This window comes from Phaenicophaeus curvirostris, chromosome W (genome assembly GCF_032191515.1).
Source record: "Phaenicophaeus curvirostris isolate KB17595 chromosome W, BPBGC_Pcur_1.0, whole genome shotgun sequence".
Classification (NCBI taxonomy): Eukaryota; Metazoa; Chordata; class Aves; order Cuculiformes; family Cuculidae; genus Phaenicophaeus; species Phaenicophaeus curvirostris.
In genome coordinates, this window is record NC_091430.1 from 2,657,771 (window position 1) to 2,801,949 (window position 144,179).

Genomic DNA, 144,179 nt, shown 5'->3' on the forward strand with positions numbered 1-144,179 from the left:
ACTATGATTCATAAGAAAAAAAGAACTAAAAGATATATCGATCAATTTGAGGCTAACCATGAGGATACAGTCACCTTTTGGGGACCTGGAGAAATTATAGCAGCCTCAGCATTGGCACCTGGGGTTGCTGCTGCAGCAGCCTTGAAAAAGCTGACGAACTTGGGATGTTGGTTGAGGAAGCAAACCAATGCTACATCTCTTGCGCTGAGTGGGTTGCTATCTTTGATAAAATCGGGAATATTGGGTTTGTTCATCATTGTAGTTGTTATTGATGTTGCCATGTTTAGTGTCTCTGTTGCAAAGGGCCCTGCAGCAAACAGCACAGGCAATTTTTGTAGCACAAATACAAATAGGGGGAATTGTGGTAAACCTCAGCTGCTCTGAGGGATCGGATTGCGAGCTTAATATTGGCCTTGAACAGATACCCATGTATCCTTGATGAAGCTGGAAAGTGCCAATAAGAGCCGAGTAAACAAGATTAAGAAGCTGCCAGGCCGCAGGTGGAATCATCCAGTTATGAAGTTACAACAGAGACAATACAGGATGTGTGTTGTTCCAGTCTCGGCCCTTGCTCTGATGTAGGTGCATCATCCTCCACGTTTTCGTCTGGTCCATCTTCCCCATCTAGAGCCTCGTATCTGCTGTGGAGAGGCACCTGGTGAGGCGTGGGCAAGGAGGGAGTTCGTTTTCTGCCCTGTCGATGGACTTGCTTCCACTCACTACATCCCTTTAAGCCTCTGCCTACATCCTGGTAGGGGGAGCATACCAGAACCCTTTGATCATGGGCTTTTTCTGGTGGCTGTTTCTGCTCCTGTATCCTGGAGCTCAGGGTGTGGTTTCATCAGTCTATCTCTAGCTCAGACTCCCTGATGCTCGTTAGCCTCTACTTCCTCTCACAGCTCTGCTACCAGGCTGAGGAGCTCTTCCACCTGCTCTCAGGCACTCTCTGCAGCCTGAGACCTGGACGGCTGCGTGTTTTCCTGGGAGCTCAGTCTGGGCTGACGCATCCCTTCTGTCAGGTGCGGAGGATGCAGCCACCCACCAGGTGGGCACCACGGCTGAGCTCTGTCTCACCGACTGAACTCACTTCCTGAGCACGGAGACTGCACCCTCCCTGTGCACCCTGCCTTTGGGAACTGCTCTCGCAAACTGCTCGAGCCTGCCCTTCTGATGAGGCCAGCCCGTTTACTCGCTCCTGTTCACAGCGCTCTGATCTCCAGTGCTCCCTGAGGGCCGTTTAAATCTCCTGAAGTTGCTTCTGGGACCACCCCTCGCCCCCCCTACGTCAGCCACGACATAGGAGCCTCTGCTTCAGGGAGTCTAGACCCACCTATACGGCTCCCTCCGGGGTTCCTGGGTTTCCCTCACTCTGGCAACTGCCCCTTTGCCTTGACACTTACCATGTCTGCTGCTGAACCACGTCAATTGAGTATAATAAACTCCCAGTTGATTCTGAGCTTGTTCAAGACTTGCTGCTCCAGCTGGATGCACATAAGTCTACAAAGCCTGATGTGATTCATCCCAGGATACTGAAAGAGCTGGTTGATGTTATCGTGGGATCTCTCTGTTATTTTTAACAGTCTTGGTGATCTGGAGAAGTCCCATTCAACTGAAAGCTGGCAAATGTTCCAGTTTTCAAGAAGGGTAAGAAGGAAGGCCCTGGTAATTACAGGCTTGTCAGTCTCACTTCAGTGCCTAGTAAAATTATGGAGAAAATTATTGAAAAACAGTTGAGAGACAATGCAGTCATTGTTAACATGTGTTTACGAGGGGAAAGTCCTGTTTAACTAACTTGCTTTTATGACAAGGTCACCTATCTAGTTGAACAAGGGAAGTCAGTAGATGTGGGGTTTGGGGGGATTTTAGCAAAGCTTTTGATACTGTCTCTCACAGTATCCTTTGGGACAAAATGTCCAGCGCAAAGTTAGACAAGATCATAATATGATGGGTGGACAATTGGCTGACAGGTTGAGTTATAGTAAATAGGGTTACATCAGGCTGGAGATCAGTCACCAGTGCGGTTCCCCAAGGCTCAATTTTAGGGCAAGTGCTCTTTGATGCTTTTATACAAGATCTAGGTGCTGGAATCAAATGTACATTAAGTTTGCTGAAGATACTAAACTAGGAGGAGCTGCAGACTCCCTTGAGGGTAGAGATGCCTTACAGAGAGATCTGGATAGACTAAAGAGCTGAGTAATCACCAACTGTATGAAATTTAACAAGAGCAAGTGCCCGATTCTGCACCTGGGATGGGGTAATCCTGGTTATACGTACAAATTGAGGGATTAGAGGCTAGAGAGTAGCCCTATGGAAAGAGATCGGAGGAGGGGGAAGGCTGAGAGGAGACCTCATTGCAGTTTATAACTTCCTGGAGAGGACAAAAGGAAATGGAATGAAGCTGCGTCAGAGGTAGTTCAGATTGGACATTAGGAAAAGGTTCTTGACTGAGAGAGTGGTCAGTCACTGGAAAAGGCTCCCCAAGGAAGTGATCATGACACCAAGCCTGTCAGAGTTCAAAGAGTGTCCAAGCAATGTACTTGTCATATGGTTTAGTTTTAGGTAGTCCTATGAGGATCAGGGAGTTGGACTAGATGATCCTTATGTCAAGCAGCAGGGAATGGTCCTCCATATGGCTGCTGACTCTGAATGAGCTGCATGTATTGTCTCACATAGCGGCCATTCTCAAAATCAGACTGCAGTGGTTTCACTGGCATTTGTTCACCATCCACAGAGAGGGCCACAAAAATTTATTATATAATGTTTAAAGTTGAAAGGGTTCTCAGCATAATTGCTGCTAAAAGCACTGTTACCTATAAACCCAATAACAACAAGCTTGAGCTGTTGTCCATAAACTAATTGGTAGCTGACACAACTGCCAGCTGGTATGAACAACACTTTCATGCTCACCCAGTCCACTGTATATTTAGTGTTGACCTTAATTAATGCCTCAGTGTGCCACCCATACTTTGTTCACAAACAGTGAGGCATAGGTAATAACCAGCTTGCAGTCTCCTGCTGCCAGGGAGCTCATCAAAAACAAAAGCTCTTTGCTGTGTGTGAGCCTAATTTTTACATCTGCACCATTCAACAAAAGATTGCTGTAGAGGGTACCCAATAGTCTGATCCTTCTTCTCTGGGCCGTCAGAGCCGAAAATTGCCTGAAGCCCTCATTAGCGGCACCATCTAGCATGCCTGGGTTTTGCTGCCCAGCTGTCTTTGTAAAACAGCCTTGTGAAGAAGCATGTGGACAGGATGTCATGGCTGTAATTGAGAAGCAACTCAATGAATTTACAGTAGGGGTAGCAGTTGTTGCTCTATCTTATCAGTCAGTCCCCCCACATAATGTTCAATTGGCTGAAAATAGAGAGCAGTAGATAATTCAAGAGATCAAGGCCTCAAGGTTGGACCCAACAGCTTTTACGGTCTTGCTGTAGAGGTGGAGCAGAGCATTGTTCGGATCTTTGTAATCTTCCCCATGACCAGAGATGCAAATGCTGTAATAGAGGAAAGTGGAGCACCTCAATTAACAGGCATTTCTCTGTGCTGATCTGCATTGGGAACACTTCAAACTTCCAGGTTGGTTCTGGTACATTCTTTTGAACAGCCACAAATGAAAGCCATCCCTTTTAAAATATATTTCTTTTTCTGCTGGTAGAATGGGACCCTTTTCTCTGGGTTTTCTGTTTCTTCTGCGCCGTTTGGCCTGCCTTGTTCTTTTTTTTCTTCTTGCCCTGGTCAGACAGTTGTCTGGTGCCCTTCCTTTTTTCTTTTACAAGGCTGTGGCAGTCCTTCTCTCTGGGAATGTGACTTGACACTCATTGAGGCTTTTTCTTTGAAGCAAATCCTGAGCCCTCCTGATTTTCCAGTGTTTGCAACTTGTCCATGACAGCCTTGGAAACATGTCCAAACATTTTGTTGCAATATCTTGAGTGGCACTTTTAATGTGAGGCTTAACAATTTCCAAACCCCTTTTCAAAAGTGGGATGGCCTTTCTAAAGAGGCTATGGAATATATCTTCTGTGCCCACATCATACATCACAGGACTGCCTTGAAAACCAGGATGATCATTGAAATCCTGGCCTCTGTAATAATTCACATACTAGGATGGATCTCCATAACATTTTAACACTACCATTTTGGTGTGGTTACTTAAAATACCAGAGGCTTCCAGGGGCAAAGATGCAGATTCCCAATCACCTTCCCATTCTGGCCAACTGTTAAATTTCTGGAGCCAGCCAAGCCACTTCACAAGCACCCATTTTCTCCTTACCTTTTTGCAGCAATGATCTTTTCAATTCTATAGATTCTGTCCTTGTCAGGATTCACTTTTTGAAGCTCTTCAGGGTAAATTTTTCCCTCATTGCTTTGTGACCATAGGCTATTAAGCAATACACGGGTATCTGCCTCCTTCTCACAATTTCAGCTACTGTGAAAATTTCATCTGTGAATGTCTGTTCATAACCTTTCTCAAATCTCTCTTGTTCTTGACACCCTGATATGCTCTCCCTTTTTGAGCAAAAGTTCAAATTCTTTAATTTTAATCACACTCCCATATACAGTTTTCTAAACTATTATAGACTTGAAATGGTTCATGTCTACAAGCCTGGCTCTAATAGTTCTCTGGAAGATATGCTTATAGTGCTTTATAAGCTCCAACAGCACATCAGTGTTGCATTATCCACCAAGTCTGCCTGCCATTGTGCATCCACCTTTGTCACAATCACCTTGTTTCTTTTCATGTGCTTTCTTAAAGCCTAGCATAAGCTGTAAGCAGCCTGGTTTTCAAGCCAGGTGGCCATTTGGCTTCTGTTCAGATCAGCAATTAACCTTTTAGTAGCTTCATAAAGGGAATTTACATCCCCACTTCTCATCTTCCCAGGGGCATAGTAAATGTCTTCTAACAGAAGTGGTGGCATAGACATGTCTACTGATGTTGCTACATCACACATGTACAAAATGAAACAATGGACAATCAGTTTAACAGAGAAACTTTATTAACAGGGTATGAGCAGAGTTGATTACCAGTCAGACTTCTCCAGGCTTTTTCCTTTTTTTCTCGAATGCCACTGTTGCTTCTTTGCCCTTTCTCTTTTCTTTGACCACTACAGACCCGGATAGCAATGCAGAAAAGTCAAGGTGCGGTTCTGACTTTTCTGTCATCAGTCAGTCAGCTGCAGTTTTTTGAAACATTCTGTAAGGTCATCAACCTAAGGATAAAAAAACATAGAGCACCAGCCCGCACTCCATAGCGGTCTTAGAAGTAGCTGTAAGATCCCCCACAATCATTGGCAAAGGGAGCTTCTCACCACCACCACCTGCACCTGCCCACTCTGTGTAACATCTTGAAATCCAGCTTGGGATTCATAGACCTATTGGCCAGTTCTTCGTATATGCATGATCTTTTGGGGGGAATCCCTTAGAGTCTTTTACTTATTGCCTCCATGCACTTGTTCTTTTGAAGTTAGCATTTTGTTCTGTTTTTCCATTTTTACAGGCAGCGTTGCCTGTGTCTTGCAGCATCATGCAAAACCCAAAATCTGCCCTGGTAATACCACATGGTCATACTGTTGGGCTGGGCCTGGATGCAGAGGACTCTTAGTCCAGCTCACAGGATTCACCTCTTCTTTCCATGTAACATGATTTGCCCTGGAGGCTGTCACGTCCGGCTTAAAAAAAAAACAAATGGCACGGCGCCAGAGTGACACAAATCACTCAGGAGGAGGGCATAAACAATATTTTCACTAAACAAGGTACACACCCTGAAAACACTGGATTGAAACAATCAGAAAACCCATACAGGACAGAACACTGACAAGAAACCACAACAGCCGAAGTTACCGGACAACTACATAACTTAGCAACACTGGCAACACTGTAACAATCTGCTTAAGGGAACCAAGAAAAACAACATAAAGAGCCCTAATGGTGCTGGAGTCAAACCCAAAACCCAAATCAAACCCTCCAGCTACAGTCCACTGCAGCCGCACGTGTTTCAAGGAGAAAAGGGAGAGAAAGAGAGAAATAGTTACAAGAGAAAAAGAAAAGATGAAAGACAGTCACCACCTCCGGGGCTCTGGGTGTAGCAGCATGCATTCCTTTGTTGAGCCAAGTTCAGGAGATGGTGGGCATACACGCAGTTGCAGTCTTTCATGGGGATTTTTAAGTTCTCTGTGTCCATCATCCACACACACACACCCCCCTGTATCGGGTAGTAGGGCAGGTAGTAAGCTTGGACATGCCCCCCTCCTAGGCAAGTCCAGATATGCTCTCCAGCACAGTCTGGCTCTTGCCACTGGGGGTGGGGTGTCACTCCTGAGAATCATTTTCGAGACATTGTTTAACCCACGATATGCCGGGTCCATGCAGAGGCACCTTGGTGGACCTCCTAGGAGGGGTTCATAGCCCTTGGGGATGTTCCAACTTGTCTATGGCCCCCACATTTTTGGCACCCCTCTACTGTTTTGAACTTCCCCCTCACCCCAGACATGCTAGGGCTTGTTTTTCAGCCTTGTAAAGTGGAGCATGCCAAACATGTCTTTTATCTTTTACCTACCTACCATAAAATGGCCACTGAAAAAACATGGTGGACTGCATATTTAGTGGGAAAGGGACTTCCTGCTCTGACATCATTCTGGGGTATACAGGAAGGTGTGAGTGGCTGTCTGACAGCACATGGGTATGGCAGTGTCAAGAAATGGCAGTATGAAAACACATGGGTTATGCAGTTTATGTCCTTTATATGAGGGAGTAACTGGAATCTATTGAGGTCTGCCTAGGGGTGTGTGAAGAATGAGTTGAGAGCTTATGGACAAGAATTAAGGGGCAGGCTAATGTGGGGGATACTGTTGTGGGTGTTTAGTACAGGCCACCTGATCAGGAAGAGGAAGCTGACAAGGCCTTCTATGGGCAGCTGGAAGTAGCCTCACAAGTGCAGGCCCTGGCTCTCGTGGGGGACTTCTAACACCTGGATATTTTCTGGAACGAGAACACAACCAGGCACACACAGCCCAAGAGATTCCTGCAGAGCATAGATGACTGATAACTTCTTGACACAAGTGGTGGAGGAGCCGATGAGGAGTGCTACTGGACGTTGTACTAACAAACAAAGAAATGTTGTTTGATGATGTGAAAGTTGGGGGCAGCTTTGGCTGCAGTGACCACAAGATGGTGGAGTTCAGGATCCAGCATGGAATAAGCAGGTATCTTTGGCCTCTTCACAGACCTACTTGGAGGAATCCTGTGGGGTAGGACTCTAGAAGGTAGGGGGGTCCAAGAGAGCTGGGCAATGTTCAAACACTTCAGGCTCAAGATCACTGCATCCCTAGGAGTAAGAAATTGAGCAAAGGAGGCAGGAGGCGTGCATGGATGAGTAAGGAGATTATGGAAAAAAACATAACTGGAAGAAGGAAGTTTATGGAGGGTGGAAAAAGAGACTGGCCATTTGGGAGGCATATAGGAATGCTGTCAGAATATGCAGGGATACAACAAGAAAGGCTAAGGCCCGCTTGGAATTAAATCTGGCAAAGGGCATCAAGAACAAGAAGGGCTTCTTCATGTACATCAGCAGCAAAAGGAAGACAGGGAAAGTGTGAGTCCGCTGCTGAATGAGGAGGGTGCTCTGGTGACGGAGGATACAGAGAAGGCAGAGTTACTGAATGCTGCCTTTGCTTCAGTCTTTACTGCTAAAGGATGTCCCTCAGGAATCCCAGACCCAGGAGGAAAGAGAGAAAGCCTGGAGAAAGGAAGACTGTCCCTTGGTCAAGGAGGATCAGGTTAGAGGTCATCTAGGCAAACTGGACATTCACAAATCCATGGGCCCTGACAGGATGCGCCCACAAGTGCTGAGGGAGCTGGCAGATGTTATTGCTAAGCAACTCTCTGTTATCATTGAAAGATCATGGTGAACAGGAGAGGTGCCTGAGGACTGGAGAAAAGCCAATGTCACTCCAGTCTTCAAAAAGGGCAAGAAAGAGGACTGAGGTAACTACAGACTAGTCATCCTCACCTCTGTCCCTGGAAAGGTGATGGAACAACTTATCCTGGATGAGCTGTTCCATCCTCAAAGCATCTGGAAGAAAAGAAGGTTATTGGGAGTGGTCAACATGGGTTCACTGACGAGGGGATTGAGGCACAGACTTCAATCAGATGGGACGAAGACCCTTTATTGTGTTAGCTGTCTCTTTATATACCATTTCAGGTTACACATCAGGCTAAGCATAAGCTGTCCATGCACCTATCTACAATTTATTATTGATTAAAGGTGCTTGGCCACAAGGCTATTACTAACATGTTATTGGCTAAACAACTGCGCATGCTAATAAACAAGTTACACTAAAATTAACCACATTGATATTTTTCTTCTTTGTTTTTCTCTCATTTGCTTCTTCTTCCCACCGAGCTAGCTCTCTGTTTCAAGGTCTTGTCAGAGTTACTCGATGTCAACAAGGCGCACAGCATCAAGTCCTTCTTCCCTATGAAATGTCTCTACAGTTCACCAAGGGGAAAGCATACTTGAGCAATCTGATAGCCTTCTATGATGGCATGACTGGCTGGGTAGATGGGGGGAGAGCAGTGGATGTTGTCTACCTCGACTTCAGAAAGGCTTTTGACACTGTCTCCCACAACATCCTCATAGGTAAGCTTAGGAAGCGTGGGTTAGATGAGTGGACAGTGAGGTGGACTGAGAACTGGCCGGACAGTTGTGATTGGCAGTGTAGAGTCTAGTTGGAAGCCTGTAGCCAGCCGTGTTCCCCAGGGTCAGTACTGAGCCCAGTCTTGTTCAACATATTCATCAACAACCTGGATGAGGGGACAGAATGTATCCTCAGCAAGGTGGCTGATGACACAAAATTGGGAGGAGCGCATCCTTAGCAAGTTTGCAGACAACACTAAGCTGGGTAGAAGCATGGATCTGCTGGAGGGTAGGGAGGCTCCAAAGGGATCTGAACAGGCTAGACTGCTGGGCTGAGACCAGAGGCATGAGGTTTAACAAGGCCAAATGCCGGGTCCTGCACTTGGGGCACAACAACCCTATGCAGTGCTACAGACTAGGAGAAGTCTGGCTAGAAAGCTGCATGGTTTAGTGATTGATAGGAATGGTTGGACTGGATGATCCAGTGGGTCTTTTCCAACCTAGTGATTCTATGATACACCAGAAGGCTGTGCGGCTCTGCTGCCATTCAGTGAGACTTGGACAGGCTGGAGAGTTGGGTGGAGAAGACCTTAATGAAATTCAACAAGTGCAAGTGCAGAGTCCTGCACCTCGGGAGGAGTAACCCCCTGCACTAATACAGGTTAGGGGTTGACTGGCTGGAAAGCAGCTCTGCGGAGAAGGACCTGGCAGTCCTGTTAGACAATGAGCTAACCATGAGCCAGCAATGTGCCCTCATGGCCAAGAAGGCCAATGGTAACCTGGGGTGCATCAAGAAGAGTGTAGCAAGCAGATCAAGGGAGGTTATCCTCCCCCTCTGCCCTATTGAGACCGCATCTGGAGTTCTGTGTCCAGTTCTGGGCTCCCCATCTCAAGAAAGAGAAGGAACTACTAGAGAGAGTCCAGCAGAGGGCCACAAAGATGATTAGGGGACTGAAGCATCTCTCTTATGAGGAAAGGCTGAGAGAACTGGGTCTGTTCAGCCTGGAGAAGACTGAGAGGGGATCTTATCCACGCTTATAAATATCTAAGGGGCAGGTGTCAAGAGGATGGGGCCAGGCTCTTTTCAGTGGTGCCCAGCAATAGGACAAAGAGCAACAGGCACAAACTGGAGCACAGGAAGATCCACCTGAACATGAGGAAAAACTTCGTTAATGTGAGGGTGATGGAGCACTGGAACAGGCTGCCCAGAGAAGCTGTGGAATCTCCTTCTCTGGAGATACTCAACAATCCACCTGGATGCATTCCTGAGCAACCTGCTCTAGGTGAATCTGCTTTAGCAGGGGGGTTGTCATCTTGCAGTGACACCCTTGTCACCTCTTCTGTGGCTTTCATCAGAAGAGCTCTGCCAGCATTCCACTGTCTTGCATTCCCAAGGGAGGGAAATCTCTTGCAACTCCAAAGGGAAAAAATAAAATGGAAACCTCAGGAGCAGTTGCTGCTAAAGTCCAGCTTCAAACTAAAACTAATGTACCTCCTGGACATAAGGGCTTGGAGAATCAGGTCTAATTTTCAAGGCGAAGAGTGAGCCTTCTGTTCACTTCTCCACTTTGATGGAGAACCATGCCGTGTTTAGAAAAAGAAGAGCTCAAATAGCCCCTCGTGGAGATATATAGGACATTCAAGACATGTCTTTGTTGCATTCTGCTCTGTCTTGCTCTCTTTTACCTTTTCCCCTATTATTGAATCCTTGATAATGGTAAATGTCTTTGAATATGAATGTTCCACATACCACATAAGTAAAGCCAGATCACCTGTCCACCTTGCCCAGTCTCCAGAACTGGCAGATTGGTAGAGTAGAGTAAGAGAAAGGCAAACATGCATGCTACTTTGCCCTAATATTCTATCAACCTTTACCTATTTTCAGCAGCCTCCCCAGTGCTGAGTACAGGGAGACAATCACTTCCCTACTCCTGCTGGCCACGTCATTTCTGATACAAGCCAGGATGCTGTTAGCCTTTTTGGCCACCTGGGCATACTGCTGGCTCATGTTCAGCTGGCTGTCAATCAACACCCCCAGGTCCCTTTCTGCTAGGCCTTGTGGATAGCAAACAGCAAACTCTGTGAGTCTGCAAAAGAGCAGTTTGCCAAAGGGGAGCGGCTCTACTGGAACAAGGAAAAACCTTAACTTGCAAGACAGATTGGATCAGGTGTGATCTCTCAAATCAGCTGAGTGACACCTCGGGTGAGGCAGAGGCCTCACAACCTTCTGTTGCTTTAATTAAGGACAGAAACAGCTCTGAAAACACCCTTGGAACTTCCTTCCCTGAAACAAGAACAGAAACAGCTTTGCCAAGGGCCAATCAACATGTACTAACTGATTTAGTCCCATCTCACCAAGAGATGCCAAAAAGTTTTCAAAAAGTATAAAATGGGCACCAAAAGCCCTTTCTTGGGGGGAGAGAAAATGACCACCTTACTTGATGGGTGGGTCGATGGGCCTGGGCCTCTCTTCCCCCCACCAAGAAGGAATATCTTTTTGGTAAGAATTGCGCCTCTCTGAATCTGTCAGATGTTTTTCCCAGGAAAATAACTACTAACTTGAGTTTTAATCATTAGTTGTTTTTATATATATACACACACACACACTAATTGTTAAGCAGTTATAATTGTAATTAAGTGCTAATGCAGCAAGTGAATTTATCAACAATCCCAAATTTGAATTAACCCTGTGTGTACCAGTCTTTGAGGAGGGTCTCGCAAGTAACCAAATTCTGACTTGTGCCAAAACACTTATAAGCATGCGCGCGCGTGCACACACACACACTCCTTTAGTCATAAACTGTCTACCTGGTTTGGGACTGGAGATTGGATCCAGCTGCACCTAAGCTCCTCTCTGAGGTGAAGCTTAGAAAGCAAGGGGGTCCATCTTAAACCTCATCACCTGACGGGAGGGTCTCCCTTAGCCATTTGTCAGAATCTTACCTGTTTAATGTGACAACCACAACTCTCTGGGCTTGGCTATCCAGACAATTTTTTAAACAACGAAGAATACACCTGTCTAAGCCATGGGCTGCTAGCTTCTCTAGGAGAATGCTGTGGGAAATGGTGTCAATGGCTTTACTAAAGTCTAGGTAGACAACATCCACAGCCTTTCCCTCATCCACTAAGTGGGTCACCTTGTCATAGAAGGAGATCAGGTTAGTCATGCAGGACCTGCCTTTCCTAAACCCATGCTAATTGGGTCTGATCACCTGGTTGTCCTGCACATGCCACATGATGGCACTCAATATGATCTGTTCCATAACCTTTCCTGGCACCGAGGTCAGGCTGACAAGCCTGTAGTTCCCCAGATTCTCCTTCCAGCCCTTCTTGTAGATGGGCATCACACTGGCAAGCCTCCAGTCATCTGGGGTCTCCCCTGTTAACTAGGACTGCTGATAAACTCTCCTTTTTTTCCTGAATCCCATCAAAAGCTCCCTGTTCAGCCAGGCTGGTCGTCTTCCCCACCATTTAATCTTTCAGCACATGGGGACAGCCTGTTCTTGCGCCTTTAAGACTTCCTTCTTGAACAATGTCCAACCTTCCTGGACCCTTTTGCCCTTCAGGACTGCCTCCCAAGGGATTCTCTTAACCAGTGTCCTGAACAGGCCAAAGTCTGCCCTCTGGAAGTCCATGGCGGTAGTTCTGCTGGGCCCCCTTCTTACTTCACCAAGAATAGAGAACTCTTTCGTTTCATGGCCACTAAGCCCAAGAGGGCCTCCAACTACCACATCACCTACAAGTCCTTCTCTTTTTGTAAACAGCAGGTCAAGAGAGCCACCTCCCCTGGTAAGCTCACTTACTATCTGTGTCAGGAAATTATCTTCTACACACTCCAGGAACCTCCTAGACTGTTTCCTCACTGCTGTGTTGTATTTCCAGCAGCTGTCCAGGAAGGTGAAGTCCCCCACAAGAACAAGGGGTAGCGATTGTGAGACTTCTGCCAGCCACTTGTAGAATGCTTCATCTGCCACCTCATTCTGGTTGGGTGGTCTACAACAGACTCCCAGCAGGATATCTGCCTTGTTGGCCTTCCCCCTCATCCTCACCCATTAGCACTCGACTTGAACATCACAGTCATTGAGCTCTATATGATCAACCCCCTCCCTGAAATACAGAGCCATTCCACCACCTCTCCTTCCTTTCCTATCCCTTCTGAAGAGCTTATAACCATCCATTGCAGCACTCCAGTCATGAGAGTCATCCCATCATGCTTCTGTGATGGCAATATTCACACTGCGGTACTTGGAGGATGCCATGACAGAGCAGGTGGATATGCCCTAAAGGAAGCTGCAGCCTGTGGAGAGCCTATGCTGGATCAGGCTCCAGGCAAGAACTGTGGCCCATAGGGGACCCATGCCAGGAGCAGCCTGTTCCTGAAGGACTATACCTTGTGCAAAGTACCAATATTGGAGCAGTTTGTGAAGGACTGTATCCCATGGGAGGGTCCCCACACTGGAGCAGGGGAACAGTATGAGGAGGAAGGAGTGGCAGAAACAAAGTATTATGAATTGACAGCAAACACTGTTCCCCATCCACTGTGCTGCTTGGGGCAGGGGAGGAGGCAGAAGAGATGGGAGTGAAGTTGAGCCTGGAAAGAAGGGAGGGGTGGAGGGAAGATATTTTTAGTTTTCATAGAATCATAGAATAATCAGGTTCAAAGAGACCCACCGGATCATCGAGTCCAACCATTCCTATCAAACACTAAACCATGCCCCTCAGGGCCTTGTCTACCTGTGCCTTAAACACCTCCAGGGAAGGTGACTCAACCACCTCCCTGGGCAGCCTGTTCCAGTGCCCAATGACCCTTTCTGTGAAAAATTTTTTCCTAATGTTCAGCCTAACCCTCCCATGGCTATCCTACTCTATTTTTTAATTCTCAATAAAATAAAATAATTTCCCCAAGCCAAGTCTGTTTTGCCTATGACGGTAACTCGTGAGTGATGGTCCTGTCCTTATCTCAATCCACAAGCTCATTTCCTCCCAGTCTTGCTGAGGAGGAAGTGATGAAGTGGTTCAGTGGGCACTTGGCAGCCAGCCAAGGTTAACTCATAACATCCAGATATCTGTTCATCCCAGTTCTTCCATATGCATTCTGAAAAGAGAGGACCAGAACTACTGAAGAGGGATGTCTATGAGCTTTGGAAGAAGGGACAGGCCTCTTGGGTGGACTACAGGGAGGAAGTGAGATTGTGCAGAGAAAAAATCAGGAGGGCTAAGGCCCAAATAGAAATCAGATTGGCCAAGTCTGTGAAAGATAATAAAAAGTCTTTCAATAAATACATTAAAAATAAAAGGAGGACTAGGGAGAATATTCAGTCCCTATTGGATGCAGATGGAACAACTGTGACAGGGGATGAGGACAAGGCTGAGGTACTTAATGACTTTTTGCCTCAGTCTTTAATTGTAAGGAAAGTTGTTACCTGTGTGTAGAAACCCAGGAGTTAGAGGAGCAGAACAGAGCTCCCATGATCCAGGAGGAGGTGGTTAGAGCCTTGCTTGCCCAGCTAGACACCCACAAGTCTATGGGGCTGGATGGGATTCATCCAAGGGTACTGAAGGAGCTGGCAGATATGCTGGCCAAACCCCTTTCCATCATCTTCCAACAGTCCTGGAAGACTGGGGAAGTCCCACTGGACTGGAGGCTGGCTGATGTTGTGCCCATCTATAAGAAGGGTCGCAGGGAGGACCCAGGAAACTACAGGCCTGTCAGTCTGACCTCAGTGCCAGGGAAAGTCATGGAGCAGGTGATCTTGAGTGCCATCATGAAGCACATGCAAGAGAACCGGGTGATCAGGCCCAGTCAACATGTGTTCACGAAAGGAGGTCTTACCAAACTAACTTGATCACCTTCTATGACAAAGTGGCCTGCCTACTGGATGAGGGAAAGGCTGTGGATGTGGTCTTCCTGGACTTCAGTAAAGCCTTTGACACAGTTTCTCACAGCATTCTGCTTAGGAAACTGTCAGCCTCTGGCCTGGACAGGCGCACACTCTCCTGGGTGGAAAACTGGTTGGATGGCTGGGCCCAGAGAGTGGTGGTAAATGGTGTGAAATCCAGCTGGAGGCCAGTGACAAGTGGGGTTCCCCAGGGCTCAGTGCTGGGTCCAGCCCTGTTCAGTGTCTTTATCAATGACCTGGATGAAGGCATCGAGTGCACCCTTAGCATGTTTGCGGATGACACTAAGCTGGGTGGAAGTGTCGATCTGCTGGAGGGTAGGGAGGCTCTGCAGAGGGATCTGAACAGGCTGGACCGCTGGGCTGAGTCCAATGGCATGAGGTTTAACAAGGCCAAATGCCGGGTCCTGCACTTGGGTACAACAACCCTATGCAGTGCTACAGACTAGGAGAAGTCTGTCTAGAAAGCTGCCTGGAGGAGAGGGACCTGGGGGTGTTGATTGACAGCCGACTGAACATGAGCCAGCAGTGTGCCCAGGTGGCCAAGAAGGCCAATGGCATCTTGGCTTGTATCAGAAACGGCGTGACCAGCAGGTCCAGGGAGGTTATTCTCCCTCTGTGCTCAGCACTGGTGAGACTGCACCTCGAATCCTGTGTTGAGTTCTGGGCCCCTCACCACAAGAAGGATGTTGAGGCTCTGGAGCGAGTCCAGAGAAGAGCAACGAAGCTGGTGAAGGGGCTGGAGAACAGGCCTTATGAGGAACAGCTGAGAGAGCTGGGGTTGTTTAGCCTGGAGAAGAGGAGGCTGAGGGGAGACTTCATTGCTCTCTACAACTACCTGAAAGGAGGTTGTGGAGAGGAGGGTGCTGGCCTCTTCTCCCAAGAGACAGGGGACAGGACAAGGGGAAGTTCAGTGTTGATATTAGGAAAAAATTTTTCACAGAAAGGGTCATTGGGCACTGGCACAGGCTGCCCAGGGAGGTGGTTGAGTCACCTTCCCTGGAGGTGTTTAAAGGACAGGTGGATGAGGTGCTGAGTGGCATGGTTTGGTGGTTGATAGGAATGGTTGGACTCGATGATCCAGTGGGTCTTTTCCAACCTAGTGATTCATCTAGTCATCTAGTCCACCCCCCACTGCAGTGAGCAGGGACATCTTCAACTAGATCAGGTTGCTCAAAGCCCCATCCACCCTGACACTGAATGTTTCCAGGGATGGGATATCTGCCACCTTTCTGCATCAAAAATTTATTCCTAATATCTAGTCTAAACCTCTCTTTTAGCTTAAAACCATTACCCCTTTTCCTATTGCTACAGGCCCATCTTTCTTATAAGCCCCCTTTAAGTACTGAAAGGCTGCAATAAGGTCTCCTTGGAGTCTTCTCTTCTCCAAGCTGAACAACTCCAACTCTCTCAGCCTCTCTTCATAGGGGAGGTGTTCCAGGCCTTTGATCATTTTGGTGGCCCTACTCTGGACCTGCTCCAACAGGTCCATGTCCCTCCTGTGCTGAGGGCTCCAGAGCTGGATGCAGTATTACAGATCTGGTCTCACCAGAGTAGAATAGAGGGGCAGAATCACCTCCCTCGACCTGCTGGCCATGCTTCTTTTGATGCAGCCCAGGATATGGTTGGCCTTCTGGGCTGAAAGCACACATTGCTGACTCATATCCAGCTTCTTATCCACCAGGACCCCCAGGTCCTTTTCTGCAGGGCTGCTCTCAATCTCTTCACCCCCCAGCCCGTATCAATACTGAGGGCTGCCCCAACCCAGGTGCAGGACCTTGCATTTGGCTTTGTTGAACCTCATGAGGTTTTCACAAGCCCACTTCTCAAGGTTGTCAAGGTCCCTCTGGATGGCATCTCATCCCTCAGGGGCGTCCACCTCACCACTCAGATTTGTGTCATCTGCAAGCTTGCTGAGGATGCACTCGATCCCATCTTCCATGTCATTGATGAAGATATTAAACAACACTGGTTCCAGAACAGACCCCTGAGGGACACCACTTGCCACTGATCTCCATGTGGACATTGAGCCATTGACCACTACCCTCTAGGTGCGACCTTCCAACCAATTCCTTATCCACCGAACAGTCCACCCATCTCAGGTTTAGAGAGAAAGATGTTGTGGGGGACTGTGTCAAAGGCCTTACAGAAGTCCAGATAGATGATATCCACGGGTCTTCCCTTGTCCATTGATGTAGTCACTTCCTCATAGGCCACTAGGTTGGTCAGGCAGGACTTGCCCTTGATGAAGCCATGCTGGCTTTGAATCACCTCCCTATCCTCCATGTGCTTTAGCATAGCTTCAAGAGGATCTGTTCCATGATCTTCCCAGGCACAGAGGTGAGGCTGGCAGGTCGGTAGTTCCCAGGGTCGTCTTTTCTACCCTTTTTAAAAATGGCCACAATGTTGCCCTTCTTCCAGTCACCAGGGACTTCACCTGTTCACCATGACTTTTCAAATAGCATGGAGTAGCTTAGTAGCTACATCAACCAATTCCCTCAGGACTCTGGGATGCATCTCATCTGGTCCCATGGACTTATATACATCCAGGTTCCTCAGGTGGTCATGAACTTGATCTTCTCTTACAGCAGGAGGGACTTTGCTCTCTCAGTCTGCGTCTTGCAGCCCATCCCCTTGAGAGGTGAGGTAGGAGAAGTTGCTAGTGAAGACTGAGGCAAAGAAATTGTTGAGTACCTCAGCCTTCTCCTTGTCTGTTGTTGCCAGCTTGGCAGTCTCCCTCATCAGGGCAGGTACACTCTCTTTGACTTCTGGTTGACATACCTGTAGAAGCCCTTCTTGTTATTCTCTGCTTCCCTCTCTAAGTTTAGCTCCAGTCAAATCCTTGGCCTTCCTGGCCCCACCCCTACACAACCAGGCAGCATTCTTATACTCTTCCTAGGATACCTGAACCTGCTTCCACTGCCTGTGCTCTATGAAAAGCATCTTTAAAGATCCTCCAGCTCTGTTTTGCTCCCTTGTCACTGAGGGCAGTTTCCATGGGGGTCCTACTGACTAACTCCTTGAAGAGCTGGAATTTTGTTTCCCTGAATTTCAGAGTCCTGACTTTACTCATCGCTTGACCCATATCCCTCAGGACTGCGAACTCCACCAGTGTGCAATCACTACGTCCCAGGGAGCCTCCAACCTTGATGTCCCAGAAAGCTCACTCACATTGGTGATCACCAGGTCAAGTATTGCATCTTTCCTAGTAGGTATGTCTATTACCTGACTTAAAAAGTTGCCTTCAATGCACTCCAGGGGTCTCCTGGATTGCCTACAGCTCACCATGCTACTCTTCCAACAGATGTCGAGGTGGTTGAAGCCTGTGAGCACGATGCCTCCTGAAGCTGGAGTAAGAAAGCTTCATCAATAGGCTCCCCTTGATCAGCCAGCATGTAGTAGACTCCAATCACTAGGTTCCCTTTGTTGCCTTGGTCTCAGGCTTTTAACCATAGGCTTTCAACATGCTCATGGCTATTCTTCAGAGACATCTCTTCACACTCTATCCATTTCTTCATGTAGAGGACAATTCCTCTGCCCCTCCCTTTGTCATCTGTCTCTTCTGAACAGCCTGTAGCCATCAATAGCTGCACTCCAGTCATGGGATTCATCTCACCAAGTTTCAGTAATGGCAACCAGGTCATAGCTTTCCAGCAGCACGGTGGCTTACAGCTCCTCTTGTTTGTTGCCCAGGCTGCATGCATTGGTGTAGAGACACTTCAGCTGAGCTGTTGGCTGTGTAGCCTTCTTAGAGGACCACTTCTTTGTTCCTCTGAGGTATTTTCCCATTGTTTCCCTGTTGGCTTGTGCTATTGCAGCATTCCTTCTCTTCGAGCGTTCTTCAGCGTGCTCAGGACATTTCTGAGCAATAGGCTGAAGGCCTCAATAGCACCCCTTTTGAGACAGGTGAATCCCATCTGAAGCTAGCAAGCCTGGCACTGTGAAGGCCTTCCCATTGTCAAAAACCCCAAAATCGTAGCAGTGACACCAGCCATGTATTAATAGACTGCACACATTTGTTTCTATCAATGTCAGTGCCCACAACTGGAAGAATAGAAAATAATCTGTGCTCACGATTCCTTCACCAACCATCCCAAGGCCCTGAAGTCTCTTTTAATTGCCCTCAGACTATGTGTTGCAGCTTCATCACTATCCACATGGAACAGCAGTAGCGGGTAGTAGTCCGAGGGCCTCACCAAGCTAGGAAGTTTTGATATGGGGCTAGGTGAATTAACCATTGATGAACAGGATAACCATTGTTTAGCAGCTCGAGATAAACACAAAGAAAGGACTAACGCTTAAGGGTAAACAGAATAGTAATAATTTAGCCAAAGCAACTGACACTTAAAGAATAGCAGAATAGAAGCTGCTCACACTTAAAGAATACACAGGATGACAGTTGTTTAGCTAAAGCAACATATTTCTATAAGCCACTATGTAGGAAGGGGGTCTGTTGCTAGAAGATTTCTGATAAGCAGGACAAGTCATCTGGAGCTGTGATAAGAGTGGAAAGCAACACTGATAAGGATGGCAAGGATTCGGAGAACACGCGCACAGCTTGAAGTTTAAGGAAGTTAGGACAATCGACTTCATCCCCGAGAAGACACTGCACAGGCACAAACAGGAAGAAGACTCTTCTCAAACTCATTATAATAAGAAGCAGGGAAAGGTTATGAATATGTATAGGTGTTTTTGGAATATGTAACAGTTTACTGTATAAAGTCAAGACAAGTTGCCACGACGGGCAGGCATGTTTTTATTGAGAAATAATTCTCCCGTGCATCTCAGTGCTGAATAAATATACCTACTTTATAACTTTATAAGTTATAGAGTCTTGATTCTGCGTGTCAGTTTCCTAGTGATGTCAGTTACCGGGGCCCCAGGGAAGCAGCAGACTTCTCTATGAGGAGGATCTGTCCGACAGATCGGTCATCTGTCTTTTCTTCCACGCAGAGGTGGTTGTGATGCGGGGAGTAGGCGTTTCTGACCTTGATGACACCTCTGGAGTAGATGAACCATCTTCCACATCATGAACTGACTGACCTAGCACATCCAGAGCTTCATACCTATTACACAGTGATCTGAGGGGGCAGGGTGGGCAAGGAGGGCATTTGTCTGCCACCCCGAGTACGGATTTGCCTCCATTCACTCTTCTCCTTTGGGCTACTTCCTGAGGGCTGGCAGGAGGAAGACACAGACATGGCATTTCATTGTTCCTGTCTTTTTTTCAGTGTTTGAAGAGAGGTGGGACTGTTTACACTAGAGAAGAGAAGGCTGGGGGGGGTGGGGTGGGGGGTGGCAGTGATGTCTCATCAACGTGTATAAATACCTGAAGGAAGACTGAAAACAAGGTGGAGCCAGGCTCTTTTCAGTGGTGCTCAGGTGTCTTGTCCTGACAAGAGGCAATGGGCACAAGCTGAAACTCAGGAGGTTCTGTCTTAACGTCAGGAAATGCAAAAAGTTTTCCTCACAGTCACTGTGAGGGTGACTGAGCGCTGGAACAGGTTGCCTGATGGGGTTGTGGAGTCTCCCCTCCTTGGAAATATTCTAAAGCCACCTGGACATGATTCTGTGTAACCAGCTCTAGGTGGAGCTGCTTGAGCAGGGAGGTTGAATCAGATGACCTCCTGAGCTCCCTTCCAACCTCAACCTCATGATTCTATGAAAAGCCAGAAGCCCCAAGAAGAAATGCATGCAAATGTAGACACTTGGCTTTTGAAGCAAGCTACAGTATCCTTAAGTAATCTGTAAGAGTCCACACCCTTAAATAACACACACAAGATAGGTTAAAAAAAGGCTCTAATTTCTTTCAAAGACAGAGGGAGATTTACAAGTTAAAGCTACTGCCAAAGCTCACAATTCGACTTCCAGCCTCACTGCATGTTAGATGAGCAATTATGCTGGTCCCTTTTGTGCAGAATCACTATGAAAACATTACCTTTGTGCGCTGAGCCCAGACTGCTGAGCACATCCCATGCTCAGTTTGCAACCCATCACTTTTCCATCCAAGAACCAAATCTCATCCAGAACAAGCATCACGTTTCTTCCCCCACTCATTTCACAAAGTATTTGCTAAGGGATAGACTGTCCTTTCCCTGCTTCAGCAGTAATAATTTTGTTTCTCTTAATAAACAGGAACAATGACCCAATCAGAGCCAATACTCTCAACTCCAACAAAACAGAAACGCTTCCAGTAGGTGAAGCTGGCAAAGGCTAACAACATTATAGAAGTGAGAGAATCAAGACTCTCCTATGGGAAGAACAAAGGCTCATTTCCAAAAGAAACTTTCCAGTGGAAGTAGTGAAAGTTATAAAGGCTTTCTACAGAGAGGTTTAGTACATCTCAGTCTCCAGAACCAATTAGAATACTAGTAAAATGTAGTTAAACACTTCACCTCCTGGCCATCTCATTATACTAATTACCTCCAAGTCCCCAGAGATGTTTAAGTTAAAATGCAATGTCATTCTGTTTGATGTTCTACCCAACTCATGCAAATGTCTGGTTCTGGCACAGTACCAAACAGATTAAAAACCTGGTTAAATCTATTTAGTCTGAATTGCACCATACATACTAAACATTAAATACCCACAGGCACCTCAAGCAGGACTTGTTCTCCAACAGCTTCAAAAAAGTTCACACCTCTTTCCATTTCTATATATGAATATGCCCTTATGTCCCCAAAAGGGATCATTTTTGCAGCACTTGTAAGCTCAATATCAGCATTACACTAAGGACAGCTACAGTGCTTTCAGTCAGCACAGAATGCAGGTAAAAAGACCAAGCTGATCTAACAGTTTCACTGGTCTCCAGAGCTAACATACACACACAAACGTCAACATCCTCACACAGGTAGAATCTTATTTGCCATCTTGCAAGACTCAGTCTAAGGGCGCGTGGGCACCCTACCCTCCTCTGCAAAATTAAACACAACTTCCATACTCCATAAGGCAACATACAGATTCTTGGCTGATTAAACAGAGGAAGAAGCAGCAAGTCACATCTGAGTTCCAAGGTGCAGATTCATAGGAGAATGCACCAAATTCCAGATGTGCTCTCCATTCATAGATGTAGACTCTCTGCAAAGACTGTAACAGGCTGTGCCACATTTTGGGTAAAACAAACTTCTCTCACACAAATGCACAGTATTCAACAGACTTCTTGTGAATGAAAGGTATGTCAAATGCTAGAGCCCTCTTCTCTGAAGCAGTAATCGTAAGGTAGGTAATTATCATAGAATCATAGAATAACCAGGTTGGAAGAGACCCACCGGATCATCAAGTCCAACCATTCCTATCAAACACTAAACCATGCCCCTCAGCACCTCGTCCACCCGTCCCTTAAACACCTCCAGGGAAGGTGACTCAACCACCTCCCTGGGCAGCCTGTTCCAGTGCCCAATCACCCTTTCTGTGAAAATTTTTTTCCTAATGTCCAGCCTAAATCTCCCCTGGCGGAGCTTGAGGCCATTCCCTCTTGCCCTGTCCCCTGTCACTTGGGAGAAGAGGCCAGCACCCTCCTCTCTACAACCTCCTTTCAGGTAGTTGTAGAGAGCAATGAGGTCTCCCCTCAGCCTCCTCTTCTCCAGGCTAAACAACCCCAGCTCTCTCAGCCGTTCCTCATAAGGCCTGTGATATTCCCTCCAGGCTTCCCTTGAACAATTCTCAAAGGCTATTTTCACTATAGCCTACAGCACTATGAAAATAAGCATCAGTATTTTGAAAGCAACAAAAATATAATTCTGGGGAACATTCTTTCAATGAAGAACACTTCACTGCAAATACTCATTAGTGCAGTGCTACAACACTCTCCTAGTTGCTGTTTGGCATTATTTCTAAGCTAACAAAATCTAACACACTTGTGATTCTTAGAGGAGTTAACACAATAACTAAATTTAATTTTAAATGTAAGTCAGCAGATACTCAGATTCTAATGATAAACATGGACAGTAAGTTTGCAGGCTTTCCAAATGCTTTATGCAAAAGCAGAATGGAGTTTGCAAACCCTACAATGTAAAAATCCTCAACAGACCAGCTATGTATAGATTTAAAGAAAATATTCATTAAGATACTGTTTTTAAACAAGTCTTTTCTGGAAATTCAATTCATGTACCTATGAAGTTATAAGATTACATGCTTAATCACTGCTACATGCACTGCACAGAATATGCACTTGTAAAAAGTGTTCATGTAAATTACTCAGGGTTTTGCCATGAAATGCCTTTGAATACAGTTGTGAAGGACAGTTTAATTCCAGAATTTCTTCTATAGCTATCTGGATAATATATCATCACCAAAGAATCAACTGAAGAACAGTCCTTAAAATGCTTTGTTGAACTTAGTCTCTTTGTAATGTGCAGATGTGTCCGAAAAGACTGCAGTTTATTTTTTTGTTAACATCCTCAACAATCAATTAAAAAAAGAATCTTTATTGAGGACATATCACAGTTCTTTTAGGAGCATCATCAGGTTTTTAAGCCTAATTTTCAGAAGTTGTGTGCATTTTTATCTTTATAAGCTACCTTTACATTCCAAGTAACTAAAGCCTTGCTGTCCCTTGCTTTGGGGCTATTACAATAATCCATAGAAAAAACCCTATAGGATTAACAGTATTGGCAAATAGGTAGCATGATTCAATTAAAAAGGCTTTATTTTTTATGTCAGAAATATAAGGCAAAACCCCAATAAATAAATTGTAACATATGGAGATATCTGGGAAGTCAAATCCTCAAGCTCTCCTGATACTAAGGAGTCTCTGCAAACTATGAAGTAAATACATAAATAAATCAAAATTATAAGGAATGTGAAGGCTTAGAACTAAGACAACATAATCCAGGTTAAATCCTCCTCCCCAACAGCGAATATATGAATCATTTACACCTAAATAGAGTATATTTAATACAAAAAGGAAAACTTTAAAGAAAGGTGATCAAAATTTGGGTTTAGGGCACACAGCAGCCCTTTGTGGTAGATTCCAGTAGTGGCCCTTGTTTTTTGTCTCCTACAGATGAATAAAGTTTAATTCCACATGGTTATGATGTCTAACGGGGCAACATAGTGGTCATGATACAGCAAAACATCACGCTCTGGAAGCAAAAATATAGTCTGCTGCAGAGTTTGCATTAATATGCAGGGAGAACACATAAAAAGGTCATTGGTCATGTGTAACTACTTCGTGGCCACAAACCTTTTTATGTGTTCTCCCTGCATATTAATGCAAACTCTGCAGCAGACTATATTAGCTAGTGAGCATTTTTTTTTGTTGTTGTTGTCACATTACCTTTGAATAATGGGAAAGCTTTGGGGTTTTATATTTTTACTTCTTGTACTTACATTTTTTAAATGACAAGGTCACTAAAACTCATGCACACTGCAAAAAAAGTCATGCAGTAGTTAAGGTAAACCATCCAAGCAATTTTTATTCATTAATATTCATAAATACACACAGCAGCTTCATTAGAGATTTTTCATGTTTTCCTCTTGTTTGAATGTGGATTATTAGGAGAGCTTTTTGCATGTCAAGCTATAGGATGCAGAGCTTCTTTCTCCACCCTGCAACCTATATTTACCTGCTAAAAGTAAAAATTGGTTAAGTGGAAATGATTATCGTATATATCTTTGCTCTCTTCCATTGAATGTATACAATGTAACAAGAGTGACAGACCTGAAATTACAATCACCAAAACAAACCCAAGATAGTTGTCCACTTTCATTGGCAAATACAGCACAGACGACATTGTCTGCAAAGTGGGATGCCATCAAAGAGGAGTCTCACTTCCTTTATTATTCTCTTTTAAATTTAGGTTTTCTAAAGCAACATCTAGAGGCATAATATCTACACAGCCCATAGCACCAAAATCAGCAATCTCTCCCCGTTCATCCTCATCTGAGGAGGAACTTTCTTCCCGCATCAAAGTGGACAGTAGAAGCTCTTGAACAAACAAGCTGTGGTCTGCCCATTCGCTTTCTTTTGACTGACGCTCTGCTTCTGACATCTTAGGATCATTCAACCTGGATCGCATCATAGAAAGAGAGAAGACAGGCTCAGTAGTATCATCAACAAAACAGGCTTTCACTAATGGCCTAAAGAGCTGGACTGACACATGTTGAATAACATCTGAAAGCCATTTCTTTGAGAAACAACCTAGGTACTGCTGCACTACTTTTGACATGTACAGATCTGACAACACCTGGCTCTCCTGATGCAAGGATACAGACATTTAACAAACTTGTTCCTTGATGCTTCAAAAAAACTTCATAGAAGTGGATTCTAAGGCTGAAGGAAATAAGTAGCTATTTCTGAAGTTTCTTTCCCTTCAGAGGGGTTTTTTTTTTAAGGGGTGTTAAAATTCTCTAGTCATCCTTTAAGTGTTCATTTTGTCCCCAGGACATTTTCTGAATGCAAGCATGACACAAAATACATTGCTACACACATAATGCCCAGAGATTCCCAAAGCACAGTACATCATTCACTCCACTTATCAGTGCATGCACCATCACCTAATAGAAGCAAGGAAATTGCTTGCTCCAGTTCTGTCCTAGCTCACAAGATCAGTGACTGACATTTGCAGATACTTTCATTAAAGTTATTATTTTAAAAAAGTTTTGGATTGAGATAAAAAGTTTTGATAAAAATCAGCATGACAGCAATAACTTGTCCCAACCCAGCTTTCTAGATACAAAAATTGTGCTTTCTCAACATCTAATTCAAACATGCACACACCCTTGAAACCAGAAAAATCAATATTCTAAACCTCTTAAAAGAACTAGAATGAGAGTGGGCAACTCTTCTATAGCAGAATGGACTAGATGATCTTTATAGGCCCCTTCCAACTGAACTGCTTTATTCTATAGAACTCTAGGATTTAACTATACTTTCTGAAACAGATATGTATTTTGCTTATTAATAGCATATTCATTATTTGTTTTTTTCATCCAAAATATATTATATATATACTTCTATTCAAGCTTCAGCCTTCATTAAAGATTCATTTCCTATTAAGTAAAACTACCTTTTAAGTTCTCTCACATTATCAGCATAAAAGTTTGAAATATATTGTAAAGGCTCTTGTTTTATCAGAAGTAGTAAGGGTAAACAAGCACAGTTTACCAAAGTAATATCCCTTATGTTTCTCTTCAAACTGAGAAACAGCAAGTAATATTTGTTCATTGTCTAGGAACAAACACACAGCAGGGTTGAAAAGGAGATGTTACAAATGCAACAAAAGCATAGTATTTTAACTACAAACTTCATTAGGGACCTTGCAGTAGTTTCACTGAACTCTATGTCCCTAATAGGACCAAGGAAAACACAAAATGGCAGAAGAATTAAACTCACAGAACAATTTACCTTGTAAGAAGAAACTGGGAATTCTGTATAGCCTGCTGATTGTTTTCTGTGTTAGATGTATTGGTTGCTGCTATAGATTGTGTAAGAGTGGTGGGGACACTACTTGTGTTAGCGCGTCTAGTTGCATTGCGTGCAGTCTCCAGTTGTTGTCTTGCTGCCTGTGCATGCTGTCGCTCCAACTGCAGTTGCATCTGCAGCTGCTGTAACTGAGAAGCAGAAGGGCCAGAAGAATTGAGCTGCCCTGCAGAACGTCTCACGCCTGATAACTGAGATAAAAGCTCTGCCAGAAAAGAGAAAAGTTTCTAGTGAAATCTGCTTAAATACATATCACGCAACAGCATAAATATGTCCTGAATACCAGTATATCAATTCCTTTGCTTTCTAAAACCTTTCATCAATGAAATTAATGAACAAGTTGTATTGATTTGAAAAGCTTCATGGGTTATCCATTACAAGCATCCCACGTCTCAAAGCCCACAGAGTAAGGAAGCTTAAGAATCATCTAGATTAAAGAACTGTGCATAGATAGGAAAGTCAAAGCTTAAAGCTTTTTAAACCAATAAGAGTCAACCTATGGTGAATACCATATAAGCAATACCCTGCTCAAACATTTCTCTAAAATTTTATCTTGAAGTCAAAATAGTTATTGACTAAGCAACCGCTTCAATTCTGACTTGTTAGTGGCTTTATATCCTCCCATGCACCTTCTACGTATATTCCAGAAGGAAGCTGTGCTGCAGAAAAGACAAATATTAGAGTATTGTTTCACACATTTTTTGAAAATATTCATTTCATAAAGGCTTTTCAAATGTTGCACTATATGAAAAATATTTGACCATAGCAGGAGTTTTTTGCAAGACTTTTGACCTCTGCTTAAAAAAGAGAAATTCTAATGATAAAAAATTGAATAAATAAGTCTAGCCTGGATTCCTTTCCTCAAAAGTTCAAGACTGACAAATTCTGTCCATGCTAAGCATTTCTCAAAATAAATGTCAATAATAAGTTACTGCACAGTGATTTACTACAGATTATATTCCACACAAAGTTGCGAGTATTTACTTTGTTGTGTTTGATGCAAGGAGGGCAGTAGTAGTAGATTAATGAGGGTTGGATGGATAGAGGAACAAAATAAAGCTGCTAGTTGTTATTACAGATCATTAAAAAATTCCTTCCATCTTACTTTCAAGATATAATCCTTTGAAACTAGGCTTTTCTTAGGGAAATAAAGCACAACGCAGTAGCTCTTTGGATCAGGAACACTTGGAATGCCAACAGTAAATGCTCATGTCACTTTTAATGGCACAGCTAATCACATCAAGATTGACTATCAATAAAATTTCATTTTACTAATGACTGATAACCACCACAAAGAGAAAAATAAATAAACAATGTTTACAGGTCTGTTACAAGCACAAGTTCTAACTTCTGGTAGTATGTACTAATTATACAAAGGAAGACTTATAACACTGTCAGGTGAGACAGATGTATTTATCCTCACTGTTTGTAAGATCACTGTGAATACAGCTTAACAGAACCCTGGTAGCAGATGTGAATTTGAGATGTGGGCTTGACACGACACTGACACACATCCAGGCTGCACTACATTCTCTGAATGCAAAAACCTTATTACTTCCACAAAAAGAAAAAGAAAGAAAAAAAAAAGAAAAAAAAAGAAAAAAAAAAGAAAAAAAAAAGAAGAGGGACAAGCCTCAAAGGAATATCATTTTATTACACATGTTCCTAAACGGGACGGCCTTGTGAGGCTGAAACAAACCAAGGCAGCCACTTCACATTACCTCGGTTGAACTAACACCCACTGTAATGGTAAGAGGAAGTCTTGCACTCCAGGACACACAACCAACCTCCCATCTTGCACCAACATTAGTGCTTTACAGACCCATGACCTAACTTAACTCACTAAGATGACAGAAAATTTTTTATCCTCTTTTGCTGGAATATTTTTAGTACTAGGAGTACAGCCAGCAGGTCCTGGGAGGGGATTCTTCCCTTCTATTTGGCACTGGTGAGGCCACATCCAGAGTGCCGTGTCCGGTTTTAGGCTCCCCAGGACAAGAGACACATGGACATAATGGAGCAAGTCCATTGGAGGGCCACCAAGATGATCAGGAGGCTGGAACACAGTACATGAGGAAAGAGTGGGAGAACTGGATTTGTTCAGCCTGGGAAATAATAATTTGGAAGATATCTTATTGCTGTCTGAACCTACCCAAATGGAAGATACAGAGAAGACTATGCAAGATTCTTCTCAGAGGCATTCAGCAATAGGACAAAAGTCAGACAAGGGAACATGGGAAATTCCTACTACATCCAAAGGGGTTCATTTTTTATCCCCTCCCCGCTACTCCCTTTTAAAACATGAAGGTTTTTAAATACTACAACAGGTTGCCCAGAGAGGTTGAATGAGGCCTTGAGCAACCTGACTTAAATAGACCTCCTTTGAGAAAGGAATTAGAAATAGACAATCTGAAGAGGCCATTCCAAACTAATTTTTTCTATTATTTTTCTGCCATATCAATGAGTTAAATCAGCTCACAGAAGGCCTGAAGAGCAGTCAGCACAACAGAGGCAAAAGAACTCTGCCTACAGAAAAGGGGTTGGAGCTGCAGCTTCCTCTTTCAAAAGCAATGCACTCTTAAGTTGGTTCACTGCCTCTCAAGGAATCATAGCCTAACGATAAGAAGCTCTAGTTTAAACATTCATGTCCTTTCAGGATCTGAAGCAAAGGCAGATAATAGCCGGAACTTAGATAAGTGCAGGAAGTTCCTGAAGTTTCCCTGACATTTATCATTTTTTACTATACGAGTGTAAAAGTACTTACAGATTATCTTTAAGGTCCCTTCCAACCAAACCATTCCATGGCTCTATGGTTATATCTGTAAATCCTAAAAACATGCCCACATGTATCAGAAACGGCGTGACCAACATGTCCAGGGAGGTTATTCTCCCTCTGTACTCGGCACTGCTGAGACCGCACCTCGAATACTGTGTTCAGTTCTGGGCCCCTCACCACAAGAAGGATGTTGAGGCTCTGGAGTGTGTCCAGAGAAGAGCAACAAAGCTGGTGAAGGGGCTGGAGAACAAGTCTTACAAAGAGCGGCTGAGAGAGCTGGGGTTGTTTAGCCTGGAGAAGAGGAGGCTGAGGGGAAACATTATTGCTCTCTATAACTACTTGAAAGGGGGTTGTGGAGAGCAGGGAGCTGGTCTCTTCTCCCAAGTGACAGGACAAGAGGGAATGGCCTCAAACACTGCCAGGGAAGGTTTAGGCTGAACATCAGGAAAAAATTTTTCACAGAAAGGGTCATTGGGCACTGGAACAGACTGCCCAGGGAGGTGGTTGAGTCACCTTCCCTGGAGGTGTTTAAGGGACGGGTGGACGAGGTGCTGAGGGGCATGGTTTAGTGATTGATAGGAATGGTTGGACTTGATGATCCAGTGGGTCCTTTCCAACCTGGTGATTCTATGATTCTATGAAAATTCTTTGAAACCTGACCAAAATGTGACACAGAAATCAAAGGATGTCTTGGGTTGGAAGGGACCTTTAAAGGTCATCCAGTTCCAACCCCCCTGCCATGAGCAGGGACACCTTTCACTAGAACAGGTTGCTCAAAGTTCCATCCAACCTGACTCTGAACACTTCCAATGATGGGGCATTCACAACTTCTCTGGGCAACCTGTCCCACTGTCCCACCACACTCATTGTAAAAAAATTTTCTTCCTTATGTCCGATCTAAATCTACCCTCTTTTGAGTATGAAACCATTGTGCCCTGCTTTAACAGGTCCGTGTCTTTCTTGCACTGGTGACCCCAGTTGGATACACACTGGACACGACCTTGCACTTGGTCTTGTTGAATTTCATGAGGTTCCTATGGGCCCACTCTTCACTTCAAGCCTGTCAAGGTCCCTCTGGATGGCATCCCTTCCCTCTAGTGAATCAACTGCACCATTCAGCTTGGCATCATCCGCAAACCTGCTGAGGGTGCACTCAATCCCAATGTCTACGTCACTGATTAAGATATTAAACAGTATTGGTCCCAGTACAGACTCTTGAGGGACACCACTCGCTACTGGTTTCCACTTGGACATTGAGCCACTGACTGAAATTCTTTGGATGCAGCCATTCAGCCAATCCCTTATCCTTCTGACACTACTTGTCAAACCCATCAATTACAGCGCTCCAGTTGTGCGATTCATCCCACCACATTTCAGCAAGAGCAATTAGATCATAGCTTTCTAGCTGCACAGTGGCTTCCAGCTCCTCCTGCTTGTTACCCATGCCGTATGCATTGGTATAGAGGAGCTTCAACTGGGCTATCTACCTTACCACCTTTTTAGAAGAGCATACCCTAAATCCTTTGAGGCATTTCACAGGTGTTTCCCTGTTGGTTTCCAATACCTCAGCAACCTCTGGTTCCTGTCTGGTGCTCAGAACTCCATCTCCCTCCTCTACTAAATCTAGTTTATAGCTCTCCTTATAAGTCTGGCCAGCTTATTGGTGAAGACCCTCTCTTGCCCCACTTGTTCAGGTGAATCCCAACAGATCCAGCTTCTCAAAGGTATATCCATGATCACAGAAGCCAAAACTTCGAGTATGGCACTAGATGCAACCATGCATTCACCTGTTCAATTCATTTCCTCTTTTCTGTACCACTTCCTCTGACTAGGAGGATAGAGAACACACTTGTGCTCCAGATACTTTCAACATTGCTCTGAGGGACATCTAGTCTCTTTTGATGGTTCTAGGTTGCCTCATCACAGTGTCATTGGACCCTATGTGGAATAGTAGGGGTGGATGATAACCTGTAGGGTTCACCAGGCTCAGCAGCCTCTCAGTGACATTACAAATGCAAGCTCCTGGTAGGCAGTAAATGCCTCTAGAGAAATTGTCTCAATGGCAAATGGGCGCTTCCATGCTTCTCCATAAGGAATCTCCATTTATTAATACTTTACGTGCTTCTCTGGTAGCACTGGTTCTAAGGCGGATTGATGGTTTGATCAACTTTTCATGGTCAGCTTTTCCTGGATCCTGTCCAATACTCATGTGCTCTTCGTTCTCTAACCTCAGAGCATTGTCTTTGTTATGCAGGGGCACTTTAGGGAAAGTTCTCCCTTCTGCCCTGAGCAGAGACTATGGTCCAGTCTCCTTCATCTCATGATTTACTTGTGTCGCTCAGCTTGAGGTTGAACTCAGGCTTACCTTCCCCTTGCAAAGCCTTAAGGCAGGGCTGTCACTCAGCTCTATATAAAATGCTTATTTAAATACAGTTATTTACAAATATTAAACTGTAAAAAGATCTCCTAAAAATCAGCAAGTCTGTCATCCGAACTGTAATCTGAAAATAAACTGAGCACATTTTAAATGTCTATCAACAGCATTCAAACTGAACCAATTTCATCTTGATGAACTCAAGTACAGCACTTCGTTTGCACTAAAAAAAAATAAAACTCATCTCTAACCTCTATGCATACAGCAAATTAAAGCTAGATGCATTGAAGTAGGTAATGGTAGTTAGAAACAATTACATTCAAAAATGCATACATACATATCATATGAGAAGAGGCTAAGAGACCTAGGACTCTTCAGCCTGGAAAAGAGAAGGCTCAAGCGGGAGGAATCTTATCAGTGTATATAAATACCTGATGGGAGGGAATGAAGGAAAGGGAGCCAGACTCTTCCCCTGACAGGACAAAAGGCAATGGGCACAAATTAAAACAAATTAAATCCATCTGAATACAAGAAAACACTTTTTACTGTGAGGGTGGTAAAATACTGTAAGAGGTTGCCCAGAGAGGTTGTGGAATCCATCCATGGAGATACTGAAAACTTGACTGGACGTGGTCCTGGGCAACTTGCTCTAGGTTGCTCTGCTAGGAGGGAGTTGGACTAGATGATCTTGAAAAGTCCCTTCCAATCTCAACCATTCTTTGATACCATCTGTTGACAGGTCAGTCATGGGAATGAGCCTAGAAGTCTCTAAATTTAAAAGCACAAGCTAAAGGGCCAGTGTTTTTCATTTCAAAAGTTCCAGGTTCAATCCTTGTAGACAATCCAATTAAGGATACTTTTCATCAGTAAACACCCATTAATTATGTCCTTGGGAAGCATATATATATTTTTTTTTCAGAACACGGAAAATAAGGCAACTGTTATCATCTCAGATTTTTTATTCAAAGTCTATTTAAAGACTCTCAGCTAAAATCAGTGGTTACAGCTCTTACCAGCTATAGGATCCATGGTTTCTCTATTGCTTGGAGAATAAGAACTCTGAGAAGATGAAAGCCCACCAGTGGAACTGCTAGTAAAGTGCATGTTTGATCTACGTGCACGGGGGCCTCCCAAACCGCGGCCTGGGTGAAACATTCTACGTACGTGCCGAACACCACTAGATTCATCATAATCAAGTAGTTAAGAAAAGTCTTTTGCTATCAAGTATTAAACAGCAAGAACATTTACTAGGTGGAATAATCAGGCAACACGCTATTCCTCATTCATAAAACAATGATTCAACTTTACAAGTATAATGCAATCATAGCTATGGTGCCAGTTCGACGACCTATAGATCTGAACCCAAGGCATCCAGGGCTGCTTGCACCAAATTAATCTTTCCCAGGATTTTTATCACATCTAAAAAAATGTCAGGTTGGACTTCCTGCCTTCTGGGTCAAATTTTTCTACTGGGTATTTTAAACTGATGATGCATATTCAGCAAAACACGTTACACAGACATAAGGATTTTAACATCAAAAACAAGAAAGAAGGGTATTTAAATATTGAAAAGAGCACACAGTAATTATTGCATTTTATAATTTTATGCAAGGAATTTCACCCACTCTGGTCTTCAAGGAACCACAGGTCAACAGAGGATTCAGCACTTCTGTCATACCCCTTTGCTTCATCTTCCCTCTCTTCCTCCACACAAATTCCATTTGCTCCAATTATGAAAACAAGCCTGTTCACTTTCTTTTTTTTCACACATTTCTTAGATGTCTGTAAAAGCTATGAATTTAAATATAAGGTTTTTCATATGTACTAAGAGACTACCAGCAAGTCATTTAAAGATGATCTTTCCCAGAACAGTGTTAACATGAGTCCTCCCAAGACAATCTAGCTAAAGTTTCGTTTTATCTTAAGAAGCACTAATGCAATTAACTACTGAGCTAAGAAATAATGTACTTGGACATATTTTATATTTCCAGTTTCTAAATTAGTAGCTTTAGTTCATCTTATCTTCAATTTTCTTATTTTCAAAAATAGCATGTTTATCACTTGTATAAAATCTATTATTTGTATCAGGCTGGTGCCCAATGTACTTATCACACAACGTACAATTATGGTATAGAATTAATTTCCTCATGATATCACCGAGTTGAGAAATTTAAGACTGAAAAATAATTAGACTTCTTTTGGCAAGTAAGAACATCTGGTTACTCTTTCAAATGTATTATGCTATAGAGCATAAAAAAATTCACTTGCAGGGTTTGGGCAGGGGAGGAAGTCTCCCTTGTGACAAAATATAGTCATCTAGCACAGACTGTTTTTTTCCTCCTTTGAATCTGTTGATACTGGATACTAGTAGTAACAAAACATTATCACCAATATTTTGCTGACTGACTACTGCTCTCATGCAGTTTGGGAAGCTTTCCATAGCTACATCTGACAGATAAATGTCCCCATTCTGGGATTTTTTTAAAGGAAACGTGGGAAATAAGATAACTAGAACATTCTTAATATAAAACCTCTGAAAAAAATCCAGCCTTGGTCTCATTCAGAAAAGGATCTTAGTATCTTGCTAACTGCACCATTCAGTGTTTTAGAGATAAACAACATTAAATACTAGTTAAAAGTATACTGATGTCTCACCCAACTATTCTGGGGTTGGAAAAACATTTGTAACTCTTAATTCATTGCAAACATATACTGAAAACAACCAAGGTAGAACCATTTACATGGTCAAGACTAAAGTAATGTTTTAAACAGTAAAACAGTTGAAAATTGTTTAAGAAAGGAACTGGAAATTAAATAACTGTCCAGAGTCTCCGAGGATAAAGGTGATATCTTGCAGAGGCTGCACAGGATCCTTCACAAGGAATGCGTGCAACAGCTTAAAAAACCCTTCTAACTGCTATATAGAAGACAATATCCTTTCCTAAACTGCTAGCGACTGGGCAGGGGGAAATCTCTTGCCCTTTTTCTTCTGTTTAGTCTTAGCTGTAAGAAAACATGAAATAGCACCCAACATGGAAAAGCTAGTTCAGAAAAAAAAATTCCCTATCAAGTTTTGTAGACTGGGCAACACTGTTAAAGCAACACTGTACAAAAACTTCCACATGCATTTTCTATAATTATTTATAACACAGTCCAATTTATAAAGCTCCCTCACATCAGTTTTGTGATGACTGACACTGTGGCCTTACTCAGGAACTGAAAAGATGATTTTGATTTTTCTAGCTCTTATGTAGCTTGCAATAAACACACATTTCTCAAATAAAAGCTATCTGATGTCACTGATGTGGGAGGGGGAGGAAAAACTCCAGAAGCTGAATTCTAATTCAACATCTCATCCACTTCAATAGGAAATTTATTTGATTGTGCAATTGGGACTGACAATTTAAATACTAACAAATGTAAATGTAAAGATAAATACAGATCACAACCAAAATAAAACCATTTCCTCTAATGTTGCTAGTAGTGGATATAATGAACTTGAGTTGTTAGGTCTTTTTATTTAAGAAGCCCTGAACAAAAAAGGCATTATCATATTACACTAGGAGTGTATTTTTTCAGATGAGATATAGAAAGATAAATAATTTATAGAGATCACTTAAAAAGAGTTTTTCATGATAGCTTATACTTCCATGAAGTAAGAGTAACTTCTGAAATTATGTTTTAGGTATTTGCACAGAATAAAACCAAGCCACATTACTATTCCTAAGACCAAGTAATGTAAAAGAAAATTGTACTTAAAGTGCAAAGAAACTGACAGTTTGAGATCTTTGGTCACTGAGAGTAGTTACATCACTACAATCTGCAGATAACTGAAAGACAGCCCTAATCCCTAGGAAGTCTCCTGATAGCTTTTCTAGTTATATCTTAAAAAGAAGTCAATAAATAACATGCTGAAACTACCCTATTGAAATATGGTGCTAAAACTAATTAAACACTTAAAATCACTCAATTCCAGAGTTCAAAGCATTCTCTAATTTACTGCTTTTCAGTCTTGTAATTATCTATAATACACTACTGTATCTGGATTGCTGCTGTCTCATATACAAAATGGAATCAAAACTAATGACCATGATGGGCAAAAACTGCTGTGCAGAAAGCAGCAGTTGTGTGTCAAAAACATCTTTAAAAGATTTTGCCACCAGGAATAAATCAAAACCACACACTCGCATTGTCAAGCTACATCTAAAGCCCATTCAGTCTGACAGATATAAATATATACACATAAAAAAATCAGACGTACAGATCCCCTATAACTAAACATCAATTCTAAAAAATAAGCAAAAGTGATGTAGTCACTTGACTACAGAAGTCAAAACAAATATTTACAGCTATCATAAGGAACAGTCTATCCCTTTTCCCTCAACTTAAGAAAGGATATTAAATCTCTAGGAGCTCTGTGTTCCAGTGTAAGATGAGCTGCAAAGTCATCTGTGACGTGATTAGGATCCCCTCCAGGTAATGCTGCACATATTGGACAAATCTGAAACAACAAAGTAAGAAAAAAAAACCAAACACAACCAACTTTACACAAATCACAAAACACATAATTCAGAGTTGATCATTTGATGTGGATTTTTATATTTTAAATATCACATTCTAATCCCATATCTTAACAGCCACAGGTTTAAAACAGTAAATGTGTTCAAATGTAGCTATTAATTTTAATATTTTTAAGACCAAATTTTCCTCATAATTATCCTTTTTCATAATACCATGGAAACCAAGAAGGAAAATTTTCAAATCCTATCTACAATGTTTCAGTTTTCAGGCTTGTCTTTATGTGTCAATTCCAGCATAGACAGCAGGTCTCATTACACAGGCTTACTGTTTGTATGTACCTGCATATGATATTATCAAGTTTATTTACTGCTCTTTGAATCCCCAAGCAACTTCTCATTCATCTCACCAAAGAAGTGTAGGAAGGAGAATGAAACCAGATGTGAATATTTATTAAAGTATCACTACTGAGGCCACCCACTAAGGTAATGTTCAAATAGAGATTTGACAGAGAAGAGAAGAGAAACTCCTTATACCTATTAAGTATTTTGGGAGATGGCATTATAGTTTTGTTCTTTCCTTAAGCGTAAGCACACATTTTAAAAAAGTCTAGTAAAACTTACTGACATAGCAACCTTCATTTATTATTTTTATTTTACCTCCCAATAACTTTGCATTCACTTGAGAGAAGTGTGCCTTAAAAGTCCTTTGCAACAGTTTTGCAGGCCAGCTTTAAAGTTTTACAGACCACAGGTTAATAAGCCAGAAAGGAGAAAATTCCACACGGTATGTTAGGATTAACTATTCTTCTAGGGATATCAACCTGGACTTTACAACTAATAAAACTGTAAACTAGGGCGGAGATCCCAGACTGGGAGGGGTGAGGAAATCAATAGAACCATACAGACCGATGAAGAGACATGCAGGGGGGCAAGGGAGAGGAGGGAGGGTAGACAGAAAGTGGACCCGATCTCATGTAAAACAGTTGGTCAGTATGTTTGTCTGGCTGAGCCTGATCACCACAGTCTGTCCTGTCTTCTCATATCTTCTAATTAAATTTTAACAATCTCTCTGCATAATCTCTCTACCCCATGTGTATGTGTACTGCAAGGACTAAGTGCCAGCTATTGGTGAGACCTGTGTATGTGTGAATGAAATTTGGTGCCAGCTGTTGGTGAGACCTGTGTATGTGTGAATGAAATTTGGTGCCAACTACTGGAGTCAGACTGGGGCTGTAGGCGCCCCTGGGGCCTGTGGTGTCAGCTACTGGAACAAGTGAGGGTCCTGGCATCAGTAGTTGGAGGGGCCATAGCTCTCTAGACCTAGGGTAGGTACTGCAAACTTTGTGCCTGGAGTGCTAGCTAGTAAGGGTGCTATCATGAGTGGATTTGGTGCCAGCTATTCCAGTCAGATCAGGGGTGCCTGTACCCCTGGCCTGTGGTATCAGCTACTGGAGCAAGTAGTGGTCTTTGCCTCCAGCCACTGGAGAGGGAATGATGCATGTCCCAAAAAAATCAGCTAAGGGGGCAGAACAGAGTGAGCAAGAGGCCCAGCACTGGTGCCAGCTGCTGGGGGAAAGGGTGAGCGGGTGTCTACATCTTCCCCAAACCTGGTGTACGTGTGTATCAGCTAACAAACTTCAATCTGGACTAGCTAATGAATAGGGAGGAGCTTCAAGTCTAGGCAGGAGTATGAAGCAGGCAAGGGGCTGTGCTAGTATGCACAGGGGGACTTGCAAATGTGGAGTGCCTGTGGGATGAGTGCATTCATGCTTGTGAGTAAGCATCAAGTTGGACTAACTGCCAAGTAGGAGACCAGTAAAGCAGCTAGGAGTGCCTGGGATCCAGGCAGGGGTACTGGACAGACAAAAGGGGCCATGCCAGTAACTCAAGGGATCACAGTGAATGTGTGTGGGCTTGTGAATCTATAGAGTATCATGTGTGTACCTTTACTAGTGACCTTCTATCCCCATCAGCTGAAGAGGAAGAAAGGGACTTGGCTGCCAATACTTATGTTTTATGCAAGTCCTATATGTAGGTGCTGTTGAAGGCAGCACTGTGTCTGTGGTTGTCTGTGTGATGGGCCATGTTACTGTCCTCTGTGTATGTATGGGTCTCTGGAATACATGCTCAGCTTTAGTGGCATCTGCATCCCTTAGCCTATGCAGAGGCCCCAGGTCCCCAGGCTAGGCTTCAGCAGCTGAGCAGAAGGGAGTCCTGGGCTGGATAAGGCAGAGACACTCTTAGCATTCCTTAAAATATTTAAAATATTTACTTTGAATGAAATCCAGAAGATGATTAAAAAGCCTTAAGCCAGTTGAGCTCCAAGCATTACAGTTGACTCAACAATTTCTAGACCTGTTCTCTTATTATCACTACCTCCCTACTTATACAAGTATACTGGCTTTGGCTGGGATAGAGTTAATTTTCTTCATAGTAGCCCATATAGTACTGTGCTTTGGCTTTGTGACCAAAAGATCGTTGATAATATACCAATGTTTTAGCTATTGCTGAACAGCTCTCACACAGCATCAAGACCTGTCTCTCGCACTGCCCCAACAGCAGATAGACTGGGGATTTACAAGAAATTGGGAGGGGACGCAGCTGAGACAGTTGAGTTCAACTGACCAAAGGGATATTCCATGCCATATGCCATCATGCTCAGCAATAAAAAACATGGAGAAGAAAGAAGGGGGGATGTTCAGTTATGGTGTTTGTCTTCCCAAGAACCCTGCTTTCCTGGAGATGGCCGAACACTTGCCTGCAAATAGGCACAAGTGAATTAATTTCTTGTTTTGCTTTGTTTGCGTGCACAGATTTCACTTTCCTTATTAAACTGTCTTTATTTCAACCCACAAGCTTTTGCACTTTTACCCTTCTTATTCTCCCCCTACCATCCCACCGGGTGTAGGGGAGGAAGTGAGCAAGCAGCTGTGTGGTGCTTAGTTGCCAGCTGGGGTTAAACCATGACCAGTGTTTTTGGCAACTAACATGGGACTCAAAGGGTTTGCAATGACAGATTTGACCAGAGCATATTAGAAGGAACATATAATTATTATAGCTGTTTAACTGTTGCTGACCACAATATTGACTTATCTGGACTTATCTGTTCTTAATATTAGTTTATCTGATCTGTGCCATGCGCCCTTTTTTGCTGCAAGTTAAAGACACTTTGGATTGAGAAGACACCAGAAGACACCCCATGGCCAACAGAGCCAGTTCCAATCAGCTGCCCCTGGCCAAAGCTGAGCCAATCAGCAATGTTGGTAGTGCCTCAGTGATAACATGTTTAATAAAGTGTAAAAAAGCTCCCCAGCAGCATCTACAAGAGAAGAGTGAAGAAATGAGAGAGAAATCACCCTGCAGACAGTAAGGTCAATGAAAGAGAAGGAGGAGGTGCTCCAGGCAACAGAGCAGATATTCCCCTGCAGCCTGTGGAGAAGATCACAGTGACACAGGTTGTCCCCCTGAAGCTCACTGAGCACATCAGAGCACATATCCACACTGCAGCCCTTGGAGGACCCCACACCAGAGGATGTAGATGTGCCCTGAAGGGAGCTGCAGCCCACGGAGAAGAGCCCACACAGAAGCAGATTTTCTGGCAGGAACTGTGATCCCATGGGGGACCCACACAGAAGCAGTCTATTCCTGAAGAACTGCAGCCTGTGGAAAGAACCCCTGTTGGAGCAATTAATGAAGGACTGTCTCCCGTGGGAGGGACCCCATGCTGGAACAGGGGAAGAGTGTGAGGAGGAAGGAGTGGCAGAGATTAAGAGTTATGAAGTGACTGCATTCCCCATCCCTCTGTGCTCCTCAGGGAGGGGAAAAGGAGGTAGAAGAGTTGGGAGTAAAGTTGAGCCTTGGAAGAAGGGAGGAGCGGGGGGAAGGTGTTTTCAGATTTGTTCTTATTTCTCATTGTCCTACTCTGTTTAATTGGCAATAAATTAAACTAATGTCCCCAAGTCAAGTCTGGTTTGCCCGTGACAGTAATTGGTGAGCGATGTCCATGTCCTTATCTTGAGCCATGAGCTTTTTGCCATATTTTCTACCCCTCTTGATGGAGAGGGAAGTGAGATAGACCAGCTTGGTGAGGACCTTGCAGCCAGCTAAGGCTGATCCACCCCACCTGGTCTTTTCACTTCAGTTTAGTTGCTGCCTTACTAAATCTAGACTGAATCCACTAAGTGTGACTGAGTAGCAGAAAACTAATGTCTTCATTCTGAAACTTGATTCAAAGATGATATCCAATGGCATTTCTTACAATTTTCAGAGCTGCAACCCTAAACAACTTCTACCCAAATATTGTGTTTTCTTTGTTAATCGCTCTTCTGAAACCTAATAGCAACAGTAAAAATCATCATAATGCCAGCCATGTCCATCTGCACTTGCCCTGTATTGCTGATCATTATCCTTGATCATTTAACGGAGAAATAATAATTATTGAGGTTTTAGTTCTAAAAATAAAGAAATATACACCAATAGTTAATATGTTCTAAGACCAGTCTCAGAACAGGTTGACCAATTTTACCTGCTCTACTACTCCTTAACATAAAGCCCTTAGCAGGCTCCTAAGGAGAGATTTTCCTTCCCCCACATAATTTCTGAAGAAATGAAGAGAGCTTAGAGATCAGAACAAACAAGTTCAAAATCATGAGTCATTTCTCCACAACATAACATTTTAATAATTTTCCTCAAGCATGCACATTTTTATAGGAATCTACAGCAAAAAATAACTAGACAACAGTTCCCCGAATGTCCTTCTATAATCATACATTCCTCAGGCATAAACAGCATACGCACACACGCGAATATATCCCCCACTGCTGGAAAGATACCTAAACTTCTTGGTCAAGAATTTAATATAGGATTACTAACATATAATAGTTGGCTTAGTGAAGTGGGCTTTAAAAATAAATATAAAACATACCCCTGCACCATAAAGGGAAATCTAAAAACAGGGCTACAGTCTTTTCTGAAAAGAAAGTAGTCTGAACAATAAGCAGTGCAAGCATGTAGTTTCTCAACATTGTAATGAAGGCTGAGAACAAACCATTTCTAATAGTATCAAAATCCAAGTTATTTACTATTTTATCATTTACATAGCAAAGAAGTCACCTCACATTTTGGAAAAAAATCAGACCTTCTGGCACAAGCAACAGTAACATCTAGATATAAAAACTTGAGATCAGAATGCTTACTGACAAAAAAGAAGCAAATCAGTTGTTCCAGTAGTCTATTATACGATGTAGAATTGTTCTGCACCACTACTGTTGAAATCATCAGGAAAACCAAGTGGTAGGAGGTAAAAGGAAACAGCAAGGGCCACTTTTTATAAAGTCAATATATTTGAAAGCTCTTTATTTTTACAAGGGTTTAAACCCTCTCATTAACACCAGGATTTAGTGGCCTGCATAGCAAGGATCCAAGGACTCAGCTGCATAACCCTGACTTGGACTGCTGAGAGCAAATCTGTAGGGAGGTAAAGGCGATGTTGTAGGCAGATGTAGGAACGTTGAGTTGAGGGAAAACACCAGCATAGGGTGTATGTATATATGGTACATACCTTCCTAGTCAGCATTTAAATCAACACAAGAAAAAAATATATACTAATTTCCTGGAAACTTTCAAATATTTTCATTGTAATTGAAAAACAATGCTGAAGTGGCTTACCACCTCTGTTGATGTTTCTGCGTGTTCAGAAGCAACATGTTCTTGAAGAGACGTTTCCGTATAACCCATCTTTCCACAATAAGGACAAGTAAAGGACTGTGGCTGCTCTACAGAGAAAGCTTCACCACCATAATACAAATCTGGAAAAAGATGATGTTTTAGGAGGGGTTATTTTCAGGCAGCATAGCTCATTATTTTATTTATACAACCTCTTTATATATACACCTATGTGCATGTAATCATTGTCAAATTCATTCATTATTTAATCAAAATAAGCATTTTAATTCTGCACAAAGTACACATGCCAATATTATAAAGTTGTTCAATGACTCAACTTCCAAAAGAATAAACAGACTACACAATTTTCACTAGCAAACAACATAACTTTCTAATATTCAGGAAGAGCAAATCTGATGGTTCTGCCAAACCATCACTTTTCCCCAATCCTTGTTTTTAATGTAGGTGAGCTTGTACTACAGATAAGATCACTATAGATGCACTGTGCTCTCACAGCCTTAACTACAACAAATCTATGCTAAATATTGTAATTTAAAATGCTTCAGTAACACCAGCACACCATATGTTGATATTGGTATCATAGTTGAACCAGTGTTTAACAATAAGGGGAAATTTCAGTGAAGCAAAAGTAGCAAGCCTTCCTCAAGCTGCTAATTTAGCAATTAACATGAGCCAAACTGATCATGAAAATTTAACAAACCATGCTAAATTTGTACTGAACTGCATCATTCCAAGAAAAGTTTCCTTCACTGCTTATAGAGGAAGAGCACTAAGATGATGCTGAGGCTCAGAAGGCTCTCTGAAGAGGACTTGATGGCACACTAAATTAGATTTCAAGCCTAAGGGTATTTAGGTTGCAAACCTCCTGGCACTCATCCAGAAATACACTAGCATTCCTCAGACAAAATCAGTATTTCAAGGAGTCAATTCAGAACTAAATGTAACAATTTGTCCTTGTAGATCAAGGAAATGTATTACTTTAAGAAGGTGCACAGAAGACAGATGAATTTTAATAACACATTTTCATACAAGTGCAACTAAAAAAGTTGACATCATAGAAGTAATATGATGATTTCACATTGATTTGAACTAAAAAGTTGAAGAAATTGGATGCTGACAAGCTTTCTCCCCTTTTTTTTTTTACTTTTGAGGTGGTACTTTAACACTGATCAATAAGCTTCATTAATCAGAACAGTATTACATTTAAGGCTACTGCATCTTCTGTTTTGCTTCACATTTTCTAGCTAAAAAGCTTCCCAAGCCCTCCAGCTAGGTACCCTGCCAAAAGCATTAAGAAACAGTGCATATCTCTTTATTTACAAACAGGGGGAGATAAATTCAGATAAAGACGTCTTTCATACAGACTAACATTTTGCCAATCACATTTTTTAATCCTGCTTTACTGGAGTGATCTAATCCCAACAAGAATTTTTGTTCACCTTATTTAGAACTCTCTAACAGAAGCTTCCCTTTTCAATAAAAATGCAGAACAAGAGACACGTTTGCTAGAGTAAAACGTAAATTTAGCAGAGTCTAGGAAAAGTTGTCAATTGCTTCCATATAGCGCATCATTATTTCAACTGTTTTGAAATATTTCAGAGTATAGCCATGACCAGTAGCAAGAAACAGCATGTTCTCCATTTTTCTTCATACAAATTCATCAGTTTCTCAGTGTTCAGATACAGAGACAAGTAAGGCTTGCTGGGCTAACTACTTGAGAATTAGAAACACCTGCTGGATCTCACAGAGACCCCATGGGAGGGATTAAGTTAATTCATCCAGCAGTAGCTGGACATTCTGTTGTTGATACCACATACCAAAGCCATGAACACACACAAATGATGAAGCAGATTACAAAGGATGTGATTTTAGGCCCAGTTGTTAACACCTAATGCTGCCAACACAGCTGTCACTACTTGACTTAGCAAGATATGCAAGACTAAATGGATCATCTTCTAATAGTTTAAGACTGATAAAGCCTCAATCTACCCAGACCTCAAACTTGGCACTTTAAAGCTTAACTTCATGTAAGCTCATGTTTTTACAAAAAGTATCTGGAGAATTTTTGATCTTATACCCTATATAAGCACCTGAGCTGGACTTACACTGGGGACTTAACAGAATTAACACAATATAAGTTCTTAATACAATTTTCCAGGAAAGTTATATTACTTTCTTTGCCTAGTCTAACCCATTGAAAATGGCTGGAATATTGAGGAAACAACATGCTTTCACATAATACAAGTCATAAAGCATGCTAACAGCTTAGAACATAGAGTTTGTGGCTCACTGCCAGCAATTCTTTTTCAGGAACACCAAAACTAGGAAGTCTGCTCTGAACTTCTACGCTGTTCTAGCAAAAAGTATAATTTCTACAGAGACCACTAGATATGCACATCCCTATTCTTTAAATAGACCTTTGCAATGCTGTTTTGTCCTTTGCTATGACAGCATACCAATGTTTGTGTCCATTCAGCATTTTAAAGTTTATGTCTAACAAGCATCTTTTCCCAGCATCACTCTAGGTACTGAAGAACAATACAACTGTCAAAATTCAGAATTGCACCTTCCTCATTCAGAAGGAATACAAGATTGGGCATTGACTTACAGAAGAAGTGAGCCAATGAGGCTCATAAACACAAACACGGGTTAAACTGGAAGTCACTAGTACTTCTTTTAACTTCCAACAGTGTCACCTGAGTTCCTATACTGATACAAGTCTCTGGAAATTCACGGTCATGACTAAAGCTCCTCCAGGAACCACTCATTAATATATATTTCAGAGCATTTTAAGTCACCAAGTGCCCACCAAGCCCTTCTCACTCTCCCCCTCCTCAACAGGACATGGGGAGGAAATAAGATGAGAAAGCTCATGTGTCGAGATAACGACAGGGAGATCACTTACTAGTATTGTCATGAACGAAATAGACTCTTACTTGTGGAAAATTAATTTATAGCCAATTAAAAACAGAGTAGGATGGTAAGGAACAAAGACCAAACTAAAAAAAACATTCCCCACCCCTTCTTCCCAGGCTCAACTTAACTCATGATTCTTGCAACCTCTTCTCCTCCAAGCAGCACAGGGGGATGGGAATGTGAGGTTGCAATCAGTTCATAACACTTCATCTCTGCCGCTAATTCCTCCTCACACTCTTCCCCTGCTCCAGTGTGGGGTCCCTTCCGCAGGATTCAGCCCTTCACAAACTGCTCCAATATGGGCCCTTTTCCACAGGGTATAGTCCTTCAGGAACAGACTGCTCCCAGCGTGGGTCCCCTATGGGCCACAGATCCTGCCAGAAAAAAATGCTTCTACACAGGCTCTTCTCCACAGGCTGCAGTTCTTCCCAGAAGCCTGCTCTGGCGTGTGTTCTTCCACAGGCTGCAGTATGGATATATGCTCCAATGCGGTCCTCCAGAGGCTGCAGGAGACCCTCTGCTCCAGTGCCTAGAGTACCTCATTCCCCTCCTTCTTCACAGACCTTGGTAGCTGCAGGGTTATTTCTCTCATGTTTTTCTCGTTCTTCTCTCACAGCTGCTACACAGTGTTTTTTACCACTTCTTAAATATGTTATAACAGAGACGTCACCAGCATCACTGACTGGCTCAATCCTACACTGGGACAGCTTCTGATGCCTTGTCACAGAAGCCACCCCTGCAGTCCTGTCGTGTGCCATCCCCTACCCCTGCCACTACCAAATCCTGGTGTATTGGGTTTACATGACAAGTATTCTTACAGAATTATACAAGTGCACACTAATTTCATTAGACATCCAAGCTACCCTTCACACCTAGGTGAATCTACTTGGTTCATTGATTCATCACAAACCTGAACTTGAACTAGGTTTCAAGCACAGATTACCAGTACAGTCTCCACGTGTATAGAGACAATGCTGCCTACTGGGTAGCATGCTGAGTGGAACTAGAGATACTTAGGCCCTTCCCTTAGGTCCATCTTTGTCATCAACTACAGATGGATCTTGAACAAACCATTCATACGACATCTCCTCCCCTCATCTTTAAAAAGAGGAGAGGAGGGGGGATACTGACCTCTGAACTTTCAGTTTTGCAATGAAAAAAAACCCAGTCTCCTGCCTCTTCTCTCTTATCACAAAATAAAGTGGTCACCATCTTGCCTACTGTCTATTCCCCAACTCCATCAACTAGTAACAACAATGAGTTTATTCCCATTAAAAGTCTTCACACATGCACAACCTTGCATCTTTTATTCAAATCTGACTGAAAGCAATAATTCTGAATTTTGCCAATGGAAAGTTATTCTAGTAATCACACATCTACTTCCATTAAGTCTTCCATTCTATGTTTTTGCTTCAGGTGTTTTTCTCCCAGTGTTCTTTATTCTTATGTTTCCCACTCATACTTCTGTAGATGGCAAATGATATCTCCATCCAGTTTTGTCTGGTTTTTTTTCATTTAGTTTTATACTGCTCATGTTTCCCTTCAGGATATTTTCTTTTAACTTTCTTGTACATCATTGTTTTATGATTTTTAGTTTCACTAGAACAGCTAATCTGACACCTCTGAAAGAAGTTTAAACTCCAGCATTAATTATAATTTTTCCTTATCTACTAAATTCCTCTATGTTCCTCCAAGTTCCATGATCTCCTTATTTATAAAATGCTCTTTAAAAAGTTACTACACTTTCTCTAGGCATTTCATTTTTAACCACATTGTACATACTCTTTCTTACCTTACATTCCATACAGGATTGTAATACAAGGCATAAATATTTTCAGAATAACATCATAAACCTTCCTAAATCCTAAGCAGAAAGACATGTATAAACAGTCTTTATTTTACTCTGCTGCATAAACGAACAAGGCGAGTTGTATTTCGGCATTCTCTGTCATTAGTCCTTGTTGCAGTTCAGAATACAGTGACATGCTTTCTTCTCATGCTGTTCCAGGTTTAATAAAACAAAAAATCTTGTTGAAGGGCTGAGATTCAGCATTTTCTTCTCTTCTTTCTTTTCTCCTCTGGTTCTAAACGAACAGTGTTCAAGTGTTAAGCCACATGAAAATACTAAACAAAAATATAGTTTTAGTTCTTCTTACTTAAAGAAGCTATAGAAACAAAAATGTCTCCTATAATCCAAAGAAACCAAACAATTTGGAAGCAGTTCTAAAAATCTTCTGAATCAGCCTTCCTCCCTACTTCACTGCAAAGTTTCTTCCATCTTCCTGGCTTGATTCTTCATGCAGATTTAGAACAGACAAGACTATTTCAGTTGGAAGGGACCTACAAATATCATCTAGTCCACCTGCCAGAACAACTCAGGGCTGACCAAAAGTTAAAGCATATTATTAAGGGTATTATCCAAATGACTCTGAAACATTGACAGGCATAGGGCATTGACCCCCTCTCTAGGAAGTCTGTTTCAGTGTTTGACCACCCTCTTGGTAAAGAAATGTTTCCTAATGTCAAGTCTAAACATCCCCTGGCACAGCTCTAAACAATTCCCACATGTCCTATCACTGGATACCAGGGAGGAGCTCAGCACCTCCCTCTCCACTTCCCCTCCTCAGGAAACTGTAGAGAGCAAAGTGGTTGTGTGGGGCCAGGTGGTGATTTGTTAACCGAAAACAATAAAGATATTATTGCCTTAGTGGGCAAGAAACCATGGGATGCAAAAGGGAGGAAACCACAGGCCGAAGATTGTTGCTAAGAGCTGTAGATAATTGTTCTAAAAGCAGATTCTGCAAGGTTGGGAAATAAGAAAGCATAACTGAGCTATTTGAGCAAGTGGAAAAGCACTGCCTCAACAAGGCAGGGGTATATAAGGGATTGCTTTTGCTTAATAAAGGTCTTCGATCCTGACTCGGAGACCGTGCCTCAATACGCCACAAAGAGCACCCTGAATCAGGGACAAGAAGCGGCTTATTTGGTCAACTGATGGTGTAGCCCCGCTGAACTTCAGACTGCTGAAAGGAAGCAGAAGCTGCACAGCAACAATCGCCTTCTCCGGAGCGAGGGAAGGATCACTGAGTCTAGCTCCCCAAAATTCACACCATGTGCATGGGGACGTTGTCAAAATGCTTCTTGAATATTGTCAGGCTTGATGCCATTACTGATTCCCTGGGGAGCCTGCTCCAGTTCTCCATCACCCTCTGAGTGAAGAGCCTTTTCCTAATATCCAACCTAAAACTCCCCTGGCACATCTTCCTATCATTGGTTGCCAGAAAGAAGAGATTGGTGCCTGCTCCTCCTCCCCTTGTGAGGAAGCTGTAAATTGCTATGAGGTCCCCCTCAGTCTCCTCTTCTCCAGGCTGAACATACCAATTGACTTTAGCCGCCCCTCATATGACTTTCCTCTCTAAACACTTCACCAACTTTGTGGCCCTCCTCTGGACACTCTCCAGTAGCTTGATATCCTTTTTACATTGTAGCGCCCAAAACTGCGCACAGTACTTGAGGTAGGGCTGCACCAGTGTGGAGTAGAGCAGGACAATCACCTCCCTCAACCAGCTAGCAACGCCGTGCTTGATGCACCCCAGGACATGGTTGGCCCTCCTGGCTGCCAGGGCACACCGTTGGCTCACGTTCAACTTGCAGTCAACCAGAACCCCCAGATCCCTTTCTGCAGGGCTGCTCACCAGCCTCTCGCTGCCCAGTCTGTTTGTATATCCAGGGTTGCCATGTCCCAGGTGCAAAACCTGGCACTTGTCCTTGTTAAACTTCATGTGGTTGGTGATTGCCCAGATCTCCAATGTGTCCAGATCCCTCTGCAGGGCCTCTCTGCCCTCAAGAGCATCAACAGCTACCCCAGCTGTTTCGTGTCATCTGCAAACTTGGTTAGTAAACCTTCAAGTTCTGCATCCAGGTCATTTATGAAGACGTTAAAGAGTACTGGTCCTAAGATGGATCCCTGTGGAACCCTGCTAGTGACTGGTCGCCAGCCTGATGTAACCCCATTCACCATGACCCTTTGAGCCCAACTCATCAGCCAATTGCTCACCCACTGAATCATGTGTTTATCCATCTGTATGCTGGACATTTTGTTCAGAAGGATACTGTGAGAGACAGTATCAAAAGCTTTACTGGAATTCAGAAAGATTACATCAAGTAGTTCCCTTGGTCAACTAGGTGGGTAACCTTGTCATAGAAGGAAATTAAGTTTGTCAGGCAGGACCTTCCCCTTATGAACCCGTGCTGGCTGGGACCAATGACTGTGTTGTCTTTTAGGTGTTTTTCAATAACTCCCAGAATAATCTTCTCCATAATCTTACCAGGCACTGAAGTGGCGCTGACAGGCTTGTAGTTACTGGGGTCATCCCTGCTGCCCTTCTTGAAGACTGGGACATTTGCCAGCTTCCAATTAACTGGCAGTAGGTCATCTTTCCTAGTTGGCTCACTGAGTACAAGAAGTGATCTCCTACAAACTTCAAGCATTCCTAAGACCTGTTTGTCACAGCAGTATGGTATTCCTAGTTGATGGATGGGAAGTTGGAATCTCTCATGAGGACAAGGGCTACCAATCCAGAGATTTCTCCTAATTGCCTGTAGAGTAACTCATCAGTGCTATCATCCTGGCTGGGAAGTAGACACCCACTACAACATCACCTTTGTTTTCCACTCCCCTAATCCTCATCCAGAGGCTCTCCACCACATCACCGCTAACTGCAAGGGCTGTACAATCAAATCTCCCTTACGTATAGTGCGACACCTCCATCTCACCAGCCCTGCCTACCCCTCCTGAACAGATCTCCATCCCAGCACTCCAATCATGGGACTCATTCCACCAAGTCTCACTAATACCAATGATATTGTAGCTCTGGGAACTGACCAGCACTTGTAGTTCATCCTGTTTGTTTCTCATACTGCGTGCGGTGGTGTACGAGCATTTCAGATGTGCTCCTGAGCCCTCCATGCTCTGAGGAGTAGCGTAAATATTTCCACTAGAATTGCTACCTTCAGGTGATGTCATGACAACCTTTGGCTTACCTACTGAAATCCTATTGGCATCCCCTTCCCCATCCCCATCAGTTCTAGTTTAAAGCTCTCTTGATCAGCCTCATCAGCTTACACCCAAAGACACTTTTTTTTTTTTTCCCCATCAGGGGAGGTGGATCCCATTAGGCCCCAGCATACCTTGTCTCTTGAAGGTTCTTCCATGGTTTAAAAACCACAAAGTTTTGGTGCAGGCACCAGTCCTGGAACCAAGTATTGATAACCTGGGTTTCCCATTTCTTCCATAGTTGCTCCTCATTACTGGGAGGACTGAGGAAAACACTATCTGTGCTCTCAAACATTTTAGCATTCTCCCAGGGCTCTTTTGATCAATATCAGACTTATTGTTGCAACAACATTTGTCCCCACATAAAAGAGCAGGAATGGATAGTAGCCTGAAGGTTGAACTAGGCTCTTCAGTCTTGCATTGACATCCCTAATTAAGTGCTATGCACTGTGTGCTTGCCCGCTGGAAATATATATGATGATTGTTTCCATCTGCTTAAATCTCCCATGCTGCCAGATGTGGACCCCACCCCTTGCTGTCTCTTCCAATCAGCAGGTCCAGGAACACCCCCTGTTCAGACAAGCCTCTACTTGTCCACACATAACTCTCGTGTTTTTTTTAAAATTATGAGCATAACACACCCTAATCCATATGTGCATTTACTTAGAGACTTTCAAAGAAAAATATTGAGATTTCCAAGAAACAAAATGATTTCTAGATGCACAAAACATTCACAATATTGGTTGAAAGGATTTTTAAGAAGTTAAATGACTTGCAATAAATATTCCCATGGTATTACATTTGAGCTTTTATCACTGAATGCTAACTTCTAGCTCTACAGCAAGCATAGATCAATCTTTTCCCTGTAAATCATGTACACTTAATATTTATGATGATGCTGCCATTTAGCCCTGTATGTAATATATATGAATAATTGTCATCGGGGACAAATAAGTTTGAACCATATCTCAAAATTGACCAGAACACTGAACTAATATATATTATATTAATATTTATATATTTTTATCCCATGAATAAGTAAAAAAGAGAAGCCAAAGAAGAAATATCTAGAAACTTTATAGATATAAATGGTTTTTAAAATATATATTTGTATATTTTAAATTGTCTTTCCAAATTTTGGATTCTCAAGAGCACAGATTTCAAAGTCATTACAATGCACGCTTAGGGAAAGCAGCTACCTGAGAATGACAAGTAAATAAGATGCTTCTCTACTCCAAGACAGCTCTGAGAAAGAAACTGTATACTGGTATATTCAGCTGTTCTGAGCTTTAAATGCATATAGGAAGTATCATAATGTGTATATTCAATAATTGTTTTTTCACATCAAAAAGGTAAAAAATGACTAAGAGCTGAAAAACTGCAAACCCCATATGGTTGGAATCACTACAAACAGTTTTTACTAAAACATCAGCCTTGTGGACATTAAAACAGGTACCTTTTATGCCTTTGAACATACCATGAATAAGCATTCAATGTCAACAACATCTTAATGCAAAAAGTTGCTATGGAAGTATCTCTTGAATTACAGCACTGGTGTTATAAATATGATGTGATAGAAATGACTCAGGGAAGAGAAAGAAAGCAACTAAGAGGATTACTTCCTAGCCCTTGCCAATAATCTTCCACATTCAGTATAGCCTACCATCTCTGCTGCATTAACATCCCCTGACGTGACTAGAAAACATTTTCCCCAAACTCTCACCTCTATTTCTCTTCTTCACCGTCATGCTTTCTGGTACAATGTATTGGGGGAAGGAGAGGGAGGTACATGTTGTTTTGTTGCACCTTTTCAATAGGAAGTTAGTTTAGGAGTAATCCTTTTTATCAGATATCTATCTAATAGTCTAATCATTTGCTGTGTGCCAAAACACTTAACCCAAAAGACTAAAGCAGATTTCATATGCTTGAAACAAAGAGAAAACAAGTTTTTTATCACAGAGATAGAAATTTGCTATTATTTTCAGCATGATATTTGAGGAAGAAAGTTCCCAAGTCGCAAAATAAAAATACAAGTTTTTACCTAATGCAAACAGCACCAATATGAATGAAATTATTACTTACCAAAATCTACTCTTGTTAGTATGCATTGCATTGGATGGTCAGTTGTATGTCTCGTTGTTGTTGCACCACTTTCATAACAAGTTGCACACAAATCGTAATCGTAGCAAATTAAACACTTGTATCTGCGACCTCGGAAGTTTCCTTTTAAACATGCATCACAGCTGACACCTGTGAACAAAGAAAACTGCTTGAAAACAATAATTTGACAGTTTTAATGAAACAAATTTGTTGCTATCACCCCCCAACAACAAAAGTTCAGCCAAGCAGCTTTTATGCAGCTGATGCATAGTAAGATTCAATTTAAAGCATATTTATATCTTTAAGAAAAACAATAACCATCCAAAGTGAAAGTCAAACTCAAAGTATAAGAAAAACCAATCAAGCACTTAAAATTATAACTGGTTAGGCTATAAATGCTTTTTAATAACTTTTTTTCCCCTGTTCACAAGCTTAGTTCAAAACACTCTCAAGGTTAAACAGTACAGTGCTCGATCTGGAAGTTTTGTGAAAACAAGCAAACAAAAAGCCCACAGCAGACCATCCTACAAGCCATACAAAACCACACACCACCACCACCACATAACACTATCCTTCTCTGGCTTTTGTGTTTGTTTTTATACTTTCTAACAGTTCAGTTCTGAAGAATGCCACAACCATTTTTCACAATGTATACATATCTGGGAGCAGAAATTTGGGTCTTCTATTCTGAAGCATAGAAGAACTTTGAATACATCTTAATTTTATGCTACATTAGCTCTTCAGCTTCTTCCTTTTGGAAGTTCAATCTTTGCACTGTAAATCAGTCACACCACCTGTGCAAGGAAAAGGCTTCTGAAGGCTTTTGCAATTTTCTCTGTGCCATTTCAACTCTCTGATGTTAATTTAGATAAGGGTAAAGGAGGCATCATCATCTTTTCATTTGTCAAGGCCCACAAAAACTTCTTTTGCTTGCAGCAGTAAATTACAGGCCTTTGTGAAAATAACTACAGTGTGCAACACACATGATATTTTGATCAAAGTCCTCTTTCAGAATCGATTTAAACAAGCTTTTCACACTTCAGTGCAAATGCAGAAAATGCGATAGAGACAGCGTTATTGGAAGAAAGCACTGACGTTTACTCCAAGAGGATTAGTAGAGAAAGATCAACAACATCTCAAAACTGCGAATATCCCAATGATAATTTCCTAACTATAAATTCTATGACCTGCTAGAAATATAGTATTAACACAAGTCACCACTACTACTTGCAATGTCTGGTCCAGAGGACAAAATTAAATTACAGAGAGAATTCTCTCAACATCTCTCCAAGCTAGCATTTCTTCATATCATTCCAAATTACCATGTTTTCATTTTGATAATCTGACAGCAGGTCAGCAGGTAGCATAACACACTACTTTCATATCCTTTAATGTAACAGGAGAGGAAAGGGTCAAGAAAAAAAGCTCCTCATAAGTTCAGCTCTGTACTTTTTAACCCATACTGTGTGTTAATTAAAATTCTAGAAGTTTGCCTCTCTGCCCCTTAAAAAACCCCTCACACTTGAAAGATAACAGAATGCCAGATTGAACTGGATGCATCCATATTAATCTCAGGTTTTGAGGAAAAACACACACTTGAGAAGGGTTCTGTTATGAGCAGAGAACAAAAAGAGCAAAGAAACCATGAAAAGAATTCAGATTCTTCACAAAGTTCTGATTCACATGACACATTAGCAACTTTTTAAAAGCTTTCAGAATTAATGCCCATTCAATGGAAACTGTTCGCCTGCATCTTCTCCTGAATGACCTCATAGAAATGACCACAGAAGAGAAATAATTTGGTTTAGTATTAAATAAAATTTTAGATGCATTTTTACCGTAGAGAACAGCAAAGAGACTTTTTCAGGTTTTCTACTATCAGTTATCAATACACAAATACACATGTAGACTGATAAACAAGCCCAAATAGTGACATTTATACCAATGTACCCTCTCCTCACAATCAGAATAACTGGGGCTACCAGGTCTACTTAAAAAACTTTTGCTCATGGACAAAAAATGTTTGCATTTAAATTCCACTAGAGGGTAGTAGTGAGCTAAAAAACTAAAGATTTTTTTTCTCCTACCTTTCTTTCAACGATCAAATCTCACTCCTAAAGGCATCTTCAAGGAAATTCCCTTGTTAGTAATATCAATCAATTTCTACAGGTAAGCATTCTGAATTTATGGACAAATTAAGAGATGCATAACAGTCCCATGAATTAAAAAAAAAAAAAGAAAAAAATAAAAAGGTCCTTTAACACATCAGAACACATTTTTCACCTCTATAATGGCTGAAAATTTCAGAGAAGATATCACACAAACATTTTATATGCAATATGCTTAATACGAACATGTTAAATATATATATAGTTCCATATTTATTCTCATGTCCCCCCATCCAAATATAATTTATTCTTATGGTATAACATTTGGTTAATTTACAATAAAAATAAAGAGAAAAGAGGACCTAAGTATGTATCAGATTAAGATGAACATCTGATCTAACATCAAGAAAAGCCAGAGAATAATGCTGAATAATATTAGGGTTCAAATACTACCTGTAACTGGAATTAATTTTTAAAACTGCAAACAAAACTCAGGTCTGAAATCTAGTAAGAGAACCTGAACATTCAAAATGAAAAAGTGAGTAGCCTTAAATAAGCAGAAATAATAACCTTTCTGTCCACGAAGAGTATAATACCTTTTCATTTGACTTTCCCAAATAGTATGGACAATCAAGATAATATTAGGAGCGTGTAAAAATAACATTGGAAATTTCACATTCAGCTCGCATAGGATACGCAAGACTTCAAGCTTATTGAAAGACCACAGGAATAGCATTTCAAGGACATCAGTCTGAGAAAAAAAATTAAATAACCTGCTTCCTTTGTCAGTCTTATCCAAAACTGGCTCTATCCTGTTTCAGTATATCACAGGAAAAGCACAGAGATATTGAATCCCACTTAAATACTAGACAAAGTAGGAATAACACTTCGATGTAAATATAAACAGTTTAAGAGAACGTATCCATTACAAAGAAGCACTCTTTACTTGAAGACATTAAACCACAATTACTTCCTACTCAAAACGTATCATTAGAATAAGAAACAGTTGCAAAGTAGAGTAATAACTCATGCCTTCACAATCAAATTAAAATACAGTGTATGGTTGCTGAGGCAAGCAGATCCGGCACTAGCAAGACTAGCAGCGGAGCATTCTAGCCTGATGCACAGGGTGGGGGGTGGATCCTGTACCAGGAAAGACTCACAGGAGCAGAAAGTGCCACCAGGAGCCCACGGCTCCCAGAACAGCTGTTGACAAGACCTGGGCAGGGCCACTAATGTGGCTTCCCAGACAGAGCTCCAGTGAGAGCATGCTGCCCTACTCTTTTGCCAGTACCAGACAGCAACAGTAAGCACACCCGTGGGAGGCACACTCAGGTGGAGGAACTCCTCAGATTAGTGGCAGAGCTCCAGGAGAAGGTGAGTAGGTTGAGGAGTATCAGGGAGTCAGAAAGTGTTCAGGTTTGAGCTGAAGTAGAATCAGTTTTCTAACTTTTCAGCTAAGCCTCTTCTAAGTTGATGTAAGAAGTAGTTACTCTTGCAAAAGTAGAATCAGTTTTCGAACTTAAGCTAAGTCTCATTTAAGTTACTGTAATTTTGAAAGTTGCAGACAGTTTTTCAGACAACTTCTTTTCAAATAGCACAGGGGTTTTCCAGACACTGTTCTCTTGAGAAATTATATCACCTTGTGTTAAGTATAATGTGTTGAACAGATGTGTCTTCTTCTGTAATCATCTCCATTTGTTTATAGTCTCTATCTAAAGAACATAAGGTCAGACAGAGAACTGGTACTGTACCAATTAGGGGAAATTTGGCTGTTCTGAAGTTCATAACAATATTAAAATTAGTCCTTGGAAAGTAACAGAAGATGCATGAGATTTCTGGGAAAATTTATACATTTACATGTAGATGGGAAATATCTTCTGTAACCAGTTCTTGTCTCATTACGTATGATTGATGGAATTATCCCCCTTGCATCCAGCACTGCAACAAAGGATGCTTGCTTTCTAAAACTCCAAAATGAGTCTTAGAGAGTTTATTTACCAGTATTTTCAGTATCACTTTGGCAACCCAGATGGTACTTGCTTCCAGGATTTTCGACCTATAGGGGTTGAGAATGCTCCAGCCGGCAACTGAGAAGTTCTTGGGGGTAACCCCCATCTCCCCTGGACCGTATCTTGGAAGCAAGGATTCCACTAGTAAGAATTAAAACATCCTTTCTGGATTTTGGTTTGGTTGCCTGCTCATAAGTTGGAGGCGAAAGCCCTGTAGGGTTAGGCTAGAAAGGTACCTAATTTGGGCTTGGAATCCCCAACTTTGGTTTATTTGGTATATAATCCAGATTCTGGTTTGGGGTTACAGTATTTTGGCACATAATCGGGATTTTTGGTTTCAGTTTACTTGTGGTTTGTAATTGTTTGTGTGAGGGGTTAGAGTCCCAATTTGATTAAGGTGGGGAAGCTGAATTTGGAATGGTTTGCAGATCTTTTTTGTGTAAACTGACTTTGATGTGGTTTCTGATTAAGGTCTTGAGACTGCAGGGGTTATAACTGTGATCCCTTTCAATTTGTGATCTGTCCATAATCACCTGTTTGCAATATGGGTGCGGCATCATCACAAGGAGGTGCTGGTGTTGTAAAGGAATCCCCTCTGGGGTGTGTTCTAATGCAGTGGAAGCAGTTAGGTGGGCCTCCAGGGGGAACAGCAACAAAAGAAAACTTAATTAAATGCTGTAATCAGTGTAATCAGTGGTGGCTGTAGTATAAATTGGATGAAGGTGAACGATGGCCTTCTAATGGGTCACTGAATTATAATGCTTTGTTGAATCTAATGCTTTTTCTAAGAAGAGAACAAAAATCAGATGAAACTAGGTATTTGAATGTTTTATATGTTGCGGAATCACCCAGAGCAGCAAAAAGAACATAGTATAAATTTAGTGCCCAGTAATCCCCTTGTTTTAGCCTTGGAAAAAGATAAGGGAAAGGCTTTGAAAAGATATTGTTCTGCTTGTAGTATTGGGCAAAGTTGTTTAAAAGTTTATGAACAACAAAAAGATGGTGAACTTGAGGACAAAATTGGCTTATTGATCACTCCCAGACACCATCTCGGAGGGTCTCACAATGAGGGATCAGAAGCAGATGAAAGAGAATGGTGCTCACGGTGGTAGATTGTTAATGGGGGTTGAAGGTATCAGTCCAATAGTGGGGCAAATGAGAGGTAAACAGGGAGAATTTATACAAACTCCCTTCTGTCAGGCTGTGGGAAATGCAGAACCAGTTATTATAAAAGTCCCTATTTCTGTTACCGATTTGGACAATTGGAAGTCAGCAGCTGAAAATTATACAGACAATCCAGATCGGACAGCTAGCGCTTTTGAGAGAATGATTAAAACACAAAACTCTCTCTGGAAAGACATTAGGGTGATTATGCAAGTGTTGCTGAAAGGGAGATGATTCATAAAGCAGGTAGCCGAAGTTTTGCAGGGAACAGCGGCTCCATGTTTTACAAGGAGCTGAGACACAAGACTTGGGAAAGTTATTAGATCTGGCTTGGACAGTGTATAGAAATCGAGGCGCTCAAAAGTAATCTGTTGATAGCTGACTGATAGCAGTGTTGGAAGGAAGCAATCGTGGAAGGGGAGGATACAGGGGAAGAGGTCAAGGCTGGAGCCCCTTACCACAGAAAGTCTAGGTAAAGCCAGGAAGCAGGGAGAAATGTTCCCCCGCTCACCCCTGTTGAAAAACACACCGCTGTAGCGGTGGGGCTGTGCCTTTGCGGGTGTACGGAGATCTTCCCCTCGTCCCCTAATAAGGACGCCAGAGAGCTTTTCACCCATGAAAGACATGGGACAACCCTGGGACTACTATTGCAATTTCTGGGAGAGCAAAGACACGCAGTGGCCTATCTCCCATAACAAAAAAGGAGGGGCATTGGAAGCGGGAATGCCCTCTTTTGAATTAAGGCACCCCTCTGAATCCCCTGTTCTCTGTAGAACAGGACTGAAGGAGACCAGAGGAATTTTCTGCAAAACTTCTAGTTAAAATCAAGTTAGGGGAAGAGGAAATTTAATTTCTTGTGGACATTGGGGCGACGTATTCTGTATTGAATACTTTGAAAAGATAATAATAATAAAATATATTTAAAATAAAATATAAGCATTATTGGTGCAATGGGAGACAGGGAAAGCCAACCACTTTTTAAAAAATCTTTGAAATTTAAATTAGGAAAACAGTGGGTAACTCATCAGTCTTTGTATTTGCCAGGCTCCCCAAAGCCGTTCTTAGGAAAGGATTTGCTTGAAAAATTAGAAGCTCAAATAAGATTTGGAGAAAGGGAAGTTGAAGTTTATATACCAGAATCTGAATATATTGAAGCGACAGCTTTATTATTACAGAATGTCCAAGAACCTGTAAGAGGCAATTTGAAACCAGGATTGGTCCCGGTAAGAATTAAACAATACCTTTTAAAATTGGAAGCTAAGCTTGGGTTAATATTGGTAATTCAGAAACTCTTGCAATAAGTTGTGAAATATGAGTCAAAATATAATATCCGGATTTTACTGGTTAAAAGGCAAATGGTAAGGGTTACCATTTAGTACAGGATCTTAGAGCGTTAAATAAAATTGTTCAGGATATACATCCAGCAGCTGCGGCTCCGTATACCCTTTTAACAGCTTTAACTGAAACACAGGGTTGGTTTACAATGCTAGACTTATAGGTTGCCTTTTTCTGCATTCCCCTTGAAAAGGGAAATCAAGAGCTTTTTGCTTTTGAGTGGGAAAATCCCGAGACTGGGAGAAAAACTCAGTATACACAGACCGTTCTACCTCAAGGATTTAAAGCAGTTCAATAATTTTGAGGAATCAATTAGCCAAAGAACTAGAAATATGGAAAAAAGAAAATTACAGTGGAACAGTGCTACAGTATGTGGATGATAGCCTCATTGCTGCAACTACTAAAGAAGATTGTTTGTGACTGACTATAAATCTTTTAAACTTTTTGGGACTAAGTGTTTACAGTTTCCAGAGAGAAGACTCAGGTGGTACAAAGAACTGTGGCTTTTTTTGGATTTGAGATACAAAAAGGACAATGGCAAAGAAAAGAAGCTATTTGTCAACTGTGAGAACCCTGGACAGTCCATGAGTTGAGAACCTTTCTTGAGATGGTAGGGTGGTGTCAGCTTTGGATTTCAAATTATGGACTGTAAGTAAAACCTTTGTATGAGGTGTTGAAGTCATCTACCACTGAGCACCTGGATTGGACAGATAACAGCAGGGTAGCCTACAAATATTTAAAATTGTCTCTAATGAAAGTGCCAGCACTCAGGCTACTGGATTTAACAAAGCCTTTTGAGCTTTTCATCCATGAAAGACATGGGACAACCCTGGGACTGCTATTGCAGTTTCTGGGAGAGCAGAGACACGCAGTGGTCTATCTCCCATAACAACTGGATAATGTCGGCAAAGGATGGCCGAGCTGCCTGAAAGCAGTTGCTGCCACAGTAATGTTGATCCAGGAAGCTTGCAGATTTACAATAGGTCAGAAAATGACAGTGTATGTACCACATAGGGTCATCACTGTCCTGCAACAAAAAGAGGACATTGGCTCTCTCCTAGATGAGTGTTAAAGTACCAGGTGGTATTATTAGAGCGAGATGGTGTCCTCCTTAGGACCACCTCAGTTGCTAACCCAGCAGTGCTTCTTTCTACTGACCAAGTATAAGGAACTCCTGAGCATGATTGTTTGCATACGATAGCAGAAGTATATTCCAGCCGCCTGGATCTTAAAGATCAACCACTTGGCAGTCTAGACTGGGAATTATTTTCAGATGGGGGCAGTTTTGTACAAGGAGAAAAAAGGTTGTCAGCATATACAATTACCACAATAAGCTCCATAGTAGTGGGAGCTCGTGCTTTGCCATTAACAACCTCTGTTCAGAAAGCCAAATTAGTGGCCCTAACCAGGGCCTTGGGTTTGAGTCAAGACAAGAGAATCACAGAATCACTAGGTTGGAAAAGACCCACTGGATCATCGAGTCCAACCATTCCTATCAATCACTAAACCATGCCCCTCAGCACCTCATCCACCTGTCCTTTAAACACCTCCAGGGAAGGTGACTCAACCACCTCTCTGGGCAGCATGTTCCAATGCCCAAAGATCCTTTCCGTAAAAAATTTTCTCCTGATGTCAAGCCTTGAACCTCCCCTGGCAGAGCTTGAGGCCATTCCCTCTTGTCCTGTCCTCTGTCACTTGGGAGAAGAGGCCAGCTCCCTCCTTCCACAACCTCCTTTCGGGTAGTAGCCAGACTTCTCCTAGTCTGTAGCACTGCATAGGGTTGTTGTGCCCCAAGTGCAGGACCCGGCATTTGGCCTTGTTAAACCTCGTGCCTCTGGTCTCAGCCCAGCAGTCCAGCCTGTTCAGATCCCTTTGGAGAGCCTCCCTACCCTCCAGCAGATCAACACTTGCACCCAGCTTAGTGTCGTCCACAAACACGCTAAGGGTGCACTCAATGCCTTCATCCAGGTCACTGATAAAGACATTGAACAGGGCTGGACCCAGCACAGAGCCCTGGGGAACCCCACTTGTCACTGGCCTCCAGCTGGGTTTAACGCCATTTCCCACCACTCTCTGGGCCTGGCCATCCAACCAGTTTTCCACCCAGGAGAGTGTGCGCCTGTCCAGGCCAGAGGCTGACAGTTTCCTAAGCAGAATGCTGTGAGAAACTGTGTCAAAGGCTTTACTGAAGTCCAGGAAGACCACATCCACAGCCTTTCCCTCGTCCAGTAGGCGGGTCACTTTGTCATAGAAGGCGATCAGGTTAGTTTGGCAAGACCTGCCTTTTGTGAACCCCTGTTGACTGGGCCTGATCACCCAGTTCTCTTGCATGTGCTTCATGATGGCACTCAAGATCACCTCTTCCATGACTTTTCCCAGCACTGAGGTCAGACTGACAGGCCTGTAGTTCCCTGGATCCTCCCTGTGACCCTTCTTATAGATGGGCACAACATCAGTCGGCCTCCAGTCCAGTGGAACTTCCCCAGTCAGCCAGGACTGCTGGAAGATGATGGAAAGGGGTTTAGCCAGCACATCCGCCAGCTCCTTCAATACTCTCGGGTGGATCCCATCCAGCCCCATAGACTTGTGGGTGTCTATCTGGGCAAGCAAGGCTCTAACCACCTCCTCCTGGATCATGGGAGCTCTGTTCTGCTTCTCTAACTCCTGGGTGTGTACACAGAAGGAACAACTTTCCTTACTATTAAAGACTGAGGCAAAGAAGGCATTAAGTACCTCAGCCTTGTCCTCATCCTTTGTCACAGTTGTTCCATCTGCATCCAATAGGGACTGAATATTCTCCCTAGTCCTCCTTTTATTGTTAATGTATTTATAGAAAGATTTTTTTATTATCTTTCACAGACTTGGACAATCTGATTTCTAGTTGGGCCTTAGCTCTCCTGGTATTTTCTCTGCACAATCTCACTTCCTCCCTGTAGTCCACCCAAGAGGCCTGTCCCTTCTTCCAAAGCTCATAGACATTCCTCTTCTTTTTGATGTCTCTCAAGATCTCCCTACTCAACCAAGCTGGTTTTTTCCCCTGCCGGCTCCTTTTCCAGAACATGGGGACGGCTTGCTCCTGAGCTGCTAGGATTTCCTTTTTGAAGAGCGCCCAGCCCTCATGGGCTCCCTTGCCCTTAAGGACTGTCTCCCATGGGACTTTGCCAACCAGCCTTCTGAACAGTCCCAAGTCTGCCCTCTGGAAGTTTAATGTTACTGTTCTGCTAATCCCCCTCTTCACCTATCATCTCGTGATCGCTTTGTCCCAGGCATCCTCCAACCGTCACATCCCCCACAAGGCCAAACAAACAGCAGGTTGACAAACAGCAGGTCCAGGAGGGCGCTTTCCCTTGTTGGCCTACTCACCAGCTGTGTGAGGAAGTCGTCTTCCACGCACTCCAGGAACCTCCTAGACTGCTTCCTTTCTGCTGTATTGTACTTCCAGCAGACATCTGGAAGACTGAGGTCTCCCACAAGGACAAGAGGTAGTGATCTTGGGACTACCCCCAGTTGTTTATAGAAGAGCTCATCAGCTGCTTCTTCTTGGCTGGGTGGTCTGTAACAGACTCCCATCACAATATCTACTTTCATGTGGGCTCCTCTGATTTTAACCCACAGGCACTCGATCCTGTCATCACCATAACTGAGCTCCAGGGTATCAAAGCACTCTCTAACATAGAGGGCTACCCCACCACCTCTCCTACCCTTCCTGTCCCGCCTGAAGAGTTTATACCCCACCATAGCGGCACTCCAGTTATATGAGTCGTCCCACCACGTTTCCGTGATGGCAACGACATCGTAGTCTCCTTGCCCTACAACAGCTTCCAACTCCTCCTGCTTATTGCCCATGCTGCGTGCATTGGTGTAAATGCACTTCAGCTGGGCTGGCGAACCTTTAGCCCTCATAAAGGGAATAGCGTTCATTCCCAATTGACTGGTCCTTGGAATATCTAACCCCTCAGTGCCAGTTTCATCCTTACTGTCACCAGAGAGTCAGTATATGGACAGATTCCAAATATGCCTTTGGAGTTGTGCATGCTCATGCAACCACATGGAAAGAGAGGGGGCTTTTAACAGGACGAGGGACTGGAATCAAGCATACAGAACAAATTCAAAATTACTAGCCAGTCTTCAGAAACCTACAGAAGTGGCTGTCATGCATTGTAAGGCACATCAATCGGAGACATCTAATATTGGATTGGGAAATCAGTTGACTGATAAAGCTGCTAAAGAGGCTGCAGAAACAGGCATTATGGCTTTAGCGCCAGAGAAATAAATACAATTGCCAGAAACACCTCCTAGATATGATAATAAGGACCTTAGATTGATCAAGATATCACAGGCAAACGAGCAAAAGAGTGGGTGGTTTGTCACACCCACTGGGCAGGTGGTAATACCTCCTTTTCTTTTAAGGGAATTGGCCAAAAGGGAACATGATAAAGTACATTGGGGAACAGAGAATCTTTTAAAACACTTGAAGAAAGTAGTTATAGGAAGGGCCATGACGGAAATTATTTGTTCAGTTATGGAAAATCTGGGGTATGCCAAAGAACCAATCCAAATAATGGAGTAATACTTGGGAATGTTAAGGAAGGAAATTCCCCTGGAAATCACTGGCAAATAGATTTTACTGAGTTATCTCAAAAAAGGATACAGATATGTTCTACTTTCAGTAGATACCTTTTCGAACTAGTCAGAGGCTTCCCCTGCTCGCACCAGTAAGGCAAGAGAAGTAGTAAAATTTTACTTAAAGAAATTATTCCAAGGTTTGGGATGCCTTTAGGAATGTCTTAGGACAGATGTCCTCATTTTGTGGCAGAAGCAATCAAACAACTAATAAGTGTTCTGGGAATATCCTGGGATTTGCATACGCCTTATAGGCCTCAGTCTAGTGGGAAAGTGGAGAGAAAGAATTATACTTTGAAGTTGCAGTTGAGTAAAATATGTCAGGAAATCTCTATGACCTGGGTAAAAGCTCTACCTTTAGCATTATTAAGAATTTGAATTCAACCTTGACAAGGAGGCCTTAGCCCATATGAGATATTGTATGGGAGGTCTTATCAGATGCCATGTATCCCAGGAGATATCACTGTTAAAGGGAATTTGGACATCAATAGCTATTTGATATCTTTAGGAAAGACTCCCCAGGAACTGCAGAAATTTGTGACTGTTAACAAATCCCTAGAGCTTGACAGGCCAGCACATCCATTCCAGCCTGGAGATTGGGTGTATATCAAGTCCTGGGACTCAGAACCATTAACTCCTAAGTGGAAAGGACCGTACCAGGTACTTTTAACTACATACACAGCTGTGAAGCTAGCTGGAAAAGGACCCTGGATTCATCATTCACAGATTAAGAAAGTTCCTGCTTCATGGACCACAGAACAATGATCCCCAGCTGCTCACCATATGGGTATCGAGCAGTTACCAAAGCCTGAGTGGAAAATCCAACGGGACTCAGGAAACCCACTAAAGATAAGGATTCAAAGAATTAGATCATGATGCATTTTGGGAATATGTTTCAAATTACTATCCTTGCAATGATAACTGTGGGTGAAGGGGTGGACTAAAATGACAACAGCGTATCGGAGCCCTATAAACCCTCAGTATTGGGGAAAAAAACAAAAGAGCCAGTGACATGGATAACTGTCAAGGACCAAGCCCATCCACTGAGGTAGGATGGGGATTACAGAGTTTTTTTACTCCCAGGGCTGACTGCACTGGAAAATCAGATTTGTATTGACAGTCTTACCTGGCAAGTGGAAACACTAGCCAATTCTGTTGCCAAAGGATTCAAACTGATCAGTCCTCAGGTACAGGCCAATACTAAGGCAGTGTTACAACACCACCTGGTTTTAGATTTATTGCTGGCCAAAGAGCATGGTGTCTGTGGGGATCTGAAATTGGGCACAGATCATTGTTGCATCCATATCCCAAATGTAATGCAATATCTTAATAAGCAGAGAGAACAAATTCAGGCTGTTGCCTGACAAGATCGGGATCTTGGAGAGGATGCAGAAAGAGGATGCTAAAGCACATGGAGGACGAGGAAGTGATTAGTGGCAGCCAGCATGACTTGACCAAGGGCAAGTCCTGTATAACCAACCTAGTGGATTTCTATGATGGGGTAACCACAGCAGTGGACAAGGGAAAAACAACGGATGTGATCTATCTGGACTTCTGTAAAGCCTTTGACACGGTCCCCTACAACATCCTTCTCTCTAAACTGGAGAGATATGGATTTGATGGGTGGACTGTTTGGTGGATAAGGAATTGGTTGGATGGTTGTATTCAGAGAGTAGTGGCCAACGGTTCGATGTCCAGATGGAGGTCCGTGACAAGTGGTGTCCCTCAGGGGTCCGTACTGGGACTGGTGCTGTTTAATATCTTCATCAATGATATAGCGAGATCAAGTGCACCCTCAGCAAATTTGCAGATGACACCAAGCTGAGTGGTGCAGTTGCCACACCGGAAGAACAGGATGTCATCCAGAGGGACCTGGACAGGCTGGAGAAGTGGGCCTGTGCGAACCTCATGAGGTTCAACAAGGCCAAGTGCAAGGTCCTACACCTGGGTCGGGGCAATCCACAGTTTCAATACAGGATGAGGGTTGATGTGATTGAGAGCGGCCCTGTGGAGAAGGACTTGGGGATGCTGGTTGATGAGAAGCTCGACATGAGCCGGCAATGCGCGCTCGCAGTCCAGAAGGCCAACCATATCCTGGCCTGCATCAAAAGAAGCATGGCCAGCAGGTCGAGGGAGGCGATTCTGCCCCTCTATTTCCCTCATGTGAGACCTCATCTGGAGTATTGTGTCCATTTCTGGAATCCTCAATATAAGAAGGATATGGAGCTGTTGAAACGGGTCTAGAGGAGGGCTACAAAGATGATCAGAGGGCTGGAGTACCTCCCATACGAGGACAGGCTGAGAGAGTTGGGGTTGTTCAGCCTGGAGAAGGCTCTGAGGAGACCTTGTAGTGACCTTCCAGTACCTGAAGGGGGCCTACAAGAAAGCTGGGGAGGGACTGTTTACTAAGGCATGTAGTGATAGGACTAGGGGGCAATGGCTATAAACTGGAGAGGGGCAGATTTAGACTAGGCATAAGGAGGAATTTCTTCACGATGAGGGTAGTGAGGCACTGGAACAGGTTGCCCAGGGAATTAGTGGATGCTCCATCCCTGGAGGTGTTCAAGGCCAGTCTGGATGGGGCCTTGGGTGGCCTGACCTAGTGGGGAGGTGTCCCTGCCCATGGCAGGGGGGGTCAAATTAGATGATATTTAAGGTCCCTTCCAACTCAAAACATTCTATAAAAAAAGCAATTGGCTGAATAATTTTTTAAGTCACCTAGGTGGAATATCACTGACAGGGTGGCTGGCTTCCTTGTCACAAACTTTAGTGTTAATCACTGTCATAATAGGGATCGTCGTCTTCTCAGTATTATGGTTGGACTCGATGATCCAGTGGGTCCTTTCCGACCTCGTGATTCTGTGATTGTGTAAAACACTTAGTTTTGAAAAGGATAGTATTTCTAGAACACATATAGATAAACAACCTTGGTGTTATTCTGCCTTGCTTGTTATCTGGTGGGAAGAAGGGTGGTGTGGACCTTTAGATGAGAATCAAAGGTCCAAAAAGAAAAGGAGGGATTTGATACAAGAAGTAGTTACTGTTACAATAGTGGAATATTTTTTATTTAAGCTAAAGTAGAGTTAAGTTTCATCTAAGTTATTGTGGTTTTTGAATGTTAGACAGAATGTCCCTCTGATAGCATGGTGGGTTTTTTTCAGTGTTTTTCCAGACATTGTTCATTCTTTGAAGATGATAACGTCTTGTGTCAAGTACAATCTGTGCTGAACAGTACTGCAGGATGCAACACTTCGGAGGCCAGGAAGTAACAAGACTGGTTTGGGGCATTGTGCTAATACTCTTTGCCCAAAGGGGTCCACCCCATTAGATCACCATTTCTTAGACTGGGTTGCAGGGTACAGTGAAACACGAGTCACTGCTGGATTAATGACCCTGTGTGTTACCAAACGCAGCAGTGATGTGACTGAAGTACCAGAACGTAATATCTTCAGAAAAGGCTCTGGGACTTGGGATAAAAAGTTACAAGGAGATTGGAGATATATTTTTTTCCCCCTGAATTGGTGCTTTAGATGGGGAAAGAAAGATAAATTTGATTACCCCAAACTGTCCTGGAACTGCACACAGAAAAATCACATGTAACCTTGCCAGGGACAGATCACAGAATCACAGAATAACCAGGTTGGAAGAGACCCACCGGATCATCGAGTCCAACCGTTCCCATCAAACACTAAACCATATCCCTCAGCACCTCATCCACCCGTGCCTTAAACACCTCCAGGGAAGGTGACTCAACCACCTCCCTGGGCAGCCTGTTCCAGTGCCCAATGACCCTTTCTGTAAAGAATTTTTTCCTAACGTCTAGCCTAAACCTCCCCTGGCGGAGCTTGAGGCCATTCCCTCTTGTCCTGTCCCCTGTCACTTGGGAGAAGAGGCCAGCACCCTCCTCTCTACAACCTCCTTTCAGGTAGTTGTAGAGAGCAATGAGGTCTCCCCTCAGCCTCCTCTTCTCCAGGCTAAACAACCCCAGCTCTCTCAGCCGCTCCTCATAAGGCCTGTTCTCCAGCCCCTTCACCAGCTTTGTTGCTCTTCTCTGGACTCTCTCCAGAGCCTCAACATCCTTCTTATGGTAACAGCCTTCCCTTTATTTTAAGGAGAGCATTAGAATTACAAGAAGCCTGTATCCACACTTCCAACTGTTCACAGGCCAGCCAAAGTACCAGCCCCGAGCACAGCATATGGGTACTGGGCAAGGGGCCTTGGACTACCAGATTATCTTCTACTGAAGAAAATATCTCTTTAAACTTAGGTCCCCTGACACTGTGCCCTATCTGGAAGTAGAACACAATAAACCCTTGGTACTGGAGAAAAAAAAACCAAAAGAGCCAGTGACGAGGACAATTGGCAAGGGCTGAGCACATCCACAGAGTTTATAGTCTCAGGATGACTGCACTGGAAATCGGATTCTAATTGAAAATCTTACCTGGCAAGTGGAAACACTGGTGTGAGAATTAATTGATAAGTTTTGCTGCAGCTGGTTTGTATGTTTAATTATCTCATCATATAAATCTGTCTTAGGCTAAGAGACAGCCTGTTTTAGGGCTGTGAGAATTTATCAATATGCTTAGTGGCCTTGTAAGATGCAGCTGTTGTAGGAGATAACCTGAAGGGAGTCTCCGGACATGGTTGGATAATCCAAAAAAATAATGAGCATTCTTTGAAGGTTTATATGGTTCTTTGTCTAAAACTAGTATATATACCCACTGCTTTTGTAATATGTTATGCCTTTTTTAGAAGGGCATCCAATTCAGTGCTGAATTGTAAAATAAAAAGATTTTTGCTTTGCTTTGAAGACTTTGTCCTTTTCAATATTTTACCAGTGAATGGATGTTTCTCACACTGGCCAGTTCTGTTGCCCAAGGATTTTAACTGATCAGTCATCAGGTACAGGCCAATACTAAGGCAGTATTGTAACACCACCTGGTTTTAGATTTATTGCTGGCCAAAGAGCATGGAGTCTGTGGGAATCTGAAAAAGTAGAATCAGTTTTCTAACTTCAGTTAAGTCTCATTTAAGTAACTGTACTTTTTTTTCAAATAATGTGAGGTTTTTTTCAGACACTGTTCTCTTGAGAAATGATAACATCTTATGTTAAAGTATAATGTGTTGAACAGATGTGTCTTCTTCTGTAATCATCTCCATTTGTTTATAGTTTCTCCTTATCTGAAGTATGTAAGGTCAGACAGAGAACTAGCACTGTCCCAATTAGTGGGGATTGGGCTGTTGTGAAGTTCGTAATACCATTAAAATTAGTCCTTGGAAAGTAATAGAATATGCATCAGACTTTTGGGAAATGTTATACATATGCCTGTAGATGGGAAATGTATTCTGTAACCAGCTCGTCTCATTATGCATTATTGGTGGAATTATTCCTCCATGCATCCAGCGCTATAATAAAGGACGCTCGCTTTCTAAAACTCAGAAGAGTCTTACAGTTTATTTGCCAGTATTTTCCGTATCAAAATAACTTCATTTTCTGAAAGTTAACTGCATGTCTTTCAGACAGTATTTGTCTCTAGAAGTGATAACACGAGGCATTTATATGCAGAAAGGCCATTGTTTATACTTATTCCTATAGAAACCAAGGCCAACCTTGAGCTGGTGAAATGCCTTAAGTGAAAGGGGCAAAAGTGTTACACCTGTAGGGAGAAATGAACAGGCCAGGTGACCCCAAACTGATCAACAGATTATTCCATCCCATGTATATCATACTCTGCATAAAACTTGAGGGGTCGTGAGGGTCAAGCTCTCTTCTCCAATGCCAGCATTCAGTGAGGACTTCATTAGGATTTTTGCCCCGATCCCAGATCTGTGCATTCCCAAATCCAGTTCCTGACTCCAGCTCCCTACTGCCACCAAGTCCAGCCCAGGGCCTTTTCCCTGTGCTTGCTCTGCAGCATATGTGGCGACATCAGGGGTATGTTTCAGTTTCCTATACTTGTATATATTTTCATTATTTTTTCTTATCTCCTTTAGTTTCCAACCCACAAGTCTTTCATTTCCCTTCCTCCTTCTTTTGGGCCAAAACCATCAAGGGTGACTTCAGGGCCATTGGGAAAGTGATGGAGGGCTCTGGGGCACAAGTAGTATTCTGCTCCATCCCAATGCTAAATAGAGAGGAGTGGGAAGCCAGGAAGAAGAATTCGATTAATGCCTGGCTCTGAGCCTGGTGCGAGGAAAGGGGCTTTGGCTTCTTTGATCACGGGGTGGCTCACGCACCCCCAGGCTTTCTTGATAAGGATGGGACACATGGGTCTCCTAGGGTAACTAAAGCCCTTGCGAGAAACCTAGCCAAGCTCATAAATCGAGCTTTAAACTAGATGTGAAGGGGGAGGGGGTTGAGCCCAGGCTAGACAGGAACAAGCCTGGACATGGGGCACTGGTGACTGGGAGAGGGTGTGCTGGTGTGGACCACCAGTACCTCACCACACAGAAAGTGGGGAAGAACACACCTTGGGGTGCTAAGGGAGATACGGGCACTCTGGAGCTAGCTACTCCAGTTACCAGGCAATTGGGAATGAACTCTGTTCCCTCTAAGAGGGCTGAAGGCTCGGCAGCTCAGCTGAAGTGCATTTACACCAATGCACACAGCATGGGGAAAAAGAAGGAAGAGCTGGAAGCTGTCATAGGGCAAGGAGCCTATGATGTCGTTGCCATCACGGAAACGTGGTGGGATGACTCATATAACTGGAGTACAGCTATGGTGGGGTACAAGCTCTTCAGGCGGGACAGGAAGGGTAGGAGAGGAGGCGGGGTAGCCCTCTTTGTAAGGGAGGACTTGGACTCCGTTGAGATGGATTGTGGCAATCAGGAGATCGAGTGCCTGTGGTTTAAAATCAGAGGAGCCCACCAGAAGGTAGATTTTGTGATGGGAGTCTGTTACAGACCACCCAGCCAAGGAGAAGCAGCTGATGAGCTGAGAGGGCCTTGTGGGGGATGTGGCAGTAGGTGGACGCCTAGGACTAAGCGACCATGAGATGATAGGGTTTTCTGTTCTAGGACAAGTGAAGAGGGTTGTTAGTAGGGCGGTAGCATTAAATTTCCAGAGGGCAGACTTTGATCTCTTCAGAAGGCTGGTTGGTGAAGTCTCATGGGAGACAGTACTCAAGGGCAAGGGAGCCCAGGAGGGCTGGGAGCTCTTCAAAAGGGTGGTCCTAGCAGCTCAGGAGAAAGCCATCCCCGTGGTCCGGAAAAAAAGCCAGCAGGGGAGAAAGCCAGCTTGGTTGAATAGAGAGATCTTGAGGGATATCAAGAGGAAGAAAAATGTTTACGGGCTCTGGAAGAGGGGACAGGCCTCTTGGGTGGACTACAGGAGGGAAGTGAGACTGTGTAGAGAAAAAATCAGAAGGGCTAAGGCTCAGCTAGAAATCAGATTGGCCAAGTCTGTGAAAGATAACAAAAAATATTTCTACAAATACATAAATAATAAAAGGAGGACTAGGGAGACCATAGAGTCCCTATTGGACACAGAAGGAACAACAGTGACAGGGGATGAGGAAAAGGCTGAGGTACTTAATGACTTCTTTGCCCCAGTCTTTAATTGTAAAGAAAGTTGTTCCATCTGTGTACAAACCCAGGAGCTAGAGGAGCAAAATGAGGCTCCCATGATCCAAGAGGAGGTGGTCAGAGCCTTGCTAGCCCGACTGGACACCCACAAGTCTATGGGGCCGGATGGGATTCATCCAAGGGTATTGAAGGAGCTGGCAGATGTGCTGGCCAAACCCCTTTCCATCATCTTCCAACAGTCCTGGAAGACTGGGGAAGTCCCACTGGACTGGAGGCTGGCTGATGTTGTGCCCATCTACAAGAAGGGTCGCAGGGAGGACCCAGGAAACTACAGGCCTGTCAGTCTGACCTCAGTGCCAGGGAAAGTCATGGAACAGGTGATCTTGAGTGCTATCATGAAGCACATGCAAGAGAACCAGGTGATCAGGCCCAGTCAACAGGGGTTCACAAAAGGCAGGTCTTGCCAAACTAACCTGATCGCCTTCTATGACAAAGTCACTCGGCTGCTGGATGAGGGAAAGGCTGTGGATGTGGTCTTCCTGGACTTCAGTAAAGCCTTTGACACAGTTTCTCACAGCATTCTGCTTAGGAAACTGTCAGCCTCTGGCCTGGACAGGCGCACACTCTCCTGGGTGGAAAACTGGTTGGATGGCCGGGCCCAGAGAGTGGTGGTAAATGGTGTGAAATCCAGCTGGAGTCCAGTGACAAGTGGGGTTCCCCTGGGCTCTGTGCTGGGTCCAGCCCTGTTCAATGTCTTTATCAATGACCTGGATGAAGGCATCGAGTGCACCCTTTGCAAGTTTGCAGACGACACTAAGCTGGGTGGAAGTGTTGATCTGCTGGAGGGTAGGGAGGCTCTGCAAAGGGATCTGAACAGGCTGGACCGCTGGGCTGAGTCCAATGGCATGAGGTTTAACAAGGCCAAATGCCAGGTCCTGCACTTGGGGCACAACAACCCTATGCAGTGCTACAGACTAGGAGAAGTCTGGCTAGAAAGCTGCCTGGAGGAGAGGGACCTAGGGGTGTTAGTTGACAGCCGACTGAATATGAGCCAGCAGTGTGCCCAGGTGGCCAAGAAGGCCAATGGCATCTTGGCTTGTATCAGAAACGGTGTGACCAGCAGGTCCAGAGAGGTTATTCTCCCTCTGTACTCGGCACTGGTGAGACCGCTCCTCGAATCCTGTGTTCACTTCTGGGCCCCTCACCACAAGAAGGATGTTGAGGCTCTGGAGAGAGTCCAGAGAAGAGCAACAAAGCTGGTGAGGGGGCTGGAGAACAGGCCTTATGAGGAACGGCTGAGAGAGCTGGGGTTGTTTAGCCTGGAGAAGAGGAGGCTGAAGGGAGACCTCATTGCTCTCTACAACTATCTGAATGGAGGTTGTAGAGAGGAGGGTGCTGGCCTCTTCTCCCAAGTGACGGGGGACAGGACAAGAGGGAATGGCCTCAAGCTCAGCCAGGGGAGGTTTAAGCTGGACATTAGGAAAACATTTTTAACAGAAAGGGTCATTGGGCACTGGAACAGGCTGCCCAGGGAGGTGGTTGAGTCACCTTCCCTGGAGGTGTTTAAGGCACGGGTGGAGGAGGTGCTAAGGGGCATGGTTTAGTGTTTGATAGGAATGGTTGGACTCGATGATCCGGTGGGTCTCTTCCAACCTGGTTATTCTATGATTCTAAGAGGGGAGAACAGGGTTCGGATCACAACTGCTTGCCTTTAGCGCTGCCAATCAAGCTAAGTCAGACCAGGGCTAAACAGAGATAGATTACTGGAACTGTACTGTCCTTTCCTTGGGACAGACCTGTCAGGCAGACAGGACACCTGATACAGAGGATTCACAATCCTCTCACCACCCAGCAGAACACAGTGACTTAAGGGACAGGGGGCAATGGTGACAAGTTCCTACCCCACACAGCAGGCATGTCTCCTCTGTGACTGCCCCACCTTCCCAGGTGCCCTTGTACAACAGGTATGAGGCTCTGCAAGTGGAACCAAACAATGCTGAGGATGATGGTCCATCCAGGTTGGAGGTGTCACCACCAAGGTTAAGTCAGCCTATGCCCTGCATCAAAACCACTTCCAGAAAGAAAAAAAAGACAGGTCACTGTTATAAGAGATTCTCTCCTGAGAGGAACAGAAGGTCAAATTTCTTAGGGAAGTGTGCTGCCTCCCCAGGGCCCAGGTTAAAGATATGAAAACTTCCTACCCTGGTACAGCTCTCAGATAATTACCCACTATTGCATTTTCATGTAGGCAGCGATGAGGTTGTAATAATAAGTCCAAAAGAAATCAAGAGAGACTTCAGGGCCTTGGGATGACTGATTAATGGATCAGGAACACAAGCAATGTTCTCTGTCCTTCCAGTTGCAGGATTGTTGAGAACCTCTTGAGTATATCTATCATACCAGGAGAGGGAATGCCACAACTAAGACCAATGCTACAAGCGCAAGAATAATCTTGCAACCCAATTATAAACACAAAGTGCTTAATATTTCCCTTCTATATTGTATCACTGAAACAGTTTCACTACCACCCTAGGCAGAACAGTCCACTGGCCAAAATTGTTTTCTTACAATCCTAGCCAGATGTCATAACATAACTTACTAGTAGACTCAGGAAATGCAGTTTATTTTTAAATGTATTCAATACAAGGCTAGATGCAAACAAGTGATCAAGTTCACTGAACTCTGTGCTGCTGTCGTGCCCCCCCCCCCCCAATCACTACTCTACTGATGTTAGCAAGTTAATCATCACAAGAACCAAGCCACCGAAAGGACTCAATACAAATACTTATACTGGATAAAATATAAACATTATCCATTTATACTGAAGTAGACCAGAATGGGTTCTATATCAAAACACTAGGTATAGCTTGGATCAGTTTCTGCCAACATCAAACATATACTCTCTCTCAATATGCCAAAAAGATAAATCAGTTCTAAGAATTTGCATGCAATCCTGCAGATGCTTTCAGCTTTTCAAGTATACCCCTGGGACACCAAGCACATCAATCAGACTCCTCTAGTAAGACACTTCTGAAATCTGGACCTGCATTCTAGACAGTATTTCACACCCACTCATCCCACTCCCCAAGAAAGAAAAAAAAAAAGAATTAAAAAAAAAAAAAATCACATGGCCTACAATCCAATACAACTGACTTCCTGACAAGCCAGGATGAACACTTGCCAGTCTTGGCTCTAGTGAAAAGTAAACCTTTATCCACTTTAAAAAGAAAAAAACAGAATAAAAATGGACACCCTTATGCTAAATTCAGAAAGAAACCATGAACGAGATGACAATTTTAATATGCTTAAAGGATTCCCAGGCAAATAATGTAGACAAAACAGCTGCAGAAAACTGTTCAGTTAAACACTGGAATAATCTTCCCAAGGAAGCAGTAGATTCCTCTACGCTGGACACTTTTAAGGTTCAGCTTGACAGGGTGCTGGGCCATCTTATTTAAACTATTTATCACCTAAAAGACCTGGACTGGATGATCTTTGAGGTCCTTTCTGACCTGGCATGCTAGGATTCCATGAAAACTCATCATCTCAAGAATTCTTTAGCTTGTTTAGCAACACACAACTGCTTAATTTGCGTTACTGGAGAGTTGCTGAAAACTCCAAGAGTAACGCTTCTATTTGCTGCCTTCCATACATTTTTTCCTAGCTTTACGACTTCCAGAAAACACTGCAAGAGACAAACCATGGTTTTCAGTTAAATAAGCAAAGAACTTCACATTACTAATACTGACCATCCAAAATTTATTCTTTATGCCTGATGATTTAATCAGTCTCTATGATTATAGTCTACTTTTCTCTGAGTTATTTAAAAAGCTATTAATAAAGCACTTCCTGTATTCAGACTATTATAGACCTTTGCATTTAATGAAAAAAGTTGGGTATCTTCTCAAAATATTACATTTAACATATCTAAACATTTAGAAGAAATGTGAACCCATGTTGTGAACCTTTAGCCTCCTGAACATAAGTCATAAGCTGTAAACAATTTACAGTATTTTTTTAATACTTAACTTTATTAAATAGAATTGCAAACTTAGTGGACAATGCAAGGACTTGTAATCAAGCAGACTTTGTTTTAATTATCTGATGTTGTCTCTCAGTAACCTTATCCTTCAATTAAGATGATTTAGTCTTCAAACACCATTACAACACAAAAGCTTGCTTTACTTAAATTACTGTATTTACAGTAGTTGACAACAGTGCATTGTATCAGCACAGAAAAACTTATATGGCAGCGTAAGAATTGGCACTGTGCGTTATGGTCTTACTTAACATATCTTAGTTTGGAAATTGTGAATTCTATGAACAGAGAATACTTCAACTGAGAGCAGCTCTAAACAGTAACAAGTGTAAGAAAATATTAATAATGGCACCCTCACCCTGCACTCATTAACATCAATGGTGAAGTTTCTTATTAAATAGCATGGGATCAAGGCCCTGAGGTTTTTGTAGTTGTGGAAAGTGCAATAAATATTCAGTTGTCTTCCTGAAGAAAAGCTTTGAAGGTTTTTTATAACTTGCCTAAACATACACAGAAGAGTGACAAAAAAGGACAAAGCAAACACTGGAAACAAGTGATATAAATGATTAGGCTTCAGAGAATTAAATAGTATGGCTCAGTTGAGCAAACTGTCTTTACCTTAACTCATCCTTTTGAAGACTTAACCAATCTTTTTCTTTCAGCCACTGATTACTTAAGACATCTGGCAATAGTACAACTCAATTTTCCTTGTAAACTCTTACATTTAGGCAAGTCTAGGTGGAAACTGACTATTCTATTTAAAAGATACACTGTGTTAGAAGGTGTTGAAGCTGGTAGCTCAATAAAGGCAAGGCTACCACAGTGCCATATCCCCAGGTCCAAAGAGTAGCAAGACTGATTTCCAGTAGGTACAACACATGTACACAATACATATACACAAAGTCTGCCACACAGATCAACACTGACAGAAAAATACAACAACACTCGCACAAACAGCACCAATGGCCTGTTCCTCTCTATAGCTGATCACGATGAAAGCTTGTTAATGGAAAATACATACATATGTACAATATGAATCTATCCAGTAGCTGGCCCCTAGATCCCTAGTCTCCCCTACTCCTGGCAACTGGGAGTGTGAACTCCCAAGGCCCGCAGCCTCACTCCAGCTGCTGGTACTCAGACCTCATGCATGCATGCATACACACACGTACTGTGGATTCCTCCAGCATGCACCCACACAACTGGAAAGCACTCTAGTTGCTGGGACCTCAGGCTCATGAGCCCCTATAATTCCATGGCCCCTTCTCCAGTCAGTGGCACCTAGACCGCCATATAAACACCTGCATGCAAAATAGAGAACCTCCTTGCCTAGGAAAAATAGTTAGGGAGTTTAATAAGACAGGACAGACTGCACTGATCAGGCACAGTGCATGGCCAGACAAGCGTACTGATAAGCAACCTGTTTACTTGTGGCTGGGCCTTTTATCCCCTTATCCCTCTATTTTCCCATGTTTATTCCTCTCCAATCCACCTTGATACCTCCCTTCCCTTGCCTTTGGGCCTTCCCCTAAATACCCTATACTAAGTCTTGCACAATCCCAAAATGCTCTTCCCCTGCATCATTATAGTAGAACATAAAAATCCTAGCTGGATCATTTAAATATTATCCATGTTCCTCCTTGAGGAATTCTCAAACATTTTCTTACAATGGAAGCATAACACAGAGAATGGCTTCGCAACCACTCCCACTCACCATCATAGTCTCTCTTTTCAGTCAGATAACACCCACAGAATCTATAATTACTTACAAGGAAAAGCAATACTAGGAAAGTACTGTCTTTAATATGGGAATTGTACAGTCTTAATAGAAAGCCTCAAGAACTTCCATGCCTACTTCAGTCAAACTTTAAACTTGTTTCATTCCCCTCCTTCCCTTCTTTCACTAACCAGTTCACATAAGTATCTATTGGCTTGTACTTTCCCAAAATATACAACCCAAACATCTGACTGACATACCACACATCCATCTTGCTTTCTCTTGGTCTCATAAGCAAAGGTCACCCCATCGGCTTCATGATGCAGTGTTTCCATTTTCTCTCATGTTTGCAAAAGCAGGAAGCATCCAAAATCCTTCCAGGCTCACATAATTTTTACATGCCTCAGACCTATTTCTCAATGTTAAGTGTCTAAACATTCCTCTTTAACAGTACATAGACACAATGAAAGCAATAAAAACAAGGACAAAACGACGTTAGGCATACCAATAAAGACTTTAAGAGCCATCACTAACCTATGGATCACAGTTGATCCAATCACAGAATAACTTACACAGGAAGGGAATTGTGAAGCTTTCTGGTCTAACCCCCTACTCAAATTAGGGCCATTGAGAGCAGATTGCACAGGGCCTTGTCCAGCTGAGGTTTGAATACCTCCAAGGACAAAGATATCACAACCTCTCTGGGACTCTGTTCCAGCATTTAACCACCCTCATGAAGAAAAAAGGTTTTCCCTTATATACCTAATCAGGATTTCTCATGTTCCAACTCATTGCCTGATATCCTTGAAACACTCAAGATCACCCTACCATTATCACTGGTGCCCACATGCATGAGCAAAGAGGTGTACTATTCCAAGGGCTAAATGAGTCTTTGCTCTTTCTGCAGCTGCCCAAATTCAAGCCCCTGATAAGCAACAAGCCTCCCAAGACTGCAAGTCAGGCTGGAAGATGGGTGCCTCAATCCCCCACAGGAGGCCTCCTGCTATCATCATCCACTACTTCCACTTGGTGAGGAATCTTTCATACTTCATTTTTTTCACTATAAATTAACACATTCAAGCAAAACTGCTATTTTTTGTTAGATTAGAGCATGTGTGAAAACCCATCCTCTGAAAATAAAAATCTGATCCACAGCAAAAACATCATGCAGTTACATTTTTAGTCTAATGCAGCTAGAAGAGACATCACTGATTACAGTTGGGAAAAAGCAAATTCATAATTCCCTCAACACCAGATAGCAATGGATCAGCATACTGTAGAGAAAACAAATAAGACATACAAGTTTAACTGCCTCGCTATTATAGTGCCATACAATTAAAATCTTATTAGGAAATTTCCACAAACACGAACAGAGAATTCACTTTTGTTTCTAAAAAACAGAAGAATCACATGCAATTAAAAAAATAATCTATTTCTGCATGGCTAGAAACTGAAAACACATTAAGACCATTACTTAGAGCATTTATTTTATACTCCAAAGAAGTTCCCTGAAAATAGTCACTGTGATTTTATGATCAACAGAAACCCCTTTCAAAAAGCTTAGTACAGAATCCCAAATTTAGTAATTGACTTATTGAACAAGACACACATACACTAAATTTTAAAAATTAGAACATTAAACTTGAGGCCAGAAAACTTTTTCCTAAATTTAAGTGATTCTATGCTACAGAGATGCTTCCCTTTATTTACTGAACTAGCTTTCTGAAAATACAGACTTAACTATACCATTATGTTGAAATATATGATGCAACATCGTATTTAATAAATCATTGCATCAATACACATGTATCCCACTTCACATACTGACAACAAACCAAGAGAGCATCAAAATCCAGGTCTCATGACTCCCAATTACATACTCAGACCACAAGGTCAAACTACAAAAAAGAAAACACACAAAATACTATAATTTTATTGAACAGTATTTTAACAGGCTGGAGGGGCGGTCAACTATATTAACACAAGTTAGACAAATCTCCACCAGGACAAGTATGATTTCAGTGATATGTCTATTATAAAAGAAAAACTTACAGAACACTTGAGAATTAGGAAATTTTAAATAAAGCTAGAAATCTAGAAACAGCTACTCTGTCAATTATACCTTAATATGATAGTCACATTCATAAAAAAAACACAATTTATTATCAAAGATTCCCCTTGATCTTTAACCAAGTATATTTTAGACTTTGTTTACTTATTCAGAGAAGCAAGAGGTTTTTTATTGAATATATAGCTAAAGGAATTTGATAGCAACTGAGATACAGTAAGAACTTCAGACTTAAAAAGTCTGCTAGGTGGCAAAAAAAGACCCAGTAGTTCTGATAAATAACAGGAGAGAATATAGATTTGATTGAGGCTCACAACTGCACAATAAATAGCAGTATGGTAAAAACTGCCTGTAGAAGCTAAGATATGAAAACATTGAGATCTCTGGACTATTTTAATATCATGAAACAGGAAAAGCACAAGTCTCTGATGTATGTAAAAGGTAAGAGGAAAGACAATGCTGTTAGTTAGTTCAAAAGAAAGGTCCAGTGTTCTCTTGCCGCAAAGCATAGTATATTTTTACATGTATTGACCACTAGAAGTAGAAAGGAAATAAGATGCTCGAGAAGAAAACCTAAATAATAAAGGGAGGGGAAACACTGAAAATACAGAAAAAAAACAAACCATAAGGTAAAAATATAGAAGTATCTCGGGGAAAGAAATATATGACAGCTGAAACACTGAAGAGCAAACAGCTCCAACTTTAAATTTTGAAGAACTAGTCTAAGCGCCTTATCTTGTTTTCTATTGAGCTTCACTCAAATGCCATTCAAAAGGATCATTTCTGCTCAGTATACTTACGAGCAATCTGAAATTGTCAGATGCCTGTGAATAAATGCTCGCTCTCACATGAAATGCACCTCCAGTAGACAGCACCTTCTTTAAAAGGATAAGACACACGTAAGATGTCAATGGATCAATGTACAAGTGGAAACCAGTATTGAGTAGTGTACTTCAAGGGTCTGTACTGGCACCAATACTGTTTAATATCTCCATCAATGACACAGACGAAGGGATTGAGCGTTCCCTCAGCAAGTTTACAGATGACAACAAGCTGAGTGGTGCAGTTGATTCACTAGAGAGAAGGGATGCCATCCAGAGGGACCTGGACAAGCTTGAGGAATGGGCCCATGTGAACCTCATGAAGTTCAACAAGGCCAAGGGCAAGATCCTGCATGTGGCTTGGGGCAACCCCCAGCACCAATACAGGCTGGGGGATGAAGGAATTGAGAGCAGCCCTGCAGAGCACTTGGGGATACTGGCAGATAAAAGGCTGGACATGAGCCAGCAATGCGTACTTGCAGATCAGAAAGCCAACCGTATCCTGGGCTGCATCAAAGGAAGTGTGGCCAGCAGGTTGAGGGAGGTGATTCTGGCCCTCTACTCTGCTCTTGGGAGACTCCACCTGGAGTACTGCATCCAGCTCTGGGATCCCCAGTACAAGGAAGACATGGACCTGTTGGAGCAGGTCCAGAGCAGGGCCACAAAAAAAGAAATCGGGGGGTTGGAACACCTCTCATATGAGGAAATGCTGAGAGTTGGGGTAGACCTTAATGGGACCTTTCAATACTTAAAGGGGGCTTACAGAAGAAAGATGGAGAGAGACTTTTTACCAAGACCCGTACTGCCAGGGCAAGGGGCAATGGTTACAAACTGAAAGAGGGAAGGTTTAGGTTGGACATAACGAAGAAATTTATTTATTTATTATTATGATGGTAGCAAGACACTGGCACAGGTTGCCCAGAGAAGCTGGTAGGTTGCCCCATCCTAAGAAGTGTTCGAGGTCAGGTTAGATGGGGCTTCGAGCAATCTGATCTAGTGAAAGATGCCCCTGCCCATGGCAGGGGCAGTTGGACCAGATGACCTTTAAAGGTCACTTCCAACCCAAACCATTCTTTGATTTGATGCTGCACATAAGATGGTCTCACCTACATACGGTATTCTCAAGTTCCCTTTTAAGAATGCACATCACAGAAATAAACAACTCTATCACCTTACTGTTTTACCACATCAAGACAGCAGTCATCTAGTCTAGGAAATTATGCACAGACACATGTGAACTTGATATTACATCAATTCATTTCAGAGCAGTTTTTAAGAAGGTGGCATTTGGGGGCACTCTAGCCCATCGAGTAAGTCTACCTGTAGCACAAAACTTCCACATTCCTAGTACTACTTTTAACAAACTTATTTGCACATTTTTTGAGCCCCGTATATAGAGTTAAGATCTCCTGCAGGAGCCAGGGTGGCCTAAAGATAAATTGCTCTTCTACATTCTGCCACACATGCCACAGCCATCACCACCCCATAGCACTGGCAACGTTGCTTTCCAGAATGTTGACTGAGCCTGATCACCCAGTTCTCTTGCATGCGCTTCATGATAGCACTCAAGATCACCTGTTCCATGACCTTCCCTGGCACTGAGGTCAGACTGACAGGCCTGTAGTTTCCTGGGTCCTCCCTCTGACTCTTCTTGTAGATGGGCACAACATCAGCCAGCCTCCAGTCCAGTGGAACTTCCCCAGTCAGCCAGGACTGAAGAATTCGATTAATGCCTGGCTCTGAGCCTGGTGTGAGGAAAGGGGCTTTGGCTTCTTTGATCACGGGGTGGCTCACGCACCCCCAGGCTTTCTTGATAAGGATGGGACACATGGGTCTCCTAGGGGGACTAAAGCCCTTGCTAGAAACCTAGCTAAGCTCATAAATCGAGCTTTAAACTAGATGTGAAGGGGGAGGGGGTTGAGCCCAGGCTAGACAGGAACAAGCCTGGACATGGGGCACTGGTGATTGGGAGAGGGTGTGCTGGTGAGGACCACCAGTACCTCACCACACAGAAAGTGGGAGAGAACACACCTTGGGGTGCTAAGGGAGATACGGGCACTCTGGAGCTAGCTACTCCAGTGACCAGGCAATTGGGAATGAACCCTGTTCCCTCTAAGAGGGCTGAAGGCTCGGCAGCTCAGCTGAAGTGCATTTACACCAATACACACAGCATGGGCAATAAGCAGGAGGAGTTGGAAGCTGTCATAGGGCAAGGAGCCTATGATGTTGTTGCCATCACAGAAACGTGGTGGGACGACTCATATAACTGGAGTACGACTATGGTGGGGTACGAACTCTTCAGGCGGGATAGGAAGGGTAGAAGAGGAGGTGGGGTAGCCCTCTTTGTAAGGGAGGACTTGGACACTGTTGAGATGGATTGTGGTGATGAGGAGATTGAGTGCCTGTGGCTTAAAATCAGAGGAGCCCACCAGAAGGTAGATTTTGTGATGGGAGTCTGTTACAGACCACCCAGCCAAGGAGAAGCAGCTGATGAGCTCTTCTATAAACAGCTGGGGTTAATCTCTAGATCAATGCCTCTCATTCTTGTGGGAGACTTCAATCTTCCTGATATCTGCTGGAAGTACAATAGAGCAGAAAGGAAGCAGTCTAGGAGGTTCCTGGAGTGTGTGGAAGACAACTTCCTTGCACAGCTGGTGAATGAACCAACAAGGGAAGGTGCCCTCCTGGACCTGCTGTTTGTGAACAGAGAAGGCCTTGTGGGGGATGTGGCAGTAGGTGGACGCCTAGGACTAAGTGACCATGAGATGATAGGGTTTTCTGTTCTAGGTGAAATGAAGAGGGTGGTTAGCAGGACAGTAGCATTAAATTTCCAGAGGGCAGACTTTGAACTCTTCAGAAGGCTGGTTGGCAAAGTCTCATGGGAGACAGTCCTTAAGGGCAAGGGAGCCCATGAGGGCTGGGAGCTCTTCAAATAGGAAATCCTAGCAGCTCAGGAGAAAGCCATTCCCATGTTCCGGAAAAAAAGCCAGCAGGGGAGAAAGCCAGCTTGGTTGAACAGAGAGATCTTGAGGGATATCAAGAAGAAGAGAAATGTTTATGGGCTCTGGAAGAGGGGACAGGCCTCTTGGGTGGACTACAGGAGGGAAGTGAGACTGTGTAGAGAAAAAATCAGAAGGGCTAAGGCTCAGCTAGAAGTCAGATTGGCAAAGTCTGTGAAAGATAACAAAAAATCCTTCTATAAATATATAAATAATAAAAGGAGGACTAGGGAGACCATATAGTCCCTATTGGATGCAGAAGGAACAACAGTGACAGGGGATGAGGAAAAGGCTGAGGTACTTAATGACTTCTTTGCCCCAGTCTTTAATTGTAAAGAAAGTTGTTCCATCTGTGTACAAACCCAGGAGCTAGAGGAGCAAAATGAGGCTCCCATGATCCAAGAGGAGGTGGTCAGAGCCTTGCTAGCCTGACTAGACACCCACAAGTCTATGGGGCCGGATGGGATTCATCCAAGGATATTGAAGGAGCTGGCAGATATGCTGGCCAAACCCCTTTCCATCATCTTCCAACAGTCCTGGGGAAGTCCCACTGGACTGGAGGCTGATGTTGTGCCCATCTACAAGAAGGGTCGCAGGGAGGATCCAGGAAACTACAGGCCTGTCAGTCTGACCTCAGTGCCAGGGAAAGTCATGGAGCAGGTGATCTTGAGTGCTATCATGAAGCACATGCAAGAGAACTGGGTGATCAGGCCCAGTCAACAGGGGTTCACAAAAGGCAGGTCTTGCCAAACTAACCTGATCGCCTTCTATGACAAAGTCACTCGGCTGCTGGATGAGGGAAAGGCTGTGGATGTGGTCTTCCTGGACTTCAGTAAAGCCTTTGAAACAGTTTCTCACAGCATTCTGCTTAGGAAACTGTCAGCCTCTGGCCTGGACAGGCGCACACTCTCCTGTGTGGAAAACTGGTTGGATGGCCGGGCCCAGAGAGTGGTGGGAAATGGCGTTAAACCCAGCTGGAGTCCAGTGACAAGTGGGGTTCCCCAGGGCTCTGTGCTGGGTCCAGCTCTGTTCAACGTCTTTATCAATGACCTGGATGAAGGCATTGAGTGCACCCTTAGCGTGTTTGCGGACGACACTAAGCTGGGTGCAAGTGTTGATCTGCTGGAGGGTAGGGAGGCTCTGCAAAGGGATCTGAACAGGCTGGACCGCTGGGCTGAGTCCAATGGCATGAGGTTTAACAAGGCCAAATGCCGGGTCCTGCACTTGGGGCACAACAACCCTATGCAGTGCTACAGACTAGGAGAAGTCTGGCTAGAAAGCTGCCTGGAGGAGAAAGACCTGGGGGTGCTGGTTGACAGCCGACTCAACATGAGCCAGCAGTGTGCCCAGGTGGCCAAGAAGGCCAAAGGCATCTTGGCCTGTATCAGAAATGGTGTGACCAGCAGGTCCAGGGAGGTTATTCTCCCTCTGTACTCGGCACTGGTGAGACTGCACCTCGAATCCTGTGTTCGCTTTTGGGCCCCTCACCACAAGAAGGATGTTGAGGCTCTGGAGCGAGTCCAGAGAAGAGCAACAAAGCTGGTGAGGGGGCTGGAGAACAGGCCTTATGAGGAACGGCTGAGAGAGCTGGGGGTGTTTAGCCTGGAGAAGAGGAGGCTGAGGGGAGACCTCATTGCTCTCTACAACTACCTGAAAGGAGGCTGTGGAGAGGAGGGTGCTGGCCTCTTCTCCCAAGTGACAGGGGCAGGACAAGAGGGAATGGCCTCAAGCTCAGCCAGGGGAGGTTTAAGCTGGACATTAGGAAAACATTTTTAACAGAAAGGGTCATTGGGCACTGGAACAGGCTGCCCAGGGAGGTGGTTGAGTCACCTTCCCTGGAGGTGTTTAAGGCACAGGTGGATGAGGTGCTGAGGGATGTGGTTTAGTGTTTGATAGGAATGGTTGGACTCGATGATCCGGTGGGTCTCTTCCAACCTGGTTATTCTATGATTCTATGACTGCTGGAAGATGATGGAAAGGGGTTTGGCAAGCATGTCTGCCAGCTCCCTTAGTACTCTCAGGTGGATCCCATCCCGCCCCACAGACTTGTGTGTGTCTATTTGGCCAATCATTGCATCTATTCTGCTTTCAGTATCCAAAAAATGCAGAGCAAAAAAAGCTTTTCATCCTTGGAGTTCTCTGAAGTCAAAGATAAGCACAAGAGAAGAGTACCGGGAAGCATATCTAAAGTCTTTAGGAGTCAACTAATAACAATGCAGCTTCCAATTCAGCTTAGTAAATCTCCAATTGATTTAATATAATTTACAATTGTAAGTCTATAAGACAAAAGATGGTCACGGTTTACAGCAGAAATCTGGGGATGTTTAGAGCTCATCTGGGGATGATCCTTATATCTGTACAGCAATCAAGTCAACTTGCATTTGTTATTTTCATCTTAAACAGGTAATACATAAAACAGCAGGGGACAGAATTAAGGTGTATGAAAAGTAGTTCACACGATTTTAAGAGTTGAGTGGAGTGTTTTAAAAGCTTAAACTGCTGAGAGTTGCGTTCTCTATGGCTTGCTTTGACAAAGCTTTGATGTGCTTCTTAAAGTACATCTTGAATTTTCCTTTCAGATACCTACCTTTCCATAGTCAAATTTAGAATGAAATCTGCTGTAAATGAATTTGTTGTCTGGCTACAAGGACTTTTCAATAATCATAGAAGTCCAGCTAACAAAGACTTACCTATATTAAAACTCTCAACAATTTCAAGATCCAATCAAGCAAAAAAATTTCTGAAATACAACCAGCATACACAAAAGTATATAAGTTATGCAATAAATACGTAGCAAATAAATCTGAACACTATTTTTAATTTTTCTTTTTTTTCCCCCCCAAAGACTGAAATCACTGACAGGTACATAAGGAGCACTTCCACTAATATCTCCTAATACATTTCCAACCTTGAGAAATTCCTATGATCTACTGCTTCTGGGGCTGGGATACCCAAGATGTTAATGAGTTTTGAATCATCAGCCTCTTTAATTGTATAATCCCCTGTTCTTTTATTATATAAACACACACACCCCCAAAGCACTCTTCATCTATATTATTTAAGCTATTCATTCTTTTTTGATTCTTTGGCAGCCTTGAAGATAATGATTTTTTTTCAGTCTCTATTCATGCAATAGTCCTTTGTCTCTCCCCCCATCACTTCTTGAGTTCTTTGGAGGGGATATAAGCTGCATACAATAGTTTATAACGCTGTTATACTGAAATCTGACAGTGCTGCCTGAATTAAACTGTCTGTTGGTCTCCATATGACTCATTTTCACAGCTTTTAATTACCACATTTGATCACCTAGTTAAAGTTCCCTAGGCCAAGAATACATTTTGTTTGGAAGTTTCACATTTCTAAGATCTAAAATAGGAGAAAAGCCGCTAATTTGCCGGTATCACAATTGCAGTTGTGAATGCTCAAAGTTTTCAGTTGTGCCTTCATGAAACAAGAAATACAGTCAGTAGCCACCTGTAAACTCTTGTCCAAGTGATTTGCCTGGCATTTCTGAAGAACTCCATAGAAGAGGCAGGAACGAATCCAGCTTTCCACAACAAAATTCAACTATCAACATCACAAAAATACTTTCTTTCTATAATGCCTCCCCCTCCTTGTTCACTCTCCACCTCCAAAAAAAGAACAAGGGTCCTCCCCTATACACTCTTGACAAGGCAGGGTACAACAGAGAAGATAATATATGGTTGTGTGATTTCACAGTGCACGTACTCCAAGAGGGCTGAATTAGGTTTCTCTGCATAAACTAGTTCTGGCACATCTCAACTCCCAAGTTATCAACTTCATAATCTTGCTGTTCTGAGCAGCTTCTTGAATGCAGTAACATTTTTCACATCTTACCAACAAACACAGTAGCAGTAAAAACAGAAGCATGATTATCTACGGTGATACACCAAAACCTTTCCCAGGTTAATACCACTGAAGTAGACACTTTAAGTTATCTGAAGAGTTAATCCCTCCCTATTGCTTTTCCTTTTAAACACAAATTAATTTCACTCATCTCCTGCTGCTCATGCATTGAGATTATTTAGCTCTTTCTAGAGTTCCTTAGAAGACCTTCTAGTCACCCCTAGCTCAAGTAAGTGTCTTATTTGCAAACGCTTCTATCTCGCCATTTCCTTCCCCAACATCCTCCACTTTCTGGGTAATTTTGAAGTTCTAGATTAGTTCCATTTCTGAAGGTATTAAACAGTCAATGGAAAAAGGTCAACGGTTGAATTCTAGTCTCTTTTTCCTATCTCCCAACCAACTTCTGATCCACAACATGACTTAATTTCTTACCACAAAGCAAAGAAAACTGCCAAGAGACACCCTGATGTAAAGTAAGCTTATACCTGCATCAGATACTTATTTAGAGCCCCAAGACACTGGAATTCCAAGTTCTCCAGCATTTGACAAGTCATTTTGACAAAAACACACAGCAGAGATACAATTCATTAACATGATTGAAACTTGCTTTTCTCCTATAACTTATTCTTGCAAAAGCAACTTCCATCAACTTACAGATTTTGTAGGGTCTGTGGTTGCCTAAGAATTCTCATGAAGGCAACTTATTTTAGTTTTATAACTAATAGAAAATTAACACATGAAACATGTTAAATGGGGAATAAAAGAAAAACATTTTAAAAACTCAAGACAAATCAGGTTCCTAATAAAAAACTACCACAACATATAACTGTTGCTGCAGCTTTATATCTTTTCAGGATTTATGGGTTTTTTCCTTCTTAATATAAAAAGATAGTTATGTCAACAATGTAGCATTATCATCAGTTTATTAGAAGATAATTATTTTTAAAAACATGCAATTTCAAAGAACACCTATATACCTGTTTCCAATTTTTAACAGACCCACGCTTGATGTACTTTCCATACTTTGATTTCTGCTGATGAATAGAAATACTAAGGAAAAAACTTTATTCCCTGCACTACAAAAAAAAAAATAACATCCACTAGAAAAACCTCAAAACATAATCTCTATCAATACATTTAAAAAAACAATTCTGATAATTCTTCTCCTTTATTAAAACATCACATCATACCACTTTTGTAGCTTTAACCAGTACAATCTAAAAAGTCTGCATCCTACTACCATGCTTAAAATCACCCACCATGGATCGCAGAAGCAGTCTACATAGTACTTTTTCCAACAAAGACGCAAGCAAAATCTTTTTATTAAAACTTATTTACTCACTGTTGTTAGCATTTGCCTCATTATCTGCGTCCTATGCAGATAAACCAACAACCATACTCACTCTTCAAGAAATGAAAACCAAAACAAAACCTCCCACCCCACTAAAAAACAAATGCGCACAAAATCACATCTTAATCAGAAAACAACCAAGAGGATTTGGTACCTTTACCAGAAAAAAAAAAAAAGGTGTTAGAAGCAAAACTGGTCTTAGATAGGCAAGCACACACTAACAAAATGTTGTAGTTATACACTGAGTAGCCATCATACTCTAGTTCAGCATCAAGTTACCAACCCTCCATCTAGGAGTCAGTATTATTATTCATCAACATTGAAGTCTTCTAGCACATTGCTTTCAAAACATTAAGATTAAATAAAGATATCTCCATTCCTTATAAAAAGATTATTTTGATTCTCCTAGAGCTGTGACAATAATGTATGGAGACAGGTACAAAATTTAGTTCCTAACAGAGCAAAAAAAATATCCTTTCAAGATACAAGGCAGAACCTCTACAGAATATTCTATATTAGTGCAACTACCGGTAAGAAGAGGTAGAAACCTAAGCAAGTTTCTTTACGAATACCACACACGACTTCTCTCTACACAAATTACCTTATTTTATTTTTCTCTCCATTCTTCTCACTTTTTTTATTAATCTTTAACAATCCATTTCACTTATCCATGGCAAAAAAAAAAAAAAGAACACAAATAATTGTATGAAGACCTTTCTACAAAAGCTCCTACTACATCAGCATGTTTCCTCTTTTAAAATACAAAACTAAAAAAATAATACATTACTTCTCAACCTGCCAAAGCTAACAAAATGCAAACTACACCTGAATAAGGCCATGAAGATTGTATAAATTCTTTCTCCCTATCCCAACATCACAGACAGCCAATTACGTACATGAGTTCCTTACCACACCCCAATTCACAACCTTGGATGCTAAACCACCCTCGTTACATCGCCTCCTCCCCCTGCCTCATGCTTCAACGGTCCCTTCTCCTCCCTACCCTAAGAAACCTAGGGGTACTTTCTCTCAGAGGGAGCATATCACGCCAAACCTGCCTCCCCTTCTCATCATACCTTTCACAGCTCGCAGGACACATCAGCAAGCCACCCGACACACACTTCTCACTCCCCTTACACCTTCCTCCTCTCCTCCAAACCAGATCCAGCCAGGCCCGCCTCTCAGGCCCATTCTTCAAATAGTGGAGTAAGGGGAACAAAAATGAACAGCTCTCGTCTCCTCCCCTCTACCATCTGCCTCCGACACACTCCTTGTCCGGGGCGAAGCAAGGCCTGAGACACAGGCTAGTGAGGGATGACAGAGACTAGATCCGCTTGAAGCTGAGACAGGCCCTTCAACCTCAAATAGCACAGGCCTGGCGTGCGTGCTTAGCGATAACAGAAAAGGGACGCGGGGCCTACCCGTAACGGGCACGGCCGCCAGCTCCCCTCCCGCGACGCTGCAAAGAGAGGCCTGGCCCCCGCCTTCCTCCTCCCACCATGGCCACTTTCCACAACCGATTCCACAGGCCCCGCTCTCAGCGATGGCGACGCCGCCATGTTGACCCACCTCACACGGCGGCGTGAAAGGCCCTAACGCCGTACAGGGCTCTAGGACATCTCTTCCCCACCACCCCGCGCGGCCTCGGATCTCTCACCTTCGTGTCGGGACATCCTAATTTTGAGGCTGCAGCCCAGGCCTGTCCCTAGGCTCCCGCTGGGCTGCTCGGGCGTCACTTTAGCCTAGGTCCCCCAAGCGCGAAGCGAACAAGCAACAAAAAGAGGAAAGAAATGAGAGAGGAGCGAAGCAAAGACGTGTCTGTTCCAACGGTCCTGGCTGGCTGGCTGGCTGGCTGGCTGGCTGGCCGGCCAGCCTGCCTGCCTGCCTCGCTCGCTCTCCCTTCCTTCCTTCCTCCCTCCCTCAGAGGGGCGGATCCATTCAACAGCAACTTCCCAGGCACCGCGATACAGTGAGTCTTAGCGACCTTTTCCTTTTCCGCCGTTTCTAATCTACATTCCTCTTCCTGACTCTCCACCTCTGTTCCTTCTTCTATTGTTAATGTAAGAACACTGATTCCTTCTTGCACCCCTCGATTCTTTCCCGTCCTAGGCTCGAGGTTTCCCAGTTTTTTTCCTTCTCCAGCTGTTTTGTTTCTTTAAAATTCTTTCACTGTTTTTTCTTCACTCCTTCTCTGTTCAATAGCCGCTGCTACTGCATACAGGAAGGAAAAGGAAACACCCAGCCAATGAAAAGGAAGATCGGCACCACTCAACGCAGGGAAAGCCGCGGCGTTGAGCATAGTTTATATGTACTGGATGGGACCCTACCCTGCTTCCTCCAAACTTAAGGGAAGACTGCTGGCTCTAGGCGGTCACCAGAGACACAGTCTCTTCCATCATTTTGGCTTCTAAAAATTGCCCGCCTGCCGCGGAAGCAGGGAGAAATGTTCCCCCGCTCACCCCTGTTGAAAAACACACCGCTGTAGCGGTGGGGCTGTGCCTTTGCGGGTGTACGGAGATCTTCCCCTCGTCCCCTAATAAGGACGCCAGAGAGCTTTTCACCCATGAAAGACATGGGACAACCCTGGGACTACTATTGCAATTTCTGGGAGAGCAAAGACACGCAGTGGCCTATCTCCCATAACAAAAAAGGAGGGGCATTGGAAGCGGGAATGCCCTCTTTTGAATTAAGGCACCCCTCTGAATCCCCTGTTCTCTGTAGAACAGGACTGAAGGAGACCAGAGGAATTTTCTGCAAAACTTCTAGTTAAAATCAAGTTAGGGGAAGAGGAAATTTAATTTCTTGTGGACATTGGGGCGACGTATTCTGTATTGAATACTTTGAAAAGATAATAATAATAAAATATATTTAAAATAAAATATAAGCATTATTGGTGCAATGGGAGACAGGGAAAGCCAACCACTTTTTAAAAAATCTTTGAAATTTAAATTAGGAAAACAGTGGGTAACTCATCAGTCTTTGTATTTGCCAGGCTCCCCAAAGCCGTTCTTAGGAAAGGATTTGCTTGAAAAATTAGAAGCTCAAATAAGATTTGGAGAAAGGGAAGTTGAAGTTTATATACCAGAATCTGAATATATTGAAGCGACAGCTTTATTATTACAGAATGTCCAAGAACCTGTAAGAGGCAATTTGAAACCAGGATTGGTCCCGGTAAGAATTAAACAATACCTTTTAAAATTGGAAGCTAAGCTTGGGTTAATATTGGTAATTCAGAAACTCTTGCAATAAGTTGTGAAATATGAGTCAAAATATAATATCCGGATTTTACTGGTTAAAAGGCAAATGGTAAGGGTTACCATTTAGTACAGGATCTTAGAGCGTTAAATAAAATTGTTCAGGATATACATCCAGCAGCTGCGGCTCCGTATACCCTTTTAACAGCTTTAACTGAAACACAGGGTTGGTTTACAATGCTAGACTTATAGGTTGCCTTTTTCTGCATTCCCCTTGAAAAGGGAAATCAAGAGCTTTTTGCTTTTGAGTGGGAAAATCCCGAGACTGGGAGAAAAACTCAGTATACACAGACCGTTCTACCTCAAGGATTTAAAGCAGTTCAATAATTTTGAGGAATCAATTAGCCAAAGAACTAGAAATATGGAAAAAAGAAAATTACAGTGGAACAGTGCTACAGTATGTGGATGATAGCCTCATTGCTGCAACTACTAAAGAAGATTGTTTGTGACTGACTATAAATCTTTTAAACTTTTTGGGACTAAGTGTTTACAGTTTCCAGAGAGAAGACTCAGGTGGTACAAAGAACTGTGGCTTTTTTTGGATTTGAGATACAAAAAGGACAATGGCAAAGAAAAGAAGCTATTTGTCAACTGTGAGAACCCTGGACAGTCCATGAGTTGAGAACCTTTCTTGAGATGGTAGGGTGGTGTCAGCTTTGGATTTCAAATTATGGACTGTAAGTAAAACCTTTGTATGAGGTGTTGAAGTCATCTACCACTGAGCACCTGGATTGGACAGATAACAGCAGGGTAGCCTACAAATATTTAAAATTGTCTCTAATGAAAGTGCCAGCACTCAGGCTACTGGATTTAACAAAGCCTTTTGAGCTTTTCATCCATGAAAGACATGGGACAACCCTGGGACTGCTATTGCAGTTTCTGGGAGAGCAGAGACACGCAGTGGTCTATCTCCCATAACAACTGGATAATGTCGGCAAAGGATGGCCGAGCTGCCTGAAAGCAGTTGCTGCCACAGTAATGTTGATCCAGGAAGCTTGCAGATTTACAATAGGTCAGAAAATGACAGTGTATGTACCACATAGGGTCATCACTGTCCTGCAACAAAAAGAGGACATTGGCTCTCTCCTAGATGAGTGTTAAAGTACCAGGTGGTATTATTAGAGCGAGATGGTGTCCTCCTTAGGACCACCTCAGTTGCTAACCCAGCAGTGCTTCTTTCTACTGACCAAGTATAAGGAACTCCTGAGCATGATTGTTTGCATACGATAGCAGAAGTATATTCCAGCCGCCTGGATCTTAAAGATCAACCACTTGGCAGTCTAGACTGGGAATTATTTTCAGATGGGGGCAGTTTTGTACAAGGAGAAAAAAGGTTGTCAGCATATACAATTACCACAATAAGCTCCATAGTAGTGGGAGCTCGTGCTTTGCCATTAACAACCTCTGTTCAGAAAGCCAAATTAGTGGCCCTAACCAGGGCCTTGGGTTTGAGTCAAGACAAGAGAATCACAGAATCACTAGGTTGGAAAAGACCCACTGGATCATCGAGTCCAACCATTCCTATCAATCACTAAACCATGCCCCTCAGCACCTCATCCACCTGTCCTTTAAACACCTCCAGGGAAGGTGACTCAACCACCTCTCTGGGCAGCATGTTCCAATGCCCAAAGATCCTTTCCGTAAAAAATTTTCTCCTGATGTCAAGCCTTGAACCTCCCCTGGCAGAGCTTGAGGCCATTCCCTCTTGTCCTGTCCTCTGTCACTTGGGAGAAGAGGCCAGCTCCCTCCTTCCACAACCTCCTTTCGGGTAGTAGCCAGACTTCTCCTAGTCTGTAGCACTGCATAGGGTTGTTGTGCCCCAAGTGCAGGACCCGGCATTTGGCCTTGTTAAACCTCGTGCCTCTGGTCTCAGCCCAGCAGTCCAGCCTGTTCAGATCCCTTTGGAGAGCCTCCCTACCCTCCAGCAGATCAACACTTGCACCCAGCTTAGTGTCGTCCACAAACACGCTAAGGGTGCACTCAATGCCTTCATCCAGGTCACTGATAAAGACATTGAACAGGGCTGGACCCAGCACAGAGCCCTGGGGAACCCCACTTGTCACTGGCCTCCAGCTGGGTTTAACGCCATTTCCCACCACTCTCTGGGCCTGGCCATCCAACCAGTTTTCCACCCAGGAGAGTGTGCGCCTGTCCAGGCCAGAGGCTGACAGTTTCCTAAGCAGAATGCTGTGAGAAACTGTGTCAAAGGCTTTACTGAAGTCCAGGAAGACCACATCCACAGCCTTTCCCTCGTCCAGTAGGCGGGTCACTTTGTCATAGAAGGCGATCAGGTTAGTTTGGCAAGACCTGCCTTTTGTGAACCCCTGTTGACTGGGCCTGATCACCCAGTTCTCTTGCATGTGCTTCATGATGGCACTCAAGATCACCTCTTCCATGACTTTTCCCAGCACTGAGGTCAGACTGACAGGCCTGTAGTTCCCTGGATCCTCCCTGTGACCCTTCTTATAGATGGGCACAACATCAGTCGGCCTCCAGTCCAGTGGAACTTCCCCAGTCAGCCAGGACTGCTGGAAGATGATGGAAAGGGGTTTAGCCAGCACATCCGCCAGCTCCTTCAATACTCTCGGGTGGATCCCATCCAGCCCCATAGACTTGTGGGTGTCTATCTGGGCAAGCAAGGCTCTAACCACCTCCTCCTGGATCATGGGAGCTCTGTTCTGCTTCTCTAACTCCTGGGTGTGTACACAGAAGGAACAACTTTCCTTACTATTAAAGACTGAGGCAAAGAAGGCATTAAGTACCTCAGCCTTGTCCTCATCCTTTGTCACAGTTGTTCCATCTGCATCCAATAGGGACTGAATATTCTCCCTAGTCCTCCTTTTATTGTTAATGTATTTATAGAAAGATTTTTTTATTATCTTTCACAGACTTGGACAATCTGATTTCTAGTTGGGCCTTAGCTCTCCTGGTATTTTCTCTGCACAATCTCACTTCCTCCCTGTAGTCCACCCAAGAGGCCTGTCCCTTCTTCCAAAGCTCATAGACATTCCTCTTCTTTTTGATGTCTCTCAAGATCTCCCTACTCAACCAAGCTGGTTTTTTCCCCTGCCGGCTCCTTTTCCAGAACATGGGGACGGCTTGCTCCTGAGCTGCTAGGATTTCCTTTTTGAAGAGCGCCCAGCCCTCATGGGCTCCCTTGCCCTTAAGGACTGTCTCCCATGGGACTTTGCCAACCAGCCTTCTGAACAGTCCCAAGTCTGCCCTCTGGAAGTTTAATGTTACTGTTCTGCTAATCCCCCTCTTCACCTATCATCTCGTGATCGCTTTGTCCCAGGCATCCTCCAACCGTCACATCCCCCACAAGGCCAAACAAACAGCAGGTTGACAAACAGCAGGTCCAGGAGGGCGCTTTCCCTTGTTGGCCTACTCACCAGCTGTGTGAGGAAGTCGTCTTCCACGCACTCCAGGAACCTCCTAGACTGCTTCCTTTCTGCTGTATTGTACTTCCAGCAGACATCTGGAAGACTGAGGTCTCCCACAAGGACAAGAGGTAGTGATCTTGGGACTACCCCCAGTTGTTTATAGAAGAGCTCATCAGCTGCTTCTTCTTGGCTGGGTGGTCTGTAACAGACTCCCATCACAATATCTACTTTCATGTGGGCTCCTCTGATTTTAACCCACAGGCACTCGATCCTGTCATCACCATAACTGAGCTCCAGGGTATCAAAGCACTCTCTAACATAGAGGGCTACCCCACCACCTCTCCTACCCTTCCTGTCCCGCCTGAAGAGTTTATACCCCACCATAGCGGCACTCCAGTTATATGAGTCGTCCCACCACGTTTCCGTGATGGCAACGACATCGTAGTCTCCTTGCCCTACAACAGCTTCCAACTCCTCCTGCTTATTGCCCATGCTGCGTGCATTGGTGTAAATGCACTTCAGCTGGGCTGGCGAACCTTTAGCCCTCATAAAGGGAATAGCGTTCATTCCCAATTGACTGGTCCTTGGAATATCTAACCCCTCAGTGCCAGTTTCATCCTTACTGTCACCAGAGAGTCAGTATATGGACAGATTCCAAATATGCCTTTGGAGTTGTGCATGCTCATGCAACCACATGGAAAGAGAGGGGGCTTTTAACAGGACGAGGGACTGGAATCAAGCATACAGAACAAATTCAAAATTACTAGCCAGTCTTCAGAAACCTACAGAAGTGGCTGTCATGCATTGTAAGGCACATCAATCGGAGACATCTAATATTGGATTGGGAAATCAGTTGACTGATAAAGCTGCTAAAGAGGCTGCAGAAACAGGCATTATGGCTTTAGCGCCAGAGAAATAAATACAATTGCCAGAAACACCTCCTAGATATGATAATAAGGACCTTAGATTGATCAAGATATCACAGGCAAACGAGCAAAAGAGTGGGTGGTTTGTCACACCCACTGGGCAGGTGGTAATACCTCCTTTTCTTTTAAGGGAATTGGCCAAAAGGGAACATGATAAAGTACATTGGGGAACAGAGAATCTTTTAAAACACTTGAAGAAAGTAGTTATAGGAAGGGCCATGACGGAAATTATTTGTTCAGTTATGGAAAATCTGGGGTATGCCAAAGAACCAATCCAAATAATGGAGTAATACTTGGGAATGTTAAGGAAGGAAATTCCCCTGGAAATCACTGGCAAATAGATTTTACTGAGTTATCTCAAAAAAGGATACAGATATGTTCTACTTTCAGTAGATACCTTTTCGAACTAGTCAGAGGCTTCCCCTGCTCGCACCAGTAAGGCAAGAGAAGTAGTAAAATTTTACTTAAAGAAATTATTCCAAGGTTTGGGATGCCTTTAGGAATGTCTTAGGACAGATGTCCTCATTTTGTGGCAGAAGCAATCAAACAACTAATAAGTGTTCTGGGAATATCCTGGGATTTGCATACGCCTTATAGGCCTCAGTCTAGTGGGAAAGTGGAGAGAAAGAATTATACTTTGAAGTTGCAGTTGAGTAAAATATGTCAGGAAATCTCTATGACCTGGGTAAAAGCTCTACCTTTAGCATTATTAAGAATTTGAATTCAACCTTGACAAGGAGGCCTTAGCCCATATGAGATATTGTATGGGAGGTCTTATCAGATGCCATGTATCCCAGGAGATATCACTGTTAAAGGGAATTTGGACATCAATAGCTATTTGATATCTTTAGGAAAGACTCCCCAGGAACTGCAGAAATTTGTGACTGTTAACAAATCCCTAGAGCTTGACAGGCCAGCACATCCATTCCAGCCTGGAGATTGGGTGTATATCAAGTCCTGGGACTCAGAACCATTAACTCCTAAGTGGAAAGGACCGTACCAGGTACTTTTAACTACATACACAGCTGTGAAGCTAGCTGGAAAAGGACCCTGGATTCATCATTCACAGATTAAGAAAGTTCCTGCTTCATGGACCACAGAACAATGATCCCCAGCTGCTCACCATATGGGTATCGAGCAGTTACCAAAGCCTGAGTGGAAAATCCAACGGGACTCAGGAAACCCACTAAAGATAAGGATTCAAAGAATTAGATCATGATGCATTTTGGGAATATGTTTCAAATTACTATCCTTGCAATGATAACTGTGGGTGAAGGGGTGGACTAAAATGACAACAGCGTATCGGAGCCCTATAAACCCTCAGTATTGGGGAAAAAAACAAAAGAGCCAGTGACATGGATAACTGTCAAGGACCAAGCCCATCCACTGAGGTAGGATGGGGATTACAGAGTTTTTTTACTCCCAGGGCTGACTGCACTGGAAAATCAGATTTGTATTGACAGTCTTACCTGGCAAGTGGAAACACTAGCCAATTCTGTTGCCAAAGGATTCAAACTGATCAGTCCTCAGGTACAGGCCAATACTAAGGCAGTGTTACAACACCACCTGGTTTTAGATTTATTGCTGGCCAAAGAGCATGGTGTCTGTGGGGATCTGAAATTGGGCACAGATCATTGTTGCATCCATATCCCAAATGTAATGCAATATCTTAATAAGCAGAGAGAACAAATTCAGGCTGTTGCCTGACAAGATCGGGATCTTGGAGAGGATGCAGAAAGAGGATGCTAAAGCACATGGAGGACGAGGAAGTGATTAGTGGCAGCCAGCATGACTTGACCAAGGGCAAGTCCTGTATAACCAACCTAGTGGATTTCTATGATGGGGTAACCACAGCAGTGGACAAGGGAAAAACAACGGATGTGATCTATCTGGACTTCTGTAAAGCCTTTGACACGGTCCCCTACAACATCCTTCTCTCTAAACTGGAGAGATATGGATTTGATGGGTGGACTGTTTGGTGGATAAGGAATTGGTTGGATGGTTGTATTCAGAGAGTAGTGGCCAACGGTTCGATGTCCAGATGGAGGTCCGTGACAAGTGGTGTCCCTCAGGGGTCCGTACTGGGACTGGTGCTGTTTAATATCTTCATCAATGATATAGCGAGATCAAGTGCACCCTCAGCAAATTTGCAGATGACACCAAGCTGAGTGGTGCAGTTGCCACACCGGAAGAACAGGATGTCATCCAGAGGGACCTGGACAGGCTGGAGAAGTGGGCCTGTGCGAACCTCATGAGGTTCAACAAGGCCAAGTGCAAGGTCCTACACCTGGGTCGGGGCAATCCACAGTTTCAATACAGGATGAGGGTTGATGTGATTGAGAGCGGCCCTGTGGAGAAGGACTTGGGGATGCTGGTTGATGAGAAGCTCGACATGAGCCGGCAATGCGCGCTCGCAGTCCAGAAGGCCAACCATATCCTGGCCTGCATCAAAAGAAGCATGGCCAGCAGGTCGAGGGAGGCGATTCTGCCCCTCTATTTCCCTCATGTGAGACCTCATCTGGAGTATTGTGTCCATTTCTGGAATCCTCAATATAAGAAGGATATGGAGCTGTTGAAACGGGTCTAGAGGAGGGCTACAAAGATGATCAGAGGGCTGGAGTACCTCCCATACGAGGACAGGCTGAGAGAGTTGGGGTTGTTCAGCCTGGAGAAGGCTCTGAGGAGACCTTGTAGTGACCTTCCAGTACCTGAAGGGGGCCTACAAGAAAGCTGGGGAGGGACTGTTTACTAAGGCATGTAGTGATAGGACTAGGGGGCAATGGCTATAAACTGGAGAGGGGCAGATTTAGACTAGGCATAAGGAGGAATTTCTTCACGATGAGGGTAGTGAGGCACTGGAACAGGTTGCCCAGGGAATTAGTGGATGCTCCATCCCTGGAGGTGTTCAAGGCCAGTCTGGATGGGGCCTTGGGTGGCCTGACCTAGTGGGGAGGTGTCCCTGCCCATGGCAGGGGGGGTCAAATTAGATGATATTTAAGGTCCCTTCCAACTCAAAACATTCTATAAAAAAAGCAATTGGCTGAATAATTTTTTAAGTCACCTAGGTGGAATATCACTGACAGGGTGGCTGGCTTCCTTGTCACAAACTTTAGTGTTAATCACTGTCATAATAGGGATCGTCGTCTTCTCAGTATTATGGTTGGACTCGATGATCCAGTGGGTCCTTTCCGACCTCGTGATTCTGTGATTGTGTAAAACACTTAGTTTTGAAAAGGATAGTATTTCTAGAACACATATAGATAAACAACCTTGGTGTTATTCTGCCTTGCTTGTTATCTGGTGGGAAGAAGGGTGGTGTGGACCTTTAGATGAGAATCAAAGGTCCAAAAAGAAAAGGAGGGATTTGATACAAGAAGTAGTTACTGTTACAATAGTGGAATATTTTTTATTTAAGCTAAAGTAGAGTTAAGTTTCATCTAAGTTATTGTGGTTTTTGAATGTTAGACAGAATGTCCCTCTGATAGCATGGTGGGTTTTTTTCAGTGTTTTTCCAGACATTGTTCATTCTTTGAAGATGATAACGTCTTGTGTCAAGTACAATCTGTGCTGAACAGTACTGCAGGATGCAACACTTCGGAGGCCAGGAAGTAACAAGACTGGTTTGGGGCATTGTGCTAATACTCTTTGCCCAAAGGGGTCCACCCCATTAGATCACCATTTCTTAGACTGGGTTGCAGGGTACAGTGAAACACGAGTCACTGCTGGATTAATGACCCTGTGTGTTACCAAACGCAGCAGTGATGTGACTGAAGTACCAGAACGTAATATCTTCAGAAAAGGCTCTGGGACTTGGGATAAAAAGTTACAAGGAGATTGGAGATATATTTTTTTCCCCCTGAATTGGTGCTTTAGATGGGGAAAGAAAGATAAATTTGATTACCCCAAACTGTCCTGGAACTGCACACAGAAAAATCACATGTAACCTTGCCAGGGACAGATCACAGAATCACAGAATAACCAGGTTGGAAGAGACCCACCGGATCATCGAGTCCAACCGTTCCCATCAAACACTAAACCATATCCCTCAGCACCTCATCCACCCGTGCCTTAAACACCTCCAGGGAAGGTGACTCAACCACCTCCCTGGGCAGCCTGTTCCAGTGCCCAATGACCCTTTCTGTAAAGAATTTTTTCCTAACGTCTAGCCTAAACCTCCCCTGGCGGAGCTTGAGGCCATTCCCTCTTGTCCTGTCCCCTGTCACTTGGGAGAAGAGGCCAGCACCCTCCTCTCTACAACCTCCTTTCAGGTAGTTGTAGAGAGCAATGAGGTCTCCCCTCAGCCTCCTCTTCTCCAGGCTAAACAACCCCAGCTCTCTCAGCCGCTCCTCATAAGGCCTGTTCTCCAGCCCCTTCACCAGCTTTGTTGCTCTTCTCTGGACTCTCTCCAGAGCCTCAACATCCTTCTTATGGTAACAGCCTTCCCTTTATTTTAAGGAGAGCATTAGAATTACAAGAAGCCTGTATCCACACTTCCAACTGTTCACAGGCCAGCCAAAGTACCAGCCCCGAGCACAGCATATGGGTACTGGGCAAGGGGCCTTGGACTACCAGATTATCTTCTACTGAAGAAAATATCTCTTTAAATTTAGGTCCCCTGACACTGTGCCCTATCTGGAAGTAGAACACAATAAACCCTTGGTACTGGAGAAAAAAAAACCAAAAGAGCCAGTGACGAGGACAATTGGCAAGGGCTGAGCACATCCACAGAGTTTATAGTCTCAGGATGACTGCACTGGAAATCGGATTCTAATTGAAAATCTCTAAATGAGAATTGAGAGCATTCCTGGGAATGGCTGTATGGTGTCATCTTTAGATCATTAATTTTGGCCTAATCATAAAACCATTGTATGAAGCAGGGAGTAAGGGGAGGGACTGTGGGGAGGTTGAAAGAGGGAGGAGTCGGGGAGAGGGCAGAATGGGATTAGGGGGCTGAGGATTCGGGACTAGAGGGGGAGGAGGGGAGGAGGGTTTTTTGCACCAGGAGGTGTTGATTCATGATGATCCCAGTAAGAAAAGTGCTTAGATGCTGCAATGTATCATTTAAAATGCTACTTAATAGAGCTAACACTATAAAGAAGAAGAGAATAGTATAGATAATGTTAGGTCCCTTCAGATGCTGGGAACCCTAAGTTGTGCAGTATTAAATGGGCCTCTGATGAGGGTGCAGCACACCATGCAAACTCTGCCTGTCGAAAGAGTTACCCCATTATGGTTATTTGAGCTCTTATAGGGTTTTCTTACAAAAAAACAACTGTTCATTTCTACTGTCAAAAGATGTTTACACGAGAACTCACTGCTTTACTTTTAGATCAAGGCAAACAAATGCAGGGGGTATAATGTAGATCACTGATACCAGGTGGGAGCTGCTTGCAAGCTGCTATTAAAATGAGCTGGCTGAGTTTATCCTGTGGCTGAGGGATAAGTGTAGCAAAATGCAGAGCTGAGCTTACTGAGGTTAATTATTGTGCAGATTACTAACTCCTCGATGTACAATTGTCTTCTAGTTAGGATCATTACATCACCATGCACACATTCTTTCAAAGATGGCATTTTGTTCTGGGTTTCCATTTTAGGTGGACAGTATTGCCCATATCTTGTAGCACAGCACGCAGCCCAAAGGCTGCCCCAGTAATTCTTTATGGCTGTCGTGGTTTAACCCCAGCCAGCAACTAAGCACCATGCAGCTGCTCACTCACTCCCCCAGAGTAGGATGGGGGGAAAGAATCAGAAGGGTAAAAGTGAGAGAACTCATGAGTTGAAATAAAAACAGTTTAATAATTGAAATGAAATAATTATAAGTTGTAATGAAAAGGAAAATAACAAAGAGAGACAAATATAACCCAAGAAAGACAATTGATGCAAATGAAAACAGTCACTCACCACCAACTGACCCATGCCCAGGCAGTCCCCGAGCAGCAGCCTCCCTGCCAACCTTCCCCCTGGTTTTATTGGTGAGTATGATGTCATAGGGCATGGAATATCCCTTTGGTCAGTTGGGGTCAGCTATCCCAGCTGTGTCCCCTCCCAACATCCTGTGCACCCCCAGCCTACTCTCTGCAGGGCAGTGTGAGGATCAGAGAAGGCCTTGACTCTGTAAGCACTGCCCAGCAATGATGAAAACATCCTGTGTTATCAACACTGTTTCCAGCACAAATACAGATCATAGCCCCTTACCAGCTACTGTGAAGAAAATTAACTCTATCCCAGCCAAAACCAGCACATTCTTCACCCCCTATTCCATATCATTTACATACTCATTGACCTCCACCCCCCTTCCCGTATATTGATATATACAGAGATATCATTCTCTTAGTCTATGGACCACCCCTGTAAGATGTTCACAAAATGTCCATTAAGTTCATTTAGTCCATTACTTTGTGCCACATGTGTTATGGTGGTCAATCAGGACAGGACAGGTGGTGTGTTGTGTTGAGTTATTGGATTCCAAAGCCAGCTCAGGCTGGGTCACTGCTGCTCTTGCACTGCTTCTTGTAGGGCTTGTCCTCCATTGGTTCGGGTGGTTCTTGCTATAGTAATTCCTATAACATGCGACTCAAATCATGGGTTGCAATAATTTAATGGCATATCCGTTGCATTCCCCGCCCTGTTCCCTTTGGACTAGGCCTTACGTTTTAACATTGCAATGAATTCCTCCTCTAGCTTGGCTAGCAGTGGGAGGTTCCTGCTATACCTTTGATATATGGAACTCATAGCAGGGTTGGCATACAGCATCCTGTAATATTGCCACCATGCAACTCAAATCATGGATTATTTTCAGCCCGGATTAAATCACCTTGAGCTACACATTGGACTCCTCCATCCTTCTACATTACCCACCAAGTGCACCCAGGTCTTTGAGCAAAAATATTCCCACAAATAGGTTTACCCTTTCCTGAAGAAGGAATAACCTAGACTGTTTTCCCCAAACAATTCCTTATACATGGATCTTATCTCCTTCCACAGTGCGCAGGGAGTTTGATTGGGCAGGGCGAAGTTGACTGGCAGATCCTCTACTTTTAACTAGCCAAGTGGCTTCTGCTAAATGTGGATCCCCATGCTTGCATGTCCCAATATCCATTGCCCTCAGTGTGGTTTTTAACAGTCCATTTTGTCATTCAGTTTTCCCAGAGGCTGGTGCATGATAGGGGATGTGGCACATCCAGTCAATGCCATGCTCCTTGGCCCAGGTGTTTATGATGTTGTTTCAGAAATGAGTCCCTGTCCTGGTTTTGTCTGGGATAATCAGTTTTCTTCTAAGTAACTGCAGCATTTTAAGTTCATAATCAAAATAGTGTTAATAACATCTATTATTTACAGTTGTTACTTAGGTAACTTAGGTACTTAGGATAGAATTTATTTTCTTTTCAGTAACTGCTGTTTCTTTATATTCTCTTATGAGAAGAATGCTGGAAAATAACTGATGTTTTGGATTATTGCTAAGGAACCAAAGAACTTTGCTCAATTTCCCATGTTTTATAAGTAAGCAAGTATATAAAACTGGGAGGAGCGGAATCAGGACAACTGACCCAAGCTGGCAAACAGAACTATTCCATACCATGAATGTCATGCTCCATATATAAGCGGGAAGTTTGCCAGGGACTACCTTCCTTCCCGATGGCCATCGTCCCAGAGGGGTCCTGGTTTGCCTCCTGTTCCTGGTGCCCGGTTTCCCATCTGCTGTGATCTTTGTGTTTTGCGGTAACTGCTGTGCTAGCTGTGTCCGCCATCTGGCGGTCACTTCTGGAAGCGCGAAGCCCACGACCACTATATGGGCTGAGTAGAGCTTTGTTTATTTTTAGTAGTAGTAGTATTTATTGTTTTATTAAAACTGTTTCTATTTCAACCCATGGGTCTTCCGTTCTTTTCCTGATTCCCCTTCTTGAGTGGGGAGGTGTCATTGCATGATAGAGCAGCTGCCTATTGTTTAGCCCCTGGATACGAGCTAAATGTAGACAGTCCTGTTTGATTCATTTCTTTCAGGGATGCCATGTCACCAAAAAACTTGCTTTTAAAGGTCTAAGACAGTATTATGGGCAGTGGCATGGGTCACAGGGTATGTTTCCAAACATCCAGTAGTCACTTCCACCATTGTAAGCACATGGTGCTTGCCATGGCGATTGTGGAGTCCTTCTAACCATGGTTCCATATCTCCACGAGGAGACTGGCCAGTGAAGGGATGAAAGTGAAAGGGTTCCAGGTGAATGGTGTCCCGCGGGGAAGAAAGGTATAATGGAAAACAGGCTCAGTAAGAGAGGTTCAAAAAGGACAGAGGAATCTGAGGATCCCTCTTCGAGCATTCCACCTGACAGTCCTTTAGGGGTGATGCTCATGGAATGGGGGCAAGGTAGCACCCAGGGAAAAGACAAGGACCATTGTGGATTGTAAAGGTATTCTTTAACTGAATTTTGTTTGGGGCTAGCCATTTGGGAAGACCCGTAAGTCGTAGGAAACGTCCTGCACAGATCTGGTATACTGGGTACCAGAACTCAGAGTATGCCTTTGGAAACTTTGAATTTGCAGTGCCATTGAAACAAAGAAACTTACGCTTAATAGTTTAATTTTACCACTAAGGCAGGTACACTTTATTCAGCTCTGGAGAAGACTAAGGATTTGTCCTCAGAGTGCTTCTACTGATCAGTGATTTCAGAGAACTTTATATACACAGAATTGTTTTCATATCCATATTTTCCCCGAAATAACAAGCATACTTCATTCCTGGAACCTCATTGCATATCCAGGAGGGATGAGATCAATCCCATCCAGAGCTGTTAAGGTGTGGCCATATCTAAGTGCTCAATCTCAACGACTCTGGTGACAAGAAGATGAGTCCTTATTGTTATCTTAGTTGTTAATCTTGTTTTTAACACATTACAGTTGACATTCCATCCCACAATTTACAATTCACAATTTCAATCCCCCTTTTTCAAGGCCTTTGCAAATTCTTTTGCAAAAGAGTCACAAGAGGTCTTATTGTTTAAAGTTCTCTTAAAATATTTTCCTGACTCTACTGCGTGTCTGATCTGATTTCTTTTCCATGTCTAATAACCTTCTGCTGTTCACTGACAACACCAAAATGCACATTGAAACACTATACAGGTTAACAAAACTGATAGTCCCAATACTACAACACTGAGAAAAGATTGTTTCAACCAGGGCAAGTTTAGGAGCCAGGAAGTTAACCAAGAAATATCTATACCTTCCACTCTTCTATGGAGCTAAAAAGGCCATACTAATTTTTATAGAGGTTCCTACAGTCTGTGACTGATCGGTCAAATTGGAACAACCCATACTCTCAGAATATGAGCATTCTTTATGGTGTCTTACTAACAGATAATCAATTGCAACTTTATTTTCTAAAACTGATGCTGAGGTTGTCTAGTTTCAAGATTTAAGTCCTCCAAGGCTCAAGAGGTACAATTGAGGTTCCTTGCATACCTACAAATAAATCTCTTGAAAGTATTATAATTCATGGGCACGGCTACTCCTGGTGTTAAAAGGAAGCCAGCGTAGTTTTAGATTTATATGACAGTTTTGACAACCACGTATAGTTTCCAAAGGTTTGAATGCTTGTGGGGATTCCCAAAATACATGGAATAAATATATGTTGTACTGAAAAAACGGCATTTAAACAAAAGGCCATACTATTGTATATTATACAAGCAAGTTTTCCCAAAATGTTTATAGAGGCATCCAACCTATGGGAAAATAAGGCTTCTCTTAATGGACACATTAACAATAATATTAACAATTTTTTCATCTTTACAGTTCATTTTAGTTAGCCTTAATTTTTAAAGGTGTTAAGCGTTCTGTTATCCACTGTCTGGTAGGTGATTTCTTCACTTGATTCAAGTTCTTTCATCTTGATTGCTGCGAAGGCTGTTAACAATACTTGGTACAGTCCATTCCACTTTTCTCCCAGTGGTTTTCCTGTAAAATCTTTAACATAAACCTCATCCCCAGGTGTAAAAGGATGTACAGGTTGATCTTAAACCTCTAGCCCATGCAGCTAATACAGGTCGGGTTGTGGGGTTTTTTTAGTTTTGTTTTTTTGTTGTTGTTGTTGTTTTTCTTTCTTTTGTTTCTCAAGCAAGTTCAGCTGGTTTTGTAGCCGATTAAACATCTTGTAAATAATTCTCACCTAATTCTTTGAGATCTTCTCCTGTATACTTCAATTGGTATACAGGGCTAATGTCTTCTTTGGACCTTGGGTTGGTTCGAAATCTAAGCAAGGCCAAAGGAAGTGCTTGATACCAATGTAAATTGGCTTCTTGACAAACTTTAGCTAATTGCTGTCTTATCAGCAACAACCTTATGGTTCATTTTCTCCACCTGGCCTCTAGCCTGTGGTCAGTATGGAGAATGTAACTGCCAATCAATTCTTAAAATTTCACTAACCTTTTTACCACTTTAGCACAAAAGTGTACCTCTACCTGACAATATTACTGCAGGCACTCCAAAACCAGGTATAATTTCATTTAACAATACTCTTGTGACTTCTGCTTTATTTGTCCTGCAAGGAAAAGCTTCTGGCCAACCTGAGAAAGTATCTGTTAATACTAATGAATAACAGTAACCCCCCCTTTTTATTGGGAGTTCAGAGAGATCTATTTGCATTCCTATTATTTATACAGAATATCTGTGCCCCAATGGGTTTGTTTTGGTTTTCTTTGGGGTTTTTGTTGTTTTATTTGTAACTCCTCTAAGACCAATTTCCATAGCACTCCTTACGACATTATTATTTGTCCATGTGGAACATAAAATCATCCATTATCTACTTCTCTTCCTGCCATATTGATAATAAGGTTTCTATCTTCCCTTGAACATTTTTCCAATTTTAAATCAGAATCTGGGATTTTTAAGTTTACTGTCTGGAATCAAAGCAGATATTACTTCTGCCTTTTTCTGTGGCCTTCTTGGCCTCAAAATCTCATGCCAATTTGTTACCAATTTTCTGGTCAGTATTACCTCTCTGGTGACCTTTGTAGTGCATGATAGCCACTTCTTCTGGAAGATTTACAGCTTCCAGCAATCTTAAGATTTCTGCTGTATGTCTAACATGTCTTCCTTGGGTGGTAGGGAGTCCATTCCAATGCTCAAGTTAGGGTGATGATCACTGCTTTCTGGGCTGATGTTCCTGGGGGTAATGGTTTTGCCTCGATCACTTCCCTAGTGGTGGTCACAGCATAGCCAGTCTTGTGACGTCCTTGCTTCACAAAGCTGCTTCCATCGGTGTACCAGGAATCTTCTTTTAGATCTGGATGGCTGGAGTATACTGTCTCCATCGTCTTCAGTCAGTCATGTATTACTGGTTCCAAAGTGATTTCACTAAGGAAAGATGCTGGATTCACAATGTTAGTGGTGAAAATAACAAGAATGTTTGGCTTTGAAACATCGGGGAGACCTAAAGCTGGGACCTTCATCAATTCCTTCTTTAATTATTCACATGCCCTTCTTGCCTCCCCAGTCCATGCCAATTTTCATGATCCCATTGGACAGTCTTTCAATAGTTCATACAATGGTTTCACTAAGAGTCCATAGTTATATATCCATAAACGACACCAACCTGTCATTCCCAGAAAGATTCTGAGCTCCTTTACCATTCCTGGCATGAGTGTGCAGCAAATAGCTTCCTTCCAGGCTGTCCCGAGCTCTCTGTGTCCTCTGGAGATCTCAAATCCAAGGAAAGTAAGTTGTTTCATAGGCTGGGCCTTCTGCTGAGAGACCTGATACCTGCTCAGTCCAAAAGTGCAATAGATTTGCCGTCCATTGCTCAGTCCTCCTCTGTTTGTGTAACTCTCAGGAGGTCACATACTGCAGCAGGGTTCCAGTCCCTTGTTTTCAGGTCTCGAGCCAGCTGGTTCCCAAAAATAGTTCAGCTGTTCTTAATACCTTGAGGCAATACTGTTCAGGTTAGTTGTGTTTTACTACCAGTTTCAGGGTTTTCCCATTCAAAGGCAAATCAATTTTTTTGCTTTCTTCAGCCAATATCAAGCAGAAGAAGGCATCCTTCAAATCCAGTACGATAAACCACAATTGATCTTTTAATTCGTTGGCAAGGTACAGGGATTTGCCACCGCTGGATGTAGTTCTTCTTACAATTTTATTTATGGCCCTTAAATCTTGCACTAACTTATAGCTTTTTTCATCCAGTTTCTTTACATGCAATATTGGAGTACCGTATTCTGATTCACAATCTTTTAATAACTCATATTGCAAAAAAAAGTCAATAATCATTTTAATCCCCTTGCAATCTTCTAATCGCAGAGGGTATTACCTGACATTCACAGGAGCCAATTTTACCTTCGCATGCTCCACATTTCTGGCCTTCCAGATATCTCAGAAGCCGACATGCCTGGATAAACCTGTTCCAAAAATCTCTGCTTTTACCGGTGTTTCTTTTCTGCCTGTTTTAAAGACAGATGAGTTGACCTCTCACTTGAAATTTTGTACCTCCTGCTCCAAATACTATTTCTGTCTCTAACTGCTTTAATAAATCTCTTCTCAATAATGGTCGAGGGGCTCCTAGCAAACAAATTCATGTGTACCCACTTGTTTTCCCAATTCATATTTAGCAGACTGCATAAAGAATGCTTTTTCGGTTTGTCGAGTAGTTAGGAACGATCCGTTCCTAACCTTCGTTGTCCCTGTGTTATCTCACATCCAAGATACAATATGGTTGTGCATGCAATTTGAGCTTTTTCTCTTGAAACCTTGTATCCATTTAGGCCCAGTTGGTTTAAAATCTCAATAGTCACTTGTATGCATAATGATTCTTGTTCTGTTGCAATGAATATGTCATCTACATATTGTAACAAAAGATACTGTGTTCTTGGTACCTGAATTTTTCCCTGCGTAGTCTGAATCTCCAGTTCTTTCGCCAGTTGGTTTCCAAAAAGAGTTGGGCTATTCTTGAATCCTTGTGGGAGCCTCGTCCACGTGAGTTGCGTTTTTCGTCCATTATATGGGTTTTCCCACTCAAAAGCAAAAAGTTTCCTGCTATCTTTGTCAAGGGGAATGCAGAAGAAGGCATCTTTTAAATCAATTACTGTAAACCATTTATATTTTTCCTTCACAGATGTCAACAACGTATATGGGTTAGCTACGACTGGATGTATATCTTTCGTAATATTGTTGATGGCCCTCAGATCTTGTACTAACCTATACTCCCCATTTGGGTTTTTTTACTGGAAAGATCAGAGTATTATATTCTGACTCACATTCCTCCAATATTCCAAATTTTAAAAAATTTTCAATGATTCCTACTATTCCGTATCGGGCTTCCATTTTTATGGGATACTGTTTTATTCGTACTGGCCTTGCTCCCTCTTTTAACTCCACTATTACCGGTTGAGCAGTCTTTGATTTTCCTGGAATACTTGTTTCCCAAACTGTAGGGATTACTGCCTCTTCTACCTTCTTAGGTATTTGAGGTTTGGGATTTTCCTTTACTACTAAGATCTTTTCTACGTTTGATTCTGGGACTTGCATAATCAATTCTCCATTTTCAAAGCCAATTTTTGCATCTAGTTTAGATAACAAGTCCCGTCCCAGAAGAGGAACCGGGCAGTCGGAGTTTGATGAGAGATCGGAGTACCCGGATAAACCTGTTCCTCCTCATATTCGCATTTTCTATCCCCCCTCTCTCTGTCCTTCCCCTCATTACCCGATCCCCCCTCCCTGGGGTCTGGGGCTGAGGGGGTTATCAATAAATCAAAATCATCATCTTGCTGATGTCGTGAAGCATTTTCTACTGCTAAACATTTTATGCACTTTTTCTCAGCCACACAACCATCACATTGCCCATTTGATTTTACACTGACAACCATTAGTCCGCATGCTCTTTTCCATTCATCATTCCTCCTTAAAATAAAAAACAGTTCTACATATGGTACTTCATCCCATTTTCCCTCTCGTCTACAAAACAACATTAATTGAAAAATCGTATTATAATCTAGAGTCCCATTTTCTGGCCAACGAACCTGGTCTTCTAATTCATATTGTGTCCACCAGACATTACAATATTTAATCAACTTTCCTTTTTGCATATCCTGCCCAAATCCTCCCTCCTTCCAGTGACTCAAAATACATCCTAATGGAGATGACTTAGGTATTGACATTTTGGTTGTGGTTTTTTTGTTTGTTTGTTTGGTTTTTGGTTTTTTGTTTTGTTTTTTTTTTGGTGTGTTTTTTTTTTTTTTTACCACAAACAGCTTAAAATGGATTAACTAGATAGGAAAGTATAGATTACAATTAACTAGACAGGAAAGTATAAATTACTGAGAGCAGAACAAAAGCACAAAATACCAGAAATACCAGAATTCCGGAATTACCAGACCAGACCACTGATGCCGAACCTGCAGAGCTTTCGCCACTGTCTTACAGACGGCGCCTAGGCTTCCCGTCAGAGCTCCTTAGCCCAACCAATGTATGTAGCAGCACGTGTTTCTTTGTCTGGCGGGTCCAGAAGCTGGTGGATGTCCACACACAACACACAAACACAAGACAAGACAGATAGAGAAGGGCAAACAACAGAGAGACAGAGACAACAGAGAGAACAGAGGAAACAGAGCGCTGAAGGGAGAAATTATTTGTTATAAGTTGCTAACCTATTATGTATTTGAATATTATGTATAGATTTTGGGATTTTAATACTAAAATGTAGGATTAGCTTGAATAATAACTTTTAGCTAGCCTGTGCCTGGACACTTATGCTCAACTAAGGACTTTTAACAAGGCTGCAGTTAGAAAGAATGGGAAAGAATGTGACTGTATCTAATTAAGCCAGATAACAAGGACTAGCGCAATGATAAAAGAAAGAAGAACCGGCTAGGACCAGATGCAACGTTGAAGAGGTGCCCAAAACGTCTAAGAGCATGCACAAGAAGGAGAGTTGAAAAGTTCAGCTCTGAGGAAGATCTATGGCCTTCATCCAGAGACCCCTGAAGAAGACCCCCAGAGGACAGAGCGTGTGTGCCAAGGAGAGAAAACGTGTAAATAAATTCTGGGAACTGATTACAGTAGACACACCTGTTCCAGGAAAAGTGATGAATATGTATGCTTTGACTGTATATCGCCTTTGTGAATTGTACTGGAAGTTGCACACACATTAGGTGCAGCTATCCCCTGCATGTCCGATGTCACATTAAAGAATATCTTACTTAATAATCAAATTTGCATTGATTATTGAGCCTGGCTTTTCACAGCATCAGAGTGTTGCAGGCCTTTGCTGGGATTTTTAAACTCTCTTGTCCCTGCCCCTCACCGGATCAGGTAAGGGAGGACAGGTAACAGGCTCGGGCATGTCCCTCCCCCTAGACAAGTTCAGACATGCTCTCCAGCACTTCTGGCCTTGCCACTGAGTCTGGGGGCAATTACCTGCTTTGAGCCATTCAACTCATGCCAGGTCAGGTCCATACAGCTGGCTTGCGGTGATTACAGTAACATGTGCTAGAATAATTATGTGAGTGGATGTCTGGCAGTCTTGCATCCAAGCTCTGCTTCAAATCAGGCACCAGAAGTAAGGGACACAACTAGAAACTACTTATACGAGGGTAAGAATAAGCAAGTTGCCTGTGTGATCTTTTTGCCAAAAAGGAATCCAGTTGCTAAACAAAACATTCAGACCACTTACTGCAACTCCTTGCCTCATTTATTTTTATTGCAACAAATGCAGGAAGTTGCCTGATACAAGAAGTCAAAATCATTTTGTGAGCCCTGTGCATCCTGCACACCAAATGAGTCAGTGGTACACCAAGGAGTCCATCAGTACCCCTGTTGCCTACACAAACATCACCATAAAAATGCTAATGCATTCGGCACATCAGAGTAGGTAAAGCAGATTTTAAACTCCTTTGATTGTGGTATGAAAATACAAGCACATACAAATATAGGAAGCAACTAGCAAATGTTTTTTTTTTTAAAAACCCAAAACATTATAGTCCTATGAGAATAACTTGCTGAAGCCTTCACCTCCCAGCCCAAACTGCAAGAGTGATTTCACTGGTGAAGAAAAGAGATACTGTCCAAGAGGAGACATTGCCTCTTCATCATTTACCCGCTCCACAGAGAGTTCTGCTGCTTACCGGGGGCATCAGTGAAGGAGGTAACTAGAAAACTTCCTTCCCTGGTCCAATAGACAGACTATTATCCTCTGATAGTATTCCAAATTGGTAGTGATGATACAGAGAACAGAAGGCCCAAAGCCATTAAGAGAGACTTCAGGCCTCTTGGGAAAATGATGGAGGGCTCTGGGGCTCACATAGTATTTAGCTCAATTCCAATGCTAAATAAAGAGGAGCAAGAAGTCAAGAAGAAGAAATTGATTAATGCCTGGCTCCAAGCCTGGTGTGAGGAGAGGGGCTTTGGTTTCTTTGATCATGGGGTGGCCCACGCACCCCTAGGCTTTCTTACTATGGATGGGACATCCCTAATGTTCAGCCTAAACCTCCCCTGGTGGAGCTTGAGGCCATTCCCTCTCATCCTGCACCCTGTCACTTGGGAGAAGAGGCCAGCACCCTCCTCTCCACAACTTCCTTTCAGGTAGTTGTAGAAAGGAATAAGGTCTCCCCTCAGCCTCCTCTTCTCCAGGCTAAACAACTCCAGCTCCCGCAGCTGCTCCTCATCAGACTTGTTCTCCAGCCCCTTCACCAGCTTTGTTGCTCTTCTCTGGACTCGCTCCAGAGCCTCAACATCCTTCTTGTGGTGAGGGGCCCAGAACTCAACACAGGATTCGAGGAGCGGTCTCACAGTGCCGAGACCAGAGGGAGAATAACCTCCCTGGACCTGCTGGTCACGCCGTTTCTGATACAAGCCAAGATGCCATTGGCCTTCTTGGCCACCTGGGCACACTGCTGGCTCATGTTCAGTCGCTGTCAACCCCCAGGTCCCTCTCCTCCAGGCAGATTTCCAGCCAGACTTCTCCTAGTCTGTAGCACTGCATAGGGTTGTTGTGCCCCAAGTGCAGGACCCGGCATTTGGCCTTGTTAAACCTCATGCCATTGGACTCAGCCCAGCGGTCCAGCCTGTTCAGATCCCTCTGCAGAGCCTCCCTACCCTCCATCAGATCGACACTTCCACCCAGCTTAGTGTCATCTGCAAACTTGCTAAGGGTGCACTCGATGCCTTCATCCAGGTCGTTGATAAAGACACTGAACAGGGCTGGACCCAGCACTGAACCCTGGGGCACACCACTTGTAACTGGCCTCCAGCTGGAGTTAATTCCATTTACCACCACTCTCTGGGCCCGGCCATCCAACCAGGTTTTCAACCCAGGAGAGTGTGTGCCTGTCCAGGCCAGAGGCTGAGAGTTTCCGAAGCAGAATGCTATGAGAAACTGTGTGAAAAGCTTTACTGAAGTCCAAGAAGACTACATCCACAGCCTTTCCCTTTTTTTTTTTTAAATTTAACAAAAGCTTGTGTCGAGGGCTGATTCTCAATATATAGCAGCGAGGGAGCTGCTCTGCTACGTACAAAACCCTGACCCAGAATCACATCGTCTACGAATGATTTAGCACCGGCTGCCCCACGAACATGCAGTACGCGACGGGCGAGAGGCGCCCCTCCAGTCCCGACTACAACCGGTGCTCTGCGCCGGCTGGTCAGCCGGCTATCGCGAGCCCACCAAGGCGCCAGCGATGCTGTGGTATCGCTATGTCTAGGCAGGATTCTGACTTAGAGGAGTTCAGCCATATGCCCGCAGATGGTAGCCTTGCGCCAGTAGCTCCTCAGCCAAGCGCACGCACCAGGGGTCTGAACCTGCGGTTCCTCTCGCACTGAGCAGGATTACTATTGCAACAACACATCATCAGTAGGGTAAAACTAACCTGTCTCATGATGAATACGAGTGAAAAGGTTATATTCTTGATAGATACGGGAGCCTCTGTGTAAACCAGCAACTGATTCCTGCAGATCAAAATTAAATATTGTGATTGCAAAAGGAGCTACTGGCCAAACCGAAAAAGCATTCTTTGTGCAGTCAGGAGTGCTATGGAAATTGGTCTTAGAGGAGTTACAAATAAAATAACAAAAACCCAAAGAAAACCAAAACAAACAAAAGAAACCCTTTGGGTTGTAAATAATAGGAATGCAAATAGATCTCTCTGAAGTCCCAATAAAAAGGACGGGCGGGGGGGGGGGGGGGGGGGGGGGGGGGGGGGGGGCTCACTGGTATTCATTAGCATTAACAGATACTTTCTCAGGTTGGCTAGAAGCTTTTACTTCCAGGACAAACAAAGCAGAATTCAGAAGAGTATTGTTGAATGAAATTATACCTTGTTTGGAGTGCCTGCAGTAATATTGTCAGGTAGAGGTACACATTTGTGCTAAAGTGGTAAGAAGATTAGTGAAATTTTAAGAATTGATTGGCAGTTACATTCTCCATACTGACCACAGGCTAGAGGCCGGGTGGAGAAAACGAATCATCAGATTGTTGCTGATAAAACAGCAATCAGCTAAAATTTGTCAAGAAGCCAGTCTATATTGGCATCAAGCACTTCCTTTGGCCTTGCTTAGGTTTTGAAATAAGGAAAGAAAAGTATTAGCCCTGTATGCCAATTGCAGTGTACAGGAGAAGATCTCACAGAATTAGGTGAGAATTTGTCTAATCAGCTAACAAAACCAGCTGAACTTGCTTGAGAAACAAACAAAAACCCAACAATAAGCAAAACAACAAAAAACCAACCAAACAAGCAACAAACAAAATAAAAAATACAAGCTGCATGTCCTAGAGGAATGGAGTCCTACAGGAAAGCTTGGGAGGGGCTCTTTATCAGGGAGTGCAGGGACAGGACAAGTGGGAACGGTTTTAAGTTCAAAGAGGGGAGATTTCAATTAGATCTTTGGAAGAAATCTTTTCCTTTGAGGGTGGGGAGGCACTGGCACAGGTTGCCCAAAGAAGTCATGGATGCTCCATCCCTAGAGGTGTTCAAGACCAGGTTGGATGAGGCTCTGAGCAACATGATCCAGTGGAAGGTGTCCAACTCCCTATAGCTGAGTGGTTGGAACTGGATGATCTTTAAGGCTCCTTCCAACCCAAACCATTCTATGATTCTATTCTCTGATAAATTACAATGCTCAGGCACTTAAAGGAAATAAATTATGGCAGTCTCCATAAATCACAGAATCGTAGAATCGTAGAAAAGAATCATAGAATTGTTTGATTGGAAATGACCTTTGAAATCATCAAGGCCATCTGTACCCATCCACTACTAAACCATACCCTTGAGCGTGTCCCCACACTTGAGCACCTCATCTACCTGTATTTTAAATACCTCTAGGGATGGTGACTCAACCACCTCCCTGTGCAGCCTGTTCCAATGCTCGACAACCCTTTCTGTGAAGAAATTTTTCCTAATGTCCAATCTGAACCTCCCCTGGGAAAATTTGAGGCCATTTCCTCTTGTCCTATTTGCCTGTCAGATGGGAGAAAAGACCAACACCCACCTCTCTACAACCTCCTTACAGACTGTGATAAGGTCTCCCATCAGCCTCTTTTCTCTAGGCTAAACAACCCCAGGTCCCTCAGCTGCTCCTCATAAGACTCCAGCCCCTTCACCAGCTTTATTGCCCTTCTATGGATACACTCCAGCACTTCAATTTCCTTCTTGTAGTGAAGGGCCCAAACCAGAACACAGGTGCAGCCTCACCAATGCCAAGTACAGGGGCACAATCACTTCCCTGGTCCTGCTGGCCATGCTCTTTCTGATAAAAGCCAAGATGCCATTGGCCTTCATGGCCACCTGAGCACACTGCCTGCTCATATTCAGCTGACTGTCAACCAACACCCTCAGGCCCTTCTCTGCCAGGCAGCTTTCCAGCCAGACTTCTCCTAGTCTGTAGTGCTGCATGGCGTTGTTTTGTCCCAAGTGCAGGACTTGGCACTTGGCCTTGTTGAACCTCAAACCGTTGGTTGCAGCCCATCAATCCAGCCTGTCCAGATCCCTCTGTAGAGCCCTGTACCCTCAAGCTGATCAACACTTCCTCCCACCTTAGTGCCGTCCTTGAACTTACTAAGGGTGCACTCAATCCCTTCATCCAGGTCATTGATAAAGATATTGAACAGAACTGGACCCAGCACTGAGCCTTGGGGAACACCACTTGTGACCTCCAGCTGGATTTCACTCCATTCACCACCACTCTTTTGGCCCTGCCATCCAGCCAGTTTTAACCCAGCAGAGGCTATGACTGTCCAGGCCAGTGGCAGCATGTTTCCCCAGGAGAATACTATGTGAAAAAGTGTCAAAGGCTTTACTAAAGTCCAGGAAGACTACATCCACAGCCTTTCCCTCATCCATTAAGCGGGTCACCTTGTCATAGAAGGAGATCAGGTTAGTTTGACAGGACCTGTCTTTCATAAAGCCATGTTGACTGGGCCTGTGTGTGCTGTGTGATAGCACTCAAGATGATCTGCACCATGACCTTCCCCAGCACCCAGGTCAGACTGACAGGCCTGTAGTTCCCTGGATCCTCCCTCCGGCCCTTCTTGTAAATGGGCGTAACATTTGCCAGCCTCCAGTCAAGTGGAACTTCCCCAGTCAGCCAGGACTCCTGGGAGATGATGGAAAGGGGTTTGGTGAGCACCTCTCTCATCTGCCTCAATACCCTTGGGTGGATCCCATCTGGCCACATTGTGGGTAGCTAAGGCCTGGCGGTCGGAAGATCTTGTGATGTACGGAAAGGTAGGACCCCCTCCGGGTAGCCAATTGCGTATTAGTTCATGATGTAAGCGGACGGAAGTGACGTCGTAAGCCCAGGCTATATAAGGCTGTGTTACGTATCAATAAACGCCATTTGCCATCCACCACATCATTGGTGTTTGTGAGCTCATGGACCGAGTGACCTAGGTTTGGTCACCGTGCCGTTCCTGAACCAGGTCGCCACGCCTACGGAGGCAACGCCCTCCGAAGGCAACAAGCGGTGCTGAAACCCGGGAGCCAGGAAGGAGCTCTGGGAATCGGGAAGTCGCTTGGAATCGGGTGAATGGCGGACGGTGCGGCTGGACCAGCCCGGCGGGGAGGACGCTTCCGGACCCGCAAGGAAGATGGAAGCCCTTGTGAAGGTCGTATCACTATTATATAAGACAGATTGTAAGCCTAAAGATTTTATTCTCGCCATTGCGAGACGTTTAGAGCTTGGGGTCATTGACCAGCCGGTGGATATTCTCCACCCCGAGGTGCGGGATGAATGCACCAAAGCGTTAGCCGAGGAGGCGATGTCCTCGGGTTGTGCGAAAAGCCTTAAGTCATGGGGGAAGGTCGTACAGGCCTTGCAGGAGGCCATGCAGGAGCAGGAGACCTGGAGGGCGACAAGGGACTGTTTGTTGGCCACCCCGGAATTGGGGGTCGGGGCGGCCACGCGGACTCTGCACCCCCCACGTGGTGATGATTATGCAGAGTCTAAATGTTTGCGAGAGGGTGATACGTCCCCTCAATCCCCAAACCCCGACCCGCTTACGGAGGGACAGAAACAAGCGGAATCCTTCTGGGGCGGGTTGGCCGAGGAGGCCAGGGGCGCCGCTGGGAAAGCGGAGCCCGAGGAAATCTCGGGGAGACCGGCACCTTATGCGCCCCGAGATGGCGCCGAGCGGGAAAGGGAAAGGCGGGGTGAGAACGCTCGCGGCGGGAACAGGGAGGAAGCGCTGGAATTGAATAGCGCGTGCGAGCGTGAGGGGGAGGAGAACGTGAAAGAGAAGGGTGGGGGGGGCGAGGGGCGGAGAGCCAGTCAGCGTCCGTCTGCTCCGAGCAGCAGGCGGGGCGAGCCGGGGGGAGGGAGCGGCCCCGCCCGCAAGGGAGGTGGGCGGGGCTGGGGCCCAACAAAAAGAGATCGGGGACCAGTCAGTCGAGTTCCGATTCCGGCTCAGACACTAGTCGGGGCGGGTGGTCCACAACCGATTCGAGCTCAGAGGAGGAGGAAGTGGGGGTGCATAGAGTTAAAAGCCGACACATCCCCACTCGAATTAAAGAAAAGCTGAGAGGGGGACAAATCCCTCTCACGGATTGGAGGAAAATAAAGATAGCATGTGCCGATTGGGCCCCATCGGCCACGCTAGCATTCCCGGTTCGGGTGACGGACGGGGGACAGAGGGTCCACTCACCAATAAACCCTAAGGATATACAAGCAATTGTTAAAGCAATTGCAGATAAAGGGCTTAATTCTGCCATGGTCTCCACCCTCATAGACAGCGTTTTCGGTGGAGATGATATGCTGCCCTTTGATATAAAACAAGCTTGTAGATTAATATTCGACGGGGCAGGGATGATTGTGTTCAAACAAGAATGGGAGGACAACTGCGTAAAGCAGCTGGCCCAAGTAGCTGGGGCAGATCACCCACTGCACGGCTCCAGCCTGCAGCGGCTCATGGGAACAGACCCAACAATGATCACCCCTCAGGCGCAAGCCCAGGGCCTGCGGGCCCATGAAGTCATGGCAACTACCCGTGCGGCCAGAGAAGCCATTCGCACAGCTTCTAGACTTATCGCCAAGCCATCACCATGGTCCACAATAAAACAAAGTGAAAGTGAGAGTTTCACACAATTCGTGGACCGTCTCCAGGCAGCAGTCGACTCTTCGAGCCTGCCTGCGGAAGCAAAAGGCCCGGTTGTAGCAGAATGCTTGCGTCAGCAGTGCAACTTGGCAACCAAAGAAATTCTGCGGTCATTGCCGGTGGGGTCAAGTATCACAGACATGATCAAGCATGTCGCGAAGGAAGAGCATCTAGCCCCAATCCAGATGGCTGTTAGCACTGCAATAGCCAACGTGATGGCATGCTCTAAATGTGGCCAGGTGGGTCATGTTGTAACAAACTGCCCTCGGTTTAATGACTTGCCAACAGCATTCCCCCTGCGCCAGAATCAACCCAGAGGACCGTGTTGGGTCTGCGGGAAGCAAGGGCATTTTGCCAAGGAATGCAGATCTAAAACTCAGGGAAACGGGAGGGGGAGAGGGCACCTGGGCCGCGCACGGCCCTCTCCCACTTGGGACACCAGGCGGCCCAACTATGCCAACCCCGAATGGGGCGAAGCGCCCCCGAACCTGCAGCCCCCCTGAGAAGCAACCAACTTTATGGCTCAACCAGCGGTCCAGTCGAACCTGCCCTTATCTCAGGGACAGCAAGGACCACCCTCTGGGGGTGAGACCCCAGGGTGGCCCTCGCAGTGAAGTGTGATAACCCACCAGTGGTGTGGGGGACTTGTTCCCTTTATAATACCCTAAATGGCACCACCATTAGTGTCCCCTTTTTGATCGATACCGGAGCAGACGTTACAGTTATTCCCGAGACGAGTTGGCCCCCACGTTGGAAATTGGAAGATGCCCCTATGGTGGGTGGAGTTGGGGGATTAACCCGAGCTCGGAAGAGTGCTCAACCGATAGCAATAACGCTTCACACTGAAAAGGGGCCGGAGAAAACTATTACCCTCTTCCCATATGTTGTGTCAGGAGTCCCACCCCTGCTGGGAAGGGACGCTCTAGCCCTATTAAAAGCCAGAGTGACAAATTTACCATAAGGGCCGCTGCCGCATACCCACTTCCACCAATTAAACTGAAGTGGAAATCGTCCGACCCAGTATGGGTCGAGCAGTGGCCCCTGTCGAAGCCTCGAATGGATGCTCTTCTTGAGCTAATTGACCGTGAACTACAACGAGGTCATATAGAGCCTTCCACTAGCCCATGGAACACCCCAGTTTTCGTAATACCCAAACGAGCAGGCGAGGGGTTTCGTCTCCTCCATGACCTGCGTGAGGTAAACAAGAAAATTCAACCAATGGGTCCTGTCCAAACGTTGTTGCCCATGAACTCTATGATACCGGAAGGACAACCTTGTGCTGTCCTTGATATTAAGGACTGTTTTTTCTCAATACCTCTACATGAGGCAGATAAGGAGCGGTTTGCTTTTTCTGTCGTGTTCCCAAATAGCCAACGCCCCAACTTGCGCTTTCAGTGGAAAGTGCTGCCTCAGGGAATGATCAACTCGCCTACTATTTGCCAAATTATGGTGGATCGAGCATTAGCACTGGTTCGGCGCAGTGACCCGACCGCGGCAATCATTCAATACATGGACGATATTTTGATCGCTGCGCCGTCAGAAAGTCAGGTGGACCAGCTAGTGTCGACAGTCTCAGAAACTCTAAAAATAAATGGGTTCGAGGTTGCGAGCGCAAAAATTAAAAGAGGGCCATGTGTCAGTTTTTTGGGAGTGGGGATCACAAGTTCTTATGTGACCCCCCCCCAAATAAAAATCTGTCGACGCATCAAAACGCTCCATGATATGCAACAGCTAGTGGGGTCTTTGCAATGGCTCCGTAATATCGTCCTGATCCCTCCTGAAACCATGGCCCCTCTGCATGATCTTCTAAAAGGAAAGCACCCATGGGAGCAAAAAACACTGACGACGGAAGCAATGAACTCTCTCGACTTCATTGAACAACAGGTATCGTCAAGCACACTTGCCAGATGGAACCCGAATTTACCACTTGACCTGTATGTACATTTCACGGAAGGAGGGGGAGTAGGGGCACTAGCCCAGGGCCCCCCTGATAAAGCTCAACCTATACAATGGATAGTCCTAGGAAAACCGTCACGTGCATTCTCTCCAGGAACTGAGTGCCTTGGTAACCTCATCATGAAAGGCAGAAAACTCGCCCTAAGACACCTAGGCATTGAACCCACCAGGATATACCTACCTTTCCGCAAACAGCTCCCAACGCAATCAGTAGCAATGTCAGAGTATCTGGCCATAGCCCTTGTCGGATTCGGCGGCGAAGTCCGGTATGCTACGAAGCCCCCCTGGACTCAGATGATGGCAATTGTCGACATCGACCTCCCATGGAAAATCATGGACCGACCCCAACAAGGACCAACGATCTTCACAGACGCATCCTCAGCGACCTCAACTGCAGCAGCAGTATGGCAATCGGAAGGAGAATGGCACTGCATTAAAATGACCGATCGTGCGCTTTCAGTCCAGCAGCTAGAAGTGATGGCCGTAGTACTAGCGTGCGGACTGTTCCCAATGGAACACCTCAACATAGTGACTGACTCGATGTTCGTGGCCAGGCTTTACTTAGCCATGTCGGGGCCTGGCGTGTCAACATCCACAGCAGCTTTAATGTTAGAAGAAGCACTTTTTTCCCAAAAGGGTACCATATCGGTCATCCACGTCAATAGCCATAACCCAATCAAAGGGTTCTTCCAAACCGGTAATGACAAAGCAGACGCCGCAGCGAAAGGACTGTGGACGCTAAGAGATGCCCGTCAGCTGCATGAGTCTCTCCATATTGGAGCTAAAGCGCTAGCAAAGAGGTGCGGGATTTCAGTTACTGACGCGAAACACATAGTAGCCACGTGTCCCCACTGTCAGAAAGCACCATTGTGGTCCAGTGGAGTCAACCCCAGAGGCCTTAAGGCCTCCGAGGTATGGCAGACGGATTTCACGCTCTGTCAGTTGCTGAAACCTCGAGCATGGCTAGCAGCAACCGTAGACACATATAGCGGAGTCATTGTAGCTACGCAACACCTTAAGACCGACTCCAAAGCGACCATCCAACATTGGCTGATGGCTATGGCATGGCTTGGCATCCCTAATCAGATCAAAATGGACAATGGTCCGAACTTTGTCTCCAAATCAGTCCAGGCATTTGCTTGGAAGTGGGGTATCACCTTAATACACGGCATCCCGTATAATAGCACAGGACAAGCCATAGTCGAACGAGCAATTCAAACGCTGAAATCTAAATTAGAGGTATTAGCAAAAACGGAAGGTTTTGTTAATGCCGTTCCCCTGGGAGACCAAGCACGCCTGCTAGCGACTGCTCTGCTAGCACTAAATCAGTTCCCCCGGGGGGAAGAGGTGAATAGCCCCACCCAAAAACATTGGGCCACCCGAGCGTTAGAGGAAGGCCCGTTGGTCACAATTAGAAATGAGCTGGGAGAATGGGAACAAGGGTGGAGGCTAGTCCTGACAGGGTGAGGGTATGCTGCTATCAAGAAAGATGGTAAAATTAAGTGGTGCCCGCTTAAGTCTATTAAACCGGACTTACACGATAAAGCTAACGAAAACTGTGAGTTTCTGTCCACAGGATCAGATTATCAGATGCCCTTGTAACCCGTATGCCCTGGTGGCAGGAGAGGACGACAAGTCGACAAGCATCCTGTCCGCACCTGGGAGTTCCGCACCGGCGGAATCCAAACAACGGCGACGTAGCCTCTATGGGGAGGGGCTGCTATCCGTTTGTGTAATTTTGATTTTAGAACTGATTGTAATAATCATATTGGTATTGGTCTTTAGACCCTGTATATTGAGTAAGCTTGTGTCATTTGTTAAGAGCTGGCCAGCGAAGGTTAACATTATGTTTGTAGAACACCAGCAGCTGCTTTAAGAAGGTATTGGGTTAGCGCTACACCCAGTTACATTTAAGTTACCATTGGCCCAAGTGTGCCAAGTGTTTGTTACTATGAAACTGTTGTTTACACCTTTTAGACTTTATATTTTAAATTTAGACTTTTGATGTTATATTTGAGACTTGTTAAGATTTTTATATTTGTTAATTTATTTAAATTTGGTAAGATTATATATTGGTAAGATTTTATATTTGCTAAGATTTTTATATTTTATATTTTTTTGGCTATTTCATTAAGCATAGGGAGGGGGGAAATGTGGGTAGCTAAGGCCCGGCGGTCGGAAGATCTCGCGATGTACGGAAAGGTAGGACCCCCTCCGGGTAGCCAATTGCGTATTAGTTCATGATGTAAGCGGACGGAAGTGACGTCGTAAGCCCAGGCTATATAAGGCTGTGTTACGTATCAATAAACGCCATTTGCCATCCACCACATCATTGGTGTTTGTGAGCTCATGGACCGAGTGACCTGGGTTTGGTCACCGTGCCGTTCCTGAACCAGGTCGCCACGCCTACGGAGGCAACGCCCTCCGAAGGCAACACCACATAGACTTGTGAATGTCTAATAGGCTGAGCAGGTCTCTAACCATTTCTGCTTGGATCATGGGAGCTTGGTTCTGCTCCCTGTCCCTGTCTTCTAGCTCATTGGGCTGGGTACCCGGAGAACAGCTGACCTTACTATTAAAGGCTGAGGTTAAGAAGGCATGACGTACCTCAGCCTTATCCTTATCCTTTGTCACTATTGTTCCCCCTATGTCCAGTAAAGGATGGAGATTCTTCTTGGCCCTGTTTTTGTTGTTGATATATTTGTAGGAACATTTTTTATTATCTTTAACAGAACTGGGCAATTTCAGTCCTAGTTGGGCTTTAGCCCTTCTGATTTTCTCTCTGCATGATCTCACTTCAGCCTTGTAGTCCTCCCAAGATGCCTGCCCCTTCTTCCAAAGGTCATAGACTTTCCTCTTTTATCTGAGATCCACCCAAAGCTCTCTGCTCAACCAAGTTGTTTTTCTTCCCCACCGGCTCATTTTCTGGCACACAAGGACAGCCTGCTCTTGCGCTGCCAGGATTTCCTTCTTGAAGAGCATCCAGCCCTCTTGGGCTCCTTTGCCCTTTAGGACTGCTTCTCACAGAACTTTATCAACCGTTCTGAGGACCAGAAAAGAATCGCGTCCTGCTTTTAAAAGCCAGCTCTTTAGGTGGTACAGCAGCAGAGTGACCCAAATCAGTCAGGAGGAGGGTGTAAACAACATTTTTACTAAACAAGGTGCACGTCCTATATGGACCCAGCCTGGCATGAGTTGAATGGCTCAAAGCAGGTGATTGCCCCCAGCCCCAGAGGCAAGGTTGGAAGTGCTGGAGAGCATGTCTGAACTTGTCTAGGGAGGAGGGACATGCCTGAGCTTGTTACCTGTCCTCCCCACCTGATACCATGAGGGGCAGGGACAGAGAGTTTAAAAATCCCCGCTAAAGCCTGCAAGCCCTCTGTTCTCTCCGTTATGTCTGTTTTCTGTTTGTCCTGTTCTGTTTTGTCTTGTCTCTCTGCTGTCTCTGTTGCTCTTTTTGTCTTGTCTCTCTGTTTTGTCTGTCTCTATCTGTTTGTCTTGTCTTGTTTTTGTGTGTTGTGTGTGGACACCCCCCATCTTCTGGACCCGAAGGAAAAAGAAACACGTGCTGCTACATGTGGAGTTCCTAATGATTCAAATAACAGAGTTTCCAAGCCCCCTTGCTTTCTAACACTCCTCACTGAAGGCTCGAAGTCTTCCTTGTTGATAAACTTTCGACCTTAGGGGGAGGTGCAGCCCAAACTTTAAAAAAAACAGTCCTTTTCTGCTGGTGCAGCAGAGTGGCTTTCCTGCTTCCTTATATTGTGGGATGCCTGTTTCTTGCACAATGGATCCCCCTTAGAAAAACATTTCTCAAGGCACATACCACTATAAGATATACAAGCTTAGACAATTGCTATTGATCAATACACAAGCTTAAACATTTGCCATTTATCAGTCCCCCCCCTTTCCTTTCTACTTAGCAAAATGTTTTGCTTCTTATGAGATACCATTTGGTGCGGGCATAAAAGATTCCACCTCTGCGCATATTCAGGGTAATATGGCCAATGCCCTTGTGTATGCATGGTATCAGCAGCAAGCACAGAGAAAGCAGCCAATGCTCTCATGCTCGCTAGCTTGAGACCTTGGAATTGTTACCAAGACCCATGGGATAGGAAGAAAAGAATGCATAAGATGAACAAGCAAAGAAGGAAAACATGAAGATAAGGAGCACATCGGTAGCAAGTAGTTGTTGCACTTTATCACTGTAGCCATGGGATCTTTAGAAGTGGAAATTCACTGGGGTAGCTGCTAGCTGGGTAGAGAAACACTATATAAGGCTTCGTCTCTTATTATTGTGTAATAAAGTGATTTCATTCTGTCCTCAGCAGAGTCCTTGCCTCAATCGCTACATTCTGGGGGTATGTTCCTGTCTCCACCTGGTATTTGATTTTATTTAATTTCCATGCATTATAAACATCAATGCCTTTTCTACAATACCAAGAAACACACAGGATTAGAATTTATCTGTGTTTGCTGTTTGGCCAACAATTGAAGGTCAGCTGCTCTCTGATTAATAATTAATTCTACTACTATCTGTAATCTAATTATTCTGTTAAATAGGTGTCCGATAGCCCCAACTTCCATCTTGTGCCCAAGTATCTGGTCCATATGTCCGGATAATTCTTTCTGGGGGCCATTCATCTTCTCCCCAGGTTTGAGTTCCTCTGACTTCTATGTCTGACCCTATTTCCTCTTGAAGTTCTCAAACAAGGGAATTCCTATGAATGGTGTCTTTTTACCACAAATTCCTGAGGACCATCAGGGAGTGTGAGAGGGAGATTGACCAGTGGAGCAGGGCCCTCTCACTAACTCAACAGCCTGCTGGGGCTGGTGTGTCCGAACATCATCCACCTGCAAACTGCACGGTTGGGGGAACAAGAGATGGGGAGTGGCAGCAAGTTCCTGCCAGAGGAAGGAAACCTGCTCCCCTCACCCAGACAGCAAAGCCCCAGATCCCCCTGGTGAACAAGTACCAGGTGCTGCAGGTGGAATCCAGCCCTGAGGATGAGGATGATGGCTCCCACAGCCTAGAATCCTTCCCTAGGCTGCACCATTCTCAGAAAAAGATAAAAACATCCTCCATCAAGAAGAAGAGGAGGGTGATTGTTGTAGGGGACTCCCTCCTAAAAGGAACAGAGGGACCCATTTGCAGACCCGACCCGCTCCACAGAGAGGTCTGCTGCTTACCGGGGGCATCAGGGAAGGAGGTAGCTAGAAAACTTCCTTCCCTGGTCCACGAGACGGACTACTATCCTCTGATAGTAGTCCAAACTGGTAATGACGGCCTAGCAAACAAAAAGGCCAAAACCATCAAGAATGGCTTCAGGGCCATTGGGAGAATGATGGAGGGCTCTGGGGCACAAGTAGTATTCTGCTCCATCCCAATGCTAAATAGAGAGGAGCGGGAAGCCAGGATGAAGAATTCGATTAATACCTGGCTCCGAGCCTGGTGCGAGGAGAGGGGCTTTGGCTTTTTTGATCATGGGGTGGCTCACGCATCCCCAGGCTTTCTCGCTAAGGGCGGGACACATGGGTCTCCTAGGGGGGCTAAAGCCCTTGCTAGAAACCTAGCCAAGCTCATAAATCGAGCTTTAAACTAGATGTGAAGGGGGAGGGGGTTGAGCCCAGGCTAGACAGGAACGAGCCTGGACATGGGGAATTGGTGATTGGGAGAGGGTGCGCGGGTGAGGACCACCAGTACCTCACCACACAAAAAGTGGGGAAGAACACACCTGGGGGTGCTAAGGGAGATGCAGGCACTCTGGTGTTAACTACTCCAGTTACCAGGCAGTTGGGAACGAACCCTGTTCCCTCTAGGAGGGCTGAAGGCTCGGCAGCTCAGCTGAAGTGCATTTACACCAATGCATACAGCATGGAGAATAAAAAGGAAGAGCTGGAAGCTGTCGTAGGGCAAGGGGCCTATGATGTCGTTGCCATCACGGAAACGTGGTGGGACGACTCATATAACTGGAGTACGGCTATAGTGGGGTATAAGCTTTTCAGGCAGGACAGGAAGGGTAGGAGAGGAGGCGGGGTAGCCCTCTTTGTAAGGGAGGACTTGGACTCCATTGAGATGGATTGTGGTGATGAGGAGGTTGAGTGCCTGTGGGTCAAAATCAGAGGAGCCCACCAGAAGGTAGATTTTGTGATGGGAGTCTGTTACAGACCACCCAGCTGTAACAAGTCTGTTACAGACCACCCAGCTCATCATCAGCTGATGAGCTCTTCTATAAACAGCTGGGGTTAATCTCTAGATGAATGCCTCTTGTTCTTGTGGGAGACTTCAATCTTCCTGATATCTGCTGGGTGTACAACACAGCAGAAAGGAAGCAGTCTAGGAGGTTCCTGGAGTGCGTGGGAGACAACTTCCTTGCACAGCTGGTGAATGAACCAACAAGGGAAGTTGCCCTCCTGGACCTGCTGTTGGTGAACAGAGAAGGCCTTGTGGGGGATGTGGCATTAGGAGGACGCCTAGGACTAAGCGACCATGAGATGATAGGGTTTTCTGTTCTAGGTGAAGTGAAAAGGGTGGTTAGCAAGACGGTAGCATTAAATTTCCAGAGGGCAGACTTTGATCTCTTCAGAAGGCTGGTCGGTGAAGTCTCATGGGAGACAGTACTCAAGGGCAAGGGAGCCCATGAGGGCTGGGAGCTCTTCAAAAGGGTGGTCCTAGCAGCTCAGGAGAAAGCCATCCCCGTGGTCCGGAAAAAAAGCCGGCAGGGGAGAAAGCCAGCTTGGTTGAATAGAGAGATCTTGAGGGATATCAAGAAGAAAAGAAATGTTTATGGGCTCTGGAAGAAGGGACAGGCCTCTTGGGTGGACTACAGGAGGGAAGTGAGATTGTGTAGGGAAAAAATCAGAAGGGCTAAGGCTCAGCTAGAAATCAGATTGGCCAAGTCTGTGAAAGATAACAAAAAATCTTTCTACAAATATATAAATAATAAAAGGAGGACTAGGGAGACCATACAGTCCCTATTGGACACAGAAGGAACAACAGTGACAGGGGATGAGGAAAAGGCTGAGGTACTTAATGCCTTCTTTGCCTCAGTCTTTAGTTGTAAGGAGGGTCGTTCCATCTGTGTACCAACCCAGGAGCTAGAGGAGCATAATGAGGCTCCCGTGATCCAAGAGGAGGTGGTCAGAGCCTTGCTAGCCCGACTGGACAGTCACAAGTCTATGGGGCCGGATGGGATTCACCCTAGGGTACTGAAGGAGCTGGCGGATGTGCTGGCCAAACCCCTTTCCATCATCTTCCAACAGTCCTGGCTGACTGGGGAAGTCCCACTGGACTGGAGGCTGGCTGATGTTGTGCCCATCTGTAAGAAGGGCCGCAGGGAGGATCCAGGAAACTCCAGGCCTGTCAGTCTGACCTCAGTGCCAGGGAAAGTCATGGAGCAGGTGATCTTGAGTGCTATCATGAAGCACATGCAAGAGAGCCGGGTGATCAGGCCCAGTCAACAGGGGTTCACAAAAGGCAGGTCTTGCCAAACTAACCTGATTGCCTTCTATGACAAAGTGACCCGGCTACTGGATGAGGGGAAGGCTGTGGATGTGGTCTTCCTGGACTTCAGTAAAGCCTTTGACACAGTTTCTCACAGCGTTCTGCTTGAGAAACTGTCAGCCTCTGGCCTGGACAGGCGCACCCTCTCCTGGGTGGAAAACTGGTTGGATGGCCGGGCCCAGAGAGTGGTGGGAAATGGTGTGAAATCCAGCTGGAGGCCAGTGACAAGTGGGGTTCCCCAGGGCTCAGTGCTGGGTCCAGTCCTGTTCAATGTCTTCATCAATGATCTGGATGAAGGCATCGAGTGCACCCTTAGCAAGTTTGCGGACGACACTAAGCTGGGTGGGAGTGTCGATCTACTAGAGGGTCGGGAGGCTCTGCAAAGGGATCTGAACAGGCTGGACCACTGGGCTGAGTCCAATGGCATGAGGTTTAACAAGGCCAAATGCCGGGTCCTGCATTTGGGGCACAACAACCCTATGCAGTGCTACAGACTAGGAGAAGTCTGTCTAGAAAGCTGCCTGGAGGAGAGGGACCTGGGTGTGTTGGTTGACAACCGACTGAATATGAGCCAGCAGTGTGCCCAGGTGGCCAAGAAGGCCAATGGCATCTTGGCTTGTATCAGAAACGGCGTGACCAGCAGGTCCAGGGAGGTTATTCTCCCTCTGTACTCGGCACTGGTGAGACCGCTCCTCGAATCCTGTGTTGAGTTCTGGGCCCCTCACCACAAGAAGGATGTTGAGGTTCTGGAACGAGTCCAGAGAAGAGCAACAAAGCTGGTGAAGGGGCTGGAGAACAGGCCTTATGAGGAGCGGCTGAGAGAGCTGGGGTTGTTTAGCCTGGAGAAGAGGAGGCTGAGGGGTCACCTCATTGCTCTCTACAACTACCTGAAAGGACGTTGTAGAGAGGAGGGTGCTGGCCTCTTCTTCCAAGTGACAGGGGACAGGACAAGGGGCAATGGCCTCAAGCTCCGCCAGGGGAGGTTTAGGCTAGACGTTAGGAAAAAATTCTTTACAGAAAGGGTCATTGGGCACTGGAACAGGCTGCCCAGGGGAGGTGGTTGAGTCACCTTCCCTGGAGGTGTTTAAGGCACAGGTGGATGAGGTGCTGAGGGATGTGGTTTAGTGTTTGATAGGAACGGTTGGACTCGATGATCCGGTGGGTCTCTTCCAACCTGGTGTTTCTGTGATTCTGTGATTCTATGAATGATGTCTTTTTACCAGAAATTCAGAACGACCCATCAGGGGCTTTCCAACAGGTCCTAGGTATGTTTCCTGGGTTTTTACAAAACTTCAGGATCAGTGGCCTTGATACAATTGTTATTATATTCGGACCAATACCATAGCGTTTTTTTCAGGCCATCAGGTCCCATGAATGCCATTGTGGGCATACACCAGTTTACAGGGGTTCTTTCCTACCCATTCTCCATATCTTACATGACTTATGCATTCTATACCAATTACTTGGGAACTTAGGACCCACCCCAATTGTCTCGTCCTTTCTTCTGAACTGAGTGAATGATTCCATTTTAATATTTGGAGAGGACACAGACTGGTTCCTTTCCGGGGCCATTCTTCACTCATTAAAGGACCTCCACATACCGAACAACCAGACACATTTAGTCCCTTTACTATTCTTTTAATCAGATCTACAAATAAATTCTTTCCAAAAGTGGGGAATCCTAGTTGCTTTTGCAATTCCTCTCGGATTTCATTATGTAATTGCTTACTGTCTTTTGACTTCCCCAACTGGACAGAGTTTGCTAATCAATTACTGTCTTCTGATTTCCCTGATAGGACAGAGTTTGCTAATTGCCATGTCCTTTTAGTTCTTTATGGATAGTATTCAGCAGAGTTAGATAGCCAGCTGTACAAGTTCTTGTCCAGTTTTGTGGTAAGTTCTTTCTAGTGTATCCCTCTCCACATAAACATTAGTATCCACATGGTAATTTACAGTATGATTGGTTCAATAAAGATACTCCTGCGCCTACAACATCAAGTCAATTAGGCATTGATGAACTGCAGTTTCCTCCCTGTACCCATGCAGTAATGCTGCCAGCTATTTTCACTGGATTATCAAGATCCAAACTGCAACCTATTCCAGTAACATTCCTAAATCCTACATTTTCCCCTATATCGTTTTGTTTGACAAAAGCAGTTTGACTGGTATTTAATATTATCAAATTAAATCTTGGCCCTTTGCCAGACAGTATTTCTTTCCCAAATTTACATTGTTCGTTTGCTATTGGGGTTAACCACACCTCTGGACCCCATGTCCAATTTGAAGATGCCACTCCAAACAAGAGAATTTTCATATTTCCTCAAAGGAGCTTTTTACATATCCAGCATTCAGATAAGTTAGCAGTGGTAACAAGTTGTTGAGTTATATTAAGAAGTATATTTTCTCTCCAAGCAAAAACACTTATAATACTGAAAACAATCATATAAAATATAAACATTCTTAGGTTTGTTTTAAACACAGCTTTAGTAGTCCTTTTGAAATCACTTTCCACTGTAAAGGTCCTTTCCACTTTTCTGCCAGTGTCTCACCTGAAAAATATTTTAACACATACTCAGTCTCCATGTTTAAAGGGATGGATGGGATAAAGGGTCTGGTTCTCAATGGTTTTTATCATGTTACAAGTTCCCAGATGAAGCTGGCAGGTACAATAGTTCTGCTGTCTTTTAATTGTGCCCAGTTCTGGGAAGGGACCTGTCCTCCGAGTACTTGTATTAATTCCCCATTGGACTTGGAGTATCTAATATCTTCCTGATTTTCTAAGTTTTCATTTCTATTAGCTATAATTAGAGCTAAAATTTACCCTTCCTGCATTCTTTCTGCTTCTCATTTAGCCTCATAATCAGCCAATCTATTACCTGTTTCCTGGTCAGTGTTACTCTCAGGTGCCCTCAAAAATGCCTGATGGAGGCTTTAGTTGGTAATTGTACTGCTTCCAATAGGTGAAGTATTTCTTCAGCATTTTTAATCTGTTTTCCTTGTGCTGTCTATAGCCCTTATTCCTTTCCAAATCACTCCATGAGCATGAACGACTCCAAAGGCATATTTAGAATCTGTCTGTATATTTATCTTTTTCCTTTTCACTAATTCTAAGGCTCTGGTCAAGGCAATCATTTCAGCCTCTTGAGCAGTCTCAGCAGGTAATGGTTGGGATTCAATTACCTTGTTCCTAGTACTTACTGCAAAACCAGCTTTACGGATACCTTGTCCATCTGAAAACCAGGAATCTTGTGCATCCTCCAGAGGTTCTTCCTTCAGATCTGGTCTGCTTCTAATGTTTCAAGAGAGTCATGTGTTGGCAGTTCAGTTGTCATTCCACTGAGAAAAGAAGCTGAGTTCACAATGTTAGTTACTTCAATTTTGATATCATCTGACTTGACCAGGATGGCTTGGTATTTCAAAAACCTAGATGAGGCATCTTCTAGTGCAAAGTGCCTTTTTAAGCATCTCAAACACATTTTTAACCTCCTTAGACCATGCCAGTTGGGGAGGGTTAGTTTTAAAAGTTCATATAATGGCTTTACCATCACTCCATAATTGTGAATCCATAAATGGCACCAACCTGTCATTCCCAAGAAGGTTCTGAGTTGGTTTACTGTCTGTGAGAGTGGAGTCTAACAGATGGCTTCCTTTCATTCAGTTCCCAGTTCTCATTGTTCCCTGGACAGTCCATATCCCAAGTTTGTCACTCGTTCTTGCACCATTTGAGCTTTCTGTTGAAACACTCGATAACCAGTTAATCCAAGAAAATTAAACAAACCCACAGTCCACTAAATGTGCTCAGGTCTTGTTTCGGTTGTTATTAACAAATCATCCATATATTGTAGAAGGATTTTATCTCTAGAGGGAGAATCCCATGCTTCAATTTCTCGTGCTAATTAATTTCCAAGATTTGTTGGCCTATTCTTAAAATCTTGGGGTAACACCGTCCAAGTAAGCTGGGTTTTCCTACCAGAGGTAGGACTCTCTCCTTCAAATGCTTTTGACTTTCTTTGGCTAGTGGCAGACAGAAAAACACATCTTTTAAATCTAACACTGTAAACCATATCTGGTTATTCTTAATTTAGTCCACTACAAGATGTTTGCAAATATTTTTTATTTTTCTCAGATCCTGTACTACTTGGTAAATTCCATCCAGCTTTTTCACTAGTCAGATTCGCATTTCACTATTAGTTCCATGCTGTAAAAAGTTATTAATTGGGCTTTCTATTCCTTTGCAGTCTTTTAATCTCAAAGGATATTGTCTCTGGCATACTCCTTTGGGCCCTTCAACTATGCTTCCATTAGTATTCGTTAAAATCTCATTCACTATTGTCTGTGCCAGGGCCCAGCAGTTGCTAATCTGATAAGGGACACCAGAATGCAGAGTGTGACTAAATCAATTGGCTGTGAAAGGGGGAAAAAGAAAAAAAAATAAATCCCAAAACAAAAACCACAACACCCTTTTCTTGTAAGATCACACATCTACTTTAAAACAACTTTCTCAAAAATATTCAAATATTTTCTCCAGGTTAGGGTCGACCAAGTCCACTCCCTCAAACACACATAAACTGTTGAACAATGAACAATCTTCCTTAAATCTCTTGAAAAATAAACCAGGTGTCAATCCTATAGTTCTCATATCAGTGCTTGGATAGTTCAAGCTAGAAAACAATCAAAGCAATTAATTGTTCCAGAGGAACAGCTACCAAATTTATTGCAGCTAGAGACTATTCTGTTGCATTTCAGCAACGTTCTAAGAAGGTGATCAGAGTGTTAAAAGTTTACCAATAGGCACATGCCTTTGTTGCTTAAACCTTTTACACACAACCAATGACCACTGCTACTTAAACCTTCTCTCCCTCTTTTCACATAGGTTTTAAATCTTTCTTCTCTCTCCCTCTCTTCACATACGTTTTCCACCACTTATCACGCTTTCTATTAAATTTCATTAAGATTTATCTCTGCCAATTAGGCAAGTGTTCAGCATTTCTTACATTATTGATACACATTATATACACACACGTACTAAACCTGTGCTTATTGTTCCCCAGTTATACATACACAATAAAACTGCCTGCAGAAATAATCACACAAAAAGTTTTGGAGAAATTGATAGCTGGCACTCTATTAAAAGTTTTTGAGAGTCATTTCCATCACAGAATCATAGAATCACTAGGTTGGAAAGGACCCACTGGATCATCGAGCCCAACCATTCCCATCAGTCACTAAACCATGCCCCTCAGCACCTCATCCACCTGTCCTTTAAACCCCTCCAGGGATGGTGACTCAATCACCTCCCTGGGCAGCCTGTTCCAGTGCCCAATGACCCTTTCCATGAAAAATTTTTTCCTAATGTCCAGCCTGACCCTCCCCTGGTGGAGCTTGAGGCCATTGCCTCTTGTCCTGTCCCCTGTCACTTGGGAGAAGAGGCCAGCTCCCTGCTCTCCACAACCTCCTTTCAGGTAGTTGTAGAGAGCAATGAGGTCTCCCCTCAGCCTCCTCTTCTCCAGGCTAAACAACCCCAGCTCTCTCAGACGCTCCTCGTATGACTTGTTCTCCAGCCCCTTCACCAGCTTTGTTGCTCTTCTCTGGACTTGCTCCAGAGCCTCAACATCCTTCTTGTGGTGAGGGGCCCAAAATCATGTTTTATTACAGCCTGTTTAAGAATCCCAAATAATCACTGGGGTGCTCATTATTTCTATCCAAATAAAATTGCTCATAACTTAGTATCCCCTTACAGAGATTACATGGTTAACTCCTGCGGACTCAGGGAACAGGACAGATTTATATGATGAGATAATTAAACATACAAACCAGTTGCAGCAAAACTTATCAATTAATTCTCAAACTTCCATTCCTGACTTGGTGAGGTACTGAAGTGATGTGTCACGGCCCACTTTAAAAGAGAGTTCTTTATCCCCGCACGGTGTCAGAGCAATCCAAAATCACTCAGGGGTAGGGGTGTACGCTATATCTTTTACTAAATGAGATACATGCCCTTAAGACACTGGATTCAAATGATCAAACAACCCGTACAGGACAGAGAACAGACAGGAAAAGCCGCAGCCACTTAAGTTACCAGAACAGCCCGTCAGTGGCAATGCTTGGCAACACTGTAACGATCTCACACGGGTGAGATGGGTGGATGAGGTGCTGAGAGGCATGGTTTAGTGGTTGATAGGAATGGTTGGACTCAATGATCCTGGGGGTCTTTTCCAACCTAGTGATTCTGTGATTCTATGGTCTGCTTAACTGAGCCACGAAAACAGGACGGAGAGCCCTAATGATGCCGGAGTCAAACCCACAATCAAACCAAAACTGCCCACTACAGCCTACTGCAGCTGCACGTGCTGCAAAGAAGGAAAAGGGAGAATGCTTTGAGACATTCAACTCATGCCAGGCTGGGTCCATACATGGTGAAAGCTGACTCAACTGACTTCTGCATACAGGGCAAATTAGCCACACTATAGAAACTTTTGATCTACTATAAATTTAGGCATACCCACTGTGTCATATTAATTACTGTTGATATGAAGGTAAACACAAGCTTCCTGACTCTGGGAGCCCCTCCAGAAAGGAAGTTCTATGAGAGCTGAGCATACTGAACCAAAGGGATACTCAGTTTATTAATATTGCACTACTACAGCTCTGCAGTCCTTTGCTGAACAAAAGGAGTTCAAGGGAAAGGTATCTACAAAAAAATGTCCAGGGGATAAGAAAAAATATTCTATGGCTAATGTAGATCACTCAGAAGTATCTGAACTTAGTTGCTTGTCTTGGGTGATTTCAAGAGCTAGTCATACAACCACACTTTCCCTTGAAGCAGGTGGCTCAGGCACATCATCCCCTGCTGCAGGATTGGGGTTTGCAGGCACCACCAGTGAGCTGAAAGATGGGCAGAAGTGGGTGACATCTGCGGTAGCTTGTGTTGAATGTCAGCCTTGAAGTGCAAGTTCGACAAAGGAATTGTACATGGGGGGGGGGGAGGAACGTGTCTCCCTGTGGCAAGTCACTAGGGTCATAAATACCATGACAGAATGTCATTGTCCCGACATGAGCATCATTGCACCTGACAGTAATCATATTTCAGTATTATGCAAAGTTTTTCATTAGTAGGTCTCAGGAATAGAACAGCATTATGTGTATCCAGGTATAAAGAGCTAAAGAGACAGGTTTGGGTCTGGCAGAGCCTGGAGAGCCTGAGTTTCTGGTACCCCTTGCTTTCATGCTGGCCACTCAACTACATCACTTCCATCACCTGGGAGTTAGCTATTGGTGGCAGAAGGCTGCAGAGTTCATGTCTGCACTTAGGGTTATCACCTACATCCTTCCTTTCTCATTCCAACTTCTTAAATATGCCTGGCAATGAACATATAGCAGTACTTTACTTCCAAGGTGTTTGTCTACAGCTTAACAACTCCTTGTTCCTGGTTTATAGCTCCCTACCTTAGCATATTACATGGAATTATGCTTACAGCAATCTCTCATGAAAAGAAAGAGAAAGCACCCTGACTGCTTCCTCCCACTCATAAGTAGGTGCACCTTTAGGGTGAGCCCACAACGTGCCTAAGACAACTTGCACCATAGTTTTCATTTTGAGGGGTCAGGGGCAGGTTCCCAGGTCTTCACCTCATCATCCTTCCACTGTTGATAAACGGTAACTGGGTCCAGGTAGCAGAACAGGAGACCTTAGATGATTCAGCACTGGACTACAGGACAGAAAATGTAAAACATCCCCAGCCCCATTACACAGCTGCTGAGGGAATTGCAAAATGGGGGCAGGAGAAGGGGCATCAATGACAGGCTAGCATAAAGACCATTTCCGTGATGTGCCCTTTTGGTGTACAGGATTATCACTCTCAACACCTGCTGCATGCCTGCCTTTTCAGACTGTGCTTCCCCTGTTCTGATAGTGCTCTCTGCAGCCCTCCCTTCCCCTCTGTCTTGCATTTCTTTTACCAAGTCAGGTGGAACTTGCCCTTCTCCATGTGAAGACAAGCTGCACATATGAAGAGACAATTGTTCCCAACAGATTTACTCACGAAGCCAGTCCTTTGCAGAAAGGATTTTTCAATGCTCAGTGTACCTGTGCCAAAATGCCTCAGTAGATTCTCTCATCTTTACTACATTGCTGTAGTCTGTTTGCTGTTCTTAGGGAAGCTATGGAATAAACTAGATAACTAAAGCCATAGTCCTATGTCCTGTGGAAGGATGTGGGTTGATCTTGGGAGGAAAGACATCTGATCAGTTCTGGTTCTTTCTTCTTCCAAAATCAGCTTCTAAGTGAAACAACAATGGGTGCACAGGAATAATAACAGAGCTTTGTTTTTTCCTTCTCATTAGAGGCCAGAAGCTGCTTAGTGTTTGACAGACCAAGATAAGCCCTGTGACATTTGTAGCTATTCACACACATTGATTTGTTTTAGTTTATCGTGTTCTCAACTGAATTTGTTAGTGCTTTGGGACTGGACAAAAAGCCCAAAGAATATCAAAATTAGGAAATTGCTAGGAAGAAAAAAATCAAGTAAACAAATAGTGAGTTAATAGTTCTTCTAAAAGTGGCTTTACTGCAAGACAATTAGAGAAAGATCATCTTGGCAAGCAGGATGTTGAGTTAGCTTTTTCTGTGCTAATATACAATCTCTTAATAGCTGGGTGGGATCTTTCCACATTTCATGGAAAGACCGATTTACAGGTTCAGAAGAAAATATGTTTTTTAATTGCACAGCATTTAAAAAAAAAAATCTTTCAATATTCCAAATCAGGTTTTATGTGTACTTAGCAACTATCTCCAACTCTTCTTTATTTTCCAATGATTTTTCATTTTGCCAGATTCATTTAATTGCTTCCTTTTTCAGAACAGATCTATCCTCCCCTTGGGCTCTTCTTTATTACAGATTGTTTGGAAAGAGAAATAATTAAAGATGGGGAGGGGGGGAATGAGAGGGGTTGATGTCACTTCTTCAGTCATGTTTTGACTTTTCTAGTTTCATAAATTTCTTGAGAACCCTTATACTATAGCTGGCATCTCTTGAACAGACCCTTGCTTGTCATAGCTCCACCTCCACAAGTGAGGAAAAGACATATTTCTATAGATCTCCACTTCCAGAATGAAATGGTCAGTGTCCTGAACTGTCACATAGCAGGTGCACAGCTGCTGAAACACTTCAGTATATATGCAGATTTAACGGGATAAGGAAGCTTAGGGAAGCCTAAATAGGCCCCATCCCCCTTCCCTTTGTCCTATTTCTGTGCTCTCTCTTGGTCATATAAGTCAATATAAAAGTGCATCCTCTCTGCTCCTGTGCCAACTTACTCACGTTGTGGCTGTATTCATTCAGTACTCATACAACAAACACCTAAGTTGTTTGGGTCCAAGGTGTATCACACAGAGCAGGCTCAAGCCTCCTTTTATCTTTGAATCAGCAAGACAAACATTTCTATCTGTCACATAATCTATTTTCCTGACATTATGAGTCACTGGAGTGAGAGTGGGGTGGAGGCCAAAACCAAAAAGGGAAGATTTGCTGTAATGTTTGCAAATTAAAGAAAAGCCCAAATTAGTGTAACTTCTAAACAGTACACTTGCAAGGGATTATGTAATCACTGACTTTCATGGAAATGCTTCCGCAGCCCCTATTTCACAAATGCCCCACAGAAGGTGAAATGGATTTATATTGTCCAAAGAGCCACGGGGGAGAGTGTGGCTCCTAGTTTGTCTATCTTCAGCACAGAAAGCTGTTTACAGGGATATAAACTGAAGATGTTTCCAGTAATGCTGCCTTCTCAGCTACGAAAGAATTGCAGACCCCCAGACCTCACTGGAGCACTCTTGCTGGATCCTAGTTAATGCACTGGCCTAGCCACTTTCTCAGCTCTGTTTATAAATTCCATTATAAGAGCAGTGGTGCACACCGGACAATATATTTTGAGAGGATTATTGTTCTACAGGCAATACCATATCATTGTTTGTAGTCAGCTTTTGGACTCATGTTTTAGAATAACATCCGCTCACTTCATGGGTTGACCTGACTAGACACCAGGTGCCCACCAGGCCACTCTGTCACTCCCCCTCCTCATCTGGACATAGGGACAAAAAATATGAGGAAAAATGCTTGTGGGTCGAGATAATGACAGAGATCAATCACCAGTTACCATCATGGACAAAACAGACTCGACTTGGGGAAATTATTTTAATTTATTACCAATCAAATCAGAGTAGGGTAATGAGAAATAAAATTAAATCTTAAAATACCTTCTCTCCACCCCTCCCTTCTTCCTGGGCTTGAATTCACCCCTGATTTCTCTACGTCCTCCTCCCTGAATGGTGCAGGGGGGGATGAGGAATGGGGATTGCAGTGAGTTCATCATATATTGTCTCTGCTGATCTTTCCTCCTCACACTCTTCCCCAGCTCCAGTGTGGGGTCTCTCCCATGGGCAACAGTCCTCCACAAACATTTCCAGCATGAGTCCTTCCTATAGGCTCCAATGTGAGTCCTTTCCACATGTCCTTTCCACAGAGTGCAATCCTCCATAAATGGACTGGCCCAGTGTAGGTCCCTGTTAGGGCCCACTCCTGACACCAGCAGTGTTCACCCCACCCCCCGACCTGCAGAGTCCAAGAGGGAGGGTCTTTTGATATCTGCACAGCAATTCGGAGACCAAGAAATCTCCCAGGGTAAATTCAAATGCAGGATTTATTTTTGGAACAGCCAAAATAACAATACAAATACTCGGGTGCACTCTGAGTGGCAACTCCCAAAGTTCCAAAAACAGATCCCAGTCTGATTAGATCACAATCTGATACCCTGAAAACAGCCAGGGTCGCTAAACAAATGACAACACAACGCGGATTTGGTCCGATACACCATAGTGCCAAGAGAAAAGGAGGTACAGTAAGATAAATCAGAGAAGGGGAGAGAGAGAGAGAGAAGTAGCAGGGAAAAAAAGAAAATTAGTCATCATTCCCATGGGGCATGGCAGTTCCTCTGGAAAACGTGATCCATCCGGCAGCAACACCTCCAGCGGCAATTCTTCAGGAACACGTGGTCTGGTGGTTCTTCAGCAGTACTTCTTCAGGCCGGTTCCATGGAGTGGTAGGCGCACAACCCCATACCTTCTTGGCAGGCTCTATTTAAAGGGCAAGTCTGTGCCCAATTAGCAGGTGAGAAGTGGTCTTGCAGTGAAAGTTATCTAATAGGGGCATGTGCAGAAGCTCCTTCAAGAAGGTTCTTGAATTATGGCTGGAGGCTCCAAGGTCACTGGCAGTTCAATAGACTCTTGCCAGAATAACCTCTGCCTGAACCCTTTGGGTATGCATCCAGAGTCAGGTGAGGGGCACAGTTAGCCCATCTGCAGATGAGGTGAGGGGAGCAGTGCCCGCTCCTACACCTCCCTCTCTCATTGTCAGCCAGAAGCCACAGAAAAGCCCCTCAAGCATAGGCAGCCCTGCACTCAGACAATGTTTAAAACACAACACAAGTAAAGAAGTCAGTCTTTACAGCCCCCCCCATCGGGTCACAAGTCCTGCCAGAAAACCTGCTCCCGCATGGGCTCCTCTCTCCATGGTCCTGCCAGGAGCCTGCTACAGCGTGGCTTCCCCACAGGATCACAGCCTCCTTTGGACACACCCACCTACTCCAGCGTGGGGTCCTTCATGGGCTGCAGGTGGATATCTGCTCCACCGTAAACCTCCATGGGCTGCAGGGGGTCAGCTTGCCTCACCATGGTCTTCACCACAGGCTGCAGGGGAATCTCTGTTCTGGCACCTGAAGCACCTCCTCCCTCTCCTTCTTACCTGACCTTTCTGTTTGCAGAGTTGTTTCTCTCACATATTCCCACTCCTCTCTTCTGGCTGCTGCTATGCAGCAGATTTTTCCCCTTCTTAAATGTGAAGACATTTTCTAGGGAAGAAGGACTTGATGCAGTGGGCCTTGTTGACATGGAGCAACTCTGACAATATCTTGAAACAGAGAGCTGAGAGAAAAACAGGAGCTAGTTTGGTGGGAAGAAGAAGCAACTGAGAGCAAAACAAAAGAAGAAAAATATCAACATGGTTAATTTTAGTGTAACTTGTTTATTTGCATGTGCAGTTGTTTAACCAATAATATGTTAGTAATAGCCTCATGGACAACCACCTTTAGCCAATAATACACTGTAGATCGCCTCGTGGACAGCCTGTTACGTAACCCAAAAGGGTATATAAAGAAACAGCTAACTCAATAAAGGGTCTTCGATCCATCAGATTGAAGTCTGTGTCTCAATCCCCTCGTCACTTAAATATGTTATCACAGAGGTGCTACCACCATTGTTGATTGGCTCAGCTTTGGTCAGCAACATCTTGGAGCTGGCTGGCATTTGCTCTACTGGACTGTAACTTCTTACAGAAGCTACCTCTGTAGCCTCCCACCCACTGCTACCAAAACCTTGGCGCACAAACCCAGTACACAAGCTGATTGTGTCCTCTTTAATTTATGAACTAGTTTTAAAATAATAATAAGATCATCGAGCCCAACCATTCCCACCAATCTCTAAACCATGCCCCTCAGCACCTCATCCACCTGTCCTTTAAACACCTCCAGGGAAGGTGACTCAACCACCTCCCTGGGCAGCCTGTTCCATTGCCTAATGACCCTTTCAGTGAAGAATTTTTTCCTTATGTTGAGCCTGAACCTCCCCTGGCAGAGCTTGAGGCCATTCCCTCTTGTCCTGTCCCCTGTCACTTTGGTCTTATTAATTAGCAGAACCGAGGGTTGCTTTGTCCTCCAGGTTACTGTTGTACAAAATTATAAACTTTATTAGAAAGCACCATGGAGGATAAGGAAAGAGTTTAACTCCAGGCCTTCTAACCAAGCCATAGCCTAGTGTGAGAATATAACAGAAGATTGGTGAGGAGGGCTTGTAAAAGATGCTCAAGTGAACTTGCAGTTGGGGTGTAGAAAAGCACATGAATCATACTATTCATTGCCTAGTCTGGTGTGCTTGACAAGTAGAACCTTTGTGTTTAGGTAACACAAGCCTGTGATAAACTCAGGGCCATGTTAGAAAAGATGCTTGAGATTCCTGCCCTGCTGTGAGAAAGATCAAAGCACAATGGGAAACTACTGTGCCATTTCCCTAATATATACAGGCAAAGGCAGCAGGTCTCATATTCCCACTTTCTATCAACGACCAAGCTCCACAGTGCCTGCATTTCTGCTTGTTCCCACTTCCTTTCCTCTACCTGACTGCTGTTTCAGAGATCCCCTTGTTTGCAAGGTAACGGAAATAAATTTACTCTTTCCATTTTGCCCATTGTTTGTGGTTGTTCCTGCGTCCTGTCTGTGTCAGCTCACACACCTAGCAAACACTGAAATCTATATAGCCACAACAGACAGTAGCCTGCTGGATTTTGCCCTACTGCCTATACAGACAGAGGAGAGTAACATACATTATGCATATGACTGCACAGACACGACTATCACCTCTTTATTTGTTTTCAGTTTCATTCCCCTACCTGTTCTTTATTTCTCCAGTCCGTAATGATGCCAGCCTCCTTCACATGCTGCCTTTCATTCCTGGGAAGGACTCCTAAAGGTTCTCATTACTTTACTAAAAATCCTATAAAGTCCTATGTAAAGCTCAATGCCTACAGAAAACTTAGCTAGTCAGGTTGCTGGTAGGGTGGTATGGTGCTGTCAAGTTGCTTCCTTGCAACATCTCTCTCTGTTTCCTATCCACCCTTATAATAAAGCTTGTAAAAGCCAAGGTTTTTTAGTCAGAACAGTGTGGTCCTAGTGAGAGCCCTAACTTGGGCTTTTAGCTTCTGTATTAATGCAAGCAAATAAGAACCACAGCAGCATTGCTTCATCCAGCAAGGCAGCTGAGAGCATCAATTCCTTCCTCCTCATGCTCTTCCTTTGCTCCAGCATGGGGTCTGTCCCATGGCAGACAGTCCTTCACAGCCTTCTCTAATGTGTATCCTTCCATGAGCTACACTTCTTCATCAACTGCTGCAGCATTGGTCCTTTCCACAGGGTGCAGTCCTTCAGGAACACACTGCTGCAGCATGGTTCCCCCTCGGGGCCACAGGTCCTGCCAGAAAACCTGCTCCTGCAAGGGCTCCTCTCCACAGGGTCACAGTTCCTGCCAGGAACCTGCTCCAGTGTAGGCTTTCCACAGGGTCACAGCTGCCTTCAGGCACATCCACCTGCTACAGTGTGGGGTCCTCCTCGGGCTGCAGGGTGGATATCTGTTCCACTGTGAACCTCCACAGACTATCATGTCTCCAGCATGAGCTGCAGAGGAGCACCTCCTCCCTTCACTAACCTCCGTGTCTGTATAGTTGTTTCCCCCCCACTATCAAAACTTTGCCATGTAAGCCAAATACACTCATAAAAGAGCTTAGTTTATTGAAGGGCAGTGTTAGGGTCCAGAATCTAAGAACGAGACGGCACGGCAAGATGGTACAAAAATAAAGTACAAAATTTATTCTCTTGCGCAAGAGGTTAAAAACCAGACTGGCCACCAGGGATGCTCTTCAAGGGGAGCGACCCCGGCTGTACCTGTGGAGTTACATTTATAGTAAAAGTAGGCACATACAAAATTATTAGTTGCAATCTTATTGGCTGGTCTAGGGGTACATTCAGTGTATTCGTGGTACATTCTGACAGATTCCATGTATAGAAACAATCTCTTATTGTATGTGGATTCTTATCCCAGGGGCGGGTATGCAGTACCCTCCCATCCGTGCATTATCTCAGGGGAGTATATGTGCGAACAGCTTCCAGCCCGGCCTCCACCCTGCCATAATGGCTTTTACATTCCTTCCTTTTCTTTGCTTAATGACCCTCACAGGCAGGATCATTAAAGGGATCTTAATTACCACTTTTTGTTCCTGAAAAAAAAAATCAGAATTAGTTTCATTTTCACAGATAAACATCCTTTTATCTGCAATTGGAAAGAATTATTAAGTTGTAGGACTACACTACATATCAGGAACAAGAAGAAAAATGGCCAGAGCTGTTCTTCTACATTATATTTATTTCTGTGCAGTTACCATAAAAAAATCCTAGAAATTCTTTCCACCCCATGTCACTGTAAAGGCATGATAATAATCTAGTAGCTAAACTTGCAAACTATTTAACATTTGATTTGACTAAATTAATTTTTTTTAAATTCGCCAGCGTGATTTGATACAAGTAGTTACCATTATTTTGATTTAAGCTAAAGTAGAGTTAAGTTTTATCTAAGTAACTGTATTTTTTGAAAGTTAGACAGAATGTACCTCTGATAGCATGTTTTTTTATAGCATGCTTTTTTTTTCAAACAGTGTTTTTCCAGACACTGTTCTTTGAGAAATGATAATGTCTTACATGTGATCTGTGCTGAACAGATGTGTCGTCTTCTCTAATCACCTCTGTTTGCAGTATTTCTCCATCTAAAATGCAAGGTCAGACAAAGAACTGGCTCCAAAAGCTCCAATTAATAAGAGATTTGACTGTTGTGAAGTTCATAATGACATTAAAATTAGTCCTTGGAAAGTAATAGAATATGCATAAGATTTCTGGGAAAATTTATACATATGCATGTAGAGGGGAAATGTCTTGTCTCGTTACTTATGATTGATGGAATCATTCCCACATGCATCCAGCACTGAAATAAAGCATGCTTGCTTTCTAAAACTCCAAAACAAATCTTAGAGTTGATTTGCCAGCATTTTTTTATATCAAATCTATAGGCAAAAGAGATTTTGTGTAAAAAAAAAGTTCCAGGTCACTGGAAAATTATATTTTACACATAGGGCTGGAATGGTGATTTGTAAATGGTGAGATGGAATGTCAACTGCAATGTGTTAAAAAAACCACAAGTATAAGACTAAGATAACAATAATGATACTTATCTTCTTGTTACCCAGAGTCATCTAGATTGACCACTTAGATATGGGCCCACCTTAACGACTCTGTGTGGGACTGATCTCATCCCCCCTGGATATGCAATGAGGTTCCAGGAATAAAGTGTTCTTCTCACTTTGAAAAAAATATGAATATGAAAACACTTCTGTGTATGTAAAGTTCTCTGAAATTACTATTAGGTAGAAGCACTCTGAGGACAAATCCTGGGTCTTCTCCGGTGCTATATAAAGTGTACCTGCCTTAATGGTTAAATTAAGCTATTAAGCATAAGTTTCTTTGTTTCAAGGCTGTGATAAGTATACTGGTTTGAGCTGAAGCAGAACATTTTCTCTGACTATTCAGCTAAGCCTCACCTTGTCAGAAGAGATGATGAGCAAGAGACTGCCATGAGCATTAAGCCTTTGGAGCAGGAGTACAGAACATTTAATAACCAGCAAGCCATGGGCTTGAGAAGAATAAACATTGCTGGCAGAAACAAGAAGGCATGAAAACAATAACAGTGGTCACAAGGAGGTTGGAATGAGAAAAGCATACCATGGAAATTTTTATGAGGGACTTGTGGGAGTGGTGTTGACATTTTTAGTAAGGTATAAATATGAGCTTGTAACAATAAACTAGGTCTTAGCTTGAAACGAAAGCTGAGTCCGTGCATGCTAATACTTAGAATCATACAATCACCAGGTTAGAAGAGACCCACCGGATCATCAAGTCCAACCATTCCTATCAAATACTAAACCATGCCCCTATGCGCCTCATCCACCCTGCCTTAAACACCTCCAGGGAAGGTGACTCAACCACCTCCCTGGGCAGCCCGTTCCAGTGCCCAATGACCCTTTCTGTGAAGAATTTTTCCCTGATGTCAAGCCGGAACCTCCCCTGGCAGAGCTTGAGGCCATTCCCTCTTGTCCTGTCCCCTGTCACTTGGGAGAAGAGGCCAGCACCCTCCTCTCTACAACGTCCTTTCAGGTAGTTACAGAGAGCAATGAGGTCTCCCCTCAGCCTCCTCTTCTCCAGGCTAAACAACCCCAGCTCTCTCAGCCGTTCCTCATAAGGCCTGTTCTCCAGCCCCTTCACCAGCTTTGTTGCTCTTCTCTGGACTTGCTCCAGAGCCTCAACATCCTTCTTGTGGTGAGGGGCCCAGAACTCAACACAGGATTCAAGGAGCGGTCTCACCAGTGCCGAGTACAGAGGGAGAATAACCTCCCTGGACCTGCTGGTCACGCCATTTCTGATACAAGCCAAGATGCCATTGGCCTTCTTGGCCACCTGGGCACACTGCTGGCTCATGTTCAGTCGGCTGTCAATCAACACCCCCAGGTCCCTCTCCTCCAGGCAGCTTTCTAGACAGACTTCTCCTAGTCTGTAGCACTGCATAGGGTTGTTGTGCCCCAAGTGCAGGACCTGGCATTTGGCCTTGTTAAACCTCATGCCATTGGACTCAGCCCAGTGGTCCAGCCTGTTCAGATCCCTTTGCAGAGCCTCCCTACCCTCCAGCAGATCAACACTTCCATCCAGCTTAGTGTCATCCGCAAACTTGCTAAGGGTGCACTCAATGCCTTCATCCAGGTCATTGATGAAGACATTGAACAGGGCTGGACCCAGCACTGAACCCTGGGGAGCCCCACTTGTCACTGGCCTCCAGCTGGAGTTAACTCCATTTCCCACCACTCTCTGGGCCCGGCCATTCAACCAGTT

At 43.9% G+C, this 144,179-nt stretch overlaps 1 protein-coding gene across 1 annotated transcript; it reads right to left on the bottom strand.

Annotated features, from left to right (window-relative positions):
- Positions 1-23,919: 23,919 nt before the first annotated feature.
- On the bottom strand, positions 23,920-88,727 carry KCMF1 (potassium channel modulatory factor 1). The gene is made up of 7 exons (XM_069879769.1): positions 88,664-88,727; positions 51,361-51,528; positions 41,289-41,428; positions 35,501-35,602; positions 32,115-32,292; positions 25,877-26,156; positions 23,920-24,537 (listed from the first exon to the last, which is right to left on the bottom strand). Exons 1-7 carry the CDS (start codon positions 88,677-88,679, stop codon positions 24,285-24,287), a joined length of 1,137 nt encoding a protein of 378 aa, XP_069735870.1. The 5' UTR covers positions 88,680-88,727; the 3' UTR covers positions 23,920-24,284.
- Between the last annotated feature and the right edge of the window lie 55,452 nt (positions 88,728-144,179).

Coding starts and splice junctions, on each gene's coding strand:
- KCMF1 (XM_069879769.1), bottom strand. Junction 35,603..41,288: donor CAGAAACATCAACAGAGGTG/GTAAGCCACTTC, acceptor TTGTTGTTTCAG/ATTTGTCCAATATGTGCAGC. Junction 24,538..25,876: donor TCCCAGTTTCTTCTTACAAG/GTAAATTGTTCT, acceptor GATGCGATCCAG/GTTGAATGATCCTAAGATGT.